General features: G+C 37.3%; 1 protein-coding gene across 1 annotated transcript; it reads left to right on the top strand.

Annotated features, from left to right (window-relative positions):
- Window positions 1-21,641: 21,641 nt before the first annotated feature.
- Window positions 21,642-96,713, top strand: PUDP (pseudouridine 5'-phosphatase; the record flags this gene model as incomplete). Its single annotated transcript, XM_080354488.1, has 4 exons — window positions 21,642-21,729; window positions 49,053-49,271; window positions 61,226-61,455; window positions 96,537-96,713. 4 exons carry the CDS (start codon window positions 21,642-21,644, stop codon window positions 96,711-96,713), a joined length of 714 nt encoding a protein of 237 aa, XP_080210614.1.
- Window positions 96,714-138,983: the final 42,270 nt, after the last annotated feature.

Here is a 138,983-nt window from a genome sequence, read left to right as displayed (position 1 = left end):
TGCCTCTGCCTGATATCACATTCCTAAAGCGAACTCAACAAGGAAACAGGAAAAAAAAATTAATCCAAACAACTCTGATTTCTCTGGTGTACTCTCTCTACAGCAAACTTTCACGCATCTTGAAGCGATATGCTTGAAAAGCTAGAAAAATTGGATGGATGAAATTGAGTGGAACGGACAACAGCAAAGAAATACGGAGGAGTAAAAAGAGAAGGACGTGAAAAGAATGAAGGTCTGAGAATGCTAAGGTTCATCTGTGTCACACCAGGGTTTTTAATGGTGAAAAGACAGGCATATGTAGACCCAACATGAAAACAATTACACCAAATCAGAGGAAGCTTCCACTTAACCTAGTATGTGGTCTCCAAGAGCAGCCAATTCAAATAACATAAGAAACCTGGCAAGTATATTCTTTTACTAGTGCAACCTTCTAGCTTTTGGAAGTTGGCATTTAGGGTATTTTGGACAGCAGAACACTGTACTGAATAGCTACTCGTGGATATTTTTACCTTCATGAATTAGTTTTAATCCATTTTGAACCAATTAGCTTTTTTTATTTGTTTGTTTATTTCTTTGTTTCGGTTTGGTTTTTTTTTGCATTGAACCAATTCTATTTTGTTTTCCTTCCACAACATCCTTTAGACATTTCTGCAGTAGGGTTCAGCTTTGAAGGCTTATGTTTTAGATTCAGGTGGCATTATTTTTCCTCAGTTGCATGTAGGACACATAAGTGCAATTTTTAATCTCTGCTTCACTTTCTCTGTGATATAATAGGACGAGAAGTACTTTCTTTCTTCCCAAGGTGGATGCTAAATTGAATAGATTTAAGAGGTGCTTAACTTCCTACAACATGAGTCATATAAGAACTTGGATTTCATATGTGCTAATTAAAACTACAATACTTTAATCATTGTATATGAACCTATATACATGCATACATATATAGATGTGTCAATATACACACCTGCACATGTACGTGGGTGCACATACATACATATTCTACTTCTTCTACATATCTTCAAATTACATTTTTGGGATTCTAATACACATATTCTATCTGAATTAGAACAAATTTAGTATAAGTGTATAAGAATATATGGATGAAACAAATATTAGATATAATCCACTATTTGTTGATATTTCATATGGATTTAGGAAACACTTATTTTAAGTTTTCTGCATTAAGAAATGTTGGCAGATCATGTAAAAGCTGAAGAGCTGTCTTTTCTGCCCCCTCCCTTCTCATTCCCCCATCCAGGATAACTGGCTCAAGATATTGTTAGTTATTTCATCCTCATCCTGATTACTACAGACAAATGGTTCTCTTACAAGACCGATATGAAACATTTTTAAACCTCTCTTCCCAACTGAATCATCCCAGCAATTTTATTCAGTTTGATTAAGCAATTTATCTCTAAACTACTCTTTTAATATAACAGAACCCTTTGAGAAAATTCTTAATATACTTTATCCTTGAAGGTATAGTATTTTCTGATGAAATAAGCAACATTTAAAGATATTCACCTCATTTAAAAATGCTGTGCTATCCTTAGGCAGTATTCAAAAAAAAAAAAAAAATTACTTTTCTTAAATGAATGTCAAAACTCCAAAAATTTCCCAAAGATTCCATAAATATCACACTGTAAACACACTAGAAAACCTTGCCCTCCATAAGATTTTGCAAAGAGAAAATCCCTCAGCTTCATGAGAAACAAAAAAGTTGCTACAATTTTTAAAATCGTAATTTTCTATACTATTAATAATATCCTGGTATCAGATTAAGATTTGTTCTAATCTCTCAGTTCCTCTATTACAAGTCAGTCAGATCTGTTGCATCTTTTAGCCATACGGCTGCAAAAAAATAAAAGAAATAAAACCATACACTTTTGGTCTGCTCCTAATGCTAATTCATTTAGACAAACAAAAATTACTTTGCATTTGCAACAAGCTAAGATCATGCAAAAAGTCAGTTATGGTATCCTAAATGATCTGTGTAGTCAGTCTCAGTACGGTTGCTTGTAATATATATATGTTTTTTTTTATAGTGTAAACTCACTATTTCTTAATGCTGATTTTTCAATGTTTTCTTATTTCTTCTCCTTCCTGGTAAGATACCTTCTCAGAATCGTCTCCACTCCTCAGAGTCAGACATAATCCTCCCAGTTCCTCAGGTACAGAAACATTTGATGTGCTTCACATTTGTTTCTCTTTGTGTTTTTTTTTCCTTCCCAGAAAAGCCCAAGAGACCCAGGAATCTTCCATCCTAACTATTGGTTAGGCACTTCAGATTCAATGCTAGCTTAGGATGACTATTATTTGTTTCCCAGGTTGGAACTGATTTGCATTCAGCTCTCTCATGGCGTGGGTTGGGTCTGTCTTCATCTGTAAACTGGTATCTGTGTCTGTAAGAAAGCTGAAACACGTTTCTGAAAAGTGCCATTAGATTTCAATGTGCATCTTCAGGTAATTACGTACATAACTGAAAATCTGTATTTAATTTATTAAAAGTTGTCTCGTAAGACAAAAAATTCACCTAACATGAATTGAGAAAACCAGAACAAATAATCATGTTTCTTTTTCAGGTATGATTAGTTACCAGATCTGAATCAAACAGAGATGAAGCCACACAGCCTCCATCAAACGCAAGTTCATTTTAGGTATATTTTTCAAATGGTCTCTCAAGAATTTGCTAGCTTTAACTCAACTAAAAAAAAGAACTTAATGGCAGTATTAATAAATAATAAAAAATATTTCTGGTATTGTAACCTGAATGGAAGACAAAATTACCTTTTGTGATATAATGTCATTATTTTCTTTGTAATAGAAACCTGTATAATTACATACACATTTTAGAGCATATATTGTTTTCCATTATTACTGTTTTACAAGATTCCTTGTTAGGTCATTAGAAATTTAATTTTGAATATGGGCTCTGGTAGCAATATAGTAAAAGAGAATCACAAGATAACACAGGTAGTCATACTATTCGGCAGTTATGCACTATCCTGAGAGAGAAAAAGCTTTTCATTAAAAAAAAAAAAAAAGCTAATCAGGAGAGGAGTAACTGCTAGTGATTGTGTCATGTCACTTCCCGTAAACCAGAGATAAAAGTTCTAAACAATTAAAAGAACTCTTTCAGTAATTGCACGTTACTAAAATGCATAAGCACATATGAAAGACGGAATTCTGCTCTGTCTTTACAGTTCACCACTTCACAAGGATTTTAGGTCTGTATACAAGGATTTTATGTCTGCATACATTCTGTATTTAGCATAAATATATAAAAAATTACAAATACATGTTGATGGAACAGAAAGATGAGATAGATGAGAAAGCTTCATTTCTGAAATCCATATCAACTTCAGTAAATATTACACAATGCTGACTTAAAATGTGTAAAGCTGTTGACATGCTATTATCAGTTATCTGGTTTAATGTGTGTGCCAATTAGAATAAGAACTTCATGAGGCTATATTAACCAAATTAATATGACACTTGCTTACATAATTTGAGGGTTTAGCTAAAATCATCCACGATATCTAGCTCAATTAACAGTTTTGAAAGTTGTTGAGTCAGGGCTTTTTGATATACCAAAGCTAGATGGCATGTGAAATGACTGTTTTCAATAGTCTTTGTCAAATGGGCGTGAGGAAGAAGAACTACTCTGACTAAAACTTTGTGCTTCTGTTTTTATGATAAACAAGCAGATAAAGACTGTACAGCTCTGCAGGACTGTGAGTTTTACACATGGAATCAACAGAAGAGTTTTGTTATCTCCATTTGAATTGCACCAACATATAAACAACAGCTTAATCTTAGTAGTTACATCCTTCACCTTTACCCAACTATAGCCAAACAGGTCTCTTCTGAGTTTCCATCTGTGTTCAAAGCAATATTTCACAACATGTTTAAAAATGAAAAAAAGTCAAGTTAAACATCATATTGGACTAAGACACTAAACTTTATTGATACACTGCCTTCACAGGGATAGTGTACAGATCTGGAGGTTGGTATGTAAGTCCCTCTGTAAATCTTCAGAGGGACAGCAAGACAAATGGTCAACCACTAAACATCAGATTTTAATTTTGTTCAATTTGAAAGCAGTTTCTAAGCCTTTTCCACTGAAACAGTAGTCTTCAAATACATCTCAGAGGAAAACATGAAACCTAACACAAAATAAAAAAAACCACCTCAAAATCCAAAAAAGCCGTCTCTCTCTTGTTACTGACTGGCATCCTCTGGAGTCTGTCAAGATCAAAGTTTTGGATTTTATAACATAATATTCCTTTATCTACAACCACTCTTTTTAGTCAAAGTGGCTTATCAGAGAAATAGCACTGAAATGGTTAGTTGATTTTTCTTTGCCTATGCAAAGCTAGCAAGTAGCACATCAATAAAATGATCCAGTACGTTATACTATTTCCAAAAGGATGTTTCTTTTAAAGAAAAGTTGCATTTACATTAATTAGTTTTCAAAGTGTGGGGCTATAATTTTTTTAACAGCTCTGTTGTTATTTATACTTGCATTATGATAAAACTCAAGGACTCTCAATGCAGCTGATTGTAACAGATAAAAAAATTGAGAAAAGGCTGCATTCAGCCAATATTAATTTTAACTATGTAGAAGTTAAATGCCTAGCTGTCCCATATCAGCTAGGCACTCACGGTACAAACTAATCCATCTGAATTTATTAATCCTAAAGTTATGCATTTAGTCTGAGCTAATTATCTAGGCTTCCTCTCTAATTAATAGGAAGAGACAGGCACTTTCAGAAGATGATTCATATCTTCCTAAGATTGCTATAATGAGACGTTGGAAGTGATGCTCATGATCTCTTTCCATGGACTAGAAAGAGGGCCTAAACACCTAGTTGAGACAAGATGTATACAAAAGGAATAAATTTAGATGAAATAAATCCCACCTCGATGGTGTGTTGCCTGTGTGTGCTTAGCATAAAATTTAAAAAAAAAACGTTGTGTAATAAGCAACCACAACATTTTTCAATCAGTAAAATGTGCTCTACCAACCTTACTGATGTAAGTTTCTTACTCTGTGAGTAACTCCACTTAAAACTGGGAACTAGGGACCTCTTCATGAGTTTCAGTTGTAAAATGTCTAAAAATGTATAAAATGTATAAAAAATGTATGTAAGTATCTGTCCTTTTCAGATTGTATAGCAATCTGATGAATATTCCATCTTAAACATTTTATTCTTTCATTACTCTCAAAGAAATTATATTTTATATAACTGTTTACATCCAACAGCAAGGATTATTTACAGGGATATTGGTAATTCTCTGATTGAAGTCAGCTATAGCCAGCTCTGTATTTAAGTTAGAATCACAAGTATGATCAGACAAATAAACTTTATCTCTGACAGGGTTGTGACAGAATAGAAATTACTCTCCCCACTGTTACTCAAGCCAGATGATATTTCAAGGAAGCTGTTGTCAGAGGTGACCAACCAGCAGACTACAAGCCCAGCCAGACTGTAGTTCACAGCCTACGCCCTGCTGCCTTCTCGCCTAAGGGCTACACTCACAGCAACCAAACCAGCCTGTGACTGGTCAGTCACTGCTAGATCCCAGTACCTTCTGTCATAAAGTCCTTGTCACAGAAGAAAAAACACTTTAGGTCCCAAAAAATGACAAGAAGAAGGCTGTTAATGTGTATGGGTACTATATAGCAATTCACATGGATAGTGTGCATTTTGGTCTTTTCACTGGAATGCATCTACTCGCCTGCTCAAGTATCACATGTGTTCCCCTGACCCCCATCACACCATGGGGGATGCATTCTTTCTCATCACGGGACAGTGATGCACGTATAGGTGCTGTCACATAAGGGGTAGGAGAGGAGAGAGTAACAGTGTAGTTATTGTACAACATAGGTATACTCAGATCACTTGAAGAAAGTGGTACAGCAAGCAGCCCTCTCTCTTGGCCCTCTGTGCCAAACATAGTCAGTTCCAGCCAGGTCTGCAATGGGCTCACTGCAGGACACAGCTGAGCCCATCACCCAAGATGGTGGCACTTTGGGGAAACATTTAAGAAAGAGAAAAGCATACTTGGCGGGAGAAAACCAGAGAGAAGGGTGGTGGGGGCAGAGAGGGAGGAGGAGGGAACAACAAAGTCAGAGCAGCAGGAGGTGCTCCACACTGGAGCAGATATGTGCCCAAAGGGACTGTAGCCCAAGGAGGGACCACATCAGAGGACAGGGAAAAAGTGAGCGACAGGGAGTGGGGAGAGTGAAACAGCCAAGCACTGGCTTTGTCCTCCTGTGTCACCCATCACCTCACTGAAGAGACCAAGTGTGATCTGCAGCAGTAGCACGGCAGGAGATGTCAGGAGTGTGGAGACTAAGATGGTATTAAGAGAGGAATCTAAAGTCAAGCTGGGGAAAACTGAAGGAAAGGTGATTTTCTTCATCTTTAAATGTTCGTAGTTTTTTGTTACTTCCCAATATCCAATCAAATATTTATGCTACCTGGCAATATGCTAAGCTAAATTCTCCATGTCATTTTGCCCATGACAGTTACTGGTGAGGGACTTCCTTGTCTTTATTTCAAGCCACGAGTCTTCTCACTCCTGTCCCTCCTATTTCCTCCCCCATCTCACTGTGGAGGAAGTGAGGGAGCAGCTGTGTGGGTGCTGGGCTGTCAGCCAGGGCCAATACACCACACCTGAAATGAAAAGGGATGAACGGATCCAATGGGAAATTACTTTCATTGATTACCATTAGCTAAAGGTTTCTTTGTTGTGATCCCATCCATCCAGATTCTAAATGTGAGCCTTCTACCAGAGACAGAAACAGAAAAGCTTTTTAAGTAAAAAATAATTCAATCTCAGATCAGCTGACTGATGGTGTTGCTGGTGTAAGCAGGAGGCTCACAAGACATAAAAGAATAGCTTCTCCTTCCTCTTCATTTGCACAAGTAATAGACATTTAAAATAAGTAAGTGTAGCTGCTTATTGAAGATCAAATTCCTTCTCTACAGTTTCTAAAACAAAGGTAAATGTGTATTGTTACTTCTTTCATACAACTAATACTCAGGGAATGATATGTCCTCACTCTGCAGATAGTTATGAACATGTCTCATGACGAATTGTTTGGAATTTTTTGGACAAAATTAATTCTAGTGGGAAAAAAAAAAAAATGAAGCAAGGGAAGTTTTTCAAAATGTCCCAATTGGAAAATGAAATTGTTCTCCTTTACTTTTATACCTAGAAAAATAGCCTGTTTAGGATTTACAAGGTGAAACCAAACTGTTTTTTTTGTTCTTTTGGGCAGGAAGATACTTCTACTATGTTATTTTGAACATGGTTAAAAGATTATCCCTCAAGTTTCCTATGTTTTTAAGATCTAATGCAAAATTAGAACAAAGAAAATAGAATGATCCATTTATAATTTTTATTTTGTCCCAATTAACATGGTGAAAAAAAAGCTTAAGAAATACATATATACATATATAAATGATGGTAAGCCATTTTCTAACCAGCTCTAATGCAGAGATACTCCACTAGCATTATTCACTGTAAACTCTACGAGTACAAAACAGCTTTAAAATAAAATTATTGGAAAACAAAAGGCATGGATGAAATCAGGAGGTCTTACAAACAGGAAAATATTTACCCTGGAAACAACACTTGTACAATTACAAAGGGCTGTGAGGGGCATAGTGGCTATATAGCTGCCTGATTGCAAATTACATGGATCAGAATATTCTAAAAAAATGTACAAGCTAAAGGGCAGAGACATTTACAAAATAAGGCCCCTTTATATCCCAGTTTCAAAGACTTAATAATTTAATACAAAGTAAAAGCTGACTTTCTCGCCATCAAGAAAAAAAAATCACGAATGTACTTATCTTGGCAAAAACATTGAGAGAATTTAAACTTCATAGGATTAGGCAACAATAAGAACAAAAGTCTTAAAATTAAGGATATATGAAACAGCAAATAATTGTAAGACTAAAAATATCTGCCTACAAAACAAGAAGTGGCTAAGTATGTCCCTAGAGTCTGACAGAAAAAAAAAAAAAAAAAGTATCTCAAATAGTGTAGAAATGTATATATTGTATAACAGCAATACAGGAAAACCCGCAGTTTAAGCCACAAGGTATCCAAGTTCCTTCTGCCTTGCGTCAGTAGAAAACTCCGTCTCCTTCCTCCTCATCTCCTCCCTTCCCCCCTCACCTCCTTTTCTTTTTCTCTAGTTCATTCTCTGTCTCTTTCATAGGGACTTTTGGAAACTTGTATATTCTTGTTGTTAAATCAGAACACCATCCCTTTGCACATGGAAGCTAAGAGGCAAAATCTCAACATGAAAAAAACAAATGAAAATTATCATTAGTCCAAGATTACAGTAATTCATTTCATTTTCACCTTATTTTGTAGGACATTTCAAGAGCATAAATAAAAAGTATTCCAAAACCACCTTTTTTCAATTTTCTTGTGACACATCAGTATTAACTTCCCTTTAGCATTTGAGCAGTTTCTCAATAATAGCTCCAAGGGTCTCATTATCTTTTGGCCTGGACTCATGCACGCTGCAAGTACCTTTGAAATGAATAAGACGATTTTCCAATCATTTCAGACTGCTACTTTACTGCTCTTATTAGACAAGTGCTATAATACACAACACATCAGCTGTCTGTTAGAATAACTTATATGAACTGGGGACATGACGCTTCTCACGTAGCTAAGAGTAACTTTTGTAAATGAGTAGTCCATGTCAACAGCTTTTAATTTTCTTCATCAGAGTTGACGGTTCTGTCAGCAGTGCAGAATATGAATATCGCCAAAAAAAAAAAAAAAAACAAAACCCAAAACAACCAAAAAAAAAACCCAAACAAACCCACACACCAAAAAACAAAACCCTCACAAAACAGAAAAACCAAACCAAACCAAAAAGATTATAAAGTAGCCTTCTAGCTTATTGACTTTGACTTCTAATTAAATACATTTTGTAACACTAGGGATTCCTGCAGAAACCATATTCACATCTAACACAACAAAACCACCAATCTGGCTGGTTTAAGACAACATCAGAGGAAAACAGGTCTGTCTGAGCTCTGTGTGCTAAGATTTCTGTATGAGTATGGCTGACCAGTATGCTTTTAGCATGCTAGAAAAAAAGATTAGACCATTTTTACACCATAGCCTTCTTTACTCTGAGGGTGACAGATGGGCTGTAGAGTGTCTTTCTCTGGAGACACTCAAAACCTGCCTGGACACATTCCTGTGTGATCTGCTCTGGGTAAAACTGCTTCAGCAAGTTGGTTGGACTAGATGATCTCCAGAGGTTCCTTTCAACCTCAACCATCCTGTGATTCTGTGTAATTTAAAACTTTCATAAACTTTTGATCACTGTCATTATGAACTTGAAACAGTCCAAACTTCTATCTTCACAGCCCAGACTCATAGCCACAATTCTTGTTAAAAACTTAACAGTCCATCTCAAATGCCTTCCTCTTATCCCCCTTCACACCCTAAGCTAATTTTATTTCATTCCTCCTCACCCCCAAACTTCCACTCATACAATCAAGAAGCCACTGCACAAACTTGTAATGCTAATCTTTCTAAACCATGCTTTAGCCTGTTCCAAATCCCTTCCTACTCAAGAAATATTGATGTACCACCAATCTAAAGTCAGAGGGAATACCTCTTGGATTCAGCTCCTTGACGCCTCCAAGTCTGCTTGCCCAGGTACTGTTATTATCTCTACCACTCCACCATTACTCCTCCTGCTGCTGCTGTGTCGCTCGGCTTCTCTCCCAACACCGGTCCTGCCACTAGCAAGGAGTACATAGTGCTACTTATTGGTGACTGTGGCTCTCCTAGTATTAAAGCAGCCTCAGCTGCTGGTCTGACAGGGATTTAACACCTAGATACAGGCCTGCACTTACTGGAAACCACCTAGAGAGAACCCTAAGGGCAGAAGCAAAAAATATGTTTGTGAGAAGACAGGATGTATGGAATCCATATTATTAATGAGTCATTACAATCTGCATAGCAAATAAAATACGTGGTCAGATGCCCTTCAACACTTGCTTTGGTTAAACAGGCTTCTCCTCTTTCATCTTGCTACTTCTTGTCTCACTGCAGTTGTCCAAATGTAGTCTTTTTGTATAAGCCCAGCAGACACAATCTATTCAGCAGAGATGATATTTTCCTTACCTTTATTATTCCTTGCCATCCTCACTATCTCAGTAATTCAGATACTGCCCCCTTAGTAGCTGTGTTTACCCACTATGTGTATGAGATTATAAAGGAAGAGATTAGATTTATTTAACATCACTTCAAAAGTTACGGTTAAGTCTTGCAGGCTTCTACCTTTGAATCACACAGATTTTGTCAGATTGCATACGGTGCACACAAACCAGAGTCACCTCAAAACTACAAGCTTATTTCAGAACCTAACCCCCTCCAAAACTATTTAACAATTAATTTCCATTTGATTCTGGAAACGGAGTCCATAATCAAAATTACATACACTTTTAACATAACTTCTTAAACAACCAGACCTTAAGTGGTAAGAGAAAAAAACACTGTTGTACAGCTGGAAAATGTTCTAGTTCACAAACACTCTGCTTGCTTTTTTGTTCAAAATGCTTTCATAATTCAAGTAAAGCTTATACACTTTTTAACTCGTTGCAGGCAGGAAATGTTCTGCTTCACTGGAATACTTAACTACTAGGTGCATTCTGTTGCAACATTATTTGCCACTACAGTTGATAGTATCTTACAGACAAGAGTAGACAGTATTAGAATTCTTTTCTTTTATTTCTTATAAAATCCACTGTTTTAAGTTATTGAGGAAAAGACAACACTGTATATATTACTACTTCTCAGAATTGCTAATTTCCTGTCATGAAGAATTTGCTTTGAGCTGTGAAAGAATATGAACTTCAACTACACATGACCTCAATGTTTACAATGAAATTATATATAAATGAGAGACTTTTGGGAAGAAGGGGCATTTTACCTTGCAGCACGGAATTGTTTCAGTTTCTGCCTCTAGTTTTCAAACAAGATGGCTGCGGAGTTATTATCGGTAAATAGGTACAAAGTCCGGTCACATGAACTGAAACAGAAAGGTGGAGGGGAAGAAAGGGCAACAATGAAAAAGGCAACTTCTTGTTATACAACACTGATAGTATTTCTTGATAAGAGACTAGGAAAAAATCTCAATGTGTTTCATAATTCATCTATACATGTCTAACCAAGACACTTGTTTTAGTTTGTTGCTGAAGGTCTCCTGTTAGGCTTTTCAAAGGCTGGTGATTTTGCATCATATTTTTGGAAAACAAGTGCCTTAATCTCAGGTACATTTCTGCCTTCTGTACACGTGGTAAGGGTTCCTGCATAATATCTACACAGCAACTTCTAAAAAACTACATTAAAACACCTTTTTAAGCATAATTTCAGATCAGTGTTTTTCAAATTTTTCTGTTGTATGCACAGAACTATTTAGAGGTTCTCTCTATATAAATACTGTCCACCACAGCCTATCTTGGTTTGCTCACTATACATTCTCTTAGAAACTGTATGTGCTCCCAGAAAATGACTCCTCCCAGGAAGTCCGAATACCCCAGTAGGAAAAATCATTCATTAGACTTGAAAAAGTGCTACCTAGTTTATGTGTGATCCTCCTCACTCCACCCCAGTTCATGTATTTTTCATGAGGAAACTTGATTAGGAAGAGAAAGATCTGTGTCCAAAGACGTGTCACAACCAATGCCAGTAAAACTTAACAGAATCCAAGCCTTGCCTTCTCAATACAAAACTTTACTTTTCTTCCAGGCACAATATTGAAGCTAACAATGACTGTGAGAAATCAAACTGAACCAATGTTTTTGAACAGCTGTCTAAATGCAAAGTTTAAATTACATTTTTCTGTTGTTCAAGAAATCGGTACAGATTGTTCAGAGCTTTTCTCCTGAGTTTTTCCTCCCTCTACTTTAAAATAACATTTTACTGTAACAGCTTTGAAACCATTTTAAACTGCCAACCTTTTCTCTGTCTTAAATACAAATAAGAAATGCTAGCTCTACCTTAGACCTTTGAAAAACTCTATACCTATTTTCTTGCAGTTGTTGGAAGCATTAAGAAGTAAAAATAAAAACAGTTTACAGAAATATTGTCAATCTCCCTAAAATAAGTAACCAGCTAGTTTTAATCTATTTGATTAATAATATTTTTAGATTAATGATATTTTAAAAGGTACTGAGAAAAAATCATTCATATAAGAAGCAGTACAAGATATAACAGATGAGCTGCAACATCCATTGCCAAAACACAAAAATATTTGTACTTCACCAAGTTTCTTATGTACATACACTGCAACTCTTTAGAGATGTATAACAATAACTATCTACTTAAAATAAATTAGGAAAAAATATTATTAAGAAAAATTAATTCAAAAACTTTTAATCACATAAATTAGAAGAAAGTAGTGATATATATGACAAGGATATATATGCCAAAAATGTAGATGGATTGAATGAAAAGATTTGTCTGTGCTAATTAACATGACAATTCAAGACATTTCACGTGGAAAACTAAAATGCAGTGTAAAAAGGTCACAGTATCACAGTATGTTTGGGATTGGAAGGGACCTCAAAAGATCATCTAGTCCAATCTCCCTGCTGGAGCAGGAACACCTAGGTGAGGTCGCACAGGAACATGTCCAGGCAGGTTTTGAATGTCTCCAGAGAAGGAGACTCCACAACCCCCCTGGGCAGCCTGTTCCAGCTTGATCCCATTACCCCTTGTCCTATCATTGTTTGCCACCGAGAAGAGCCTGGCTCCATCCTCGTGGCACTCAGCCTTTATATATTTATAAACATTAATAAGGTCACCCCTCAGTCTCCTCCAAACTAAAGAGACCCAGCTCCCTCAGCCTTTCTTCATAAGGAAGGTGCTCCACTCCCTTAATCATCTTTGTTGCCCTATGCTGGACCCTCTCCAGCAGTTCTCTGTCCTTCTGGATCTGAGGGGCCCAGAACTGGACACAATATTCCAGATGTGGTCTCACCAGGGCAGAGTAGAGGGGAAGGAGGACCTCCCTCCATCTACTAACCACCCCCCTTGTAATATACCCCAGGATGCCATTGGCCTTCCTGCCCACAAGGGCACAGTGCTGGCTCATGGTCATCCTGTTGTCCACCAGGACCCTCAGGTCCCTTTCCCCTACACTGCCCTCTAATATGTAATTTCCCAACCTATACTGGAACCTGGGGTTGTTCCGGCCCAGATGCAGGACTCTACACTTTCCCTTGTTAAATTTCATTAGGTTATTCCCCGCCCAACTCTCCAGCCTGTCCAGGTCCCGCTGGATGGCAGCATAGCCTTCTGGTGTGTCAGCCACTCCTCCCAGCTTAGTGTCATCAGCAAACTTGCTGATAGTACACTCTATTTCCTCGTCTAAACAGTTAATGAATGTATTGAATAATATTGGCCCCAGTACTGACCCCTGAGGCACTCCACTAGATACTGGCCTCCAACTAGACTCCGCACCATTGACTACCACTCTCTGGCTTCTCTTCTTAAGCCAGTTTGCAACCCACCTCACTACTCTATTGTCTAGACCATACCTCCTCAACTTAGCTGTGAGGATGCTGTGGGAGACTGTGTCAAAGGCTTTACTGAAGTCAAGGTAGACCACATCCACCGCTCTGCCATCATCCATCCACCTTGTTACATTCTCATAAAAGGCTATGAGGTTGGTCAAGCATGACTTACCCTTGGTAAAGCCATGCTGACTGCCCCTAATAACCCTCTTATCCTTGATATGCCTTGAGATGGTACCAAGGACAAGCTGTTCCTTTACTTTCCCAGAGAAAGAGGTGAGGCTGACCGGTCTATAATTACCCAGGTCCTCCTTCTTGCCCTTTTTGAAGACTGGAGTGACATTTGCTTTCCTCCAATCCTCGGGCACCTCTCCCTTTTCCCAAGACTTGGCAAGACTTCCCAACACTTTTACCAGTAGAGTAAAAAGGTCTATTCATTCTAACTAAAACAATATACAAAAAAATCATGATGAGTTAACAAGTGAAAAAACAAGCCCCCTCTCCTATCAAAATCTGGTCACAGAATGAAGACTGAACTGAGGGGTTTAATTTGAGTTTTGTCTCCATGTTTGATTAGAATCACTAAAGAGTGCTAAAGTGACAATTACTCAATGACTTCAAAGCATAAGTAGGTGAGAAAACTGCAATGCTAACAGGGAGGCTGCATTTAGGCCATGCTGAATAGGGTATTACATAATCCAGTAACGTATTCTGCAATGATAGGGAACAGATATATATTGTTCAATGAATTATATTATCTGCTTTGACCAATAGGTGTTTTTGTGGTTTTCTTTTTTTTTTTTTTTTCTTTGCACATAGATACGAACACTTAAGTCCAACTCTGTACTTTCTTTCATAATTTGTTAGAAACATTATTTTTTAAGATACTTCAGTCTTCTGGTTACCAAGTGGAAGGTGGAAGGTAGTGTCTACTCATTTATATAAGAATATTAATATGTGTAAGTGAGTTCAACTGATTGAATTGATAAAGGAAATGCAATTTTAAATAATGTTTGAGAAGAAAAGGAGATAGAAGGATGCATAACTAGATTTGTTGGAATCTGGTGGAAGGGAAGAGTCGCAGTGAGGCAGACCTTTTGCCTCAGCTGCCAAAGCTTTAAAAGTTTAGGATCAAACTTAATCACACCACTAATTGTTCACGTATCTCATAAGGCTTGCAAGATCATCATTCTTCATACTTAAAAAACACAGAAAAATCTTTCAAACTGGTGAAGAGATATTAAGCTCTTCATGATTTAGATATGTTGCCCCAATCTCTTTCAGTGAAGTATACTACTGACTATTCTTAACTAATAAGGATACAGCTAGAAGGGATCCATAAAGAAAATTTTAAAATGGATAAGTGGGATCAAGTTTTCAGCTTTTGATTTGGTACAAAATGGGGAACAACTTGACTAAGCAGCAATAGTAAAAAATATTCATAAGAATGACAAACCATTCATTAGTGAAAAAAAAACAAAACAGAACAACCCCAAAACACCTATGGCAAAAACGGTAGTTCTGTTCTTATGTTAATTCAAAAGTATGCTGTACCTGGGACTAAGGCAGCAGTCTATTAGTAAAATATAGCCTATTTTTTCACTAATAAAACCACAGTTACAAAGCTAAACATTACCTGAGTGTCAGAATTCTCTAGGGATACAGAAAAACTAGAATCCTGAAGAACAATTAAAATGCTAAAAGCTTCAGAAGCATAACTTATGAGGAAAGGCTAAAGGAACGTAATTTGTTAAATCCACACTCCAAAAACAAGAGTAGAGGAAGAACACTGGATATCCTGTTAGAGCAAAAGATTCAGTGACAGATTTAGAAAAAATCAGGCATAATGTCTGGACAGACATTTTAAGCAAACACAATTCTGTCTCAAAGAATTCACCTAGATCTTTAACATCTCTTATGGTCTTACCTATATTCAAGGACATGAAATACAGGATTCTTTCAATCCTGCAGTGTCACTGTGAGCAATCATTGACCTTATAAAACCCAAGGCGAAATGTTTGAGATGTTAGTAGGTGGAGGTACTAAGCTCCTTCTAGGTATCTCTAATATCTAACTGTATCAGTATTTACAAGTGATGCTTCTTGTTTTACAAATGTTTTATGAAAACAAATGTCTGTTAGAGATCTTCTGCTAAGAAAATTTTAGTTCAAAGCATAAAATATGGCTACATCATTTTCTCATATATTTTTTTACAACACACTGAACCTAATTTCTCAAGGTATGTAAACATATACTTGAAGTTGATGAACAATATAATACAGGGACTATCTCGCACCCCAAAATTCGTTGGTACCCTACATGCTAGTGCTCACAAAGCATATTTGACACTGGCTGTCCACAAAATGTTTTGGAGCATACTATTAGTGCATGTTTGCATGTCTGCACATGTGGGCAGGAAGAGAGGGCAAGAGCTTCAAGATGAAGGTGTTCCCAAATGGAAGTACGACTTGGTTGAGGGGTATGCTAACTCCTTCAGCCACGGAAAAGACCCAAGTCCACTTGTCAAGAAAAGCTCATTTATCTAATAAAACTCAGCTGCAATAGGGACTCAAGAAGCAGCTGGTTAACTCTGCTTGGCACTGCCCCCTCCTCTCCCTTCCCACCATTTCTGCCTCCTGATCAGAGTTGCTAATTCGTATCTTGCAGCACAGTGTTACTGCTTCTCTGGCTAGACAGATCCAGACAGACTGCCAGAATCACTGCAAAAAAAGAAAGGCTATGGCACTGTATGGTAGCTGCCCTCCTGTGCTACCTAAGCTCATAGCATGTTTGCCCTGATCATGTAGACATTCTGGGCTGTGTGTCAGGGCACTCATTTATCTCTGCTTGTTGCCTGCTGAGTAAAGAACACACGTATAAAACCTGAATCTGGAGCATCACAGATCAGTGGCTTGGAGACCTTGTGACCCAGAGAATCACAATTCCTTCTCTCTCTCCTTTCCATCTGAAGATGTAATTACTGCAGCCTTTGAAGAGGTTGAGCTTCAGAACACAAGACTGAAAGGCCCTGCTGGAAGGCTGACTGCGTTCAGTTCCACCCTTATTGCTGGCAACCAAGTAATGTATGTCTTGCTCAGGAAGGCTGACAGAACGTGTATTCCACATGGCACTACAAAAATTTTCCTATAATTTGTAACAATCAAACTATAAAAAAATGAAAAAAAAATACCGTTTCCTCAAAAATAAGACCTACCCTGACAATAAGCCCTAGCATGATTTTTCAGGATTTTTGAGGATGCTCAAAATACCTGCCCTACTTCAAAAATAAGCCCTAGTTACAGTCATAAAAATGTCAATTTGAACAGTGTCCAGGCAGCTATACATGTAAAAAAAAAGGCATCTTTTGGAACAAAAATTAATACCAGATCTTGTCTTATTTTTGGGGAAACAGGGTAGCTATTAATTTCACATGGAGACAAGAAAAAAACCCCAAAAATAAAAAACCAAGAGCATAATCAGTATTTTAGGCTCCTGCAATAACGGAAAGTTAGATATAATAAACAAAAGTTGCAAAAGATCATATAGAGGAAGCCCATCTCCTACAGGAAAAGCAAAATAAGATACACAACCTCAGATCTTATCTGGGGATATATTCCCTTCTGCCCTAATCTTTCTGATAGTTTAGGGCAAATCAACATACCCATTCAGCACTTCAGGATTTCAATTACAATGACATTGCTAATCACCAGAATACTTTGCCTGTGCGCAGACAATATTTTACTGGAAAATCAAAAATTATGTTAAAAAGATAATTCACAAGCCATAGAGAAAATTATTCTCATTGACTTTAACAGAAACAAAAAAGGTCTTAGGTCTTCATTTCCCAGCTTGAGAAACCATTGGTTCTGTTGTACAATCCCATCAATAAACACAGCAACTGACATCTAAAAATGTCTTAAATCCCTTGTTCCCTTTTGTGTGCTTGGCTGGCTTTCCTAGAATTTCACCCCTCATTGCTGCTTAAGAACCTTTCTACAGTGCCTCGTATAAATCTTTAGATGACCAACATACGTCTTCTTCACTTCACTTCACTCTCCTGAAGCGTAACACGTCTTTCTTGTAACTAACTTGCTTGTAATTGCTGGCAAATATCAAAACCCAGAAAATGGATGGCTCTCCTCCTCCAGCTTGCTTGGCTGTAAGAAGACCAACATCATTCATAAAAGATGATATACTCCCTTCTGACTTATGTAATCAATAAAACATGACTTAGATCAGCAGGTGTATAGTATTATTTCTTTGCCTTAAGGCATATGCTCATTTTCCCTTTTGCAACTGTAAAAACACGAACAGAAACAATAAAATTCACTTATTTCATATTCTTAGGGTGAAAAGCTCTTGTTACGTGACATCCAGCACTGGGAGGAGTTTCATATTCCGAGGGCTTACAGGCTCAACTATAGCAACTGTTGTGAATCTCAGCTGATACCTGAATTAAATTATATTTAACTCTAAGTCATTCCAAGTAATTCGTTACTAATAGTGGGTTTAACAGCTGTTCTTGTAAATCATTCTGAAAGCTTTTCAATTACTGGGTTTATTCTTTAGATTATAATATTCAAACTAAAATGGATTATAATCTTGTTTATCCTCTTTGCAAAGGCGCCTGCAGAACAAGAAAAATCCAGTCAGTCATTTCTGTGTGAAACACATAGTACATGATGCTACTATCAATGCTATAAAAATATGTAAGTGAATCCATGTTTGGAGCACAGTATGAAGTAGTGAAATAGAAAACTGCAATTTTTCAGTCAAGTGTATTACCTAAGAAAACAAACATGTTCTGAAGCTTTTACTCTCCAGGAAAAGAACTTAGTCACACAAGTTTCAGTAATGTGGAAAACATTTTAGCTTCAAGGTAAAGAAAACTCAAACCAACACAGAAAGGTCAAAAAAAAAAAAAAAAAGGTTATGTGTATATAAAACTTTGTGTTGCATACTTGAAACGCTTTGGAAATGCACCTGAGTACTTTCACCTTTTCTGACATGCAAGAAACAAAGTGATTTTAACATATTATCACAAAGCCAGATAAAGTAGACTTGTTTGGTTAAGAAGGGCTACCTATTGGCAGCTAACTTAGAGTCATTCAAAAACCTAGACAGCCAGCATGTATGTTTACTATGTTACACCATAAAATTTAAAACTCGGCCAAGAGTTATTCATCTGACTTGGTACGTGCCCTGATAGCAAGTAAAATTCATTTAAAAATGTGTATGTAGTTAACTGTTCTTCAGACTTTACAGGACTCAAGTCTATTTGCATGATTATGTCTCAGTAAGCCAAGTTCACCCTTCTCAACAAGCAGCCTTCAGGTTTGTAGGCATAGAATTAACTGTTTTCATGGTTACTGTACCTCCACCATTGTATGCTTCCCAGAACTCAAAATTATTAAAATGAAGTCCTTACCACTTGAAACAGGCTTAAAATAAATAATAATGTAGGGAAAAAAAAAACAACAACAAACGAACAAAAAACCACAAAAACCAACAAAAACAACTGCACAATTCTCAATCTCAACTTCTTTACACTCCTCCTTAAAAAAACAAGACACAAATACTACTGCTGAGATGTTTGAGACAAATACTTAATACAGCTCAAATAAAACTTAGATCAGCATTTTCACTTACTTGTGCATCTAGAAAACTATAGTCCACCATGAATTAAAAGTTCTGCTTGGAGTTTGAACCCTTTTCACTGTTAGTAAGAACACTTAGTCAAACTAAATAACTCTAAACAGTTTGTCTATATTGGGAAGATTTTCCTGTATTTGAATGTAGCTTTGAAGAATCAAGTAAGCTAACATTACGCTGATTAGCACTGATGAGCCAGAGTAAAGCAAAGCAAATTGAGGTCATCAGCATGTCAAGTCACCTGACTGTCTTGAAATGTGTACAGTAAGATTTGTAACACAAACCGCTTAACCCTGAACATCTTGTGTATTACACTTCCATCTTTTTTTTCTTCAAAATGGCCATCTTTATTATTTATTTCCCCTTTAAACACCTAAAAATTTTGCATAAGCCTTATGTTTTCTGAGATCAACTGGTGGTTTACAGGCTACAGGAATATCTCCCCTTTTGGGGAGGGGAGGTGGAGTTGTGATCAAAATACTTACGCTTTTCTCTAATTACAAAAATCAATCTGGATACACGAGTGACATAGCTCTTTCTTGTTAATAAAAACAGGTGTTACTAGGCCAGCAAAAACAATTAAAGATGGATTTTTTTTTAGAATAGTTGATAATTAGAAAATGGATTAATCCACCTCAGGTACAACTGCCATACAAACTCATCACTCACCCTCTTGAAATTTTTGCCACAACAGAGTACACTCTTACAGCAGAAAACACATTCATTCTTTGAATAGCAGAATACTACCATTATAAGCATTGAAATCACTATAATACTTTTTTTATTCCTTTTAACAGATTAATATTTTTTTCGACATACTGTATTTAGGATTTGACCTTTCCATTGATTATAGCTATGCTCCCATAGAAGAGAACTATTAAGCAAACTAATGCATTTGCTGTTTGAAACAAAGTTGGATCATTTACATATCACACAGTGTTTATTGCAGAAACAAACCAGCTGTAGGCATTCTTAACACTCTTACGGTTACGAAGAAAAATTTGATCTGGAAGCACAGGACTCATCGTCTTAAATCTACACAATAACTAACAGATGCATCATGTGATGACTACACAACATAGAAAAAATACATTTAAAGCACTATGCACCTTTTTCCTAGCCTACATAGGCAGGGCCTAAGCAGAATTATCAAACCACTACAAAATGAGACAAGTAAAAAACAAAAAACCAAAAAACACCAGAAAACCAACTCAAAAAGTTGTCTGAAATACAAGTTTTATTATTAAAAAGGTAAAAGTAACGGCCAAGGATGTTTTATTTGTTGTCTTTTTTTTTTCCAAAATAGGAGGTGTGAGGACTTTGAGTCTATGGTATTTCTGACAAATATAAGGTAAGAGTTCTTTCAAGGGATAGGTTTTGGGTGTATGCAAGATGCCTAAGGGCTCTAAATTAAAATTTAAATATGATTGTATGACACCTACAGTTAGGGCTTTAATAGCCACCACTAACTTGCTAAAATGGTGGCATACTGCCAAATTCAAAGGAAGGCACTGTCAGAAAAAAATGAATCGCTGAGAGGTCTACCTACAGACAAAGGTGACAGGACTGCCTTTATGCGAAGCCACAACTAACCACTGCCTGCACATAGAAGGGCAAAGTAGGACAAATCTTCAAGCCAGCATGTCACCTTGAGAGCCTGACATGGCTTTTTTCTTGTTTGCTTCTGCAACTGGTATTTCAAAGACTTTGATGCCCAACGGCGAGTTACCTGCATGAAAAAAAAAAACACAAAAGGAAGGCTGATGAGGAAAGTTACCTCTTTCCCTCACACCTGCCCAGCAAATATCAGATTATGCATCCGTGCAGGATGATTCTGCTTTATGTTGAGAACATTGGCTTGTTTCTTGAACTTCAGAACTTCTTGAATGTTTCAGAAATCTCACAGAACAACCCACAATTAACTATTCTCGTGCCCAGCAGCCGTTAAGAGCCAGGTTTACACACCTTTACTCTTTCCTCACAGTTTAATATAGATTTACACTTTTTTCTTTACAGCCCCTAGTATGATTCCGCGATAATATTATCCTGCTAAATCTCTACACAGGCACGCCCAAGTTTTTCGAGGAAATGAGGTCTAAACAAGTCAAAAGGCGCCTCTCCCATGAACAGCATCAAGTGGGGCCTAAAAAGTCCTCCACGACAAGAGGCCCACGAAGAGAAACTGACTTCGTCTTACAAAAAGAACAACGAAACAAACAACCTTTCGCCTCGCTGACCGCCGGCCGCCCAACGGCGCTTCCGGCACCAACACCCGCTCCCCACCGCCACCACCGGCCCGGCCCGGCCCGGCCCGGCCTTCCCCCGCGGCTGCACTGCTCCCCAGTGGCTCCGGCCGCGGCGGCGGAGCGCGCTTGCGCCAGCGCCAGGCGGGCTCCCGGCTGCCCTGGTCTCGCCATGGCCGCCTCCGCCTCCTCCTCCTCCTCCGCGGCCGCGCTGCGGCCGGTCACTCACCTGATCTTTGACATGGACGGGCTCCTGCTGGGTGTGTAGCCTTCACCTCTCTCCCTTGCCGCGGCCCGGCCCCCGCCTCGGGCTGGCCAGTCCCGCTGCACCGTGAGGCTCGGCCGGTCCGTGCGGACTGCGAAGGGGCCGTAGCGGGCGGCGAGCAGCCCCCTCCCCGCCTCGACGCGCCGCCCCTCAGCTGAGGCGCCTCCCGGGGTCAGAGAAGCGGGCCAGGCCAGGCCGGGCCGGGCCACCCCCTACGGCCGCTTTTTCCCCCTCCACTGAATCTGGGCGGGCTGCCGTGGCGCCCCGGGCGGCGTTGTTTAAACCAGGTTTGAAGGGATTAAAGCAACAAGAAACTATTTGTTTCCTTCCCCTCCTCCTCCACGCCAGCCCCTGCCTTTTGTGGGCAAATTTCGTCTGAATTAAGAGATCCGGGGCCGAGACTGAAAGGAGCGCTTACCCTTAAGCGTGGGTGACTGTGGGGAGAGAGGTGAGGGCTGGATTAGGTTACAAAACAAGGAGAGCGAGTGTGGAGAATGGGTTTCTAGGTTTGTAGGACTAAAGGAGCCCGAGGATGAGCAGGAGGCGGCTGAGAACAGCAGGTCCTGCACCCCAGGGCCCTTGTGCTTTGCCGGGCCCAGCAGAGCGTGTGTAAACGTTTGGAGCTGCAGCCTCCAGCTGGAAGGTCTGGAAACCGCTCTGATAGTCCTCTCCCCGTTTTTCTTTTAGTAGACTTAACTTTACAGGGTCATTCTGAAATCCGTCGGTCACAGAGTGGTTGGGGTTGGAAGGGTCCTTTGGAGATCATCCAGTCCAACCCACCTGCTAAAGCAGGTTCACCCAGAGCAGATCACACAGGAATGTGCCCACGTGGGTCTTCTATGTCTCCGGAATGTCCCTCATGCTACAGTTAGATTGGATCTTTAGGTTTGAATGGTCAGTATGTTTAAAACAGTATTTAAGTTGGATTATAATTATGTAGAGGATGAGTGTCAGGAGGATGGAGCCAGGCTCTTCTCAGTGACAACCAATGGTAAAACAAGGGGCAGTGGGTGCAAACTGGAACACAGGAGGTTCCACTTAAATTTGAGAAGAAACTTCTTCACAGTGAGGGTAACAGAGCACTGGAACAGGCTGCCCAGGGGAGCTGTGGAGTCTCCTACTCTGGATACATTCAAAACCCACCTGGGCACATTCCTGTGTAACCTCATCTAGGTGTTCCTGCTTCAGCGGGGGAGATTGGATTGGATGATCTTTTGAGGTCCTTTCCAATCCCTAACATCCTGTGATTCTGAACTATTTGCTGAATCAGGGCCTTCTGCTGCAAGTCTCCTGTAGCATAATGGAGTATTGTTGTGTGTGACTTGGTTTTTGAAATAATCTGTGTGGATTATCGCACAGGAAGCAGCTTTGGATGTGGGTGAATTCTTAAAAAGTGAGAACTTGAGGCATGTGCCTTCTTTCTGCAAAACCTGAATCATTGCAGTTTCTGGAAAAATTGGTCTGAAGTGTAATGAGTTACTCTGTTTCTAAGAAATGTGTACTTTTCCCTTCATGCGTATAACAAGTGAAGGCAATTCATTTATCATGGTTTTAAACAAAAATGGCTTTACTGAAATGATCACAAAAATAGTGTCAAGCATTTTGGAGCCTTTGGTTTTTGTTTGTTTCATCTACACTCTCAATTTGCTAGGTAAAAGAATTATTAAGTAGTTTCATTTTCAGTTTCACCACTGGAGACTCAAGTAGCCTGGAGTTATGTGGTGGGTTTTTTTAATGATGGGGTTTGTTTTTGGTTGGTTGTTTTTTTTGTTTTGATTTTGGTTTTGTTTGGTTTTTTTGTTGTTGTTTTTGGTTTTTTTTTGGTTGGGTGTTTTTTTTTTTTTCTTTTTTGTAATTCAGAATAAATTATTTTCATTAAATTATTACTTACAAGTTTCAGGAAAGCTTTTTTAGTTACTGCTGCTTTTTAGCAGGATTTGAAAATCTGCTTCGCACAGACTACTCACCTGAGCAGGACAGTCTAGGTAAGCAATATGAATATTTAGGCATTGATATGGCTGCCTAAGAATTATGTATCAGTTTGAAGTGAATTTATTATTCACAGGTATTACAGGATAGGTGCCTTTGCTGTGGACAATATTCTAGGAGCTAAAGACATTTTTCTCAGATGTCCTGTCTATATTTAGAAATTGCCTTTCTGCAGAATTCCAAATAGGCAAAAAGAATACAAATGGAGGTTCTGTGTCATGTTTAGTTCTCCATACTCCTGGGGTTCATACAGTGAGGAAGCAATAAAAATACTCTAGATTATGAACTGTATCTCATACTGGGAAAGTAATTATAAAGGATCCATAATTCTTGGGCCTAAATTTGCCAAGATTGAGACACTCGAGATGTAAACCTACTTCTTGCTGTTATTAAATTTATCTGTTATAAAGTATAGCTCCAGAGAAATACTTTTATCACTTTCTGGATTCAAATAAAATAACAGACATAAATTATGGCATTTTGTAGGCTTACATATAAAATACACTACATGAAGAGTTTATGCTTGCCGGTGTAGTTTATTTTTCTCCTTATATATGAGGCATCATTTGCACTGATAAATATTTGTTGTGTTGTGTTTCCATTCCCCTAGTTACTATTATGCTACAACATGGATGTGATTTCTTCCATTTTAAAAAGTTGCGTAGAAAGAATGTTTTGTATTTCAGTAATCTTTCAGCTATGGTGAAAGCCATAATTATAAAATTAGACTGAAAATACTCTTAAGTGTCTTCCTGCACAGATTAATAAAAGGGACACTACCCTGATGATTTTCATAATGCACTCTTCTCTTCAGAAGACTTGTAGTATGTTTCAGCCTCTAAATATTTTGAGTTCTGTCACAATTCTAGCATAGTTTTTAGTGAACCTTTTAGTTTCATGATGAATTCTGGCCCTTAGGAGGCAAAAAGATAGTCAGGAGACTACTTGGACTTCCCCAAGATTCCTATGTGTTTCAAGAAATTTTGAATAATTTTGGGGATGGAAATGGCATAAGGGACACACAGGCTAGAGACTTTCTGCCCAACTTGTTTGCTGTAAATCTTCTGAATGAGACACATGGTTACCTTGATGTAAAACTACATGAGAAACAAGATGCCCTTTAATTTTCTTATGAACCTTTTAATGTGTCACATAGTGTTAATCAAAGATGATAAAATGAATTACATATATATTGCTAGAAGCTAGAGAAATCTGCATAAATTTACCTCATTTGAAAGAGCACAAACAAATTTTTGGATATCTAAAACTACAAGTACCTCCATAACTGGTTGTATATTTCAGAATATGAAGCTTTAGGTTCTGCAGTAAATTTCACAATAAATGTAAATGTGTGTAAATGTATGTGACTGTTTTTGAAAGTTTTCACCTCAGCTTTGCTGATTTTATAGACCAAATATTAATTTATCTATAAACAATGAAAAATTGAACATTAAATTGATCTAATGTGCCATGAACTTTCTTTAGCTGACATGCTTGCTTACGATTAAGGCAGGCAGGATATCTTCTGATAGGAAGATTTCCAGAATATTCGTGACTACTTCATAACTGTGAGTATAATAATCCTTAAATGAGGTCTGAGGCACTTACAAGGTTTGTGACTTTGGAAACAATCCAGGTGTCACCCCACAGAACCTGCATCCATATATTCAGTGGCAGACACTAGGCTATGTGAAAGTGTTGCTGAGTCCAATCTCCTGTAACTTTACTTCCTCCCATCTCTTTAACATAATTGAGCCTGATTAAGTTGTCCTTGAGTCTCACCTTGATATATCAGCTTACTTTCAATAGGGAAGTTCTTGCCCCTGAAATTCCAGTGGAAGTATCTTATCCCTTTCATTCTGAGGCCTTCTGTATCATTGTTTGAAATGTTACCTAACACCCTTTCTTTCAGCACTCATGATCAATGCAGTTCACCCCACTTCTGGATTTTTCTCCTTTTGGATTACTGTCTCTTTCTCTTTGAGCTGTTGGGTGAAATCTTAGGGCTTTTTATCTGTTGTTCCAGTTGCCAGGAAATTAGCACACTGGAAAATATTGCTCTAATTTAGTAAGTAAAATATGTGAATAGCACCCCTAGAAAGCTTGTTATGTTATGTAGTAGGTAAAATTAATTAAAGGACCTTTTTTTTTTTTTCTCTTTTTTTTTTTTTGTATGAAACTCCAGCTGTAATGGAAAAAACCACCTTTGTCCAAGTGTACTACAGTTACATCCTGCTTTATTATACATATGCACCAAGATTTAGTTAACATAGTTTATAAGTGGTGCTCACTTCACTGTGTAGTATAAACCAGAGGAAAAGGAATAACTCCATTTTAATTTTGGTGTACTGCTGTACTTTTCTTTTTAAACCAACCCTTCTTAGTGTTAAATTTCTGCTTGTTTTCCTACAGCAAATCCCAACAATAAATGCTCAGAACTTGTCCAGCAGACTACTGTTCTTACCGCTAGTATGTAGTATAACTAAAACTATTAAACCTACTCATGTGTGTGCTTATCCAATGCATACAGCAAAGGGTTAGCTTGCTAAAATAAATAAAAAATACAAAAACAGAACAGAAACTAGAGATCTTTGAAGCTCTTTCATAAATAAATACTTTTGTTATAGTTTTACTGTTTAATATCTCATCTTGACATTTTAGTGTATTGTAAAAAACATACAAAACCAATGCTGAAGATGGGGAAGGAAAAATCCATTAAATTTGTACAAAATATAGAACTAGAGTTATGCCCTCTAGGATCTATCTTCTCAGCTTACTGCATAGGTTGTATTTTGAGCTATGGCAAGGGGTTTTGTTATGTAATTGTAGTTAATAGCTACCTCACCACCAGAGTACAGACAGGATTTAATGTTGGCTTTGTTGATCTGTGGCTAAATTTGCATAGGGCTGAAAATATTTTAAATTAGAAATTATATTCTTTACAAGTCGCATGTATAATGTTAACGTTTCCTAATTGACAAATGCACTTAGAAAGCTACTGCAAAGATATTTCTTAGCATTGTGCTTACAGCTGAACTAAAGCTAAATAAGCAAGCAGAGAACATGCTAGTTTAGTAAGTTGTCATGTTTTTATTTTTGTTCAGTTTTTTGTTAGGAGTAATGACTGTTTTATGTAAATTATTATCATTGCTGGTGTCCCTTAGTGTTGTGAAACAGCATCTTGACATAAGAAATGTCAGTATATTCCAGTAAATCTAAAAGAGAGATGGTTTCTAAAGCAGCTTAGCTTTGCAAGATAGCTTTGCCATAACTCAAAGGCACATTGGATGGAGAAGGCACAGGTACACCCTGTGTTTCAAGCAACTGGGATCAGAAGTTGCTGCTTTTGCAGCCCCTGTCTCCCTTGTGTGGAGAAAACCATGGGATTCTCCTGTGCCAACTCCTGCATGGCTGGTCATACAGGTATTCTCTGGTCTACAATATAGACAAAATTAACTTGCAGTTAAATTCATTGCAGCATTGTGAGATTCCTTAGAGTTTTGGCATGTTGTCTTTCTTCCCAGTGTTACCTACTAATTGTCACAAGGCCAGAAGTCAAAAATTTACTCTGACTTCCATTGTGTTGCACAAGTTACGTGGGAGATTGCCGTTACAAGAAATCTCGTAAGAGTTCCATGCTGGAGTTTGCTTATGTACATGCTGTTTTTTATTTTACAGTGTGAATGGGAGGTTGAAACAGCTTCCTATTTCTTCTGCATCAGAGCAAATAGCACCAATTCAACTAAACATCACTCTTCTCTAGATTGTCCTCTATTATGGCTTAAGTGGAGGAATTAATCTTCTTAGGCTATAAACTGGCAATCTTGTAAGCCTATTTTCTGCTTCTAGCTAGTGGAAACTTATTTTCTTGCCATTCTCCATTTCCATCTGATTTGAGGGAACAAAGAAGGAAACACAAAATACTGTCTTGCCCTTGTGTTCTGTACTTGCATCTTGTTGCAAAAACAAAGAGATTAAGGATATTATTAGGTTAAAATGGCTCATAGATGCTTCTTGAGCAAATTTAGTAGATAAGTAAAACAGCTCCTCTTCAAGAATTAACTAACCATAAATAGAGTAAATAAGATTTGTCATATGCTTGAAAGATAATGTTTTAATTTAACAGCAAGGAAAATTTTGGCAGGGACATAACAAACATTCTAACCTAGAGTCTAACTTCTGTTATTCCCATGATTGATTTGCAGATTGTCCATCCGCATGGTTTCCTGTTGTTTGTGGTTAGAATAATCCAGAACTGGAGCTTAGTTAGGCATCTGTAGAACAGAACTTTTTTCATTTCTGTAATGAGTATCACATTTCAAAATGCCACAGGCAACATTAGCGATGATCTTTTTTTCTACCCCGGGGAATTAACAAAGGAATGCTCCCAAGCTGAAAGCTCTATGATTTGATTTTATTATTGCATATAAATCACATACAAATGCAGTACATTTTTGGTGCTTATTTATTACTTGTACAAGGCCCAAAGCACTTGGTTTTAAAAGAACAAAACCCAAGACATGCTAAATAAATGAATCTCAAGAGATTTCAGTTTTCTGCTGTTAATAATGTGGCTTTCATTTTCCAACTGTTAGACACATTCAATTGTATAGAGGGCCTTTAGCAAGTGGAGAGGTATGTTTTGAAGGTGCTAGGAATCTAAAGGTTCTGTTTAGTGATTTTAAAGATACACACAGCAGTTTGACCATTTATAAAAATTAGTCTCTTTCTGTACCTAAATGCAGATTTTTCCAGTCTGTTTGTAGATGATAAGGTTTTATATTTGTTGGCTATGCACACTGTTTTGTGTATAAAATTCCAATTATTTTGCTTTGAATGTAAATAATAATGTGTCACAAATAGAACAGAATTTCACACAAAGAAAAGGTGCATAGAATTTTTCCGTATAATAACACTATTTCCAGCTGCTGTATTTCAATTTTCCTTTTACTTAAGAAGAAAAATAACATTAACGACCCTGGATTTATTTTTCTGCATGCTGGCAGTAGTTACACTGTGTGCTGTCTTGGGCCCAACCCTGCAGCTCTTGTTCTGAGTAGCTGTAGTTCATTCATGTAGCCTTGTTGTGAGCTGGCTAATTGAACTCTTGAGAGTGGAATTTTTAAGTCCACCTTAATTTCTCTGTGTAGGGCAGTTTACCAGCAAAATTCTGCTTTTTTAGTTCTGCTGGTGTGTTTTCTCCAATAATCAATCTTATTCTTTAGTACTTGCATTTATACTTCTAATGGTGGGGAGAGGGTGTCGGTAATTGTTATTATCTGTAACTAATTTTTTCCCCCCCCTTTTTTTTATTGACAACAAACATCAGTGTTGACAATAATTTTTGCAATATCGTCACTGCTTTTTTTTTTAAAAAAGGGAACTTTGTTAACTAACAACACAAAAGCAATTAAGCTAGATATCTTCTGCCTTCAAATTTGATATCTATTGCTTTCAATATGGACAACTGATTTTCTTTTGCATGATGCAGAGACTGCTGGTGATTGTTGCTGCTTCTGTTATGTGTTGCTGTACCTCTCTGTACCTCTCATAACTTTCACAAGACTACTGAGAAGTATTTAACAAAGATAATTTTTAGATCTTACAATGGTTCTGACAGAGACTCCTGACCTTGATTTATCTATTGCTCCCCCTTAATAATAATAATAGTAATAATAATATCACTGTTCCGACTCAGAGTTCATTGAGGTACTGACAACCTTTATCAAGATTTTTCTTGATACTTAGGTTGGAAAAAAACATTCTGTTTTATTTATCTCACTTTTGACTTCCTTTCCTTCTGTAACTACTAAGGAATGTTGGTCTGTTTCTTATGGCTCTTCTCTTAATGGTTGACAACTTTTCTCTTTTTTTTATCCTCAATATTTTTCTTCTAGAAGGGTTGCACACTTATTGACAGTATCAACATTTGCTGTCTCTATGTATGCTTTCTGTTCTTGTGCAGTTTTTGAGAGGTTTTAATTCCTCTTACAATGGTACATTTTCCATAGTAGTTTGGCAATAAATCTGATGCTGTAATTTGGAAAAACTTGGGTCTAAGTGGACACTGCTCTTTCCCAAATATGGTTTTGCTGTTGTTATATGTCATAGTTGTTTTCTTTTCAAAATGTATTCTTACTTTTTTTCTTCCTTGCCTTTTGAGGTATATGAAGTATTTTTGTAAAAGTCATCAAATAAGCCCTACTTTTAGTACACTGTGTGTCTCTGATGAAACTGTTTTATTTCTAGTTCTTGAAAGCTTTCCTTTGGGCACCAGTTACGTATCAGCACTCCATATATTATTTTTTTCCTCTGCTGTTAGTTTTTGTCTCTGCTGTGCCTATGTGTAGTTCTCTTTTGCGCAAGTTTCATGGTCAGTTTGTCTCAGGATAACACAACTGAGAGTAAAGCTCAGTTTATTATTTGCCAGTCCAGTCTTTCAATCTAGCATATGTAGGAATTTACTCATGACCTTTGTCGTTATATAATATGTTCAGCATTATACAGTGTCTCATTTTTCCAGCTCATTAATAGATGTTTTCTGACCTGCTGTAACAGTTCCAGCAGCCCCTGTGTAACCTTCGCTCTCTGAAGGACAGACACGAGCAAGTCCTTTGCAGTAGCCCTGTGCTTGTAGTGGGATTTGCTGCCAAGAGCTCAGCCCTCGTGTTCGCTCCTGTGCATGGATTGTCTGCTCTGCATAGATATTAGTTCACTCAGGTTCTCTTTCACAGTGTCGCCACATGCTGCAAATTGCCTGCTTATGTTAGGGCACCTTTTTGAACATTATGTCTTTAAAAAAAAAAATCTAGACAATTAAATTAAACAGTATTCTCTGAAAATAAAACAAACAGTTTCAGAACAAATATGGGGCCTTGGTACTTATTTTAAAAATGTTCTTTACGCTCCAATGATTGTTTGCTGCTACCCTTATCTACAGTCATGCTGAATAAAGCTATAGCTAAATGGAAAGTTAAATATATTCATGAGGTGTTAATGTCTACATCTTATTATTTGCAGTCTCTCAGAGAAAGCAAAAGTAACTACAAATAGCGCTATGCCAGAAACTAGTTTCTTTACCATCAGTGTTGCTGCAGCATGCAATTAACTGATTCATTCTAAAGTGGTCACAGTTGTTGACGACAAGAGGCTTTGTATTTGAATATGACACATCTTTTGTTCCATGTGAAAACAAGTTTGAAAGTTAAATATTTTCTGACACTTTGGAGTGCTTTAATCAGTCTGTTTGGATGTAATGTAAACTGCCACAGAGTTCATATTGAAAGTAATACACTCTTGTTTGATTACTGGCCACTCATGAGAGGAAATGTCTGTTAGATTGCGTTGTTTTATGAGTTTGATGCTGGTGCTGTTCATTTGGAAACATTTCTAAGGAAGAAGAAAAGATTTGCCCTAATACTGGAAAAGGAATAAAGATGTGTGTGTTTAAGGAAAATATTGGGGTTGTAGTGTGTCAGAAGGGCTAAAGTGAGAGAAATTAATGGGTTTTAGGTGGAGTAGGAGTACACTGAGACTTAATTTCATTTGAATAAATTGTTCTGTGGTAAAGATTTTTTTCTTTCTTGTAATTTGTATACAGAAAGCTCCTTTGACCTGTCTCATGGCAAAAGAGTAGACTCATAAGCTTGTAAAGTGACATAACTTTGGCTAACGTCATCATTCTGCTACATGACCATTACTGTAAAACATTATACCACGTGAAATGGTGGATCTTTTTATGCTAGGACTGAATCCTCTGTGTAGCATTATTTTCTTATTGGACTAGCAAAACATTCTTTGCCTTGTGGCTCAGGGGAGATGGAGCCACAAAGAGCATATCGCAATGCCATAAATTTCTAGTCTTTAAAAATTAAAAATGGTGTTTCATGGGGAACATATCCCAGTAAAATGAAAACATTTGGACCACCAAGGTATTGTAGTATATCTGCTTGCTGCTCTGCTGCCTAATAACTTAGATTATTATTATTGTTGTTGTAGATCATATTTTTATGGTATTTTTCCTTCTCCCATTTTTAATTTGAACATTTTCATTTTCCGTGAATGAAGACATTTAAGAGTAAAGAGCAAGAAGTAGCATTGCCATTCTGGTTTTGTGTGTTCTAGAACTTCAAACTTTTTATGTGGCAGTTGATCGCAAATTGTAGAGTATTGTAAAATTTTGTTTCTTAAAATATTTGACTTCTTGTTGGCTTTGCATCATTCACTTTTTATCATGGCTTTGCCTTTTTCAAAAAGTGAGTGAACTATTCCCCTTCCCTCTTCTGGAACTTGTTACAGAGAGCAGGTAATTAATGTGTGCACTTTGAGATGCTGTAGAATAACAAGAAAAAAATGAAATTCTGAGGGTTAGTTTAAAAAAGAAAAAGGTTTTGCATCTTTATGCCCCTTGTTGTGTTGATGGCAGCTCTATTTTTTTTTTTTTCCTTTCATTAGAAAGCCTAGAGTTCTTTCTAACAGATTAAAAAAAAAAAAGGTTGGGTTTATCTGCCAATTGTATTCAAAGTTTTAAAGAACTTTTGGCATGTTTTTTAGCTGCCTATTAGCTGAGTCTTCATACTTTTAGAAGCAGCTGCATCTCCTAAAGACCTCGCACTTTACCACTGCAAAATTTGTGGATGGCTGTGATCTGTCACACGCAGCCTCCCCTCTCCAGGCTGGTCCCTGAACTTCCCTGAGAGGAGAGATTTCTGCAGTCTGTTGTAGCACTGTTACTGCTCTCCAGGCCATTCCTTTCCTATGGAAAACACGATGCTGGAGAGAGGAGGCAGTCTGCACATATGTTGGGACAAGATTTGAAATAATGTATAGCCTGAGTGTTTCTAGGTCCCAGGGTTTACAAATAGCCTGCGAGTTCCAAAACATATACATTGGACCTACAGAATTAACTGTAATTATTAATGGCAGTGTTAATAACATGTAAGATCTTATCCCAATATATTTGCATATATGCAAATATACTTTATATAGCATTCTTCATGTAACATCTCAGTCTCAGAAAATTTCTGAATTTTGATGGCATCTTGCGAAGGTTCATAGCATTAGGAATTATCTTTTTATGATATATTTATTTTTTGTTAATGATTTTCTTAGACTATTTTCTAAATGATGCAGTTATTCCTTGGATATATTAGTATTGCTTTCATCTCAAATACACTTCACAACTAGAAGCAAGTCTGTGAAGGCTTTCTCTATATGATTTTTTTTTCCTCTTGGGTTTCTTTTGCAGACTTCAGAATTTTTCAAATAAGATTCTTTCAGGTTGAAAATTTCCAGTGCTCTACGAGATTCTAAAATTCTTGGATAAAGCTTTAGAAATCATAGAGTGTCCTGATTTGGAAGGGACTCACAAGGGTCAATGAGTCTAGCTCCTGTCCCTGCATATGACAGCTGATAACAGCAGATGTCTTTTCATGTGTGTGTATGTATGCAAAGGAGAGGATTTCTTCCATTTAAAATAACTAATAAGACAATGAGTGGCATTTCAGTAACTCAGAAATTGTCAAAGAAAAATGTCTTCAAAAATGTCAACATTTTCTTGAAGAAGTATCTTTACGTAATGGAGAGTTAACAATAAAATGGGGTTATATGGTTTATGAATTAACTAGGCTTTGTTTTTCCCTCAGAGATCTTAGCTTTAAGAGTTGGCATTTCACGATCTGTAGCTGGTACCTGTCTGCATTATACTGGTTAAAGCTGCTCTCTACATAAATCTTTCTATATTCTTCCCCAACACCTCCAGGCGATAATACAAGATGATTGAATTTTGGTTTAGCGTGGTTTTTCTCACCTTGTTGCCCTGGTTAAGTGAGAAATGGCAGTATGTTCTGAGAAGTTTCTAGTAAGACAGGAAAAAGAAGAGCCGTATTCTAAGATTTATCTCAAACCCATGGAAGTTATTCACCTCTTCATCCATTCAATTTTCTAATACTGTAGTTCAACATAAAATAGAGTCATGTTTCCTTTTCTTCCTTCTGTTATAATTGGAGATTTCAGGGGACAAAACCAAATATTCTTGTTTAACCCAAATGTTTCCCTCTTTGTGTACAGAGGAAAGGAAGGCAGAATACTTTTTTTTTTCCTCTGTGTACTCTTCACTAGCTATTTTGTTTACCTTTGTTTTCATAGTATTTTGCATACTGAAATTGTGATCTTCAGTTCTCTGCTTTATATTCTAATTGTATGTACAAGAAATAATGTTTAATTGATGTTCTAATGTTATTCCTAAGTATATCTCAAAAGAGTTACAAAAACAAAAAGTACTTCCAGTAACCATTAATTCTTTCTGGTTGAATCCTACATTTACCTTTCTTCTCTTCTCCTTTTTCTTTGAAGTAGTCTTCTTGTACTGTGAATTAAAAACAGGGTTTCTTTTGAAAACAAAACAAAACTCTGTTAATTTAGGCCCAACTAAGATTAAATCTGGTTTTCATATAAATTGTTCTCACTAAAGTCCTGAAATGCTCATTTTATTTGAGTATTCTTGACTTGGCTGCTGATTTGATAATGCTTATCAGTAACTTTCCCCCAAACCTTGTTCTTTCATGCCATTCTTTTTTTAGAGATGAGCACAGCATGGAAATACGTAAGTCAGAAAGATTATACTTGTACTCATGAGTAGTTACAAGGTGTCCAATACAGAGGTGTTGTAACATATCAGAGGTATAATAAGATGCACCTTACTTTTATCCAAGGAAAGAGCAGTATCTGTAAAGGAGTTGACACAGATGTTACAAAATCCTACAGTTCTGTTTAAATAATAGTATCCACTCCTTCTCTGCAAGTTATTAAAGTTTTTTGTTGATCATATAGGCTTGAAAGCATAAATCAAATATTCAACAAAGTAGTTTACAAAGATCAATGATTACAGATATTGTACAACTGTATTGAATGGTAGTCTAAATTTGAAAAATGCATGACCTGCTTGAATTGTCTGTAATGAAGCCTTTAAGACAATTATAGACTACCAAGGAAATTATTTTTTCACAGAGTGATAATGATGAAGATGTAATTTAATGGCTTCGCTTCTGGCAATGTAGATGCTTCCCATTTCCCCTTCAAGACCTACTTAAACTCCTCTGACGGTTCATGGGAGGGAGTTAAATTCATAAGAAACATGCTAGATTTTTCTATAATTAGTAATAATAATAAGTTAGAGGGTACTGTCAGAAGAAATGCCTTTCCTGAAGAAAACAGCTTTAATTCTTCTATAATTCCATTTTATTTATTTCTTACCAGCAAAGTTTTAAAGCTCTAGAAAACACAAATTCATAACAGAAGTGATGACAGGCCGGCAGCCCTGTAGCAGTACCACCATGAACTGTGTCAACCTAACACAATAAAAAAAACCCTCCCACCTCTTCAGTTATGACAAACTCAGTGACTAAAACTGCCCTTTAGAGGGTAGACTGCAGCTGTGTTCAACAGCATTAAGCTCTGTTTTCTTTGGTTGCAACATTTCATACAATTGGATTCTTATATTAATAGTTAGATATGCTCTTCACACAACAGAAAGAAACAAAAGGCTTTGCAGTTTATTGATGGAATGCCACTTCTGCGTTTCTGTGCAAAGTTTTCAATCTCTTTGAAAACTACAATCGGGAGGCTATTAGAAAAATGAGGCCTATAGTGTGTTTGCCTCTTCTCAGAAGAGAAAGGCCTTTGGTTACCATCTGCTTTATTATTATTGCAACTTGTATATCTACTAATTCTTTTTTTCTTTACTTTTAGGAAACCCTGTTTAACTAGATATGCAGTTTTAACTATATGACTAGGACATTTAAGTCCTTCCCAACAGTTTCAAAACATAATGGGTCAAAAGGTATAGCTTTAGGACTTAATCCTTTTGTCTGAAAGTTCCAGTGGCTCAGTTCAATGTATTCAGCAAATGAAGCAGACACTTTTTATTTTGCTGATTGTAAGTTTGCTTTTAGATCAAGCAGAAAGAAATTACAAGAGTAGGATCCGGGAAGCTATTTATTAAGCAGTGTTACAAATGGCATTTTTCAGAGTTATTTCATATTCAATTAGTAATTTCTACTTCATTCTAGATTTTGTGTGTCAGATCTGTTTGTATACTGCTGAATATGGCTGTTCATAATTGTTTTCTTAGTTACTGTATATAGATGCGTAAGCAATGCTTATACTAATAATTTCTAACTATAATTTCTGCCACACTGCATCAGGTGTTAATCAGAGTGACTTCATTTTTTTCCTAATTTCTTTAAACATCTCACCCCATTCTAACTCTGAAGCTGCCTGCGATGCACCTTTAAAAACAATTTTCACAGTTACAAGGAGAATGACATAGCAAATTGTTACTATGAAGCAAAGATTTTTTTTTTTTTTCTTTTTTGGTATATGTAATTTCAGGTTAGTTACTGTGGAATTGGAAATGTGTATCTTATCTAAGGTGTTTATATTTAGAAATTCAGCTTGGTTGTCTCTTGCTTGTACCGTTGTGACTTAATAGATCTCAGTAGTTTTGTTCCTGGTTCTGGGTAGTGAGAGAAAGGCACTTTTTTTTTTTTTTTTAAATCTTTAATTTTTGGATGGCGAGAAGGAAGTTTGGGCTGTTTTTGGAAATAAAGTAAAAAAAAAAGAAAATCTCCTTTTATGTGCTTATTGAGCATATACTTTGCCCTTGCAGTAGAACTAAGCACACCCTAGCAAAGTAACTCCTGTGTCATACTTATTACATTTCAGCTACAGCAGGGCAAAGCTGCTTGTGTCTCAAGATGTAAATTTTGACCTCAACTTGCAGAACTGAGGTAGAAAGGAAGAAAGAATGAGTGAAAGGGGAATGACTTCTGGTTTGGTTCACAATATCTATTTTTATTTTTAGCACATTAATCATACAAGAGAATGAAATGGACTAAAGTTCCTTGCAGTCTTAGAGTCTCTGAACACATATTTTTTATTTCATTTCATAGGATGCACAGCACTGTTTCTTGTAACTCTAAGCTGTCATACTCAAAACAGAGTCATAACATAACATTTCCATTATACTCAGAACCACTCTCTAGCAAAATAAGATTCAGCCTCTTCCCTTTGAGATAGCTGAAAATATAACCTTAATAGCTGCTGTCGGAGAGTCATCTTCCAGCTTTCTATTTCTGCTGTAGTCCTCATGTGAATTGGGTTCACTGGTGTGTTAGTGAGATTCTCTGTCTGAACCTTTTTGTAATCACTGTATTCTTCCAGGATTGTAGTGTGGATAAGTTGTATGTCTTTTTACGAAACATCCCTGTTACCGTTTTGTTATTTTTCCCATTTTAAGCAATAGATAGTAGCGTTTAAGTTAAATAGATTTTGATGTTTGAAGACCTTATGCTAGTTGTAATATGTTAAAATAATAATAGGTTGGTTTGATCCAAGTGCAGGATTTAAGACATGAATCTGTTCTCAATCACCTCCTCTCTACCAGGAAATGCCACTCTTAAAAAGGCTTTAAAAGCTAAAATATTTTAGTTGAAAGTTAGGACTGGGTCCAGTACATCCACCTTTAGGTACCTGATGTATGCCAAATTTTTGAGCATGCTCTATAGCACTTATACTAAAACAAAATCATTTTTGTGTGCAGTTAAGAGATTGATAGAGGTCTCTGGAGTGGTTTCAAACTGAGGTGGTTTGAAACCCTTTCACTGACATTCTCTCTCAAATGCTTACTTTTGAAATATCTTCTCCACGTCTTACATGAACTGTTGTTGATACCTTGTATTTGCATTTGTTTTTCAAGCTTCCTAATCAGTGTGTATCTGATCTATCTTATTAAGTAGAGATTTTTTTATGGTTGGAAGTAGAGTTCTTGGGCAGATCACACAACCTTGTACAGCAATTTTCACAACAGAAGCCTAGCTCAAAATATGCTGATAAGGTCTTTCAGTTAATAAAACCTAATATATTCTCTATTTCTAGTGTGATATTTTATATTGGTATTACTAGGTAGATTACATCCTCTGTGCAGAGAAGCCAAAGTTTTTCAGCAAAATTTAACATATATACTGGGAAAAAAACTATACAACTCTTCAGCAGCAGAACTGAGAATTCCTCTGTAAATACTCATGAAGAAAATAAAAGGAATCCTATTAAACATCTGTCATTGTATACTGAACTCTCTAAGTGGCAGTTTATTGAGAAATATTAATATGAAAATCTAGTACTAATACAGTCTGACTGCAGTTGAGTAGCAGACTGGCTTAATGTCCTGGAAATAGGAAAAGCTCCTTTTGCCATACAAAGTGTCCTCAGTGCACAGGGCTCGGAAACAGGAAAGCTGTGGGTTGGATGATGCTTGGGGCAACCTGATCTAGTTGAAGATGTCCCTGCCCATGTCATGGAAGTTGCACTATATGATCTTTAAAGGTCTCTTCCAACCTAAGTGAACGTATCATTTAGGTATCTCTCAGTGGATTCAATGGAGATTAATTAAAAAGGTTCTATGACTATGTGTAAGTTTTTATTTCACCATGCAAATTTTAAGCAAGATGATTATAATCTAAACCAAATTACAGTCTTCCAGTAGGTCTGTGCTTCTACCCATAATGTTAGGAAACAAAAAGAGCTTGTTTAGCATCACTAGCTTTGAGTGGTCACACTCTGGGCTCTGGGTTGTATTTGATTGAAGAGTCAGTTAGGACCTGCCTCCAGCTTACTGACAGGTCTTGGAGGTAGGACTTGCTGTTACCATGTGGGATTTTTCAGTGCTCTGTGAGAACAGCCCTCTACTGTGGTCCTCAGCCCCATGTGGGAAGTGAGAGCTGTGGTCATGCGACTTCAAAGAAGCCTGTGGTTTGCCTAGCCTCAAGTCCACACTTATCATGTGGTGCTCAAAGTCCCTAAAATTGTTTTCTATACCGTGATTTTGAGGTTTTATGGACAGTTTTCAAACAAAGAGTGACTACAGCTCATAAAACGTAATTTTCAATTTACTGTATCCTGCTTGGCCGCATGGATCTCTAAGGTCTGATTCTTTTTTGTATTTTAGATTCTAGTTAGGATTAGGAGTTCTTGGTATACAACTGCTAAAGAGATACTCTGATCAGGTCTTGCAGTATTTCTGGCACTGAATAGAATGATTTCCCTTTGACTGGAAGCCATCAGCCATGATGAAATGTCCTCTGTCTTGGAACATTAAGCACATTGTTGATGTTTGTTTTTCTCCCCTTAGTGTTATCACCACAGAGAAATTACTCCATCAGCAGATTTACTTCAAAAATTTTAGGCACTTTTGAGCGGGTGGAAGAGATTGGCTTTATTAATCTGTAGTTCTTTGTACTTCCTTTGTGGTAGCATGTTTGACACATTGCTGCAATTAAGTTTAGAACATTGTCCAAGGCCATACTGGAAAAATAATGTTTTTCATTTCTATTAAAGTCACTCTGTCATTTGAAATTTTTTCTACTGTTTATGAAACTGACTTTTTGGACAGCATGACAGAAAGTGACTTAGAAACATGTAATGCTGAAAGTCAAACAACTTGAATTTGCAACTTGCCTAGGTTTTTTATATATGTAGCCTCCTGGGCAAGCAAAAGATTTCTGAGAAGAAGGAAATAGGTGTTAGAACTGTGGCATGCTGAAGAGAATTTTCGCTTTGGTTTAATTTTGTTGGATTTTTCTGAGTGAGGAATAAAGTTTTCTGACTCTCCCCACCCTCCATTGACTATTGTTTTTTCCATTTTTACTGGTTTGTGTTGTGGGCTGAACAGAACAGCTCTGGGATGTCTTTTCAGGGAAAGTTATGTTTCTTATAGCTTTTCCTGGAGAAAGTATATCTTAATTAAGAAGATATACTTGGTTATTCTTCTGCTGATTTTAATAACATGATGATCTTTCTGGTTTCATCTACCTTGTGTGGTGATTTCTTACAAGTTGCTTGGGACATCTCATTTCAAAACATCTTTTTAGACCCTGTTTTGTATCCTTGAGATCAGTGAACTGCTGCTACATGTTGTCGGCAATATATTGAGGAGTGAACACCTTGGTGAAAAGCCAGCTTCCTTGTGATCATGCCATAAGCTGTTCTTCCTGGAGCTGTCAGGTGCTCTCTGGATGAGAACAGTCCTTGTATGATACTATTGCCTTGTTGTAGTAGCTCATATGCTAAAGGCAATGTAACTGTTCCCTGACTTGGGCCTCATCATACACATTTTAAGAAGGTGCATCTTTGTTTGCCATGGGTTTCAGCCCAGCAAGCGGGATTGTGTAGGTACCATATCAGATGCTGTTTGCATAGTTCTGTTTTTAGCAGCTAAGGGCCTCATGAACACCTAAGAAAGCATATCGGGCAATTTCTGTGAATCAATAGCTTTTCTGTTTTTTAAACTAGTGAGATGCTGTCAGCTGATATTTAATAAGTGCAAATTTAGAATGTTTTGAATTAAGTCATATATATTGCCTGTTATTTCAAAGTTTGGTTCCCTCATGCTCTGGAGTTAAAATACAGATTTCTCTTTAATGTTTCCTGGACTGTTTTGTATTGATGATGGAATATTTGCTCACAGCTTCACATCAGAACAATGTTTGCATGCCTTACTCCTGAACTGTTTCTTTTACTTCCCTGTGGCATTAAAAAGAAGGATAAGGTGCATATGTGAATACAAGCTAGCATTAAGATATGTCTGCTGTATTAACGTAAACTAAAAGCCTTTTGAATTTGTCCAGAAGCTTCTTCACTTCCCCGCAGAAGTAAAATGTTTCTTTGCATATAACATGAGAAACTTGCTTCCTCTGTAGTTGCCATTGAAGAGTTCTCCCAGTAATATAAGCCCAGAGGGGCAAATATGTGATATGCATTTGGCAATAGTTCTATGCAGCTAGTATTTTTTGAGCACCAAATTCACCTTCTTTTTAAGCCTGTTAGCAATAACTTGAATTCACTGTAGGATGTCTTATATCAGACAAGGGCAAACAGACTGACAGTACTCACAGTGAGTTATCCAGTGACAGTGTGTTTCTCTGGACTTAGTGAAGTAATCACCATGTAGCATATTTGTATATCTTGAAGTGTACTTATATTAATATTCTAGTGCAACAGAAAAGAAATAAATAGATTTGCAAAAATTAAAGCTCTAGAACAGACTTCTACCTGCTCCCTACTAAAATGAATAATAGATCATTTCTCTGAATTTTTCTAAGTGCTAATCAAAAATAGAATGATTTGCAAATCATCACTCAACTTGGAAGCAGTAATTTTAATTTTTGGTGATTATAATAATTATTTTTTCTTTATCTTTGGAAGTTATGGTTTATCAGTCATATGAAATGGTTCACCAAATAACTTGTTCCTTATAACTGGCTTATGATTTTGTAATAACCTTTATTTGATGCTTGCTATGTATTCTAATAGAGAGTTTACATTTCTTTAACTTCCATGTAGCCGTAAGAACAACCTAAATGCTGGTTATGAGAGTAGATCAGTCAAAAGGTACAAGATATGAATACTGCAGCAGCATTTCCTTTGACTGGTTTGATGGGCCAGGCTACATTCAGGTTCAGCCTGCCTGGTTGAGTACTTCAGCACCACATGCCCTGAAATTTAGGTGTAGCTCAGATATTTTGGTTGAGTGTGCATAAAAGCAGTGCTTATTGCTTCCTGTGACAATGACTGAAGTGGTTGTCTGTGTAAGGTGATAGATTTAGATTTTGCTTTTCCTCTTAAACAAGTTCATTTGGAAGGAAAAGGTGGAATACTACAACAAAGAATAGAATATTCTTGTTCCTCATGTCTTCCCAAGGCCATCTTTGCCAAAGGGTTTGAACGGGCATCCCTTTAATGAGCCCTTAAGTCAACAGGCTCCATGTTGATTTGTGTTGGCACTCATCTGAGTTTTATTCTTTAAAAGGCAGCTTTTGCCTTTAAAATGCAATACTGTATATACACACACACTATATACATATATATACAATATACGTGTTTATATGTTTTATATTTATATACAAATTATATACCTGGTGTGTATATATATATATGTATATGTGTATATATATGTATATGTATATATATATATGTATATAACATAATACCATAAAACAAATGTTATGGGATGTTGGAGAGGGAGGCTCAGGCCCTAACAGTAAATTGAAAGGTTGAGTCTCTTTTTCTGGATTAGTGCTGTAACAGGCTGTTGTGCAGAAAGTAATTTCTGTTGCCTGTCTTCCTCATCCCCACTTTTGCCAAGCTGTTGTAAGTGATTTTGGGGTCAGCTATTACACTACTGCTTTTTTTCTCCTCTTAGCCATCATGAGTAACCATACTCATGCATTTTTAAACTAACTGTCACAGTAGGGAAGTGTGAATGAAAGGTTTTTAGGAGGGAGCTGCAAGACTGACCTTTTGCCACAAGTTACAAAATAGTTTTTTACTAATTATTGTTTATTTTTAAAAAAATCAAATTATCCTTTCCTTTTTTTTATTTCTTTTTCTTCCTGATTGTTTTGCTAACTCAAGAGCCTTCAGCCTTAATTCTTCAGTGGGTCTGGGTGGTTTAAACTAATTTTTGCAATTTCAGACCCGTTCCAGTGACAGCTGTATAGTTGCTAGTCTTTTGCATTGCTTATACTGGTTTTGTCTGTCTTGTTTGACTTCTGATATCTCAAAGGGAAAATCTCAGATTCCCACTGAAAGACATGGTAAGGATAGAAGAAGGATGGGGAATGAGTTATGCACCATGCTTTATTCAGTGGCATGTTGAAGTAGGTGGGTGTGAAAACCATTGACTAAGTTCTGCATGTGATACTCAAGACTTGACAAAGTCTTTCTGATAGGAAATCTGTCACTGTTTTGGCTTTGCCATTACTATATTTAAATCCTGTGTTCTTTAACACTGTTTCAGTTGATACAGTAGGAGAATAAACACACAAAGGCCTGTGTTACATTTAAATGCAGAAATGAGAGAAAATGTAAATGTCATTGTTGTTATTACTATAACTCTGGGAGTGGAAGAAACATCTCACGCTCTCTGGAATGTTGATTGTCCCAACCATTTCAACAATTGCATAGATTTGTTTAAAAGTTAACACTTTATACTATGCTAAATGCCATCAATTGAGTTGCAAAAAGCAAAGCAAAAGTTTTCTCTTCTGTAATTGTGTTCTGTTTTATAATTATAATTATCTTGTGCCCCAAATGAGCATTTCAGTAATTTTTATGGCTTCTTACACTGTTGCATACCTTAAGGAGCTTAAAGAAATATTGTGAAAGACTGATAGAAAAGCAAAATCATAAGTCATTTCTGTGTTCATTCAGTATTGATGGTGCCAAAATCTAATGAGATTTTCTCAGTCTTAGGCCAAAATCTTGATAAAAATGACTAATTGTGGTTGAATTTGGCTAAATTGAATATTGAAGATTAATATCTTCTACATATGGACAGAAATCTGCCTCAGAGGTATGAACATAAGAAACCTATTGGTTGAATTAAAATTCTTGCCTTTAAGCATTTCTCTATCCCCCATCAAAATAAAAATATTTCAGAATTTAGATGTCCAGGATCTGATTTTTGACTCACTGGAATATACTGAATTTACAGAATTAAAATTCTGTTTAGAGTTCTAGCAGAAGGATAAATCATAGGTGTATTTCATCTGGGAAGCTTGATGCAAAGATGAGGTGAGTTATTCAAACAAAGAATAACTCAGAACCAAGGCTTAAGATGAGATATCGCCAAGATGAGCTTTCGTGCTTACTAACCTCATCGCCTTGATAAACTAGAGATTATTTTAGAATTACCATAACATCACTTGAATAAATTCAGAAAGTGTATAACCTTCTGAGAAAATCAAGCTCCGTATTTATTCATGAAGTTATAATCTGAAGATGTCTTCATGTGAAAGTAAGTGGTTGATAAAGCTGAAGTTTAGATACCACATCGATGCTTTACTGTACCACTAACCTATGTAGATCTGCATTTCCAGTTCTGACTCAGTAGTGATTTGAGCAGATCATACATACCGCTTAGGCACTGTGATCTAATGCCAGGTGACCTGTAGGTTTTTCTGAATATGCATCAGCATATTTTTGTGCCAGATTCCAAACTGAGTAATCCAGTGCCTCTGTCATTCTTGTCACTTTGTTTTTATTGTGACTGGCTTTTTTACACACTGTAAACAGCAGCAGTGGAGTTGACTGTGCTTTTTATATAGAAGGCAGCTTGCTGCAGAAAATGACTAGAAGATGATATGTGGCCAGGGAATGAATATCACTCATTCCCAGTGAAATGTGGCGAGTCGATGGACAGTACGTTGTGCTGATAATGTCCATGTAAAAGATGTATCAAGGGACGAGCTAGTAAGATGAGGAGTGTTTTGAAAAGCAGAAGGGAATGAAGCTGAGGTTACACATGTCCTGCAAACTGCAAGAGCTAAGAAGTCTTGGTTTTCCTTCCCTCTGTTAGAACATATGCCCTGCTGTGTTACCAGCTTATATTCCTGATGGGAGCTAGCAGCTGGGGCTGGAATCACTTGCTTAAATGTGTGTGTTTATTACCACTTGGGATGCTATATGTCTGCTCATGCAGTAAGGTGTGAGTCTCACCCAGATTACTTTTTTCAATGTCAGTTTTATATGGATGTCTTGGACACGCTAGGGCATCTAAAATACCAGTAGGTGCCTATAATGCAGCACTAAAATTGAACTTCTAATTCCTCTTGCTTGTTTTATTTCATTGATAGGTTATATTCGCGTGTGTGCATTAGATTTAGTTTCTTATTGTATTGCAGATTTATGGTAGTTTGAAATTATGGTTCTTTGCTATGCTTAAACTGATCAATCAGAATGCTGTGGTTACAATGGCAAAAACACTACCCTACCTCATATTTCTTAAGCACTTTTTTTGATATTCCTCGATTTCAACGGGAATAAGAAATCTTGAAGTTGTATCACTATTTAGGATTTATTTACTGATATCTAATTATAAGGGAAACATACAGGTTTTCCTTTGTCTTCAATCAAAAGGAACATCTGTCTTTATCTCATATATGTATGCAGGAAGTACAGCTTTTTCAGCAGTGGTCTCCTGAAATTCCAATTTTGCAATGTGTGTGTCTGAGCTCGTGTAATTTTGTTCCCCAGATTTTATTTTTTATTCATGTGCTGTTGTGAAACATGTCTATCTACATCTATCCTTTTATCATCTAATCATGACAATTAAAATCATGTTGTTTCTCAAGAGTTACAAATATGTAGAATCTCAAAAGAGGTCATGAATCTTGAGATGAGGGTAATTTTCTTTGCATCAAAGTTCATGACCAGAGTCCAAATGCTATGACTTCAAGCAGAGTAAAAGTGATCTCTTTAAAAGAAAAGTTGAATGTTTTGTAAGCCAATTCTTTTAAAGCAAGATTAATGAGGAGAGAGAAGGAAAGGCTTTCTGTCATCTTGCTTGTTTAAGCATTTCTGTTGCTTTAAACAATTGAGTAATATGTGAGATTAACTCACATTTAAATGTAGGCAGTGATCAGTTGTGGTGTGTTGACCAATTTGGGGGTTTGTTTTGTGGGTTCTGTAGGGTTTTTTGTGTTGCCCCCTCCCCCCCTTTTTTTTTTCCTCCTTGGCACTGAGAAAACTAAGCTCTAACACAATGCAAATAGGATAACAACTGTTTTAACAGATTTGACTCAAACTTCTTCATGAGTACTCTGCAGTTGGCAAACTGCAACATTGCATAGCAGCTTATTTTTAGATCTGCAATCTGGACACTATTAAGCATTTCTTGAAGAAGAAAAAGCAAATTTTGTTCCCAGATCTGGTATGTGATATTTAAAATGCGGGAGGCTATTAAACTGAGTATGGACTACCCCTGTGAAACGTCTGTAAAATGTCCATATCTGTCCACAAAGTGGTCATTGAGTTCATTTAGTCCATGACTTTGGGCTCTATCTGTTATGGTGGTCATTCAGGAAAGGAAAGGTGATGTGTTGTATGGAGCTACTGGGCATCAAAGGCAGCTCAGGTTGGGGCACTGCTGCACTTGCAGAGCTTTTTGTAAGGCTTGTCCTCCATTGGTTTGGGTGCTTCCTGCTATACTGATTCCTATAACATGCAACTCAAATAATGGGTTACAAAAATTTAGAGTTATTTCCATTACAGTCTCTACCCTCGGTCCCTTTGGACCACGCCATAGGGTTTAACATTGCAGTGAACTCCTCTCCTTGCTCATAGCCTGGCTAGCAACAAGGGAGTCCTGCTATAGTAATTCCCGTAACATGCAACTCAAATCATGGGTTTTTCTCCTGATTTCTCTACCTCCCCTTCCACCCTGGAACAATGTCGGGGGTGGGAATTGGTGGTTGTGGTCCATTCATCACACGTTGTTTCTGCTGCACCTTCCTCCTCACGGGGAGAACTCCTCCCACTGCTCCCCTGCTCTAGTGTGGGGTCCCTCCTGCAGGAGACTGTTCTCCATGAACTTCTCTAACATGAATCCTTCCCACGGACTGCTCCAGCATGGGTTCCTTCCATGGGGTCACAGCCTCCTTTGGGCATCCACCTGTTCCAGGTAGGTATCTACTCCACTGTGGACCTCCATGAGCTGCAAGGGGACGGCCAGCCTCAGCATGGTCTTCACCACAGGTTGCAGGGGAACCTCTGCTCCAGTGTCTGGAGCACCTCCTCCCACTCCTTCTACTTTGACCTTGGTGTCTGCAGAGTTGTTTGGACTCGAGTTCACACTGGAGTACCAGCCTGTCCTGTACAGCAGCACAGAAGCAGCAGTGATGCCCTGGCCATGTGCCAACCCAGATGCATCACCATTGCTGTTATCAAAATGTCCCGGGCACAGCAAGCAGAGAAAGCAAAAAACAGCCACTAACAAACACCAGACTCTTGATTTACAGCAAGGTGAGCAAGCTCTATGGCAAGCACAGGAGCCTGCCAATTAATAGCTAAACAGCAATAACAGCTATAAATTGGATCTAGCACATTCCAATCAAAACTGTCATTATCTTGAACCCTTTGAGCTCCATGTTTTGTGCCAAAAATGACAATAGTGGTTCAACAGCAGCCAGCAACTAAACAGCCACTCACTCATTCCCCCCACATTCTGCCGTGGGATGGGGGAGAGAATAGTAAAAGTCTGAAAACTCATGGATTGAGATAAAGGCACTTTAATAGGTAAAGCAAAAGCCACACACACACAAGCAAAGTAAAATAAGGGATTCATTCACTACTTCCTATAGGCAGGCGAGTGTTCAGCCACTTCTGGGAAAGCCAGGCTCCATCAAGCTAACAGTTACTTGGGAAGCTAAACATCATCTCTCTGAATATCCTCCTCTTCCTTCTTCTTCCTCCAGCTTTATATACTAAGCATTCACATGGTATGGAATATCCCTTTGGTCACTTGGGGTCAGTTGTCCCAGCTGTGTCACCTCCCAACTTCTTGTGCATCTGGCATGGGGCGAGAAGCTGAAAAGACCTTGACTGCTACATCACAACAATGAGAGCACCCTGGTGTTACCACCATGCTCCTTCTACTAAATCCAAAACACAGCACTATACCAGTTACTAGGAAGAAAATTAACTCTATCCCAGCTGAAACCAGGACAACACTATATTCTTAATTCACCTTCTCTGCTCACAGAGGGTACCACCTGGCAGTATCAAACAAACTGGGGGCTAGCCAGCGTAGCATTGTTGAAAGCCCAGTTGCTTATGCTTCTGCTGATTCAAAATGGTATTGTGATACCTTTCCTGTGTGTTGTATGGGTCTCCCACATTACTCTTAGCTTTTTTCCGTAAGTGGCATTAAGAAACATTTGCAAAGAGTAGTATGGGTGCTATTTTTTTTTAATTTCATTTTTCATCTAAGAGGTTTTTGTGAACCATTTGCTGCCCTGTTAAGCAGTTCAGATAAGTACATTGGTTCTTTAGCTGATCTTTTGGCTCAGCATCCCTTCTAGTTATTGAAGGGAAACATATACAAGAGTGCTCTGACAGGCGGCAGAGAGTATCTTCTGAACTGCTGTGGGTTCACATGGTAGTAGGTGCAATGATGGGAGATGGCCACAGTGTTTCTCATTTGATTCCAGATTGAAATCATGTGAAGATCTCAGGACAAGCAGATTACTGTGGTTAAGTGGCGAGATTTGTCAGACTGCAGGGAAGATCTTCGCTTATATTGTAGTTACGGGCTCTGCTTTCTTCAGTTTGCCTTCTTCATAGTATATACGATAAAGCCGAAGGTTTTTAAACTCCGTTGTGTAATTCTTATATATTCAGAATGTGAGGCAATGTGCGCATGAATACATTCACTGGGTTATTATGCCTATAAAAATATTTTTACATGGCAAAGGACATACTGATATGTGAATACCCTAATTTTTCTAAATAAATCTTGTAAGAGCAACTATTTTCTTTCCTTGCTTTTGACTTTTGTTGCTAAAGTGGTAATAGTAAGCATACCTTTAGAGGTACAGAAAGCAAAGATATGCATGGAAGGAAGTTAAAGCGTGGTTAACAGCAGTAGCTGGTGTTTCAAAGGAGACTACTTAAATAGATAAACAGACTGGTAGAAAATCCACTGTTCAGGATCTTTGCTGAAAGGAAGCCAAGAGTTAAAAGGACTTTTCTTCCCTGTTTTGGTGTTAGATTAAATGTTATTGACCTTCTTTTTCAAAGATTTGTCTGGGGGGAAAGACAGAACTGTTTGTTTATATTAAAAAAAAAAATAGTTTGAAACCTAAAAACACCTTTGACATAGAAGCTGATAGTTTTACTGGCAAAATTCAGCCTGAAGCTTACTGTTGCCAGAAACCCTCTGGAAATACAAGTGGGTGTGTTCTACTTGAGTAATCACATGTAAATGCAGAGGTGCCGGCAGCACTGTAATAATGACTGTAGTGTCTTTGAAGGCACTCTGAAGCTTCTGTTCAAAGACACTCTTAAATAATTAAATCTTTTTCTTATTTTTTCAATTTACGTGGAATATGTAATGACATCCCCCAAGTACCAGATTTCCTTCCTTCCTTTTCTTTCTCATGCAAAGAATAAACACAGTATTTTAATTCAGACACTGCTTGCTAACCTCTATTGAGCAAAGAATGGTGATGAGAGCAGGTCCAGATAGTTCTTTGTTGTGACCCTCAGTAACATTTTCTTAACACAAAAGTGACAGCTTGAAAAACCTGGGTACCCCTGAGGTGTTTTTAGAAGTCTGTATTCCCCTCTGCAAATAAAGGAAGGCAATTTTGTCCACTTTGATGTGCCCTCTGGCTCCTGGCAGTTCACTCTGAGACCATTTATGTGGTCCTCCTTTTAAGACTGGCTGCTCAACCTGCTCTACATTTATTTATTTATTTATTTATTTATTTTCAGATACCGAACGTCTCTATACTGTAGTGTTTGAAGAGATCTGTGGGCGTTTTGGAAAGGCCTACACCTGGGATGTGAAATCCTTGGTCATGGGTAAAAAAGCCCTAGAAGGGGCAGAGATTATTCGAGATACTCTAGATCTTCCAATGACCAAAGAAGAGTTACTACATGAAAGTAAAATAATGCAAGAGAAAATATTCCCTACTGCTGAATTGATGCCAGGTATGTTTCTCTTCAGTATTTGTAAACTGTTTGCAGAATTACTTAAATGCTAGCCAAGATTGAAATTTTTAATCTGCCTTCCACAAAGTAGTTTCATGTACAGATTCAGTTCCATCACTCTAGTTGTAGCAAGTTTTACTCAAGTCTACCTCCTATTTACCTGTTAAAGAGATATTTTTACCTGTTAAAGGGTAATGAAAACTTTTCTCCTTGTTTACTTGGAAAAGACCTTTTTGTCTATATGTTTTAAAAGAAGAAAAATTAAAACGTATATGTGCATGAATTTTGTTTTGTAAAGAAGACATTCTTCGTAATTGCTGTTGGCATATGCATAAAGTCAGCAAGTTAGTTTTCTCTGGCTATGAGCACAGTCCAAATTTGTAAAGCACAAATACACTTTTAAATGTACAGACAAATGTATGAGCCCATGGGTTTCATCTCGCCTAACCTCAATGTTGAAACTTAAGCCTGGCATTTGAGCCAGCCGTGTGTCAATGGAGAGGGAGAGTTTCTCATGTTGTCTTAAGACAGGTAAGTTTAATCACGTTCTGAAGATACATGTTTTTTTACCAGTGATTGTGAAGGAAGCCCAAATGAGTAGCTTAAACCAGGTACCTCAAGATAAGTAAGAAGGTGAATCTTAATTGTAGTATGAACTCATAATTTTGTATTCTGTTACATATACATCTGGAATGCTTAAAGAAAAATCCTCAGCCATGCAAGCTAAGCAATACCTAAAGCTAAGATTACTGTTAATTTTTTGTGCAATGTTAAACCTCCTGGAGCAAATATCAATAATTTACGAATGAAAAAAAAAGTAAAGGAAAGGGGGAGAATAAAACAGTATTAAAAGTGAAATAACTACATGTCACTATACCAAGTCTCACTGTTATAATTTTTCTCTTTGAATTTATGCTTGTTTGTCCTGAAAATCTCTACAGCACATTAATGATGTTTGCATTTTTAGATCCTTTTTTATACCTAGTTTCATAATGTATTAAGAGGATGAGTGTTAAAAATATGTGGTATGTTAGGAATAAATAACAAGCAGCAAAAATAAAACATGCCATTTTTTTTTTTTTTAGGTACATTAGAAAATAGAGTATTTTGTACAGCAAATTTATTTAGTTATCTCTCTGATGTCTTTTATATGAAGGATTTTTCAAATTGCATCTTTCTTGCTTGTAGATCCACCTAAAACTGTAAGACCAGTTGAAGTCTCCAGGAAAACAAGAAAGATGGAGGGACGTGGTTTTTATTTTTCATGTCAAACCTCTGGAACTAACTTTGCAGCTATCTCTTTTGCAAGACAAACAAAACCCCTTAGTCTCAGTTTAGAAAAGGCCAGGTGGACAGTTTGGGTGAAATGTTAGGAGGCACAGAGAAGAGTTGCTGTAATGTAACAGTGCATTTAACAGGTACTGTTAAATGGATATTCTGTGCCTGCTGAGGACTGTGATATTGTGGCTGAGCTGGCTGGAACAGAATTGCAGAGGGATGATGGAACAGATTAGCTGAAGGAAACAAAGTTTTGAGCTGTTCCTGCCTTCAAAATTGAATTCTGGGCTTACTAAAGCTGGACTATTATAGATGAAACAAGCAAAATTCTTAATGGGACAAGCAAGTAAACATTTTTATCATCACCAGAATTGTTCAACGGATTATCTTTTCAGTTCAGCTAAATACATACAATAACTTTCTTCAGGCTATTTTCCAAAGCAGAATTGATGTGAACTTAAGTACTTTATGCTCACTGGCCATTGTGGGGAGCAAATGCAGCCTTGAAGTAACTGAAGTAATGGGATCTGTACTTTACTTGGAAGCAGCACATTAGATACAATCTGAATTGCTATGAATTTTGAGAAAATGAGCTTCATGTCAGCTAATAATCTAGAGGGAAGGGGGTTCAGCTGTTTCTTTAGGGACTGACCTGTTCTTCAATCTGGTAATCAGATTTTTTTTTAATCTGATACTTTTCTTCTCTCCTTTTATATCTTCTGAGAATATGTATTAGTGTAAACTTGTGGATTTATTCTACAGTCTCTTAATGTTCTTTAATGAAAAATGGACTTCATGCAGGTATTGTGTAAAATGTAAGACCGTGGTGGCATTTTGAATTTACAATATTCTCTAAATATGCTGATCTTTCAGATGATTGCAGGTAAATACAGGAAAGTGAAAATTAATTGTCATATTTATTAATGGTGTAAAATGACTCTGAGGTGCTGAGTCTGTGGCCATCTTTTGGCAGTTAATAGTCAGGTGAGGTTCCATTTTTCAATCAATTTTTACAGTTTTTCCAAAAACAAGGCTCAAATTTGGTTTTGTAGAGAGCAGCGCTGAATGGTGGCCAATGATGTTTGAAAAAGTGACTGAAGCAAAGCAACACTTGTTTCTGGGCACAGAATGAGCCATGTACCTGTGTGTGCCAGCAATAACTTTGTTAATTCCCAGATCAAGTAACTGACAGGTATTTCAGTGATGGTTAAAGATGGTGTGGAAGTTGTACGAATATAAAATTGGCAAAGCAGTTCTTTGCCTGACAGACCATGCCACTTAGTGCACAACAATTCTAAGATATTAGCAGTTGCAGACGGTATTATGGCTATTTCGGTATGGCTGAACTGACTTATAAACTTCCATGCATCAGGCTCCGGTCAAAATACAGATTTTATCTGCGAAGAGGATATATTAATTTCTAATGTGGAGTTTTCCAATACCTATTTGAGAGTTTTTCACAGGTTTAGTTTTAGTTCTGAAAGAATCTTATGGAAGGCTAGTTTTGATTCAGTGAAGAAAAGAATTAATCCAAGACAATGCTAACAAAATGACAGGGCTGCCACTTGTGCTGCTTTTCTAAGTATTTCTGTCAGAGTACACAAATTGTTATCTGCAAGAGTAACATAGTCGTCTCCCTATTTCTGCAAATGCTGTACTAGGTTGCAGGGAAGTGGATTGACAGAGCAATAGGGAATGACAAATGGAGCAGAAGAAAACCACGCATATGTACATTTACCTGTATGTGTATAGGTGTGCTTTTGCTAAAGATAAACCCAGAATATGCAGAGAGCTAGAAAAACCTAACTCCAAGTTACACAGCTGCCAACAGTTACTATAATCATGTCAAGGTTATGAAATTAATGCCATTCTTTCATAGCAGTCTCTGTTTTTTGGCTCATCCTCTTCACAAAGCACAGGTCCTTAAAGATTGTGTGGCTGTGTATACCTTTCTGACGTTTTCCGTTTCTGAATCATTTCCATGATAACTGTGATTTCTTTGCTGCAGCTTCTGTTCAGGCAGTGTAGAATGTGTTGTGCAAACTGTTTTCCAGTTCAAGTGCAGTTGACTCTCTCTTGCAGACATGAGGAGGTAATTTCATAGTTCAGGTTAGCACTAAATGACGCTGGTCAGAAATCTCAAAAAGAGAAGAGAAAGAATTCAAGTTCTAATGGCAGCTCACTTTAAAGACTTATGTATTTTTTTCTTGAACAGTTCGTTCAACCAGCAGTCTAGTTTGCTTAGCTATTGTTTCTTTGATTCATTTTGTGCCCTAAACAGTTAAACAGATGACCTACAATGTTATCTTTTCCTTGCTGTTATTGTTTTAATGATAAGAAACTCTAGTGAGTCCGTGCTGGGCTCAGTGAGCCTTTAACCCCTAGAGATCAGCCAGTTAGCTGCAAACTCAGAATGGTGCTGTCTGTTTGGCTGGTTTCGAACATTTGTCCTTTGCATTAAGTCCTGAAGGATTGCAACCCAAAATTGCTTTTACCAGGAAGTCAGCGACATGGTTGACAGAGGTTCCGAATTGTGTAAACTTTAGTATTGTAGTGTTTCCATGGCCATGCTTGTGTTGGTGTGTCTAGACTAAAATAACATTATCAATTTGGTGAACAGGCAGTCTCTGCCATCAGATGAATCTCTGGTACTTTTTAGAGAGCAATAAGATGAGAATATAGAATTCTTTATTAATAGCCAATTACCCAAATTGAGAAGTAGGTTATTTGTTGCCACCTCTACTTTTGTAGCTAAGTGAAAAGATAACATACCATTGCAGATAGCATTTTTAATATCTCAGAACAAAAAAGAAAGAGGTGGATATGACAGTTACATTTCCATAGTCTCATCAGATTGATGGCATTACACCAAGTGGTGGAAAGTCCCACCTCTGTCACACTGTCACCTTCACAGCAGCAATGCTCACTTCTTTTGAGGACAGAGAGCAAGTGTAGGTAATAAAACTGTGCTGATGGGCTTGCAACTGTTGTAGCACCGCAGACTACATAAGAATATGTTTTAATCAGTTTGTGACTTAAATTAACAGACAGCTTCTTATTCTATGTGAGATGATTTTTTTTTCCTTGTTGGATGCTTTTATTGTTCAGAGGCTGCTGAAGTTTTTACTGTAGAATTGCTTCTATGAATTTAAAGAATTATCATTGAATTGGCTAGAAATGTAATCAACTTGACAAAGCTCTGAGTGGTAATGCTAGCGTTTCTTTGATTAAAGAGAGTGATGGAATCTTGAAGAGCTTTAAGTTTGGTTTGATATCACATTCACTGTAGGAACTGTAAATGATTTTGAAAAAGAGGAACAGTCTTTTCCTACAGAGGCTGTATTTATGCTTAAGATTTCCATTTGTGCACAACTGGACATATATTGTACAAGACATGCATAATGCATGTACACAGTTAATTTAAACAATGCATAGAGCACTTTGGTTTCCTTTAGTCTTTTTCTCAGCAGTAAATTTTATCTTGCAAATACATGCTGAATGCTCTCATACAGCTTGCTTTGTGTAATGTTACAACAAAATGAAGTGGACTTGAATAGGGGTCTCTAAAAAGCATTGATTTCTTTTGTGCCCCAGCGGTCAGGTGTCCTGTGTTCTCATGCTGTTAGTGTGAGTGAAAGCTAACTGTATCTACACTGTAGTGAATGAGGAACAACACTGTGAGAGAAGTAAATGAAGGTCATCTTCGACAGAGTGCTGAAAGTCTGCAAAAAGAGTGTGAAGGTGTATTTGTACTCGTAATTTGTGTGTGAGCTATGTGAAGAAAGGTCTGGGTGACCACTGTAGGTCTTCCAACAAAAATTTCAGTGTACAGGGCAAAAGTCTGTTGATCAAGACAATATTCTCTAACAAAGGCTGTAGCCATGTTGTTTCTTCTGCAGCACATTCTGCATCCTGGCTACAGGACTTAGCAAGTGTAGTTATAGTAGCATGGGCTGTGTAGGGTAGATGAGTTCCAAAAGTGCAGCAGGGAAAGAGAAACAAAATATAAGAGATACACCAGCGAAGGAAAAGGGAAACCAGGTAAAAGAGGTATTATATTAACAAACTGGTCAAACATGCTCAAAAGGAAACAGAAAAATTAGTATTTTTTGGGAGAGAGTAAATAGCTCAGATTAAAAAAAAAAAAAAAGTCCAAGAAAACGCAGGCATATATAGATAAAATATACATAGGAAAAGAATTGGTTGCCCGTGAGATAGTTGGGCTTTGTTTGTTGTTGTTATTGTTTGGGTTTTTTTGTTGGTTTCTTATTTTTTTGGTTGTTGTTTTTGGTTGTTTGTTTTCTCTCAATTACAAAAGGCCTCATGGAATATTTCAGTACCCCACCCCATTTTTCAAAGCAGCACATTTTTTTTTTCAAAGAAGTTTAGGGAGAGAATCATTCCATAGGCTTAGGATTACAGTTGACAATAAACCAAATGTGACTAATTGTATGCATTATGAAATTTTCAAATGAGAGTAGCCTGTTTAGCTTATTGAAGTAAGGAGTATGATTATCTTTTCAACAATTTAAATTAACTGGAGACCAAAGTATGTATTGCAGTTACAAAATGCAGACAAAAAATAAGAATAGCACACTGATTTGACTGGATAGATAATCAAATAGGTAGTAACTAACTGTAGAGGGGGATAAGACAATTTAATAAGTGTCCTAGGTCACTCACTTTTTCTGAAGTATTTCTGTAGTCTCCAGAAGTATGTCAAAAGGTATAGAATAGTTGTAGATAGCAGTGATGTTGTTACTATAATCATAATGATTTGAGGCCTACGTGAAAATTTCAAATGAGAAGTAATATCTCTCAATTAGCTGAACCGTAGAGAAGCTTTTGGGCGTAGAAAGTAATCTTCATATTGTTTTTAAAATACCCATTCTTTAATTAGAGTTTTCTTAAGAGTTCACTTCTGTTTGCTTTCTAAAAAAGCAACTGTGCAGAGGAAGAAACAAAATAATGATTTTAAGTCTATCCAAAGCTTTTACTATTTCCATACATGTAGTCTTTAGTTTCCTGTAATAATGTAGCCTGAACTTCCACTTGAATCAGAAAATGAACACACAGAATCTATGGAAATCCCAAATGTATTGATAACCTGATTTCACTGGCTACTTGATGATTGTATTGAATTAATATAAGGAATATGCTGTATTTTTGGTGTGGTTTTTTTTATTTTGTTGTGTTGGATTTTTTTTTATTATTTACTGTCTTGAACTAAAGTAATCCTACATTATACTATTTCTCTGATTATTAGATGTCCAACACTGTAATTTTTTGAATAAACATTTCATTTGGAAGAATATAAAGTATTAATGTATATGATGGCTCTCTGTTCCAGTTTGCTCAAAATGTTCTTAAATTCGTTAACACTGTAGCTAAATTAGTTGAAAACTATAAAAGAATATTATCTATGATGGTTGGTGCAGAACTGAAACCCCTGTGAGCTGTTTGGGTTTTATTTGAGGGTGAGAAAAACGGGGATGTGTCTGCTAAATGTCCTTCCTAGAAGAACATGTTAGCTTTCAAATAACAGGTTATAACAAAAGATATAACACACATACTGTCTTCTCTATTGCCCATGGTTTTCCTGTTTCTCTTCCTGGGATTGCATAATGGTCAAAATACTATTAAATAGAAATAAGATGTAATTAGTACGTAGGTGGTGCCCAAGGATGAACTAAAGAGATACAAGAGAAGTATGGTACGCTGTGATGTTCATGAAAGGATTTGCCACTGAAAATGCTACCATTGCTTTATTTGAGGCCTCCTCAATGAGATAGGAACTCCGGTAATGTAATTTTGAAGCTTAATTTTCATAAAAGCTACTTTGTAAATTTTAAGATACGAACTTCTTACAGTTCTGTTTACCGTGTATGCTTTTGCTTAAGGCAAGGCCTTGAGGAGTTATATTTGTCTTTCAGAGCTTTCTCTTGCATAGCTTATGTTCATCTTTTTAGGGTTGAAACAGACATTAGAAAAGAGAGTGGGCCTGTGGAGAGTCTGTGCAGGCCTGCGCATCTCTGTGACCTTGTACACAGGCCAGCTCTAGTCCTGGAGCCAAAAGACTGTAGGATTTTGTCTGTGTTTATAAGACCATCAAACAGTGGATTTTCAGGTTAAGTTACTGGCAAAACTTAGTGCATGGTTGTCTGCCTGGATGGTGTAGTTATGCCTTCAGATAAATAGACTGCAAGCAGAAATGTGAACACCAGAAATTGTTGAACAGGTGAACAGAGGAAACTGAAATTACGGTTTAGTGCTGAAGCAGCATGAACAATCCTCCTCCATATCTCGTATGTTTGCCCAGTTTATGATGGAGATCACTTTCTTCACTATCTTGAAAAGCATTCTTATAGTCTACTGTAACATGTTCATAAAAACTTCTCTTTAGGAAAAGAGAAAAATAATAAATGCTTTGTAAGACAAAACTTTGGTTGAAGACTTATATTAGAAAAAAATACAAGAGCTTTATATTATTTCCTTATTTGTCTGGAGGCATTTCACAAGAAATACGTCTGAATCTGGAGTTCCAGAACTGATATAAGTTAGGAACAGTGTTCTGTTCAGTGGTAGACAAACATAAGAAAAGTGATGGTAAAAAAATCTGAAAGTATATTAAATAAAATGTAGCAAAAATGTATGTGTTGTTCACCATACTGGAGTATTCTGTATGACATGGAGTTCATTTTTGTATAAAGCTAAGAGGAAAATAAAAATACCCTTTGTTCTCTGTCGATTTGAATTAGCTCTCAGGTGTTATGTCTTGTTAATTTTCACTTCATAATGAATAATGCCACTTAATTATAAAATGTCATAACTGAAAAAAAGATCATGTAGAAAACAGTGTTGTAATAGCATATAAATAATTAGGTTGGGACTATGGTCAGATCATTTTAGTGTAGTATTATTTGGTTTCCTGAACTCTTGCTATACACATTTGTACTAGTCAATGAAAAGAAAAATGTGACAGCCCAAGGGTTTTGTTATTCACTATAAGCCTTTATTTTAGTTTGTCAGTTGATCCAATATGTTAGTCACCATGGTTTCAGCTGAATCTAAAGAAAACAAGCACCACATCAGGAGTCTAATGGAGGAATAATACTTCCTTTTTTAAAAAAACCACATAGATTATATACTTTTTTCTAAAACTTTCAGAATACAAGTGCTGATCTCATCCTTTAAAATAGGTCTGTGGTCTCAGAACTCCTTTCTGTTCGTTTAGTTCATGTTTTTTTTTTCTTTTCCCAAAGTTGTTAACTTTATTGTCATTTATAATTCCAATCCCTACCATTCTGTGATTAATCGAGTTTTAAAGATGCTGACATTTAAAGTTGATCCTTCTTTTCAGCGTCTGTAACTAAATTCAGTTTACGATTCCTTTCACCTATTTTTCTTTCCAATAGTCACTAGTGTTTAACCATTACATTCAGAATATAGTAAGCTTCTGTGTCTGTTCAAAAACTTAGTATTTAAAGAGATAGAGGAAAGAGACAATATTCTCCTTTTTGATTATTTGAAATGAAAGACCACATTTGGAAAGAAAGCATAGCAATGTGGGATATTTATACCTCATTTTGTTATGATTACTTGAAGAATTTATGTTTTACTGCCTAAAGCTGTTATTGCATGTGTACCACATTAGGAGTGTTATCGCTTTCAGTAGGAGGGGTGGAGGATGGTGCCAGGAGGCCTAGCAGATAGGTCCCTCTGTGATGGATGGGCCTTGATCCCTGACACAGTAGCTGCAAGTAAGTTAGAAGTTAGTGTTTTCACAGGAATTTTCACTGTACTTCTTCATAGCCATGGAGTTTTTAACTGATTGTTTTTGATGTAACTGAAGTCTTCATTTGATTTGAAATATCTGTGTAGCTATAGGGCATATAATGACAAAGTGTATGGCAGGGGAAGTCTCTTACAGATCTTTAAAGCAGTTCCACACTTCCCCTTCTGTTGATGTTTTCTGTAAAAAACAAAACAAACAAAAAAAAACCCTACTAAAAAAGATATTTTCTTCCTAATGAAGAATTACATGCCGAATTAGTACAATAATTGTGTCAGTAATTTGCTGTGGTGGCCGAGTGTATAGAGCTTTTCTGGAGGTAATTGATTCAAACAAAAATGGATTTTGTTGATCTGTACCATCTACAAGGAAATAACAAACCTGTAATGAAAATATTTTTCAACTGCTACCGTCTTGAGCTTGTTAAGATACGCTAGCTATTTATTCTTCCGTATGCTATGCTTTTTCCATGTAGCTGATTTTCCCTTTTTTTTTTTTCTAATCTATCTTGCTATGTTTATACATATGCAACTAATAATTTTTTAAATGGCTTATTTTTATTAAAGTGCCTTTCCTGGATAATATAAATCTTTACTCTCTGGACCTATTAGGGACAGCGGCATTTTAGCTTCCTTGTAGCGAGGAAAGCCTAAAAGAGAAAGTAAACACACACACACACATTTACACACCAAAATCATGACATGTGCTAAGGGAATATAAGAGAGAACCCTGAAGAAATAACCTTTCTGCAACATTGCTTTTCTGTGGCTGGCTACCTCCGATAGAAATGTAGAATAAACATACCCTGTGACAGATGAGCTGAAGCTGTGATGCACTGGGTCTAAAGAAAATTAGCTACTTGAAAAGAGCACAACTTTAGAGAAAAAATAAATATATCGTAGCAAGGATGTAGGCGATATAAAAAATATTCTTTCTTGTGTAATCTTTAGACTTCTTTATATTACTACACACATGATATACTAGCCTTGCTAAATGTTGCAGATAATTTAGAATAAATTCCTTTGACTGAATAAATTTCATTTTAAAAGAGACATATAGGCTACTGCTTTACATTAAGAGAGCTTAGTAGTTCAATTAATGTAATGTGAACTTCACATGTTTCAGAATGAAGACATGATCTGTTTCTGGAATAAATAACTAACTTGTATTTAGCATCATATTTTAATGAGAGGACAGAGTAGCATCATTTGGGAAAAAATGAACTTGCTTATTATCAGTATAACCATTTAAGGGGACATAGGAAGGCTTTTAAATGAGTGATGCATTGACATTAGAGGAGGAATAATACTTGTTATTTCTGTCCAGCTGGAAGTCTAACATCACAGAAGGGCATGTATTTATAATTTAAAGACCGTCTCAAATACAAGCAGGGAGCTGGAAATGTCAGTTATTAATTGGTCGATTAGGTTCTGGAGAACAGAGAAGAAATCCGTGGAGAGCCACATCTGCAGGTCATATTTCCAGGTAGGTGAGTTAGTTAATGCACCTATTTATTAATCTACACACTTTTTATCAGTAGTAGCTATAACTTCTCAAGTTGGACATGTAACTGTCCTTGTGAAAAATGTATCACAAGTAAGATTGTTGTTTATAGAATTGTCAAAATGGCTTATTTGAGCAGAAAAGTTGGAGCACATGGGAAATGCAAATCAGAGATGCTAGGGTGGCAAAGAATTACATGGACATGGAGAAGCAGAAATGTTTTGAGGAAGCAGGAAACAGACATGACAGTGAATCAGGAGGAAGGGAATGAGATTACTTTAGTACAGCCAGACATGAAAAGTAGGATAAGAATTCATGCAGTTGGAAGATGAAAACAAAGAATCTTTCTCAAGTTGGTTGAAAGAGCTAAAAGTCAACTGGAGGCTTTATCTACCTGAAACTAATATCCTTTGTCCAGCACGGTTTGGATTCATGCCAAGAAGCAGAGCTAAAATGATTTTACAGATATAGAGGGATTTTCTGTTGTGAATTGGTAAAGACTAGACCTCCACTTCTCCATTAGACACTGCTGATTGTTTTGTCTGGGAGAAGTATCCAGCATTTAGAATGCTGCAGTGAAGAAGCATTAAAAAGTCTGCGTAGGCAACTCAAAACTTGCACAGAATAATGAAGTATGTTTCACTCTTACACTGACTGTTGTGTTCTTGCTGTTCCCTGCATTAACCTTCCCTAGAAGGCTGGATCGGATTGAAGTTTCTGCCCATTAGGCTTGAGGTGTTCATTACTCTGGGTTCACAGCATCAATAGATAAAGCTCTGGCATTAACAACTGTGACTGACAGCTCCCCTCCTCTGCCCGGTCTTGCTTTAGTAATTGCAAAAAGGAGAAACTGAGCTCTCTTAGGGGCTGGTTTAAGCCAGCTGGATACCTGCTTCAGAACTTAAAACTATGCCATTCAGTGAGCAGTATATTTCTTTGACTTTGATTATTTTTTTTCCCCAGGTGTATAAATCTGTGTATAAAAGAAAATGTTCCCCTGTGTGCTTTTCTCTCGCTTACAGAGAATTCAAAATAATAAACATACATAATACTGGGGACATTGTTTAATGAGCTTCTGGTGGATGTACTGATGCAGTGACGTTGAACCCTTTTTTGGCGTATTTTGAGAAAAGCATCATTTGGTGGCAGAACAAGTATATAACTTGAGGAATATTCCATGATTTTTGTGTGGAGAAGGAACATTTCAGATATACTGAGAATTTTCTTCTACACTGACTAATTGAAATAGGTTGCTATATTCAGTAAGAAAACAATGCTGAAATACTGCTAAATATATTGTAAGTAGGCATAAATATTAATGCATATACCTACATATATGCATATATATATATAAAACAAAATATATATATTTGTCTTACAGGTGTTGATAAGCTGATCCGTCATTTACACAAACACAACATACCCATAGCTGTTGCCACCAGCTCAGCTGAAGTGACATTTCAGATGAAAACAGCCAGACACAAAGACTTCTTTGGTCTTTTCCATCATATTGTGTTGGGAGATGACCCCGAGGTGAAGCATGGCAAACCACAGCCGGATGCATTTCTGGTTTGTGCAAAGAGATTTCACCCTCCTGCACCTCCAGAGAAGGTAAGAAGGGGAGGGAACAAATAAATTGAAAAGTTAGGAATATTCCATTTGGGCTATAATTGGAATTTTTTTTTAATGTGATAAATACTTACATTTAATATGAACATTATAAAAATCAGCCGCCACTGTTTTCAAGTATGTTTATTCTGTTGAAGCAAGAGATGCTTGGAAAGCATCGTTTCCCCCCACTATGTTTAATGTTTGTGATGCAGATTGCTCTGATTTACTACATGGTAGTGTGCAATGATAAGAAAGTGTAATGATTTTCTGCTCTATGCATAAATCTGCAAGCTTAACTTCACTACGCAAAGTTTGGAAACAGTTATTTAAACATAGCTCAGTTTATTTTTCATACATTCATGGCTGATTTACCTCTTAAGTGTCTAAACATTAAATATACTTCTTTGTAAAGAGGGCATATATTTTTTTCCTAAGCCATCTCCTGTTGCATTTTAAATCTCTGAGATCATAATTCTTGTTTCCTGATTTGAAACCAATCAATTTGTGCAATCTTTCTCAAACAGTAGAGGTGTTATGTTTCTGTCTCATTTATATAAGTTTCCAAAGTTGATTCTGAAATAGAAAACTGTAAGGAGATATGTGAAAGATAAATTGAGAGTTAGTTAAAATAACGTCTTTGCTTTTATTTTAAATTAAATTTCCTTTGTCCTTAAAGTATTTTTCTCGCTTCTTATTTATCCTGAGTGCAACATAAATTCTGAAGTTTTTGAGTTTCGTTACTGCAAAAAAAAATGTATTACATACTAATTTTTAACGAACAATTTTAGGTTGATTAGACTGTGATTGCTCGTTTCTTAGTAGGATTATAAAAGAAAAAATGTTTACACAAATACATACAAAATGATTAGCTAAGGTTCTTCAGCATTTCATACTTCAGGTTCTCTTCTAGAGTCTAAATGGTATTTGTGTTGTCTGGGAGTACAAAGTGAAATTGCATGAAATATGCCACATTGCCATCAAATTACGTTTGATGCACTGTGGCATACCACGAACAGTGTTAATCAAACTGGTTTTGTTTTTTGATTGGTTTTGTTTGTTTGGTTTTGTGTGTGTGTGTTGCAAGTTCTCTTGACAATCTGTGTACGTGCATCGACTTCATTTGGAAACCTACAAGCTTAGAATAGGTAACGCCAAATGTACATGCTCGTGTTCGTGTAGGTGACAGTTGTATGGACATGTTAGGTACTTGTGTGAGTACTTGTATGGTGCATTCCAAATATTGAAGGATCTGAGCAGTAAGACTGTAAATGTCACTTTAGAGTCAAGTGGTTATGAATTTTGAGCGTGTTAATTGAGAGCAAATGCTGGGAAGCAGCCCAAGATTTTGGAGGGTGTAAGAGGTGAGTTTAAACCAAGGTCAAACCTCAGTTGATGTTTTTTTTCATACATAATTATTCTTCCTTGCTTAACTATGTGTCTAGTGAAAAAAAAATCAAGGTATGTTCCTGTAATGTTGTCTGATGTGGTTTTTGTGAAACAAGATGAGAGGTGTGTAATGAATATTTTTCAATTGGATGCAGATGTGGCTGTAAGCTGTTCTGCAATTCTGAAAGCAAAAGATCGTAAAGTATTGAGAATTTATATAAAGTTGAGTCATAACTGGTATGGTATCTGAAAGAGAGGTAAGGAAATTTAATGTCACCTGTATTAAAGACAAGTTAAACTATTATATCATGCGAGGAGCCTAATAGTAATATCCAGAGGGAGAACTTTCCTAAGCTTATAGTTTCTATTGGTCTATTTCAGAAAAGTCACAAGGTGGTAACAATTAAATTGGACAAAAACATTAAAAAAAACCCAAACAAAACAAAAGAACAACTAAACAACGAACAATAAAACAGTGACACTGCATTGTGGATATTTTTATTTGTTCAGCAGTAAGTAGCCTTAGCTGTGTTAACAACAACAAAAAAATTTGAAGATAGTAGTATCTGTATTATACTTAATAATTTTAAACTTGAAAAGTATATTAGACAAAATTTCAGAGTGTTCGTTGTAGCTTTGTATAGTTATTTTCTTTAACTTTTCTTTAAAGAATGCAAGTATTTGAACTCATGCTTTATATGAAGTTTAACAGCATTCAGAGTTTCCTTAGTGCAGATGATTTAGCTGAACTTTTTTATTGTTGCATCTACAAAACTCACAAATGTCAAAAGTGGTGGAATTTTGCCAAAACACAGAACTCCCCAAAAGAAAATCAAAACGGTACATACAAAACTAACTGAAACATTCATGACCAGTTGCAGTGTACTGATGGTAAATGCAGTGTTTTGTCCCAAGCAATGAACTGATAGACCTACAGGTTTGGATTTCTTGCTAATAATCAGTAACATGCAAGTTTGCAGCAGGAGGTGTAGCAAGTAATTGGATGCAAGAGAAACCAATTATTAGAACAGCGTATTTGATGTTTAGGCTCATACATCTATGCTGTATGTGATTTGAATATTTTCCATTGGATTAGATTTACTCTGATCCCTGGATGAAAGCTGAGTAAGGTTCTTAGGAGCATTATGTCCTCTTCAGCACTGGAGATTGCTTGGGATGCACATGGAGAAGACTTCTACTTTAGTGTCCTGCTGAAGCAGCCTGGTACACACCAAACCCCCTTAGCAGTAATTGCGCACTGTCTGATTTGCTTCTGAACTTCACTGCTGCTCCAAGAGAAAAAATACAATGTAGCCAGTGAAGGCCAAATCTAGAATTTATCTGTAGTGGTATACCAGCCTGTGTCTGTTGCTGCACAGCCATAGTTCTCCAAGTGGGCAGTTCTAAAATGGTAAAAAATGGATAGGATGTCTGCTTTAGTGTCATTCAATGATGTCTTAATTGTCCATCTGGGAATTTCTTAAATGTTGACCTTTTTGTTGGCAGTCTTTGGTTAACTAGGAACTTAGTAACCATAATGATAAAACCATAGCACAGGAATTTTGAACAAGATACACCCACAAATTCAGCCTTGACCTTACTGTCTTGTGATACATGAGGTTGTATATGAATTTCCAACACTTAGCTGTCATATGAGTAATTAATTAAATCAGTGAGGTGATCAAAATGTGATCTGCAGATTAAATACTAGAAATTCTGTCTTTTACTAAGACTCAGTGTTTTGGTTTTTTCTTTTTTGGTTTGGTTGTGTTGTTGTTGTTGTTGTTTTTTTAAAGCGCTGAATTCTGCTCTCAAATACACAGATGCAACTCATATGAAAACCAGCTGGAGCTGTACATATATAGAAACAATGTGTGCTTGAATTTTGTAGAAATTTCAGGGCACAGTGTTCGAAACACTGTGTCCTTTTCCATACATTTTATTTAGATAATTGAAAAACAAAAATCAAAGTATTGTTTTTGTTTGGGGTTTTTCTATTATTTTTCTACCTTTATATGATTGTAATTTGGAAAATAAGTTGCTTCATGTTTTTCTAGAATTGGTTACATGCTATTTTACTATGTTTCAAATTTTTACAACAGGATCCCTTTTAAGGGAACCTTTAAAATGTGCTACAGAGGCAAAATTGGAGTTTCATTGATGATATTACTGTGAAATTTGGTAAATTCAGCTATATGTGCTAGGGGATGCCAAAGACAAAAAGAAGGGCTTCTATAAGCACATAGGAATCAAAAGGAAGACTGGGGAATGTATGGGCCCATTGCTGAATGAGATGAACGACTTGATTACACGGGACATGAAAAAAGCTGAAGTACTGAATGTAGCAAGTCAGGAATGCCAAGTCCTTGAGACCAGAGGGAAGGGTTGGAGCAAGGAAAACATGCTCTTCAAGGAAGAGAATCGACTCAGGCTCATGGCAATATATGTAAGCAAACTGGATGTGAATAAGTTCGTGGGCCCTGATGGGATGCACCCATGAATGCTGAGAGACCTGGCAGATGTCATTTTCAAGGCCACTCTCCATAAACTTTGTTCCATCATAACGACTGGGACAAGTACCAGAAGACTGGAAAAAAGGAAATGTCACTGCTGTCTTCAAGAAGGAGGACCCAGGGAACTACACAATGCTCAGCCTCACCTTGATCCATGCAAAGGTGATGAAGCAAGTAATCGTGAAAACAATTTTCAGGCACAGTAAGAACAAGCAAATCAAGAGCAGTTAGCACAGCTTCACCAAGTGGAAGTCATACATGACCAACTTGATACATTTCTGTGATGAAATGACTGTCCTGGCCAACAAGGGGAGAGCAGTGGCTGTTGTCTACCTGGACTACAGTAAGGCCTTTGACAGTCTCTTCCGTAAGATCCTCATAGTGAAGCTGTTGATCTATAGGCCAGATGAGCAGTGAGGTTGTTTGAAATCTGTGTGAACAGCTGAGCCCAGAGGGTAATGATCACCAGCATAGTCTAGCTGAGTACCAGTGACTAGTGGTGTACCTCAGAGGTCAGTGCTGGGTCCAGTCCTGTTTACCGTCTTTATTAATGACCTGGTTGATGGAGCAGTTTGCTGATGAAGAGAGTGCTCAGGAGGATCTTCTTATTGTGTATAAATAGCTGAAAGGCAGAGTATAAAGAAGGCAGAGACAGGACAGGTTCTTTTCAAAGGCGCCAAGTGGCAGAACCAGAGGCAATAGGCACAAAGAAACATAAGAGGTTCTGTCTGAGCAAAAAGGAAACATTTTTTTACTGTGAGGATGACCAAGCACTGGCAGAGGTTGCCCAGAGAGGTGGTGTAGTCTCCCATTTTGGAGATTTTCAAAAGCCATCTGGATATGATCCTGGGCAACAGATTGGAGGTGGCCCTGCTTGAGCAGGTGGGGTTGGACCAAATAAACTCCAGGGGTCCCTTCCAGCCTCAGTCATCCTGTGATTTGGTGATATGCTTCACAGATTTGATCTGAGAAAAAAAACCAAACAAACAAACAAAAGGAAACAAAAGTGCTTTCGCTAAACAGTATCTTTCTGTTCGAGTTTGACTCAAAGGGCTCAAATTATTTAAAAACATAATTTGGGAATTTATAAATATTAGAATATTAATTTTTGCTTTAAAAGAGTTCATAAAACCTTTGCTGATTTTGTGTTTCTGTGTGTATTTTTGTATAAGATACATATCTCGGCTGTAATTTTTCAATGTCATCATGAAGCAATTTGTTTCATAGTAGCAGAAATGTTGTGCTAATAAATTTATTTCAAGTATGGGTCTAGCTCAGGGGGTTTCAGACATTCCTGTGCAAACATTTATATGCACATCCAATATACTCATGTCATAAAAAATACATGAATTAATTATTTACCTACTTGTGGATGTGGCAGGTTAAGGCCTTTCTTTCTAGTATTTTGGTTGTTTTGCCTATAGGTTTTCTGTAAGATAAAGGACCTTACTAGTAGTGGAATTTAAAAACAAATACCATTTATGTCCATTGTTTAAGAAGAGGAAAATGTTATAGTAATACAAATGGTTGTAACTCTCTTATGAAGAACCAGTCTGTTCCATTTAAAAAGTTCCAAGTGATGTAAATCATCACCTTAATTTAAAACACTATTTCTTTGCCATTTCTTCCATTTCTAATTAATTAATTGATCTCATAGTGACAAATAATATCTGTACCAAATCTAGTGAGAACTCATTAAAATTTTTCAGACTGATTAAATGGCATTAGGATTTATGAGTCTCAGTGGACTTTTTATGTCATAGAAAAGAGAAGTTCAAAGATAAATTTTCTGAGACTTTTTTTGCTACAAAAGATGTAGTGAAAGAGTAACGGAGATTCAGAACATTATGACCATTTTGTAATTTTAGTCTATATTGTACAAGGAAAAAGAGGGGGGAGAAGACTGATTTAGCGCTTAACGTGACCATCATTATTGTGGGCTTTGGTAAAAAGGATGCCAGAATCTATTTTTTCTTTCTTATCCTTTCTGGATTTTTTCCCTTTTCTACTTTTTTTCCCCCCCTCTTCAATTGCACCACTTTTGCTATATGCATGTAGTGTATGTATTTCACTGACTATGGTCTTCAAATAAGCAGGTATTTTATTAGGATGTTTCTGTTATTCCTTATGTATACCTGGAGACTGAATTTATTAGGAGCATTTTAAATAAGGTACAGAAATGACAAGGGCATGAACTGCAGTTCTGGGTGGTGTATTGAGCTGTAAATTGGAGCCCCTGCTGTTGAAATAATGTATTTTAGTCATCACAGATCTGGCCCTTTTCCATTTTATAAAGAAATTGACTTGCACTCTTTCCTGAATGCTTACAATTCACAAATCATACATTTTATTTTAGAAATATCAAAAGCATTACATGTAAAAATACACGGACATTCAGCTTAGTTCAAACTGACATCAATGGCTGTCACTTCAACCTTGGCTCTAGTCTGTCCTTTGGACAGGCCTACATTCCCAATTTTTCCTCAACTGAAACACTCTCCTAAACAGGTGTCTATGGTATAGAGTGTTACGATTTACACACGCTCTGATGCTCTTTGAACTCAGGTTTTACCAGTTATTTTAGCACATTGCTAGATATTTACTTTTTCCAGCAGTGTATGGGCTGTGATCGTAATGGTCATGGTACACCTGCCTTTCAAAGCCTTTGACGACGAGGGGTTTGTAGCAGGTGCTGCTGCTCATGTATGCCACGGTCCCTGCAGCAGCAGACATGGCACGTGCCAGTGACCCCTCACTGCAGGACGAGGAATCAGGTGTTGCTCCATGTCTCTTTCCAGCTGCCGGTGCGTGTTGAGGTAGAAGGCAGGATTCGGGCTTTCTTTTCAGGAGACGCTTGACTTTCTTGTCTGTACTGATGTAGATACAGTTCATTAAGTAATTCAAATTAGGCAGTAGGTGGGTTAGAGCCAATAAGGAACTTCTGTGTCATCTGCTTTGTTGGTGCCAGCTCCTGTGCAGCCAGGCGGATAGCACACTGATGGAAGGTCTGGGATGTTTGCATGTTCCTGGTGTGTGTGTTGTTTTTGTTAGGCTTTTTTTCAGATAATTTCCTCACTGATGCACAGAGTGCCTCTTTGGGAGTTGCTTACCTTTGTAAGGTTGTGCTCTCTCAGTGTTCCCATTAGCCTCACATCCCATCCTGCATGGTGGCCAGCTTCCAAACAGGGTAGAGAAGATTCTCCCTTGGCAGCAGCATGTTGTGTGGTAGGGATGGTGCTCCCTGGGAGGTGGGGGTGCTGCTGGACAACCTATTCAGTGCCACGAGAGCTTGAAACTGCTGCTCTTGCATACACACAGCGTGCTTAAGTTTGCAGTAAAAGCAGAGTTCACTCCTTTGACAAATATATATTATGTATGGCAGATTGTATTGTAACTGTACATGGGGTGATTTGGAGGTAAATGAAGTATGTCGCACCATTTCTGTGTGCCCAGATTAGTTTAATTATTCCGTGCAGACATACCCTTAAGTGTTGAAAGTGGATAGCAAGTGAAACCTGAAAGGGTCTATCTGTTGGCTTGAGAACAGGACATTTCTACTTGTCTGCCTTCTAACCTAAATGGGGTGCCAAGCTCAGCAGGAACCTGCCTTTCTGACTTAATAGTTCTTTGAGAAACAAGGTTTTTGCTTTCATGTGTGTGTCCAAAATTGCCCAATCTCAACAGTTTGTTTCTCTTTCTAAGGAACTAGACATCTCTTGCAGTTAATCTTCTGCAAAGCGTAATTGTAACAGTAGTCCCAGTGCATTCCTAAAATTTCAAGAAAAATTGGCTCCATGGAGAACGTAACAGCAATCTAGGACTTGTGTTTTCCTTTTAAAGCAGATCAGAAGAGAGGGTTGAGTTGTACTTCTCTTGTCCGCTGTGTGGAATATTTCCTCAAAATATTGGGAAAAAACAGCTTTTTGAGCACTCTTCGACCTGGGAAGTTCAGTCTTCCAGTTTTTAGGTTTCTTTGGGGATTGTCCTACTTACCACATGGTATGCCAGCTGTTTGCTCAGGAAGGTTCTTGACTGAAGCTTTTTCCTGAATTCATAAAGCCTTTACTTTTCCTGCTCTGCAGTGTGACTGAACACTTATTTCTAGATGTCAAGTTCTATTTGAGTATGTAGTGTGTTGCTAGCCTAGCTCCTGAGTTCCTGCTATTGTGGAGCAGCACACAATAATAAACAGCATAACTTTTTCTTACTTTTCTTTTTCTCCCCCTTACCCCTCTGGAGTGGCTATTGATTTCAAACAGATACTGGAGTAATTTAAAGGAATAAATTATTAACAAATTATACCTTTAAACTGCCTGTTAGGCAATTTAAAGTAAGTAGGTATTTTATATGTTAAGATCTTCATATTGAAATACTTTTAAAAACTTACAGCTTGGGATGCAATGATCACAGCACTCTTGTGGAATGTACTTTTTATGTGATGTGCTGCTGGACAGTCACCACATCTAACAGTACAGGACTTCTGAAGATCTGCTATACACATTCACTTTTTCCCTAGATCCATAATAGGCCACTTTATTATATTTACAAGACAATTAAAGGAAGGAGACAGTTATAAAATTGTTTGTTTTGTTTCATTTTCAATTATCATGCTCTCAGTTCACATGGTTGATTTTTCTTCCTGCATCTCTCCTGAGGGATGTGCGCCTGCATGTGCACCCTCCCACCCCCCTGCCCCATTCTGACAGTCTTTATTATATATTTGTGGAAGAAAAATGAGATGTTACATGGCTTGAAAGTAATTTGGTTCTTAAGTGTTCCAGACGTTGCCCTTGTTACTGTGGTGCATGTTTATTTATGGATGTATTTGTCTTGTGGAGATGAAAAAAGTCATCGAAATTCCATGCAAAAAATAACCTGGTCAAGGTTTGCTTTCACTTAATGTATCTGATTGGAAAAGGAAAGAAGGATTATAATTGGTTCTTAGTCTTTGGGGTACCCTACTTGGGGGATGGGGAGACAGGAATAATTTTTTCTTCCTTGCATTTGTCTTGATAATGTATCAAGTCGCTGCTAAGGGACTTGATGAAATGTGATGCAGAATAACAAATTATGTTCTGCAGCCTTCTATTCTTCTACGTGAGGTGAGTGTATAAGCACAAAGAGACTGGTACACCTCCAAATTCTAAAAGCATTATATTCAGATTAGCAGGTCACTGGAGATGCGTTGCTAATTGTTTTAGGGAACTCATTATGGGTATTATCACATATTAATTATGCATAGTAAGTAGTAAAAAGAAGGGGGGCAAAATCCTTCTTTTATGATAAATTGCTCACTGAGTTATCTTTTCTTTCTTTCAAGACCTTGAGCGGTTTTTGGAGATGCCAAACAGAGCAGTCATTGAATAATTAGATTTTAATTAACAGGAATTTTCACAAAAAATGTTTTTAATGTCTTTTGGGTTATAGCAAGCATGAATAAATCTTTCAAAAAGATCTAGTGTGCTGATCCTCTGTATCTCACGTTACCTTTGTAATCACCCCCGAGCTTGTTGTAACAATGCTTTTCAACAGTTTCAGGACAAAGAATGAAGACTGAAACAAAGAATTGCATTGTTAGCAGTATTTTCTTGGTTGCTTCTTTGTGAATTATTGTCATGGAGAGACCTCTGGAAACCTTTGGAAGACTAAGGTCAACTATATTTTTTTTTTTTAATGCACTAAGGCTGTGGGAGGGAGAGTTAATTTGGTTGCTTCGGGTTTTTTTGTTTAAGTTACTTGCTCTTTGTGGAGATGCAGTTGTAGGTACTTCTCAGAGAGATGGTATTCATGGCAGGGTTCTGCTTGTTCTGTGGTGTGATAAAGAATTTTAAGAGTCTGCTTTTTGGCACAGTTGCAGAAAACTTACATACAGGACTGTCAATCAACACTGATGAATTACTTGTAGTCTAAACAGGGCAAAGCATTTTGCTCAGGCTGATTGCTGTATCACAAAATAAGTGCGCTTACAAAATTATTACAAGGTTTACTTCATAAAGCAATGTTTGAGAATTTTTTTACTATTATTTTGATAGACTAGTGGTATAGAGATAAAAGACCTTGTAGCACACATAAGAGCTGAAGAAGTGCCAGCTTTATCTGCTAAAAAAAGGGTCCTTAACTTTTCCATTCCAGCATCTCTTTATCTTAGAACGATAGCGTGATTCAAAGACAAGAAGGAAATGGTTCAAGGTAAGCTTTGATAGAACTGAAGTGATTCGGATTTAAAATAGAAAACGATTCCAAGCAGTGATAGAAATACTGTCCCATTCCATCAAAAAAAGCTTTTCTCTCTAAATAGTACTGAGTATAGGAATTGTTGTTCGTGATCAGATTCAGCGTCCATCTTATTCGGTACCATCTCTGATGGCAGCTAATACCAGAGGCTTAATAATCACCTGTTAGCTAGAGTGGGATAATTTATCCACTTAAATTCTGTTGCTCTGATATCAAGTAATTGAAGACTCTTTTTTAACCAAAAAAAACACAAACAACTTTAGTAATCCTTTCATAGTATTAGTTTTTTTCCTTGATGAAGATGACTATGTAGGACAATGAATTCTGTAAATCTTTTGCATAAGTTCTGAATTTCTCACCTTTTCACTTATTTGAATATCAGCCTTTTTTATGTTATGTATGAGAAAGATAAGAAATAATTGATCTGTCACTCAGTATTTTAGGTACTGTTCATCACGTCTCTTTTTATTTCTTGCTCCATAAGTAAAATACTTTACAATCTGTTCAGATTTTCACCATCTGAAAGGGTTGTGTTTGGGCTTTTTTTTTGGCTAGGTGAGAGATAGTGGGGGCTGTTTTTTAATTTTTTGTATCCCCATGAGTATTCTGATTGCATTTCTTCAGACCCTTCTTATCGAAAACATTTTAACATAGAATAATGTCTGTGGCATACAGTACATAGAGTGTTCCAGATGAGACAGCACTATATATGTCTATGAATATATACAGTATCACCCAAGCTCTGAGTTTTCGCTGAGCTGTCTACAGTGATGTCAAGTGCTTAAACTGAATGTTACAAGATGTGCATGCCATTTATTTTTTTCCAGCTAATGTGTATTGCTTACATTTCTTGACTATTTTATTTCATTTGATACGTGGCTGCCCAGTAGACTACCTTGTCACTCCAGGATTCTTACAGATATTTCTTATCCCAGCTAACCTACATAACTTCGTGTCATCAGCAGTCTTTACCAAGTATAGAGGTAAAGCTTTACTAGCCGATGACTCCCTGAGCGACACCAGAATTCTTTTTAAGATGCATTCTTTTTAAAATGCATCTACGACTACAACTTTCTAAAATAGTAGCATGGTAATGAGAAATGATTTTTAATGTTAGTAACTCCTTCACTTCGCAGTTTAGTTGCTTCAAAGCCTAGGGTCTTACTGACCAGCAAAGACTAGCTGGTGAGATTTCATCCATTACTGAAAAATATCTTCCCTTGCAGAACATGTTTTCCTGCATTAGGAAACTGTCCTCTTTCTCCTGAACAGATACTTGGTCACAGTGATCCATTCAGTTGATGTCTCCAGGACACATTATTGCATCCTGCAGCTTCATACTAAAGAGTGGAAATATTAGAGGTTACAGCCTATTGTCCTAAGCTTCAAAGCTATTACAGACTCAAAATATTACTGATTCAAAAAAAGTGCCGTGGGCAAAAAGCATAATAGTATGTAACTTATCTTACTGCTTTCCACTTTCAATAATGCTGTTATCCCAGGGTAATGCCAACGGAACCTTTTATTCCACGAAGAATGATCATGTATCTTAGGTAGAATGTATTTGCAGTTTTAAGATTAGCTATGATACATCATTTGAAGACTGCTTTCAGTTGTGCGTTTTTAAGTTTTCAGGCAGAAAATTTTCATTGAGAGGATTGGTTTTTTTCTTAACCTTCAGCAAAAATGTTTGCAATTATTTTAATGTTTTCCTCAGAAGATAACAATATTTTCTAATTATAGTAATAACTAGTACAATGATCATATGATAACCTCCATGGAGGCTTATATCGTGTAGAGCAGGTGTTTGAAGTTTAGGAAGCTAGGAGTCCTGCAGTTTAGTTTTCTAGGAGTCAGGAATAATGCTATGAATCTACCATACTGTGACCATTACTGGGTCTGGGAAAGCTCCTGCATTTTCTGATGTTTGCATGGTGTGGCTACCTACTATGTACACCATATTTATATTTAAGTACACATTAAAACCTGAGCGGAAAAAAAGCATCAGATCCATGTACACTGCATGACAGGCTTGGGGCCTTCACTGGACAACTGTCAGAGCACTATGATATGTATAAACATCTAAGTCTATAAGAAGTAGAGATGTAGCTTGTAGAAACTAGTAACTCCTCACACACACACATGCTGACTGGCATTTATTTAAAGAATGCTGTGCTTTTTAAGTGAACAAGGTTCCAAGTTCCTGTTTCAGATGACAAGCAAGTATTGTTTCTCAATTTTCCTCAGAGTTAAGGAGTTAACAGAGGTCATTTCTGATAGAATTAAATGAATCAGCCAGCTCTGCATTAGCTGTCGGCTGTATTCTCTGCTGCCTTGGTCCAGCATGGAGCAAAAGTGCTTTAAGCAAGAAAAATTTCAGTTAATAGCTCAGCAATAAGAAGAGGAGGAAGAAGAGAATGTACCAATGATTCCTGAAAGAGTGTATTTTTAAAGAAACTGTTGAAGAAGGATGAAGAGTGTAGGCATGGAGATTGTACAAGGCACAGAGGTCAGCATGATATAAGACCTACAGCTGAAAGTGGGAGAAAGAGATAAAGAATGCAATTAAGTGAAAGGATAGAAGATGTCTAGGGAGTAGAAGGAAATAAAAACAAGACATACAGTAATTGTGGGTAATGTAATAAGATAATATAGGGCCTTGAAGGTGAAAATGAAAACTTGAATTTGTGACTGCATTAAGTAATCCATGTAGCTTCATTATAAATTATGAAGAGGTAATAGTGTGCAGTAGCCCATTTGTCCTTAACGCTTTCCCAAACACTTTTTTTTAGGGAGTGTAGATGGAGAGTCAGGAAACAGTAGATAAGGTAATGACGTATATACTGAAATAGTAAAAGCATTTATTTTTTGAGGCTAAGCATTCTGTCTCAAGAGGATTAGTAGATGATGTGACAGGGCTAACATTACAGCAGAAACTCTTCAAACATTTAGGATGCTACATGTCTAAATTTAAAATCTCATGAAGATAGTGGAAAAAAGTCAGCTGCAAATGCGTGCTTTGGCATGTAGCTCAAAGCAAAGAGGTTTTCTTTAGAAACCCTGATGTTGCGATTTCATCTTCTATTCTGTCTTGCATTAACTAGTAACTCTAAGGCATTTGGACAATTTATTACTGTCCCTTTCTCCTGACACTTAATTTTTTTTCTTGTCTTAGCAATCAGTTGAAGAGCAAATATGCTTGAAAGATGACAGTTGACTTTGAAGAGGCTGGTGGAAGACTGTTTTACTGATATCTTACTGTTTACATCTCTTTACATCTGTGGTGTTAGTACATGGCAGCCTTAAGTTCCTTTGAGATGATTAGTATTCAGTGGAATAACTTTCTTCCTGTTTCCCTGATGGTTTTTGGAACTGCTTTTGTTTTAATAATACACTGTTAATGAAGGATGAATGAAACATTCCTTAAGTCAATTATTCAGAAAAGGCCTTCAGTGTAGTTTCTCTCAGAAATTTTGAAATGTATCCATTCTTTGCAGGAACAATTCAGTCTCACCAGCTTTCACACCATTTTAAAAAATCTGTGAATTGAGTCCTTAGCTTCTCTGTCTGAGTTGAGTATGTGATCTGGCTTTGTGTAAAGTGATTACTAGTAAGAGCTTCAGGCTCAATGTCAGTCCAAGGATGAAGAAATCCACCACAGAATGGTGTATTTTAATAAAAGGATTTCAGTTACTCGGCAGTGTGAAGACATAATAATGCTTGTGACATGCTGTGCTGTATTGCTTTAGGATCAGACTGAACATTGGAATAATAGCAGCATTGAGAAGAAAGAAGAAATAGGATGTCTGATTTGAGCATCTCTTTTTCTTCCATTGAATTCTATATTTAGTGTAGTGTATGCCAGGCCCTAGTTATAGAGACCTGTGAAAGAAACTACTTGGATTCCTGGTCTTGCCTGTTAGGAATCAAGCAGCATGTGATGCATAAACTTGCACAGAATTTGATAGATCCCAAGGAAGATCCACCACAGGATACAACTGTGAGGTTGTGCGATAAAAGCTCATCTGCAGTCCCATGAAAAATGGTCAGAGAGGTGATGGCAGGTGAGGGATCCCAAATCACACCCTGCCCAGCTGCTCCCAGGCCCACCATGGGAGTCATCAGCGCATCAGAGGCCCATCTCCACAAGGCTGGGGAGCACAGGGTCCTGAAGGCAGAGGGGAGCCCAGATTAAGGACTCTGAGGGAAGGACAGCCTGTCTGAGCCCTGCCAGGGCTGTGCCGGGAGAGCTGTCAAGGTGAATCGTCCAGCCATGGGACCCATCAAGGTGAATCACTGCTGGATCCCTTTTTGGATTGAGGGGAGATGCTGCCTGGGGCATGGAACATGGTATGAGATGCAGGGGAATAGCATTTTGGGATGTATTACAGGGAAATAGGGGGACAAGGGGATAAAAAAGACTAGATGAGTGTAAAGATGTGACACGCTTCTCAGGCCATGCCTTGCTGCTGACTGGCACAGTCTGTCCTATCTTACAAAATTCCACTCCTAACTCTTTTCCTGGCCGAAGGGCACCTGTTCTGTGTGTCTGTCTGTGTGGCCAGCAACTGGAATCTGACCCTGGGCAGAGGTCCATGTGTCCACAGTGCCAGCGGCTGGAGTGAGCACGGGTCTGGGTGCTGGTGACTCGACAAAACCAGGTCCCACTCTCTGGGGTGAGACAGCCGGTCACAGAGGCCCGGCCCGTCTCAGCTCCAGTGGCTGGACTGAGTGCAGGTGAGTGAGCGAGTGCTATTGAAGAGCTGGCAGAATGAGCCTGTGGGTTCATGCGAATGCTCAGTGTAGCTGTGTTGAGCGGTGTGGTTGGCCATATGTATTAATATATTTATGTACATGCTTGTGTGCATGTGCCTGCAGGGGATACATGCTCAGCCTTGCTACTGTTGGGACCAGGGGGCACAGACCTACAACAGCCTCCCCTTTGCCAGGCTACCCAATTAGGCCCTATTCCCGAACAGCAGTAACCTGTTCCCTAGGGTCACATTTCTCTCCGTAAAGGGCGACTGGATAACCATTTCAGGTGAGGATATTCCAGGTTATGTATCTTGGTTCTTCTGTTTCAGTCTCCTCATAAAACCCTTCCTTTCTAAACATCTGCCAGAGCTGTTTGAGCTCTTCCACCCTAGTTTCCTTGTTTCTACCATGGAATGTACGTTAGATCTGCCATATTTTTTCTTCTCCCGTATTTTTGTTGCAGTTCTGCTGGGACAAGTCTTGCCCCATTTGAGAACATCCCCTTATTCTACCTACTTTCTGCACCACCTGACTCAGGAAATGGGAGGTCCTCATAGTCTAGACATCAAGTAAGAGATCAAAAACTGTCTAAAGTTAGTATTGATTATATTATCATAGAATCAGCTTAGTTTATGGTAGGAAAAATCTTTCAGTTGTTCAGATGTCTTGATTTTGCTTTTGTATTGCAGAGATACCATGAAGTGGAGTGTACAAAAAAGAAAATATTTCCCTTTGGCCTGACAGGCAGGGCCTCTTTGGGGTAATATTTGCTACGACATGCAGTAGATACAAAAGTTCAATATCAGTGTACTGATAGTATTCTAGAAATTGCTTTCAATGCTTTGAAGTATTGAAAACGGAACCAGAGGAATGCTTAGTGATACTTGATACATTGTTTTAACTCTTCTGTAGAGTCATTCTGGTTGGAATGAACCTTGCAAAGTGACTAATCCAACCTTATGAGAGCAGGTTAATAGTAATTTCAGACCAGGTTGCTCTGGACTTGTCCAATCAGTTTGTAAAGCCTCCAAGAGTGAAGACCACACAGCTTCTCTGGGAAACATTATCAAGTGTTTAATTCCTGCTGTGTTTTTTTAATTTATTTTTTTTTATTTAATTCCCTTCCCTTTTTATATCTAGTCAGACAGAATCTCTCCTGTTTCAATTTAGGACCATCACCTCATGTTCATCCTATGCACCTTGGTAAAGACACTGCCTCTGTCTTTCAAGTAATGTCCCCAGAGATACTGGGCAACTGGGCAACTGCTGTTTGCATTCTTCTCTAGGCTGAACAAGCCAAGCTCTCCTTCAGCATTTCCTCACAGGGCAAGTTGCTCCAACCCCAGCTGTCTCAGTGGCCCTCTGCAGGACTTCCTGAAGCTTATAATAATCTTTCTGGTTTCTTCTTTTTTAATTTTAATGACTAATGAACTTTTCAAACATAATCCTTGTGTATTTGACAATTATGATACTAAATAGTAACAGAATTTCATAGTCAAGTGCGGCAATGGGGAATAACGCATACAGACGCAGACAGAGACACACAGGCACACAGTTCTTGTTAGCAGCGAGAACAGAGCCAGGCAGAGCTGAGCTCTCTTTTATTAACAGTTTTCAATTTATATGTTTACAGATACAGGTCTGGACCAAGACGTTAGACAGTTTTTTCAAAAAATGTTATTCTCAACACACCACACTCATGTTGTGACTGTTTTCAGTCACGTTCCCATGCATATCTTGTGGGCGGCGTTCTGACCAACTCATTCACACATCATACATATGGGGGTGGTTTTCCGACATGAGATATCATTCTCACTGGCCTGGGCTATCACTTGTTACACTCATAAAAAACATACTTCTGTATAATCTGTCCAAGGCTGTTAAGCTGGAACTGCACATCCTGCAGTTCCCACAGTCAAGCTTCTGCTCAACAGATACTATTAAATTACGAGCCAAATAGCCTTCCACAATTATGTAGATTTCCTTGGAGATGTCATTTTGCTCTGTGTTTAAACATTTGAAAAACATACAGAAACCTGACACTTTTTTTAGCTTTCACTCATGGCTAGGGACTTGCATAGCACAAAATACACAAAGTAAACATGGAGCTGGTTTGTTTCCCCCTCTACTCTCATCCATGTTACCCAAATGTGGGGGGTGTTCAGCATCATCTGGGCAGACACCGACCTCCTTTCAGTATCATGACCACCTCTAATTTAAACTACTTCTCGTTTCTGTGCCCCTATTTGATTTTGTTTGATTTAAGTTACTGACAGCGAAGTTTTTTTTTTCAATAGAGGTAGTCACTGTAAAAGTCTGTTTTAATTTCTGACTTTGTGCTTTTTAAATCTTTCTGTAAATAAGTTCATGAATGCCTCTTTCTGTTTCACTTAGAATTTCTTTCTCTACCCTGCCTTCTTTCTTGTTTCAAGTTGAAGGAAAGGGACATTGTTTGAGAATCTGGATTTTCTGTTTACAGAGAAATAAGTGTTCTGAAATGAACTGCAATTGTATATGTTGTAAAATTGCTTTTGTTTGACAGCTTAATAAATCTCAATCGAAGATCTGAATGACTAGAGGTATTAGAAGCTTGTCTTGCATGACAAAAACAAACCAACCAACCACCTTTTTGCATTTCTTTATAAATACAGCAAAGGGCTCAGTATTATTCCAGTTGACTGTGACTCTTAATGTTATTTACAAGTGCCTTTACTTATGGGTCTTCCATACAGTTTGTATTTTTTAATTAATGTGGAGACCATAAGGAAAAATCACCTTAATTGGCAACATTTTTTAAATGCTGTGATTCTTCAACAAGTACACATGTTCGTGGTGCAGACAATGCAGTGCCAAACCTTCTGTTTACTTCCTAAACTTTTCACAGTATCACAGTATGTTTGTGATTGGAAGGGACTTCAAAAGATCATCTAGTCCAGTGCCCCTGCTTGAGCAGGAATGCCTAGGTGAGGTGGCACAGGAACATGTCCAGGCAGGTTTTGAATGTCTCCAGAGAAGGAGACTCCACAACCCCCCTGGGCAGCCTGTTCCAGTGCTCTGTCACCCTTACTGAGAAGTTTTTTCTCAAATTTAAGTGGAACCTCTTGTGTTCCAGCTTGGTCCCATTACCCCTTGTCCTATCATTGTTTGCCACCGAGAAGAGCCTGGCCCCATCTCATGGCACTCACCCTTTATATATTTATAAACATTAATAAGGTCACCCCTCAGTCTCCTCTTCTCCAAACTAAAGAGCCACAGCTCCCTAAGCCTTTCCTCATAAGGAAGATGCTCCACTCCCTTAATCATCTTTGTTGCCCTGTGCTGGACCCTCTCCAGCAGTTCCCTGTCCTTCTGGAACTGAGGGGCCCAGAACTGGACACAATATTCCAGATGTGGTCTCACCAGGGCAGAGTAGAGGGGAAGGAGAACCTCTCTCGATCTACTAACCACCCCACTTCTAATACACCCCAGGATGCCATTGGCCTTCCTGGCCACAAGGGCACAGTGCTGGCTCATGGTCATCCTGCTGTCCACCAGGACCCCCAGGTCCCTTTCCCCTGCACTGCTCTCTAATATGTAATTTCCCAACCTATACTGGAATCTGGGGTTGTTCCTGCCCAGATGCAGGACTCTACACTTTCCCTTGTTACATTTCATCAGGTTATTCCCCGCCCAACTCTCCAGTTTGTCCAGGTCTCGCTGGATGGCAGCACAGCCTTCTGGTGTGTCAGCCACTCCTCCCAGCTTAGTGTCATCAGCAAACGTGCTGATAGTACACTCAATTCCCTCATCCAAATCGTTAATGAATGTATTGAATAATATTGGCCTCAGTACTGACCCCTGAGGCACTCCACTAGATACTGGCCTCCAACTAGACTCCGCACCATTGACTACTACTCTCTGGCTTCTCTCCTTAAGCCAGTTTGCAACCCACCTCACTACTCTATTGTCTAGACCATACCTCCTCAACTTAGCTGTGAGGATGCTGTGGGAGACTGTGTCAAAGGCTTTACTGAAGTCAAGGTAGACCACATCCACCGCTCTGCCATCATCCATCCACCTTGTTACATTCTCATAAAAGCCTATGAGGTATTTGCCAGTGTCAATAAGCTTATAAATTTTGGAGATCTTGAATCAATGTTTTCAAACCTACACCTATGTTTATCTTGTGAATTCATCTGATTTTTCACTTTCACGCACAGACATGTGAGACAATTCCACCATATATTCCAACTGCAACCACAGTCAGCTAGGAGTGGGAAACAGGATTATAAAAGTGTTTAAGGCTTGGCTATTGACGTCACAACTAATTTTAAGAGTGGAGAATTATTTGTTAGTTGTTCAAAACCAGATTTTTAGTAGAATGTAGAAGGACACTGAGATGAATAAAAAAAAAATCTGTCTTAATTTTTCCTGTGTGCCTTCTTCAGACTCAGCAACAGTTTCTGGGATGGAGCACTTAGAGAAAACAATAGGAAACTGGGTACAAATATTAGTAAACTGGACTGTGTCTGGTACATATATTCAGTTGTGTTGAAGATAGATACTTAGTATATATCACCAATGTTACATGGAAGTGTGAAATACCAGTTACTGCTTATTTTGATTAATCTGTTAGAAAGTTCAGCAAGGACCTCACACACTGCATTCTTTAATTAGATATCATTCGGACAGGCATATGTCATTGCATATGTTTGAATTAGATTGAACATTTTATGTAAATAAAATATTAGATTATGTAGAATTTAAGACTGCTAACCTTTGTTTATCAGTGCCTTCCCATAACATGTTTGATGCTGTGCTGGTGGTACTTTCATATTGAATTGAAGAAAAGTTTTAGTTCCTACCAAATCCGTATCATTTTGGGAGTTTGATTCGGTCCTAACAAAATATGGAAGTTACCTTTTTCTCCTTGGGTCTTCCTGAGTTGCTATTCCTGATGTTTTATGCATTTGATGTTAGCTTTATAAACACATGCAGTTTTATTTCTGTATATATAGCAGTATATATCTATCTAGGGATATATGTAGATACATATTTTAAACTACATATGTGCATTTGTATATAATAAATGTGTTGAGTCCAGGAGCCTGGTAGGAACAAGGTTGCTGCAGCTCCGTGACCCCAAATCCAGCCAGTAGCAAGGCTGAGAACTTATTTCCAGCAGTCACACCAGCACACACATCATATATGATACGTACATACAAGTGTACATGTTTCAACCTCCTCAGAATGGCACACCAGAAGCACTGAGTGCTCACACAAGTACAGAAACTACCAATGGCTTCATCCTGTTCCTCTCTCTGGCTGGTCAGGATGGAGGTCTATTAGTGCAAAATATCTGCATAGCACAAATGCAATGAGAATCCTTCCAGCAGCTGAATTTAGGCACTCAGCTGACAGTGGATCCTGGTCTCCCCAGTTGTTGGAACCTGGAGGCATGAACCCCCAAGGCCACAGCCTACTAGAGCCCTCGGTGCAGATCCTTCTCCCCTTCCTCTCACCCACACCCACACAGTGGATGGCCTAGACACAGCCCAGCCCATGGTCCAGGATCCTTGTGTTCCCCCCATCACTTCCCACAGAGTCTCTTCTACACACAGATGAGTGTCTCAGACAGTTCCAGGTGCCACGGTCTCTACAGCAGCTGCCCAGGGCTCCCTGCACCTGCCCTGTCCCTCCAAGACTCAGCATTGCCTGTGCTCTCGCCTGGTTCACAGGCCACCTCACCTACTTGCCAGCTAGTCCAATGTGCCCTTTGCTAGTGCTTGCATGTGCATTTGCTCACCCATCCTTGCTGCAGGTGCTTCAGCTGTGGGCACATGGGACACGTGGTTCCATGTCAGGATTGGCACTGAGACCTCCATGTACTTCTGCAAGTACAATAGTAAGTCCTTGCCCAGGAAACCATCAGAAATTAAGTTTAATTAGAGGAGACAGGTCAGGCAGTGCTGACTGAGGTGGGCACAGCCGGGCACGTGGACTGATGTCCCCTGCTCACACCCCACCAGCTCCTTCTGTCCCCCATTCCCATGGGATGCCTTGACCTGTGGATCCTTTCTTGCTGGCACATCTGGGTGGATCTCGCCCTTCCCCAGGTCTCCTCTGGCACCAGGAGTGGCTGATCCAGGGGGGCCCCTCACAGGGCTGTGGGGTCCCCCCTGCCCCTGCCCCTCCTGCCCCATCAGGAAGCACAGGGATGAGCTGCTGGTGGCTGCTGTGGTGGGCCTGAGAGCATCTGGGTAGGGTGTGATTCAGGCTCTACCACCTGCCCTTGTTGCTCCTGTTGTGCTTCTTCCTGTGGGCAAAGATGAGTGCTTCTGTCACATAAACTAATATGCATGCATATATAAATATATGTATTTCTAGATATGAAAATGTGCAGATCCTTCTCAGTAGAAACTTACTTGGCAATTTTCACTGCTAATGCTCCATAGATGCTCATTGGACTTACTCGTAATGTGATGTTTCATAACCATAGAAGATTTGGAAGGAAAGATTCTTATTAATTAAAAACTGTCAGCCTAAGATGTGCTACTTTTCTCCAAGGAGGATAGTTAGGAAGGCATCTAAGCAGGGAGAAAAAATTTTAGTTGATAGGGAAGTAGGAGAATATGTGGGAGTGAAGAACCTCGTCTGGCAGCCTGCAGCATTGCCACTGCTAAGCACAAGAACATCTGATTGAGAAAAGCATTTAGAGTGTCATGAGCAATGTCTGCTCTCCAAATAGATGCAAGATGCTTGTAATCTGAAGAAGATCAAAATGACAGTTGTCACTTGATTATGTAAGATTTTCTTCCTTTTTCTTGTGGTTATGAAGTTAAAACTTGACCTGGTTGAGATTACGTCTACATTAGGTCTAGATAGAGTAACTGTTTCTCTCTGGTTTTAACTCATTATCTCTTGATATTCAATAGAACTGCTTGTTAAATTACTACTTGTCAATGAGGAGACTGTTCTCCATGGCTTTGAAAATATTGAAGTGTTTTATTTCCAACTGCAGGGTCAGTGGAGAAAATACAAGTTTTAGTGTGTTTTCTCACATTGTTTTCCTTTCTAAGACTAGAATTTACAAACCTTTGAAGAATGGGAAACAGATGGATTTAGCTACACCTTCAAGATCTGCAAACTCATAACATATATCCCCAAGACAATCTCAATGTATCGGTCAAAAATTTTCATCTTCACTCTTTCGACATATTTGCCATCTCATTTAGAAATTTTCTCTGTTCAATAATGAATCTTACCTGTATCTCATTAGAAGTAGTTCAAATCAATTAACAAAGTTTTAAAGTATAATAGAGAGAAAACACTACAACTTCTAATCAGAAAAGAATGGGGGAAAAATTACTTGGTATTTCCTGTATACTGAATCATAATGTTTGAGATTCTCTTTTACTTCTTCAGCTGACAACCTGTCCTCCTTTTTTTTGTAGTCATAGCATATTTTACCTGGTAGCCTGAATATATCTTTCAGTGGATTGTGTGGCAGTGATACTTTGTCACCTTGACACACCTGCTGCAGTCTGGTTTCCCCAGGGAATGCTTATATACTGTCTGGGACCCGAAGCTTCCAAGTTATCAGCAAAATGCTGCTCATAGCACTCAGCTGCCTGTCAATTTATCCAGATTCTTCACAATACCTGTGGCACCATCTATTTCTGAACTGATTGTGTTGCTGTATTAGAACCAGTTTCTTCCAGGTCATCTGTTGTGATGGCTAGAGCAATGTAAAATCACTGTTTGATGTATGCCATAGTAGTCTTACTAATATATAAATGCACATAATTTTATTTTAAAAAAGAAGAAAAGAGGTATGACCTATGCTTATGCAGAGGCAACTTAGTTTTTTTCCAAAACATGTATGTGTTATAAACACATTAACTCTCATTGGGTGCTTTTTTGTGAGTTGACTGCAAACATTTGTAGAGAAGGCAATTTGCCTTTCACTTAACTGTGAGGAAGTGTGCTTGCAGCAGTATTGGGGTGACTGAGACACTTTCTAATGGAGTATTTTATATTCCTATCACAGATTCTCTAATGGTCACTTAGCAATATGTCTGTATGTTTTGCACATTTGTCATTCAAATCTTTAAATTTAGAAGTTCTATTACAGTACCATCTGTCTCTGCACCAGTGAGGCTGGCTGCACACTTTTGAACAGGAAAGAAAAGCAAATTGATATCACATTCACAGAAATAAAAAAGATCATTTTGATGGTTGATGGACACCAAGTTGACCATGCAGTGTGCCATTGCAGCAAAGGCAGTTGATGATGAGGAGTATTGCCAGCAGGTTGATGGAGGTGATCCTGCCCTTCTACTCAGCACTGGTGAGGCCAGTTCTGGGCTCCCAAGTACAAGAGACATATGGAGCTACTGGGTGGAATCCAGCAAAGGGCCACAGAGATGATTAAGGGACTGGAGCATCTCTTGTATGAGGAAAGGCTGAGCGAGCTGGAGTCATTTACCTGGGAGAAGAGAAGGCTCAGGAGGATCTCACCATATATAAATATCTGAATGGAGAGTGCCAAGAGGACAGACCCAGGCTCTTTTCAGTGGTGTCCATTGACAGGATCAGAGGCAATGGGCACAAACTGAAACATGGGAGTTTCCCTCTGAGCATCAGGAAACACTTTCCTACCATGAGAGTGGCCCAGCACTGGTGCAGGATGCCCAGAGGGATGATGGAGTCACCCTCCTTGGAGATGTTCAAACACCGTCTAGACCTATTGCTGGGCAATTGTCTGTAAGTGTGGACCAGGTGACCCCCAGAGATCCCTTCCAACCTCAGTCATCCTGGGATCCTGTGATTTTGAGTCCATATGAGATTTGTGTAGCATTTGCTTATTTTCTGTCTGTGTATATGTATTATGTGTGGACATCTGTAATCCATAACACTGTAGCACAATAACATGGCAACAAGCTTTTGAGTAAATTCCAATGGTCACAGGGAAATGGACACGTTTAGTTTAAATGGGAAATCAACCTTCATCCCTTTTCCAAAGACTCACTCAAACTGTTGGAGATCAGCAAATGCAGAATACTTCCAATCAGTGGTAAGGGGTGATTCTTACTTTATATATAAAATCATTATTGTGTTGGATGAGCAAGTAGTTTTCACTTAAGCATATGGCCTGTTGCAGTGTTTTGAGGACTTTGCTCGTGAGAGGTCAATTTACAGGCAGTTAGGTGGTAGTTTTCCTTTTAAATCAGTCTGCCGTCTGTCAGCTTTATACCCTGTTGACATCTGAACAGTATTTCTGATTTAAATATACAGATGAGAGGTTTTATAAATACAAATTATATTAAGAAAAAGCTGATGAGAGCCCAGATAATGATAAACTTGTTTTCTTTGACGAACTGAGTACACAAGAGAAGTTACTCGTGGCAGAAGTTGTGTGACAAGCATAGTCAGTAGTTGCTGTTAACATGCCTGTTGATGTTAAGCCAGTGTCACGACTTTGTTAGTTACTGATCTGATATATATTAAACTGTGTAAGCCTTAGGCTGCTGAGAAGGAGACTATCTGTATAAAGACCATATACCCACCATATATTTATACACATGCATACATACACACAGTTTAAATAAGCGTGTTTTTCTATTTTGTTCATGGTTTACTTCGAAACATTCGCTTACATCTTAAGCCCCTTATTCCTTTCACTGAAAATGACCTGTTATTCTGCCTGTAAACATACTTGAGTCAAAGAAAGAACTAATAGCCTTTGGTTGAGATGACTAGTAGCATTCTGGAGCTGGTCTAATAGAAAAATAGGCACAGCTTGATCACTCTGGGTCATCTATGCATTTAAAAAAAAAAAGTGTTTCCATGCAGTATTTTAAGTCAGTAGATGATATTATTAGGGGAATTTTGACAGAAGTGTTTTGAAATATATTGCAACAGTAGATTAAGACTTAAATTCCTTCCTACATGTTAATTCACTTTTAAGTGTATTGTTTTTCATCTTTATTGCAATATTTGAACTTGGAGTTTGCAGCAAGAAGAAACTTTTTACAGGCGTAGTCTGGTTTACTGATTGATTCACACAAAACTGCTTGATATTCACTAGCTTTCCATCTTGCAGTTTTCACGGCTTGAAATACCTTGGTAATTATTTCTTCCCTAAAATAAACAAAGCAAATGGATACAAAGAAGCTAGAGATTAATGTGAAAGAGATTGCTTCTCTTCTCAACTCAAAAATAAAAAAAAAAAAGTTTACATTTTCTTTAAAAATTTCCTCTTATTCTTAATATATATATATATTTATTTTTTTTTTACCAATAGTAATTGTATTGATCTAGTAGATCTTGCTGTGCACTTAAAGTTAATTCCTCATTCAGAGTTAAGAGGATTCTCTCCTTTGAACTAATCATGTCTCATAATAAATAGTTCAAAAGGGGTATATCATACATAGTGTATGTACAAATATGGTGGTTATTATTAATTTTGTTACTTTTGATGGTAGATTTCATGTTCTTTAGAAATACTGCATTCAGCACACAGAATTACTTTCTCAGGTAGAGAAAATGTTGCAAGTAATTTTGAGTTCTGAGCTCTGTTTGCCTGCACAGTTGAAGCAGCTTTGCCAGCTAAGAGTCTGAGAAATCATCTTTTGAAACCACGACGGCAGTTACTTAAATAGATCTGATTATTGATGTAATGAGGCATTTCAGTTCAGTTGTGATATGTTTAGATTGCTACAGCAAAATAAATTTTGGAATTGCGACATTCATAACTATAATCCCATGCCCACAGCTGGGCTTGTGTTGGAAGAGCAGGTTCTGCAAAACTTTGCGCACCTATTTTGTGGTTTTACACATACAGTCTACTTTAGGCAAATGCAAGGCATACCAGGGATAAGACTGTAGTTGGAAGGGGTGAACCTTCTGTGTTTCAAACACTGCCCAAAAAGGAGGATATATATTCCTCTTCGGTCTTCCTGGTCTCTTACAGCTGTTACATGATTGTTCTCTGGATTGTGAGCCTGACAGAACAGTTTTCTGTTGGGGTACGAAATTGATTCACAGAGGGGCACAGAAACACAACACCCATCACTGGGAGACACATGGAAGCAGACATCCCTTAGCAGGAGGTTAAAGAAAGAGGAGGAGGAAACAACCTTTCATTGGCAGCAAACCAGTCGTTTGGATCAGCTATTTTTGAAAGTACCTCCCAGGAGAAGGTTAGGAGAAAATTGTTGAATTTGGTCATATTTGCTTGTATCTTAAACATGTACGTGGAATTTAATCTAATGACATATGACGGAAATACATTAAATTGAAGTGTGTATTATCCTTGCATAGATGTAACGGAATATTTTTACAACTCTCACTCTTAATACTATTGCTGTTTTATAATTTCACATTTTAGTGGAAATAGTACTTTGAAAGAAAACACTGAAATAGTTCTGTTTTAGCAAACGTCCCCTGAAATGACCCAGAGTCAAATCTTTGTACTATTATGTTTCAGAATCTGATCCTTTACAGGTTTGTGTCCCTTTATGATGTTAATTTATTTCCTTTTTCAAAATAGTGTGTTTATTTCAGATTTTAATGGTTCTTCCTAGTGCTTTTTTATCTCAAGCTTACTCCTGTTCTTTGGCTCTTCCATTTCTTAAACCCTCTTATGAGGTGTGACTCTCTCCAAGATGTTACACTTTTTAAAGATTTTAGGAGTTGTTCTAGGGTTTGGATTATCCTGAAGCTGGTGCTATTAAGTTATTCTTCCAAGCAATGTAACAAAATCATCTTTTTTTTTTTTTTTTTTTTTTAAAGTTACAAAAGCAAATTTCCAAGAAATGGTCTTTAAGATTCAGTTCAGGTGTTTACCCAAGTTAAAAAAATTAACAGTTAATATTTTTTACAATTTACTTTTGTACTTCGTTGTCCACCTTCCTCTTAGAAAATCTATATTGAGAACAGAGAATTGCCATTTTTTAGTACAAGTACTTGCCTCCTGTAGTTGAAATATGTAGAAAATTATAATTAAAATTTTATTACTGCTTTGTTTGAATTACTTAAAGGTGCTAGTTTGTGACTTCGTGCTTGGAGTTTTATGCTGTTGATCTTAAAAATTCTCTAGAAGATAACTTTCAACTGTTTGAAGTTTGAAAAAAAAAAACAACAACTCTTTTCTTTCTTATTATGAGAGTTAAAGTATAACATGGCTGCATTTCACCAAGTCACTCCAGACCTGTGACACTGTGTCATGTACGGTTCAATGAGAAGCTTGTACTGAATAGGAAAAAAGACCTTTGCCATGACTCTTTTTCACTCCCAATGAAAACATATTTAAACGTGAATGCCTCTTCTCACCTTCCTTTCTTTACTGAAGAAATTAGTAAACTACTTTATGTCTGAAGCATACGTGGGTTATTATTAGCACTTCTGTCAAAGACTATACACTAGTTAAGATGATGTTTAGATCAGATTAAGGTACATTTCAGTATACAGGCTGGTCTTTCTGTGTGGGAAAATAACACTCGTCAAGAAGACTTTATAGAACAAAAAGAAACTATTGCCAAAAAATTATGCCACTTGAAAAAACTGAGTGGCTCCATGAGAATCAGCTGCCTTCTGCAGCACCTGCTGGGTTGGATATAGGCAGGCGATAGTGTCCAGTCACACAAAACAAGCAGGTTACCTGCTGTCCTCAGCCTGCTGTGCTGCGCTTGTGGCTTTGTAGACATTCTCTGTGTCCAAAAAGTTAATTGCATTTATTCACAAAATACTTTTTGATATTTAATTGCAGTTCTAATTTGAGACATAGAATTTGGATTCATCAAAATAGGTCCTCCTTTGGATGTACCTGGTTTGTATCTCTGTGTTTGCTCCTGAGATCGGGCCAGCCTCTTCTCCAGGGAGCCAAGTGATCATGCAGTTGGCAACAGGCATGAGCTGGAACACAAGAAACTCCTGCTAGATGCTCAGAAGCCCATTTTCACCATAGGGGTGGGGAAATATGGGAAATGGTTGCCCAACAGGTATGTGGAATCTCCATCCTTGAAGATACTCAGAGCTCACTTAGTAAAGGCTCTGAGCAGACTGCTCTGGTTGGACAGGCATTGAGTGAGAGTGTCTCTAAATGGCTTCCAGGAATCCTTCCAGTGTTAATTATCCTATGATTCTGAGCTCTACATGCAAGGTGCGATTACTTGGATGTGTTGTGTATTACACGTCACAAAAGTCAGTGGTTTTATTAAAGGTACTTCTGTGTGGAAAGGAAGGCAGCGCAGATTAACTGTTTCATTGCACAGAATTCCTTTTTAGGTCACTTTTAGAGATAAGTGGCATAAAAAGCCAGCATGTTATGCAATGTGAGTAGCCTCAGTAGAGAGCATCTTGAGTATTTGCCTTGTGTCCTCCGTGAAAGAACAATACTCTTCTATGGCTAATCCAAGCTGCGGTTGATTGAGTTAGATTTCTGCTGCCGAGATAATTGGACACTGTTTCGGAAATGCCTGGGAATTTCTTGAGGCCTGTAACACAAGTTGTCATACAAAGTTCCCAGTGTGCTGTCCTCTAAACACACAGTCCTCTGTGAAAAGAGTGCTCCAACCATCCGGAACCATCAGAGTAACCCCGCATGTAAATGTGACCTTCTCCCTGCCTCACAGAGCCGCTGTGTCTGGGTCCGACTGTCACTCACAGAAGCACTTTCTTTCACTTGTTGGAGTCTTGGAAACAAGCAACAAATTTGAAATTTCTCCTCCTTCTTCCCCATCTAGACAGTTTTACTCCTCCTGGCCTACCTTAAGATGACATAATATGAACTGGTTTGTGAGAGACTAGCTGCTGGTGGGGGCATTTCTGCAAAAGCTGAAAATGCAGAGTGATCTAATTATATGCAGATGTAACACACTTCCTTTTTTTTCCCCTTTCTTTTATTTTTTAATTATGATAATGATTTTTATTTTAATCTGATAAGTCTTCTGGAAATTATTTGATAGATGTACTGATCTGCAGCATACTCCTAGTAGCAAGTTAATAAAAATCTGAATTAAAAAGCATATGTGTGTATAATTTCTAACAGTTCTTAATATGAACCATTGAATCATGAAAAATGGTGGCTGGTAGTCAGTATATTGGATACTCTGATGCTTAATTAATTTGATTATAAGTTTCCAGCTTTTTTTGTTCATTTGCTATAGCATTTAAAAACATCTTGGTTTACTCCTTATTTTCCATAATGGAACTAAGTAGTGAGGCTGTAAGCTGCATGACTTTCTAAAACAGCATATTTATTATGGTTCTATTATCCCTGTCTAGTCAAATTGGCATATGTCCTTAAAATAAAATGAAGTCTAATTCATTATTATTACTGAGACTTCTCCCAACTATTTCTGGAAAGAGTGCAAGTCCAAAGATTAGGAGAGAAACATTAAGTGAGTTATTTGTTTATTGTTTTTTGTGAATTCTTCAGAGAGTTAACACAGTGGGAGGCCAAAATTGCAGATGCTGGAGCTGCTTAAAATGCATGTATGCAATAATGTTTAAGTGACGCTAGTGGTAAATGGGTCACCCAGAAATATATTTTCCCCTTGTTCCTTAGATACTTTGTATATCAAAGCATAGGAAAAAAAAAACAGAAGTTACCTATAAAATAAGCTTGCATCTTTGTTATGTTAGTGAAGTTGTTGGGCTTTCCTCTTTTTGAGAATTTCCACCACTTCCTGTAAATGAAAACAGCATCTTTTCAGCATCTCAGCATTTTTTAAGGGTTATAGATGGGTCTGTTTTATTCTGAATTACATTATGGTTCTTGAAAATTGCTGGGTCACTCACAGTAGTAACACAGTTGGTCAGTAGTGGAATTATTTAGAAAATCTGAAAAAAATGGGTCAGCAAGGAAAAAGATAAAAGTTGTTGAACAAAACAAAAAACATTAATGTAGTAGTAGTAGTAATAGTAATAGAATCTTTTAGACTGATAGTTTATTTCTTAGGTACAACATAGTTTTGAGTTATGACCACAGAGTATGAGCTAGTTTTTCACCATGAGGAAAGTAAAACTACTTTTGGAAGTGACCAGTCAACAAGTTACCTGTAGAAATGCAAGGCCCGACCGGCTTCTATTTTGCAGAAATGAATGATGCAGTTCTGAAATCAATGTCAACTGACACTACTCTGTAGATTTATTCCTCTGGCCTGTTTTGAGGCTCACTTTGATACCCATTGGAATCAATGGGGATTTTTTTAGTGATATGATTTGAATTAGGCTTTAAGACTGTGTTATGCATGTATACATAAATCAATGTATAAAATCACCAAATGTTTCAGGAGTGCAAATTTTACAAATAACACGTGATGCTTTTGGCTAGTTGATTTGATCATGAAGGAGAAAAAGCAAATATAAATGAAGAAATTTCAGAAGTATAATATGCAATCCATAAGATGCCCCGAACATTATATGTCACATTCTAATGCCAAATGTTTCAGTGTCATCTGAGGACAGAAGGTACAGTAATCTTCTACTATCTCCTCTCACCAAGTGCAGAAAGAGACTGGTCCTGTTCAGAAGTTGGAGAATGAACATAGGGATAACCTCTCAGAGGTCTTACCAACTCTTTTTGAAACTGTGATTTGAAACCTCAGAATTCCCGTTTTCCCTTTTTTGTTTTCCTTCAGGAGGAGGGAAGAATAAAATTAATTATTAATCTTTTCTAATTTTTGTTGTGGTTTAACCTGAGCTAGCAATACAACCACAAGAGCTGCTCACTCACCCCCCTCCCCACCTCCCAAGTAGGAGACAGAATCCAAAGGGAAGGGAGAAACTTGGATTGAGATAAACAAAGCTTAATAAAATAACAAAATACTAATACACTACTAGTAAATTTATTTAGTTAGTTATTAAGTTATTTAGTCATTTAAAAAATAGAAATAGAATATAAAATAAAAGATACTCAATGCAATACCTCATGAACTCTGTCTGCACCAAGCAGCCAGTCCCAGGAAACAGCACCCAGTCCTGAACAGCTGATCCTGGAGAAGCAAAAAAGGCAGAAAGGCCCAGAGACCTCTTGAAAATGGCAAAACGCCGAACTAGTGAAAGTCCCGAAAAGAACGCCCCCAACTCCAACAAAAAGACCAAAGAAGAATGCAAGAGAGAGACCAGAAGATCCCGACTCTCCTTCAATATGAAGCATGACGCTAATGGAATGGAATACTGTCATTGACCAGTCTGGATGTCAGTCAAGCTCTGCCCCATCCATGCCCCACTTCTTGATGCCTCACACTTGTGGGCAGAGCGCTCAGAACGGCCTTGGCTCTCAGACCAGAGCAATTAAAAACATTAACTCTGTGCTGGGGTGTTATCTGCTTGTTCTTAAACTAAGTCCAAATAATGGCCACGCTAGCTATGAAAAAGAAAATTAACTCATTTTCAGTCAAACCAGCACAATTTTTTAAGCACTTTTGTCCCCAGAATGCCTTCCGATTTTTTGTTTGTTTGGGCTTTTTGTTGTTGTTGTTTGTTTTGGTTTGTGTTTTAAAGTCAGAACATATACATGCAATGGTTTTGTATAGGATGGAGAGTCATTCTTTCAGTACTTCCTCAGAAGGCAGGGTAGTTTTAACTTACTTAGGACTGAAGATTTTTTAAGTGTATATTTTGCCCAGTGAAGGACTTAACCATGTCGGCTTCAGTTTGAACAGACCACAAGGTAAATGTTACAGTGGTAACAGGAAGAAGAAGACTGAAGTTTAATGTTTTCTTATTAAGTCCATGGTAGCTGTTTCTCATGAAGCATATGGGGAATACAATGTAAAAATAATAATATATTAAAAGAAAATGCTTAGGGAAGAAAATGAAGGAGTTAACAAATACTCAGTTCCTTTTCTTCTCACACTTTTTATCAAAGGGAATATAGTACTTGATACTCTTACAAGTAAGACTGTCATTCAAAGGCAAAATACTAAAGCATGTGGTTTAGTGCCTGTGTCTGCAAATGTTTTCACTGAGATTAAGGGTCTAACCAGACCAGACCAGAACCAGAAAATGGAAGATTTTTCTAATACGATATGAAATAATTTGAAGTTATATTTACCCATTTTATAGATTATGAAAATTTTCATCCTTTCTTTATAAAACAGTAGATGGTAGTGTTTAATTTACAGACAACTTCTATGTGTATAAATTATACCATCTTTAGTCTCATCCTTCATTCTGTTTTAGAGCTGATATGTCATGTCATATGTGGTCAAGGATATTTGCTTGATAGGCACTCCTAGTGCATATACATTATGTTCAGAGGTTTTTCAAAATCTTGAGTTTGGAACTGATTTTAATATATTATCTTCCCAGACTTCTTGGATATCACTAATAGCAGTAACACTTATGGATACCTCTGCTAGTTACATAAATATTCCATCCAGACATTCACAATGTATAGGTTGGAGAGGGTTTGCTGTACCTACCAATGGCCTAACTAGCAGTCCTTTCTTATATTTTTAGATTTCATTTAGGAAGATGAGATAATGAAGTGCTGCGGTGATTTTATTGTTTCTTCCTTTGGTTAAGTGAATAATTTTTCTAGAGTCAGAAAGTGACATATAAATTAATATGCTTTACTACTTTACTTTTTTAAGCATCTAGTTCATTCCAAAGTGAGAACTGTCCTATATTAGTGTGACCTTTTGAGTGATCTCATAGCAGGAGTATTGATCAGTGACATGAGTTTTAGAAATAATGCAGAGAAGCAGCCAGAATCTCAGCTGAAGTCTGTATAAATCTCATCTATCTCTCTGAGTTGGAGTGATGCTGATGTTGCAATACTTAGGCAAAATGGGAAGAACTTGGCTGCTTTCGTATCTCTAAATTTAGTATGTGGGCGGGCCAGGACAGTGAACAGTTTATAACATCTCTATGCAGCAAAGTTAATAAATCCATTTTGTATGTGATCCTCTCGAAACCTTTCGTCATCCATTCAAAATGTTGCTGTGCTGTTGACAGTAAGTGTCAGTAGCAAGAAGACCTGGTACACTTATTTCCTGTAACATTAGAGCCACTGTAATTATGGGTTATTTGCCTGGCTTCTTTGGTAATTAAGAGTTTTAATTGCTTCTAGTTCCAGAGAATTAGTTAAGCTTTTCATTATACTTATTGCCTTCCATAATCATCAGCTCCTCTCGTACAGTAAGCTTACTGACATCATGGAAGTCAATTAGGTCTTCCAAGGCAGAGCAGTGAAGTACGTTTATTTGTATGGGCTGGATTAGAAAAGGTTTCTGGAAGGCCTTAATAATTCTGTTCTGTGCAACATTTAAACTTATTCTTCAAAAGGCAAAGCCTGTCAGGGTTCCATTTAACTTTTCAGAGTCCTCAGAGTGCTTAGGGTCACAAGCTGAGGTATTGTTAAGAACAAAAGCTATAGGCAGATCTATGCTCCTATTCTAATAGCAATTGTTCCAAGATTTGCAGAATCAGCTGGTTACATATTTGTAGTTAGTGATAATAATCAGCATTTGAAAATATCACATTGTTCAAAACAGAATTCAGTGACTGTATAAAGGAAATGAGCACAAAAGAGATAATAGGTGTGATTCCGTTGGCTCACTAAAAATCATTAATTAAGTTTTACTTTATTACCTGCAAGGTAGAAAGCACCTCTTACTTTATCTTGGCAGACTCTGAGTGGTTCCTGACATGTTGACTAGCAAGAATCAATATTTTAAAAAGAAAAGAAAGCAGAAAGAAAGAGTATGTTCCGTCTTCCACTATCTCTGATACAGATGGATATGTGTAGTGCAGATATTTAATGCAGCTTGCGAATTTTTTTTTTTATTGAACATAATAAACTTTTTGTAGGTTGCAACTTGGTTCTCTTAGAGCACAGCTAGAACACGCAAACATTGTGCATCACTAATCTTTCCTGGTGAAATAGTTAGTTTTTTGTCAGAGAAACTAAAAGATGCAGTACTCTGTTGTGTGTTCTCCCGGTGTGCCATATCTAGATTCAGTCAAAAGCTACAGCAAATTATTACCCTTACTCATTCAGTATTAGTTGCCACAGTCTATTGTGTTGTGAAGAAAAGGGTAAGAAAATCCATCCTGTGTGTGTAGGAAGAGATTTAGTAGATTGGTAATGACTGTAGAGAAGGGCTTAATTCACAAAAGAGAAATTTGTGATAAGGCAGAGTTGCAGTCTCTGAAGGCTGTGGGGAAAATTGCACTAACCATCCCAGCATTTGTGTTGAATTACTGAAATTACCTGTGGCAGTAATTTTGGTAGTAGTAGTAGTAGCAGTGCTAATACTATTGATAGTAACTGCAGTCTGAATTGCGGAAGTGTTAGAAACCACTTGTCAGTGTAGGTGGCGGGATGCCAAAAGTTGCTTTGTTTGTCCATGACCAAAAATTCAAATTAAAGACTGGGTAATGTCAGGAAGGAATGCTTATTTTGGAATATTCTGGAATAAATTCCAGAGGCATTGTCTTTTGGTATATATAAGTTCACACCAGATAATTTATTATATATTTATTTATGGTAAATATTTATTATTTAATATCCTGATGTTCAATTCCAAACTATGATCTTGCATGATTGTGAATATTTTAAGGCATGGAACTTTTACCTGACTAAACTATCTCTTCTCTAAAAGTAACCTTCCAGTGTAGTTGCTGATTTTCCTTTTCACTGTTGCTTTGCAAGAATTAAGCAAATGGAGCATGAATTCAACAGCGCTCTTCTAACAAGTGACTTCTGTCTTGCTCTTCACTCATCTGAAGTCCTAATATTGACCTAGGTAGTGTAGTCTTCCCCCTCTTGTGTATGTAGGAAATTCCGCACCTGTAAGTGAAAGCATTGCTTTTGCCATTTTACAGGTTGTAAAGTTGGTCTTGAAGAGTTAAATTGCCTGCTTATAGAAGTATTTAAGCACTTGCTTAACTTTAAGCTTGTGCTTAAACCCATCTCCATAAAATAAATAACTTAGGAACATCTGGATAACCAATTACTTGAATGTAAGTATGCATTTTGATGTTATTTTGAATTGAAATTAATTTAAGGTTAATTACCATGCAGATGTTCGAATTGATAGTTTTGCCCTTGTTCTTATTAGGTTTGTTTAAGCCAAGAACTGAATTTAGCTTTCTGACTAAGTTTTATGTGGCATCATTCTCTCTTTTGAAACAAAAGACTAAAAGTTAATAGTAACATTCTTCTTTATTTTTTTACCTCACCTTCTTGTTTCTCAGTGTCTCGTGTTCGAAGATTCACCGCTTGGAGTCAAAGGAGCCCTGGCAGCAGGAATGCAAGTGGTTATGGTTCCAGATGAAAAATTAAATCCAGATCTTAAAAAGGAGGCAACACTACTGCTGAAGTCCATGGAGGATTTTAAGCCAGAACTGTTTGGTTTACCAGCATATGATTAATGCCAAATGTCTGGGAACATGCACTTGACTGGAGATCGGGAAAGTGAAATTAAATTTTGTTATAGAGCACAAAATTCCTGTTAACACCAAGTCTTCCACACAGTACCATTGACAGTTGACTGGAATGTTTGTGATTTGTCATTGTGATAAATGCTGAATCAAAGCAGAGTTTTGTCTTGTGAAATGAATCCAGCCTTGTTCTCTGCACATCGTAATGTTTTCTGGGAATATTATTAAACTATTTAGACAGTTTATTGTAACTTCTTTGGAAGCTTCTTGTTAGGTTTCCACTTGATTGACTTACTGTTTAGATCTTAACCAGAAGTCTGTTCTGGATTTACTTTTATCTCATTGCATTGATTTTGATACAGTTATTGCTATCAACATGTTTATCTTTTTCCTCATCCTGTACTTGCCCATCTATTCCCCTTTCTATGCTGTTGTCATTTTTTTACCCAGTTATTTACAGGCTTTTTGTTGTACTGTCTGTGTTTTCTTATTTTGTTTTCTTCTTGAGGGCTGAATGAGGTGACTTCCAGAGATCCTTTACAACCTCCACTATTCTGTAATTCTGTCATCTTTTTTTGGCATGGTGATCGCCTGCTAGGACCTATACAAGGTTATATGATCCTACAGTTTAACCAAAATGCTTTGCATCTTCCTTCTTCTGTTTCCTTATATTCTCCTCATTTACCATATGACCATGTAGCCTGCCTTTTCATTCTTGTCAGATGAATCCACGCTGTCTCCCTGCTTCAATTCTGAAAAAGTTATGGCCTTAACTCCTTCGTATCCAAATAGCTTTCTCTAGGCCATCCTTACTTTTCCATTCTTATCTCTTTTTTTTGCCAAGTTCCCTATAGAGGGTTTTGCTGTGTGTTGTTAAAAAGACAGAAATTGTAGGTTTGGTTTATTTAAATACTTAAAATTTATTTTCTTGGCTACCATAATTTCCACAAAATACATTATGTTGTCAGCTGTCTCGTTTCTGTTTGTTTCTGTCATCTCATCAGGACAAGAGTCAAGGTCTCTTTAGAAAATGCTAGACATGTAAAGAGGTTCTGGTGGAATCCACAAGTATATGTATGACATGGTAGAAGCAATGTCTTTTTCTAAAGAGGCCTGTATCATGCAGGTTGTATGACTGTTTGGTATTTTAAAATGAATGATTGTATTCTGCATTTTAAAAACTAAATTTTTAATTGAGTATCCATGAGGTACTCCAAAATCTTGGTAAAATATCAAACTCCATAAAGACAAGAAGTATGAAACGTGTCAAACAAGAAAATTTCCATGTATTATGAGAAGACTTCTCTGACTTCATTTTTTTATTGTCACCTGTTTATCTGTGATCTTCTTCACAACAATGTTTTCTAGGCATTTCCAGTGGTTAACTGGTTTAGGGTTAAGTTTTTTTAGCAGGAACAAAAATGAATTAATCATAGGTGCTCCTGGATTTAAAAAAAGCTTTCACGTCTTTTATGTAGACTGCTATTATTTTCTGTAACTGTAGTCCATTCATACCCCAGAAAGCTTATTCTGTATGGTCAATCAAATATGACCTAGATGGTTCCAGAAGGTTTTTAGTACAAATAGTAAAATGGTTTGCAGTTCAGTGCTTTTCATCAAGGGATCTGGAAGACTTTTTTTGAAAAAAAGGCTAAATAGTGTTTCAGTGTACGTATTTTGTGTTTATTTCTTTAGACCCATGTATTTTTCAGTCATTAATGTTTGTACAGTGACAAGACCCCATCCTATCCAATATTAATTCCATTCCTGGTCTATCCAGACAAGAGAGCAGAAATATTGCTGTATAATTCCTCCTTTGACTTATGTTACATAACACAAAGTGTTGCTGTAGAGCAATAATTCTGAGCTTTCAAGTGTAAAACAGGTGCCTGTTGGGATCCCCTTCATTGATAATTACTGAATTCCAACAGGGAAGTTACTAGGCAGAACAAACTTTAATAAGCTGTAATTAGTAACTTTTTCAAAGTTTTACATATATTTAATTCAACTGGGGAGTTTTACAAAACATGAAAATGAAACACATGAGTTTACTTTGAAGGAACTGTCATCAAAGTCTTCAGTTTTCTTTTTAAAGATGTAGAGACATAAATGCATACATCACTGACAAAATCAGAATTACTTCATCATGACCACCATGATGAAATCAGCGTACCCTGCAATTCTAATTTAATAGCCCTATACTTTGCAGAGAATTAATAGTCAGAAAACTTTAATTTCTTAACAATAAATCTTTTCCCTTACAATTATTCTTTCATGCATTTAATATCCCACCCAGGAGTTGTCAGATTACTGCCCCAAACTGAATTCTGTGAACCTGAACCATATGGTATAACCTTCCCCCTTTAGTAAAATTCATCTCCATGTACTTCACTGGCTGCTGAGCTGAACTTCCTGGTCCTGGGGTGAACATTTTTACTGTTATTATAGTAAGTCACGGTGTTTTATGGTTAGCTTTTCACTTCACTGAATGAGAAATCAAGAGAGTACACAAAATTAAATTATTCATCTATAGTAATAGATATAGGAGCTACCAGGAAAGATTCATAAAACTTTAAACTAGATTGGAAGGGCGAAGGGGGCAGTACCAGGCCAGTCTGTGACGAGCAGCAGGGTGGCACACCAAAGATCAAGGAGCTGCATGATAGTGAGATTCTTCAGACTGTGCCACGAGGTGAAGGGCACAACCAACCACACTTGAAGTGTTTCTACACTAATGCTCACAGCATGAGGAGCAAGCAAGATGAATTAGAAGCCTTGTCCCAGTCCCAGGGATATGATATAATTGGCATTAGGGAAACCTGTTGAGATGAATCCTGTGACTGATGCTCCATGATGGACAGCTACAGGCTCTTCAGAAGGATAGGAGAGGCTGGGGGGTCGCACTGTATATAGCAAAGCGGCTGGAGTGCATGGGGCTGACAGTTGGCAATGGCAAAGTTGAGAGCCTCTGGATGAGGATTGAGGGTCAGACAAAGTGGATGTTGTCATGGGTGTCTACTATAGGTCACCCAGCAAGGATGACAACACTGATGAGTTATTCTTTAAGGAACTAAGCAGAGCATCCAAGTCGTCTGCCCTTGTCTTCATGAGAGACTTCAACTTGCCAGATGTCAATTGGGAATATCACACAGCTGGCACCAAAAGGTTCAGAAGATTGCTTAACCATCTGGACAATAGCTTCTTGGTACAGGTACTAAGAGAAGTGACAAGGAAAGGTGCCTTTCTAGATTTCCTGCTCACTAACAGAGAGGGTCTTTTGGGTGAGGTATCAATTGGTGGCTGCCTTGGCCACAGCGACCATGAAGCAGTCAGGTTTAAAATCTATACTAACAGGAAGAAAACTGACAGCAAGACCTCAACTGTGGATATGAGGACAGCAGACTTCAGATCACTCATAGAACTTGCCACGAGATGGGGCCAGGCTCTTCTCGGTGGCAAACAATGATAGGACAAGGGGCAATGGGATCAAGCTGGAACACAAGAGGTTCCACTTAAATTTGAGAAAAAACTTCTTCTCAGTAAGGGTGACAGAGCACTGGAACAGGCTGCCCAGGGGGGTTGTGAAGTCTCCTTCTCTGGAGACATTCAAGACCCACCTGGACATGTTCCTGTGCAACCTCACCTAGGCGTTCCTGCTCCAGCAGGGGGATTGGACTAGATGATCTTTTGAGGTCCCTTCCAATCCAGAACATACTGTGATACTGTGATACTTTGAAGCCTGGCAGTGTTCAAGAAGAGACTGGACAACGCCCTCAGACACATGGTGTGAACTGTGGGGCTGTCAAATGCAGGGACAGGAGTTGGACTCGATGATCCTTGTGGGTCCCTTCCAACTCAGGACATTCTATGATTCCATAATCTTAAAAATCCTGTCATTCTCCATCATATGCAAGACGAATGTTCATGTCAGCAGTAGGTGATTATAGCCTGCCTGATTAACCCTATATCAACGTATGTTTGTATATATTCCTTTACCTACTTTTTGGTTGGATTTGTGTTGCTGCTGCTCAATCATCTCAACAACATCTGTTCAGAAAATTTAAAAAAAAGGATTTAAAACTTGGATCCCTTCCCCTCCTTCTGTCTGCTGCCTTCCAGATGGAGTCCTGTTCTGACTGAACTAAAAAAATCCGTATCAGATCCTGGATACAGATCATGAGGACATGTGAGCAATCGGGAAGTTTGAATGCTCCATCTGTGTTTGTATGAAGACGACTGTTAAAAACTAATCCAAAAACTCTATCTTCTAACTTAGCAAGCAGTCTCCAATTCCAACAAACACTTAAGTACATGCTTAATACATTTTTTGTAAGTATAGAATGTACGTACCAGCTTAATTTTAAGCATACGTTTAGTTTTACTTGGTTTTATATAGAACACGTGCTTCAGGCATATTCTGAGAAGAACTGCAGCCTCTACAAGATAAATGCAAAACCTCATGACCAAGTTTTTACCATTGGAAAATAGCATAAGTGCAGCAAGATGGAGCTAAATCCAACCATTAAAATACATTAAAAAAAAAAAAAAAAAAGCAAGTTAGTTATGTATGAAGTGTTGTATTGCAACTTAAACTCCTTTCTACCTCACAAGCAAATTAGGCTTTACATTTTACTGGAAATCCAATGAGATTATCTTGGTAAAATTTCCAGGTTGCAATGGTAAACATAAACTGGAATTTTCATTGAGTATATTAATGTGAAATTCACTGCATTGGAACAGGATTAATTTTAAAATACAGTCTGACTTCTGTGAAGCTTTTCATTTGCCTTCTACAAATAAAGTGCAGGAAAAGCTGAGATGTTCATTCCTCATTTGGAGTAGATGTCTTCCTAAAGAATGCTACAGTTAAACCATAGAAACTTCTGCCCAGAATCAAGCTCATGTTGCATATATTCAAAAAAAATTTCTTCAGTAGAAGCCAAACTAGATAAATTAGAAAAAAAAAATGCATATAACTTCATAGGGAGGAATGAAATGATTTTCCACTGCATTAAAATAGAACTTTTTTCTTCAAATTAATTTGTTTGCATTTATTTGTTTCTAATTTACCACTTTGTAACTGCACTTCCTCTGTTTTGATGTTGAGAGTAGAACTCAGGTTTTTTTGCAAATTAGTGGAAATTAGTGGTAAGACTGGAATGGAGGAAAAGGAACACTCTTAGAACACTTCTCTGTCCCAAGAGAAACATAACTGTCATCAGCACTTTAGTTTAGCCTTTCCTTTGACCGACACTTCAAAACCTGTGGGTCTAATTGGCTCATTAATAGTAACAGTGTCTCATCCAAATCACGGTATGACTGCAGGTAAAACTGCTAACTTACGCTTAAATGTGATAAAACCAAAGACTTAGGAACTTCAAGTTAGAGGTTCATTGCCCAGATCATCCTCCTACTTTCTGTGAAAAGGAAGTGTTTAGTAGGGGATCACGTAGATCTACCACTGATGGTCAGAAAAAGACAGCCGCCATAGGCTCCCTATACAAAGATGCAGCTTGTTTGAGGAAGAATGTAAATTTGATAGTTCCACAAAATAGTTTTGTTCCTAATGACTTTTTCCAAAGGAAGGGTAGAAACATGCAGGGGCAAGAGGAAGACACACACAGAACAGCCATTCTGAACCTCCTTTGAGTCTCCCAGAGGAGGTGCCTGAGACCAAGAAAAGGAGTGGAGTTCTTCCAGCTGTTAACAGAGGTATTGCTTTGGCATAACAAATTGACATACACCATTTTTCTCTCTATTCTCACAGTTTTCTCTACTGCATATGAACTTTAGAGGTAAACAAAAATATGTGGAATGCAGTTAGGCTTCAGTTGCAGAAAATTCTGTGTATACCTTGCCAGAAATGCAAACAAGCATCTCTGCGACATACCAGTACAATTGCTGTTCTTAGTGGTTCAGTGGTTGCCCGAGCGACAGCTTCTCATGCTCTGTAGTTAGTCAGCTGAGACACGGTCAAGCACTGGACCATGGTAGTTAAGCTGAATAAAGAGAAGGTAAGTGCTACACTGGGAGGAAAAAAAAAAATAGTAATAATACAAAAAGAATATTTGCCCTTTTCAGAAAATGCTGAAAGTCATTCGACAGTGTTGTACTTTATGAAATGTCTTTTTCCTGTTGCAGAATGTAATTTCAGCAAACAGTAGTTATACCACATAGGAGTATTTCACACATTTAACCAGCTGCAGGATATCCACAGAGACATGGATGTCATAAGCCAGTTTTAAGTAAGGAGAGAATGGTTTTCATTACAGTACCAAGAAAGGGCATGGAATGGGGTACACAAGCTGAGGAAAACCAGGAGTTAATCTTTATTGAAATACCATCTTGATTTAAAAATTGTGAAGACTGTGCAAACTGTATCGAATCATTTTATTACCGTGTCTTTATTGCTTGGGTATGGTCCAAAAGTGCTATATTTTACCTGAAACATTGGAGAGCTGATTAAGTCAAAATGGATTTGCTGGTGGCCTATGACTGCAGCCTTGTAAACTTATTGATTATGGCCCTCAACATTGTTCTTATTGATGGCAGCATCTGAAACATTGTAAAACCCAGGGCGTTCACTTTATTTAGACCAAATACATTAGGGAAGTGACTTCATGTTTTTCAGTGCAATATGAGGCAGGAAAACATGGTGGATTTTTTCCCATCTTAGAGCAAATCTTACGGTAAGGAAATTTATTAATCGTATATTTTCATCCTGTCATATTTCCTTAGCCCATGTTATGCAATTATGGTTAGTAATGGTTTTATCAAAGTTTTACACAGCAAATATGTAGCTGAAGTTTGTGACTGCTAATTAATTTATTTGTCTGGAGCGTACTAAACACATTGCATGGCTATCTTATCAAATTATTGTTAATTTTTTGTGGGTATGGTAAAGGAAGATGGTTTGTGAAATTGTGTATGGGTCATAGGTCCTTTCAGCTCTGATTTTCTAGTAAAGATTCAAATGTATTAAGAACAGCTTGTAAACCTCTTCTTATGTGAAGGACTTTCTGACATCTGGATGACAGGAGCTGTCATCTGTGCACTTCTTGAAACCATTGCTGTATCTGATATGAAATTAACACTACTTATAAACTCAACAGAGAGTGCTTTATCTTTACTGAAGTTCACACCTGTGTGAAATTTTGCTGAAGGAAAGTGAACAGTGAAATCTAGCTCTAAGAAGAGAAGAAAGGGAGGGAGGGAAGGAGGGAAGAAGAGAAGGAGAGAGGAAAGAAGGAAAGAAGAAAGGAAGGAGCAAAACGGCACCCTGCCCACTTAGTTGACTCAAGCCTTCTCAGTCAAGTGAATCATCAGTGTGATCATGGAAAGATTTTTATGATTATGAGATAAGTTTGTCTCTTCTACTCCCAAGCTGAGACTCTGTAGGCTTTAAAAATACAGGATATTTCTCAACAACATTTACTTAGAATATCAACCTTCCCCAGGAAATGGAAGTAAACCATAATCACCATAAATTCTGATTTAAAGAGAGAGACTGCTTAGAGGAGTAAACACTCAGTATGAGCACTCCTCAGAGAGGTTTACTTTCCCTTTTCCAGTGATACTGAACCAGGTATAGACTACTTAGTCTGACGTTTAGCAAATAACAGCACCTAATATGAAACAGCCTTCTTTTCACAGCAAGCTAATTGCATTAATATTGACCTCACTGGTGGTGCAAGATTTACAGCTACCTCTACCTCTACACTTCTGCGGCAGCATGAGTACCCAGTCTAGCTATTCTGTAGATGATCTGGATGTGTATTATATCAGCTTGTCATTTCTACAATGACCACACCAAAGACTGCACATTTAGAGTATTCTGTGAGTGATTACATACTGAGTATCCGAGATATCTTCTCACAAAGGTGACCGGGACCATCCGTTGGGAACTATCACAGTTATTTGTTCTAGTCTGCCTATGATTATTATACAACTCCATGCATTTTTAGTTCAATAATTTACAAAATTTTCTGCTTGCACCCTTCCTTCCATTAAGCCATCAGAAGTTAATACCACAATATTGGCCTTGCTAGTTGTTATTAAGATGTCTTTATCACAAGATTATTAGTTTCTTAGTTTGGTTTGGTTTTTTGTTTGTTTGTCATGTTTTTGGTTTTGTTTTTGTGGGTTTCTTTTGTTTGGCTATTTTGGGGGTTGTTTTTAGTGTTTCTTTTGTCATTTTGTTTGTTTGTTTGTTTGTTTGTTTGTTTGTTTTTCCCCTGGGTTTTTGCTTTGTTGCTTTGTTTGGTTTTGTTTTTTTTTTTTTTAAAAAAAAGAAGAGCTAAAAATCTGCAGAACAAAGTAGTCATTTCAGAGAAGTGCCAGTAAAATGTGTTTTCTTAGACTTGTTGTTTCTAAAGTCCAGTTAGGGGCAATTGAACATTAAGAGACTTAGACAAACCTCTGACTCTGGGAGGGTTGGGTTTTACTGGAAGACTTCCAAGACTGCTTTGCACTGAATTTGGTCTATAACTAAATATCCAGTTCACTTTGTGCCATGATGTTAGGCAAACTTCGGATACACTTAATTGATGTAAATTAACATATATTGTAGAATTGTTCATATACTTCTATAGAAAATTTAAAAATGATACTGCAGACTGTGGTGATTTGTGCCAAATCATGGTATCTTCCTATCTGTTTCAGTGGAAGTGTTAAGACTGACAGGGTGCAACACAGATTTCTTGTTTGATGACTAGAGTGAAAGAAAAATATCTCTCATGAGACATACAGGTAACTGCAGCTCATAAAATCCTCCTTTAAATAGGCTATACATCACACAAGTATATACAGGCAATTTCCTTTTAGCCCATCTCCCTCTCTCCCCTGTTACCTTCTTCTTCCACTCCTCCTGCCACATATAAACATTTAGGTTTAGCATGTGCTGGAAGTTAAATGCAAAGATTAAAATATGTTTAAAATTCCTAACAGCAGATCAAAACTTTTGACATGGTTGAACACAATGGCTTGTATGAATTCACCTTTGAAGGTACGAAGTCATCAACATATATGAAAGTCTCATGCTAGTGATTAAATGCCATCTTCCCTTCTGGCTTCTACAGCTGAGGTGTCATTCTTGGTACAGAATTCTTCAGTTCTTTTTGGTTTACATCAAAAGTGTTAAGATGAATGTTTTCTTCAAAAGTATGGATGTTCATCTGGATAAATATTCTATCTGCCTTGATAATTAAAAAAACCTTCATCTATCACTGCCAAATTATTCTCATTTTTTAATATTTGAGGTTCGTACCTCTATAAAAAAAATTAGAAATTTAATGAACTTATCTGTTTTATTCAGTAACTCATCTTTTGTAAGTAAAATGTCTAAATAAATGCCTGATAAAGTTTTAGACAATCTGTTCAGAACTAAAGATTCCAGGAATTCCAAATCACCACAGTTGTTTGCACTTATGCATTAAGCAGAGACTTATTCTCTGTTATCAGACTCTGACCTAAAAGTTACCCAGGGAAAATACAAGCCATTTCAAATGTGAAAAGGGAAAAAGTGCACTTTACTAAATAATTGAAATCTGAGATTCATTTGTCCAAGGTAAAGTTTATCACCTCATCAAGGGATCTTTTGGGGAAACGCCACTCTGGTCTTTGTTTTACAGTGAATCTCATGCTCAGATTTCTCAGTTTGCAGCCCAGCTGTTGGCACAGTTATCCCTAGAGATCTGAGCACAAGTCACTTTTGATGTTGAAGATAAAAACTGATATACACTGGGACTCCTGAAAAAGCCAACCTCTTGTGTGGGCCACACTTGCCATGTGCAGTCAGGGTGAATAACTAGACTATCATATGCTGGAAGAGCTTCTACATGGTAAAATAGCTGCCATTAGTCATGTTCTCAAAAAAGAAAGACAGGAAAAAGGTATCAACAACTACGAGTATGCTGTGCAGACAATCAGTGATTGAGTGATCATTGCAGAGTGGCCAGATGGCAATTCGGACCTCGCTGAATCCCCTTTGGTATCAGTAGCCACCATCCACACACAGAGCTTTTGTGCCAGAAATGCAGAACTCTCTGTGCATCCAAAACGCTTGAAGTACAAATTGTCACTATGACAGTTACAGTCCTTTTAGAAGTCCAAAGCACAGCCACGAATTCTTTCATTACATCTCACTAAGGATAGCACGCTGCATTTCCCCTCTTCTACTTGCAGGGTTTTTTGAAGGTGTGTGTAAACCAGTTGAATTATTCAGCTCCTTTAGTTGTCTGATTGCACAGCTGATTATAGATGTAAACAATCAGCAGACATGAGCTTTGCAGATGCAATTAATCACAAAACACACACACAAAAATGTAATTCTGCATCATAAAAGCTGAAAAATTGTAAGGCAGAATGCAAACAGGGATTTGAAATGTTGGGGAAATATTCGTGATGCATCTGGATTTTTTTTTTAAACAGAAAATTTGCTTTAATATTATTATATAGTATTTTAAATAAATAGTTCGTTTTTTTTTTTTTTATAAGACCATTGCTGTCAGAGATATTGTAACCATAACTGCACAAATTGATCACTATTGGAAGAAAAATGTCAAATTTACCCAAATGCTGTATTCTACCCATAATCTGTTCAAATAATTTCATTTTTAATTCTAGCTGTAAATTTTACAAACTTCTGACTAAGACTGAAAACTAATATAAAGTACAGCGTCTGACAGCAAACAAAAAATTGTTCCTAAATCTAGAATACATGTAAATCCCTAGCTGTCCATTCTCTTCACAAAGAGACAGCTCTTTTATCCCCTTTATTCTTTATCGCTCTTTCTCTTTTATCCCTTCAACTATGGATGTTAATCACCTGGGATTACTACGTGTACTTTCTCTGATCAACGCAATAAGAAGTTAGCATCTCAGAATAACAGAAAATATTAAAGACTCAGAAAAAAAAATCTCTTCGCCTACATAAGGCCAGGGTAACTACAAGCAATGCAGATGGGCTCTCTTTCCACACTGTGGATAGGAACAACACATTCTTCTGGTCCAGGGTGGATGGAGAAGTGTAAAGGCACCCATCAAGTGGATTTTGTTTAGATTGTTGATTCAGCTTCTTTTTCAATATTGTTCCAGTGCAACTGTGACCAGTCACAACATTAAAGTAAAGAAATAGTGAAGTGAACTGAATGTAATTGCAACCCTTCAACTGCTTAGTGAAATTAATGTTTCTGTGCCTTTCCCTGCTATGTATTGGCTGTGGGCTAATGTGACTGTGGAGCTCCAGGAAGCCTCCTGGGAATGCTCCCATCCATGTCCATCATGGCAAAGACGTTTCAACACTCTAAGTCATGTACCCAAAGCTTCCAGGCTAGTAAGCTGGCAAAGAAAATATGTGGCTAATTTTTTGTTTGGGGCATGGCTTCTTTGCATTTGAATATGGAATAAAATAAAATATAATTAATCCACAGTCATTTTTGTTGCACAAAGTAAAATGTTTCCTTCATTATTTTTGTTTTCTTTTGGGAAACATCCAGATAATGTAGTCCCAACATAGCTGATAAAAAAATTTACATTACAAAAGTTACTCTGAAGGATGTTAAGCTCTTTCTCCCTTTCACTTGGATGTGCCATCAGCATGTCTATGTAATTTACATCAAAGAATTATAACAGAAGTGTCAGAGGAGTTCTCTACACTGTCAAGGTTGATTTTCAGAAGTGCTGAAACATAGAGGGCATTCAGGAAACATCTGGAAGAAAAATGAATGTTGTGCCAATAATTAAAAAATAATAAAAAAATCACCTATTTATTTATAAGCTTGTCATTATAAAAATCGGTCTGAGGGGAAAAAAAAAAAAAAAAAAAAACCCCACTGAATATGAGAATTAGTTTAAAAAGAATTAATAGAGTAATTTAATTAATGCGAATCGGCACAGGATTCTGGAAAACAAATCTTGTCAAAGTAACTTGAGGGCTTTTTTGACATATACAAATTTGACATGTAAAGGTACTGTTGCTGTAATATTCCTGAATTTCTATTCTGACCTAAAATGGCACAGTATCTTGATAAATAATTTGAAAGAATAAAAAAATCTGCATGCTATACATAATGTCTATTAAAAGTTATCTAAATAATAGCTCAGTGTAATTAAAAGCAGGACCCACTGTTCAGTAGCTACAGAAGTTGATTCACAGGGATCAGGTTTTGTCTCTAAGCTACTGAATGAGTTTATGAATGTCTTGGGTAAAAATGCTTACTGATACAGTCTTCAAATGATGCACAAATTGCACAAGAAGGGAACAAGCAGGTGGGCACAGAAGAATACTGGTCAGAAAAAATCCTCACAGGTTACTAACTGTGCCTCTCAGCAAAGTGTTTATGAATGCAGTCCATTCCCACAGGATGAAGACCTTTGTCCTGGTAAGGCATGGCTCCAAAACCACTCAGGATCATACTGGATGGGTCTGAAGGAATTGAGTCTCCAGTGCAGAAGCAGACATATGGATTAGGAGTTGCCAAATTTTGCACTGGAGAGGCAGCTGCAGCTCTGTGTCCAACCAGCAGTGAGGCTGAGCAGGTATTCCCAGCAGGCATATGCTGACAGAGCACACATATACACTACATACATTGCTCAGTATAATGTAGTTCAGTACATTGCCAGCTGCACAGGTAACACAGACAGACACACAGAGCACTCGCCCAAACAGGCAGCACCAAGGGACTCACCCTTCCCAGTCTCTGTCCAAGCAGGGTGGAGGTTGGCTCCTGAGAATATATATGTACACATGTGTGATATGGATCACTCTAGCAGCTGGGTTCAGCCAGCCAGTCCACCTAGAAGGGTTTTTACCACACAGCCAAACAGTATCTGCACTCTGGGACCCAGCAACTCATAAATTTTCAAGCCAAAACTGAAGACATACCATCCACCCCTTCGTGTGACCCCATTTCCAGCAGAGGCATCCTTGGCTCTCCCAGGCTGGAAGGCACTTGCCATGCTGGCTATTCCCATCCAAAAGGGCACCTGTGCTTGAGGGACTCCCTTGTGCCCCTCTGCCTTGCACCAGAGGCAGAACTGTGGGCAGAAAGGCTGCAGCCAGCCTGGAGCACATACCCAGAGAAAGGTCAAGCAGGAGCAGAGTAGCCTCTGTGTTTGGTACTGGTGCTGCTGCTATGAAAAAGGAAACTTTGAGAAGCTCTTCAGTTTAGCAGGGCTTTTGTAAGCTAGAAGTCTTAAATTTGAAGCTAGATAAATTAAGATTATTAAGTAGGCATGTTTGGAACAAGATATTGTTACTAGGAGAACTTGGCAATTGATGAATTGAATTCAGTATTTCTTGAAATGTTGAAATCAGACCTAGAAAGTTTGTGGTGTGCTTTTGTTTTGTTTTGTTTGAGTTTTGTGGGTTTGTTTGTTTGTTTGTTTTTAATTTATGCTTAATTCCTGCAAGACCTAATTCAGCCATATATTTCATTGTCTTTCAAGGAGTAGGTCATATCTGAATATCATAATAATTTTATATTGCCTTATAATCTATGAAAATGGACTCTAAGAGTTGCTTAGTCATTGCTGAAAAATGTTCTTAATCTTTCATCCCATTAAAACCTTGTGTTGAAACATCCTTTTACATCATGTCCAGGTCTTCTAAGTGAAGCTTTATTACTAACGAAAAACAACCAGACATAATTTCATGCATTTTTAGTACCAGATATGTGAATTAATCTCAAAAGCAATTCAGCAGTTTTATCTGGACAACCATCATTCTTTATGGGCACTAGAGATACATGGCTGATATATTGTGAAATTTTCACTATAAAATACAATCTCCTTTTTCCAAATTAGATTGAGCGTTAAATCTCCTAAAGTAGAAGGGTATAATATGTAAAATATAATACCTCAGGATATGTCTTGACAATGAATTTTCATGGGTTTGGGTTTTGTGGGGATTTTTGTCCAAATAGGAGATTCTCAAATTCCCCTGCTCACAAGAATACTGAGAACAGTGATGGTGGCAATATATGCAGCGACTTTGCCTCCCTCAAGAGAAGACAAACCATGTTTTTTTTAAGTTTGGAGAAAGAAACAATAAGTTTAATGAAAGGGTTGCCCCCAGAGTGACCTTATGCAAGCACTGGCATAAAAGCTCTGTGAAAATATTAATCACTTTGCATTTGCTTTTAATAGGTCACTAACATAAACAAAAAAGCATGACCAGGAGAGGGAAGGCAAGGATTCAAGGGATCATTTTCTCATTTTGCTTAAAAAAATATTCCTGAACCTTTGATTTAGTTCTCTTAAAGTACATATAATTTAAAAAATGCATTAGAGGATGGTCATACCAGAGTTGATGAGAAAGGGAAAATATTTTGTCTAGCTCACCTATAATTATATTTAAAAGTTAGAGGGATGAGGGCTACTGTTTCTAAACATTATCAAATTCACCATGTCATATTCAAATCAATAGGGTTAATATACCACTACTTTAAGTAGTTCATAATTCAACATTAGAAATACTATACATGTATTCAGGGAAAAAAAAAAAAAAGAGTTTACGACCTATGGAAGAAGAGGCATGCAACTCATTAGGACTACAAGGATGTTGTGAGGTTATGCAGGGAGAAAATGTAAAGGGCCAAAGCCCATCTAGAACTTAATCTAGCTACTGCCATAAAAGACAACAAAAAGTGTTTCTGTAAATTCCTTAGGAACAAAAGGAGGGCTAAGGAGAACCTCTGTCCTTTAGTGGATGTGAGGGGAAACACAGTGATGGAGGCTGAGTAAAAGACTGAGGTACTTAATACCTTCTTTGCCTCAGTTTTTAATAGTCAGACCAGTTGTGCTTCAGGTACACAGCCCCCTGAGCCAGAAGACAGGGACAGGGAGCAGAATGAAGCCTAAATAATCCAAGGGGAAATGGTTAGCGACCTGCTACACCACTTAGACACAGATGAGTCTATGGGGCCAGATGGGATCCACTCAGTGGTTCTTTCCATCTTTCCATCTTTTATCAGCAGTCCCGGCTAACAGGGGAGATTCCAGTTGACTGGAAGTTGGCAAATGTGATGCCCATTTACAAGAAGGGCTGGAAGGAGGATCTGGGCAATTGCAGGCCTGTCAGTCTGACCTCGATGCTGGGGAAGGTTATGGAGCACATCATCCTGTGTGCCATCATGTGACACAGCACAACCAGGTGAACAGGCCCAGTTACTATCGGTTTATGAAAGGCATGAAAACCTTTAAAAATAATTTGACTGGGAAAGTAAATTAAATCCGTTTTAAAATATGACCAAGCTTTGAGAAGTAAAAAGAAAATACATAAATCTAAAATAAATTATAAGAGTATATTTGATTTGGAAAAGATCTGGGAAAATATATTCTTCCATGCAAAAAAAAGGATGACTTTTTGTTGGTAGTTCATGCTGACAAAATGTCTTGTTACAGAAGCACGTCAGGTTTTATGATTTTATACACAAACTACTTAACTTTAATGATAGTCTTTTCATTTTTGTGTTTCTTTTCTCCTTTACTACATGTCTGGAGCTAAAGTCAGGCATTGGACAAATGTGCAGCACCATAGATTTGCCCATAATATTTTGTATCCTTAACTTTGTACATTTTATGGTTTTGTGGAGAGTAAGTTAGGAATCACCTAATCATTACTTAAGAAGAATCATTGCTTAAGAACACAAGAATCCTCAATACGTAATTAATTCTTTTCCACCTGAAAATTAATGCTAAAGATTCACTCAAGAATCTCATGCCTAATCAAGCTTTTGCACCTGTATGTTTCCAGGCACTACTTAGGCTTATTTTTTTTGTTTGGGGGGGATGGGTAATTGTGGATAAAGTACACCTTTCTCTGAAGTTAGAATATGCCATTCCTAAGGGGGCTATTTTCAAGGTACACTTCTGGAAGCCTTTGTCTTCCATAAAATCGAGTGTTCTTCCTTTCACTCCTTAAAGAAAGCAACTCACCTCCATCTTCCTCTTGATTTTGCAGAACTAATGACTCAATAAGGCAGCAGAAGTGCAAATTATAATACATCTACTGACATAGTCCTTGTAACTGAGCTGCTCTATGTTGGCCTAAAGTAGCTGTATGTGAGATCTACAACTTTTTCATTAAGTGATTAACAGTAACACTGTAAATAAACTGACAAAAAGTCTCATATGTATTTGATTTTTAATCAGTGGAAAGAACTCAGGGAAATGAGCCACCACACTTCGGAAGTTCACAGCAATGTCCTCTTTGTGTATCTTAGCATTGGGGCTCATTTTGCTCTGCAAAATGCATACAAGAAGCACATTCCATTGCTGGGAATGAGACAATACACTCTGAAGTGTTGATACAATCTGACTATGCCATACAGGATGTACAAACTTTGAATTTAAACAATGCACGCTGAAGGCATCGGGGCACATTTATAAATTAGGCTTATAAAGTATTCATCAGATCACTTTTGTGCATTGAGCTGATACATATGCATTGCACATTGGCTTTCCCTTCTACATCTCCCTCTCTCAATCCTTCCACATGCAATTCATGAAAGCTTAGTCTCTCAAGTTCAGTTAGAATCAGCGGACAAATCTAGAGATGATAAGAAGGGTGCAAGCTATGTTTACATGTATACCTATGACTTCAGTAAATACCTCTGATTTCAGTATATGCCTATGACCCTGAAAGTTCAAAAATATAATTGTTTACAAACTTCATACATCTGCTATGGGGCTGTTGTGATTTGCACTAGCTGAGGATAATGTCCTTGTGAATATACCTCACAAAAGCCAGTGAAAACAAACTGGAAAGACTAAAAGACTGCAAAATTCACAAATTTAAAACAATTATAGTTTTGAACCAGTAAGTTAAAAAAGTAAAATATGAACAGAAATATATGTATTTTTTCTGACAACTTTTTTTGTTTCCCCCTTCATCTCCTCCTATTTTCACATCCTCTCTGGAAAATGATTGGCAGGTTTCACAATGAAAGATAGATAAACCTGAAGATGGTTCCTTCCAGTCTGTTTCAGAGACCTTTAAAGAGTCAAGGTAATTGCTTGCACTCAAGAGATTCTAATCCAATTTAAAAAGAAAAATTGAGTGAAGAGTGGGAATTGAAAGTAGAACAAAAAGGTTATCTTACATATTGTGGCCAACACTGAAATAAAATAAATAAATAAATAAATTTGTGATTTATGCTTACTGTGATTATGCTGATTTAATTATCCAAAGAAACCTTTCTAATTCTAGTCAATAGCTACATTTTTAACATGAGTTTTTATTCATAAATATATCTCCAAAAATAAAAGTAAAAATGCTGATTAAGATAGCTGCACACACTTATAAAACAAGATATATTTCCAGTATATTTTCTTTAGGAATTGCCACTTTCCTGCCCATTACATATATACATTACATGCATGCACATGTGTCCAGGAAGCAAAAGTGCCACTGTCTCATGTATGAGAGGTATCACTGTTTTGGTAACTTGTAGCAATGATGCATACATTTCAGTTCAAGGGAAATACAGAGATGTAACTGAACGGAATATTATTTACATGCAAATCAAATGCACAATAGTACTAAAAACTTCAGTGTTATGGTAAAAAACATGAAAGATCATTTTCTCGGTGAAGACATATACCACACTGTCTATAAAGCCATGTATGGTCATGCACTGAATATTAACCTGTCAATCTGAGAAGCAGGGAAGAATTATGTAAGAATAAATAAGTACATATTTTACTAAACAGTAAGGAACGCAACAGCTTTCACATTAGCCCATAAATCATAAAAGAAGTGTGAACCTAGTAAAGATTATCTCCATTGGGATTGAAAAGAAAACAAACCAAAACCAAACCCACCTGTAAAGGAGTGAAAAGTAGCTCTTGTTGACTGTACATCTGTGATAAGAGCTCTATTAGACGAAATAAATTACATGCTACCAAGAGAATGTCTTCCCACTCTGAAGACATAAGGGACTTTTCAGTTCTGCTTGTGTGCCTGTATGGATGAGAGAAAGAGGGTGGCCATGACTCATCCTGACAAACAAAACTTATTCCCAGAATAAATGTACAGAGTCTAAAAATATCAAGGCAAACAAACAAAACGTGTAAAAGAGAAAAAGGAGAAAACATCTTACATAAATAAAGAAGGTGAAAGAACAGATACCCATTTGAGGTATCAGTTAAATATAAAACAGTGCATTGGTATGCAAGCAGGGAAAAGCAATCAATCAGAGCTTAATGTCTTATGCCATTAATATCATGTATGCATAAGTTGTCTCACAATATTGCTTCTAAAAATATCACATTTTCATCTTCTACAATTTACAAAAAGAAGTGCGCTTCACAACCATTAGCCACATCTCATTTTTGTGATAGATTCTCAGCTGATATAAACCACTGTGACTTCATCTGTGCCAATGGAGCTTTTTTATATTAATTTAAGCTCTTCATCTTTTCCTTAGATGTTCTGCACAATGTGGAGTTTTCTGCAATTAGCAAAGTTACTGAGCATAAAATGGTTTTAGTATGCATTAAAAGTGAAAAAATATTCAAGATAAATAAGCTTTCACAATCACAGTATCTATACATGTCTATTTTACAGTTGTGTGACTACCTATAGAGACGGTCCACCCTTATTTCTTTCTCTCATATAACTCCCTTCAGGCAATGTATTACAATATCTATTTTTCATCCAACAACATTCTTCAGTTCTTAGACTGGCTAGAGGATCATTAGTGGGAGAAAAATTCATCTGTCACAGACATAATCTAGTATTTGTGTCTCATAAAACCTTGATTAGTTTAGAAGACCCAGAATCCTCTGGGGACTGTAACAAATTCAAAAGCTATTCCTAAATGATAGAGTAGATGCTTGAGTTTCTTACCTGCCCTACTTCTAGGCAATAAGAAAAAATACAGGCAGACAACAGTTTGTTACATGGAACATATATTTGCCAACTCAACATCAAAGCTAGCATGCACCCAAACTGTGCACCTATAGTTTACAGAATATAATGCACTAGATGTCATTTGGTGCAAACTGGCATAGTACTGCAAAATAAGCACCTAGAGAACCTAGTTTGTTTTTCTTTCAGGATTCTGTGTGAGGACTGAAGTCTTGAAATCACTGTGAAATTGTGGATTTTTTAGATTAAGATTACAAGAGATCTCCATCTGTCTCTTGTTCTTCAGCAGTGCTTTGAACATTCAAAAATGGCTCTGACAGTAAGAAAGAATGGAAAGTGTAGATAAGCAGAGACAGTACATTCACAGATCATGGGTCTATTAATTTATTATTAATTTTATTATGTTTTATTAATTTTTTTTTCTTCATTGAGAGTGATGGTGATTTCTACTTAATGGAGGCAACAAGCACTTAGCATCTCATTGGAGAATGGCCAAGGTATACTTTAGTTTGATTTATTGTTTTAGAAATGATGCCTTGGGATACAACTCTGATTTGGCTCTCAGATTAGGAAAGTAGTACTAAGTGAAAAAGTTTATTAAGCTCCTGGTGGCCACTTAACATAGCGGTCCTCAGTTTCAAAGAGCAGTCCTTGATGTGCCACAAGAAGCTGCACCATCTCACAGTGGTACCACTCCTCTTAGATTTCCAGCAGCAAAATTGTACTACAAGGTGTCTAAAAATATGTTACTGTCCTAATATTAATTTTCTATGTGAGCAGTTGCTGTAGTTGCCGTAGGAATTTTATATAATCGTATATTGATGGTGGGGTGGCTTATGTGATTATTGAGTAGGAAGAAGTCAACATTATGAAGTATTCAGAGGATCTTTGGCAGACTTAAAGGAATTTTTTGAGCTTGATATGGAACTACTTGGAACAGAATGGCAGTGGCTAGTAATGATATAAAAATTTAGTTATTGCACAGGTATACATAATGCATAATCTTCTTTTCTCCTGAAAAAGGAATAAGCACCTTCATATACTTGCATCTACTCATCACAGGCAACCTTGGGAGTGCTGTTATATTCACATCATGGGGACTACACTGTGCCTTTTTGGCATGTAATTCATGCAGTCAGGCTGGGTTGTTTGTGAAATGTGAATGTGGTAATGAGCCTGATCTGACAGATTTTAGAGTGCACTAAAGGATTTGGGATATGAATGAAACATCGCCTTTTTAACAAAATGCTGTGAACACGGAGTTAAGCAATAAATGCTTGCTGGGTAGCATAGAGGAGAGTCCTGAGATTCACTTCTTGAGATAGAATTCCAAAAATACAGATCCAGCCTCAGGTCCTGCTGTGAACCTGCTTTTTATTTGTTCTGAGTACTGAAAATCCATGACTGCTGAATTGTGTGATGCTGGAAAAATGCATTTGCAGATGGACAAGGATGTGTCCCTGCTTCTGCAACAGGAAGTGTGGAAATCTGAGCCAAAAGAAGAAGTGATTGATCCCAGATCAACAAGGATGAGAAAATTTGAAGGAAAATTAGATTTGTGGCTCATTTTTCCAGTGACTGTAACTGTTCTTTTATCAAAAAAATTGGCCACATCCTGTTCTGTGGCCCTGGCACAGCACAGTTTATGTCTGCGTGACTAAACTCTCATCTTTTCACAGGGTCTGCTGTTCACACATTGGGAGGTGTCTCTGACTTGTGCTATCTCTCGATCAGGGTGTGGGACAGGGTTATCTGGTATAAGCCACAGCCATGCCCACAAGCAAGCTAACTGCTGGATAGAAGGGATGTTCACATGCCTGCACTTCAGACTGTGCCTTAGCCCAGACTTGATTTACCGGTATGGGTGTAAATAGCAAAGTACTGTGGTGACTGTGTACCTATGATTAGATCTTCATGTCTCAGCTCTTCATATCAGGGCAGATGCTGACATGCTGAGCTGACCACAGCTCAGTATTGCCAACATCAGCTCCACCTGTTGGATCCTTCCAGTGGACCCTGCCTTTGGGGGGCAGGGAATGGGCTGTATGACATCCAAATATCTTTATTTACATGTTTTCTACAAATCTAAAGAAGCTACTGCTCCTGCCTAGGATGGCTTGAGTGGATACTGAGCAATGCTTCTGCACAGTTGCATGTGGTGTAACAGGACACAGAAACACAACAGTGACATGAAAAGTTTTGCTGCCAGGACCTTGACCTCCTTGTTCTTTTGAGTATCTCCCCTCCCCAGCAGAGCCACTTTTCCATTATCATTGCTTCTTAGTTACCTCAGCACACTGGATCCACCAGACTACCAGGTTACAAGGCACTAATAAGACATAAGCTGAATTAAATCTTGTTTTTTTAGGTTCGACAGTGCATTCAATGGCTGTGTGGTGGGAAGTCCCCTTCCTCCCTCACATTTCCCGCAGAAGTATAGATAGAAAGTTATTGAGAGATGATCAGTATGCTGCCACTTTCTCAGCTTGGCTTTTCTGACAACCAGTTTTGACTGCAAACAGGCTGCAATGCCAGACTTTATACTGCCTGTGTCACGAGCTTAATAAATAGAGCAAAGAAACCCTGGTACAATGTGCAGCACAGAACCGGAGCAAAGTTATTAGTAGCTAATGTCTCCAGTAATGGAAAGTACACTAATGATTCTGGGGCTGTGGGGTTTTCCACTGGCTTTATTCCAGATGCTGGAATTCCAAGGATGGTGCATGGAAGATCTTAATGGCTTTGTGATAAAAATTGGGTGGATTTTTATGATATTAGCTTCCAATGGTTATCCTGTCTGTCCATTTCTTATGAATGATGCTTCTTTTGGATGGCATCTGTTTGTCCATGCCTTGCATATTTTTTTAACTGTAGGATTTTTGCGGAATAATCTGTATAGAATAAGTGCTATAGCCCAAGAAAGTAAATGTGCAAACAATGAAAGTAAAATCACCTTCAGAAGATAAAGATGTCCAGTGTTTATTACTTAGAGCATTAAGACTGATGGCAACATGAAGTCCCAAATGTGTCTCTTGTGTCTTCCTAGAACAGTATCCATATTCTCAGAGGGTATATATATTTTTAAATAAACCTCTCTGAAGATGCCAGAGAATAAAATATATCTATTTTATTAGTTCATTGTTTTGAAATAATGTTCTTAAAGTACCAAAAGAGGAAAAAAACCCCACCAAACCAACAAGACCTCCACAACAATTACATTGTACAAGGAAGAAATCTTCAATGTTTTACCTAATTTATGTCTGACACATTTTAATGTCCACTTTCAGGTAAGGAAATAATTTGCAGCTTTGTCATACTAGCAGCATTGATAAGACATACATGAGTATAGAATATACGAGGTAAAAGAAGATTATGTCCTGTAAATATTTCCATTTATTAGTTTCTTTTGCTATCTGCCAAGCTCTAACATTCACTGTTGACAAAGTGACTGAAACGTTGTAAATAAATAATTTCACTTGCATGCAAAATATGACTCTATTACAGTAGTAGGAGAACTCAGTGGAGTATACCAATACATTTTGCAAACAAAACCCTAAGAATTACAAACCTGAGATTTTAGAAGGTTATAATTAGGGTTGTGGGTTTTTTTTTTTTTTTTTCTCTCAGAATAAAATATATTCAGAAATTATTCACGATGTCAATTACTTGTCTGGAAAAAAAATGCTTGTAAAATGGAATTTTTGTTATTGATATTTTTCTTATATATTCAAATATAATTCAATATTTGCCACCTGAAAGACTAAAAGTACACCTACCAGAATTTATTTTTTTTTTAATTAATGAAGGCAAAATGTGTATTGTTTGTGTAAAGAATTAAAATTAAAAGCCAAAAACTAAATTCTAAATTTACTTATTGTTCTGTTATGGTATCTGATATTTTTCTACAATGGAGATCAATTACTCATTCTCTTGGGAAAGACAGATAATTAGCAGGGGAACAAAAATCCTAGCTATCTTCATACACTGGAGACTCATTACAGAACACAAGAGACCTTCATCCTAAATTCAGTTATTTGAAAAGCACAAAGATATTGGTCAGCACCATTTATCAGTGGTATCTGCTTTTTATCAGTGATTTGTGTAATATCATGAATGCGTATTGGAGCTTTACAGAGAACTAACTCTGCCTGTTACCTCTTTGGTTGTCCAAAATATATTTGTTATATGATTAAGACAGCCCTTAAGAAATTAAAAAGTACTTATGGAAGAAACATATGAGATGGATTGACAGCAATTAACCCTTCTACTGACAAAGACATGAAAGAGGTTGAATTGGAATTATTCTGGTAAAATAATAATAATAATAATAAAAAAAAATAAAAGACAGTTCCTTTGTTAGGGAAGAAACCTTTGCACAAATCGGTAAGAAGAAGTGTGTATATTTAATGCATACAGTGTATTTATCCATTGGACCAATTCGCAATGTTAAGGCATGCCCTTGCATCTATGTGTGAACAAACATCATATGATTACTCCATTTTGTTAAGTCTTCGTCTATGTTTTTAAAGCACATGGGTGAATAAGATTTTCCACATGGCTGCATTCTTCTCTTAATCAGCTCTGACTTTTGCTGGGATATCCTGACTTCTCTCTTGTACCTAAAAACTTTGGAAGCCAGATGTGAGTTACATTTTTAAGTAGTATCTCATACCATAAAGATTTCAAACCTCGAAGAAGGTGGTGGGAGAAAACTCCTACTAGACTAGGCACTCATTCAACTGAAAAATTTAACTGCATCTTACACATATGGCTTTGAAGGATTTAAGACTGATATACAGGAAGGGGTACTTTTATATAATGAAAATACTTATTTTACAACAAAATATTTGGTAGTATTTAGACCATTATCTTTCAACTTACAATTTCTTAATTTTGTTGGCTTATTTAAAAGTATTGAAATATGAATTTTCTGATAGAATTTGAGACAACTATATAACTTTATATACCTATAGGGAAAAAATGTTCTTTATTTCCCTTCATCCTGCCAGATGATAGTTCAGTTTTCCTCATTTGTTAGTTACAAATGGAACAAGAAAATAACAGATAAAACAAGATGTTTTCTATTGAAATGAACAGATGTTATTTCTAGACATATGATGATGTTTTGCATTTCTCGTTGAAAATTAGTGGGAAAAAATGATTAAAATAAAAATGTTGCCACAGACTTTTTAAATAAAACAAGCTAAAATTCCAGTTAGAGACTGCCTAGGGGAAGAGAGAAATTCCAAGAAGTGTTTGAGAGACCACAGTCTTCACCTTGTGCAGCATCTAAAAAAGACACAGTGCTCAGCTTCTGTGATTTATAAGCTCACTTTGAGGAGCAAACAGGATTATAATGGAAGATGACTTCCTAATAATATTTATTTGAGGTTCAGTCATCACACAGTTAGTCTTTTCTGTGAATACAGACAATAAGTTGAATGAGAATGAATTGAGATCCATCATGAAAAAATACTTTCCCTTTCACTATAACAATGGAAAAAAACCCCAAATATTGCAGCCATCTATTTTCTTCAGATTTGCATATTTTATTTGGTTTTTATATCTTGTTACCTTCAAGTAGTTTGGAACAGTTTTTTGCTTCCAGCTGCTTTTGCATTTCTGGAATATTTCCAATAAAAGTTTTCTCTCCTGCTCTCATACTAATTAATACATGGTAGAGTGCTATATTGTGCAGTGTATATGCACATTAGCGCTACTGACATTTTGCTGCTTCTCTCAGTAATTAGCATGAGAGGATGAAAGGAGGCATTTTTTTGCTAATGAGTGCTCATACAACACTTTGAACATGTGAGACCCTATAAAAGGATGAAGCGCAATGTATCCTGTTCTTTCCCTCAAGCTTTAAGTCCATGTTTGGCTGCTGCTTCTTTTCTCCCATGGCTAAAACCTTTCATTTACATGTTGAATTTCCATTATGTGGAATGATAAAATGAAAAGATTTAGAATATGGAAATATTACAATTTGTCTCCAAAGAATACCCTATTTGAAAAAAAGCAACAACAGGACTTACATGCTATTACACATTACCAGTTTATACTAAAGTAGTTTGTGAGGAGAGAAACAGTGGTGATCTAATCCTGGTATTAGGCAGAATAAATAAAACACACAAGTTTTGTAAGTATAATAGAGTCACAAGTATTTTAAGTAGAAAAAAAAAAAAGTCAATATTTTTGTTTGTTTAAAATAGGTTTAATTTACTGCCTGGTGTAATTTGATGTTGCCCTTCTGATATCAAGCTATGCTGGTGAACTCAGCTTGTATAGATGAAGTGCTGTGTTCTTTCGCAGATGCTCATGTGGATTTTTATGACTTGTTTAAATGTGATGGGAAGAAGTGTAAGCTTTTCTGCAGAAAATATTTTCTTGCAAAATTCAAAAGCAATTAGGATTTATTGCTGCTCAGCTGAAGACTATCCGTGTTCCAGAGAGTGCTGAGCAGTTTTCTGTTGTAAAAACATCCTGCAGTTTTCTCAGTTCACAAGTCCAAATGTAACTCTACTTTTTATTATTTTCCCCCCTGTATTTCCTTCTATTCTGCAGTTTACAGTAGCTGTCTCAGAGGATCTTGTTTCTCTATTAAGTTTGTCCTGTTTTTTCCTGCTGAACTGAAAATTTAGGCTCTGTGTATAGTTTCTTTTCCAAAACAATAACAGAATGGTGGATGTTAAAACATAGGCACAGTTCCTTAAAATGTAATAGTTGTAGCACAATAGATGGAAAGTTTGATCTGTGATAGGACAGAAAACCAAGTGGTTTTCTGTGTGAGAAAATGTCACAGAGACTGTATTTCAAGAAAATATACTTAAGTAAATCATTTCAGCTTCTTCTGTTTTCATGCATTTTTATTGCAAAATATGAAATTTCAGCATTTCAGCAGAATGCATCCATGAAAAAAAATCAAAACAGATTTAAAACTTTTACTCTGTGCTCCAATACTGTGATTTAAAATAAATTATTTATTCAGAAATGGATTTTAGTACAGGACTATCTACTTCCTCATAGTTACACATGCCAATGTGATAGGATAAAGCATTTAAAGTACTCATAAATTATCATAGAAACAGTAATACCTGTCAGCCTACATTGTCCAGGTTCAGAGTTCTCTTGAATTCAGAATACTTGTGCGTGTCTGTTTTCAGTACTTTTTCACTAACTTCTCTGAATACGGGTGTTCTCAGTGGTGTTCTACATGATGTAAGCATTCTGCCAAATTAATTGACAGCCTGACTTTCCATATATAGAGTCTTTTGTTCCTGACATTATTTTTTACCCTATAGCACAATTTCCCAGTCTCACAGAATTCTTCTTTGCAGCACCTCTAAACACTCTTGGAATATCCAGATCAGTTCGAATGCTTTAACTGCAGAATATTTCCATCATTTTTAATGCAAGAAAATGAAAATTGAATACAATATTCCACATGAGGTTTTAGTAGTATTTTGTAAGAGAAAAAAGGAGAATTGACACTGACTTCAGTTTATGAAATCTATAGCGGAATCATTTCAATTATCTTCTCTGGCTGGGATAGTTTGGTGAAAATGTCATAGATCGTATATCCATGGAAAACATTAAATTCTTCTGTGCATTTGTGGTATTCTGCTGATCCACTCAAGTATGAGAAAATGTATATTTTATTTTCATTTTTTTACCTTGCAATTATTGTAATGCTGACTTCCATAAGCCTCATGTGTTAAAAAATCACCTGAGTATTGTCTCCTGCTTTTATTAGGTTGACTAGACTTCCTTTCCTGAATACTCATTCCTGTCTGAAGGAACTGAGCTAGAAATATGAGATGATTCTACCCTCACCACAGTGACATTCTCCTGAGAGCGATTTCCTACTCTTTTTTTTTTTTTTTTTTTAATAGTATTTTCCCAGAATTTATTATTATTTCTTTCAGCTTTTGCCTTCTGATTGTCATTCCACCCATCCCACCCATCTTCTCATTCTGGAGCCTAGTTTTATGCAATTAATACAATTAGCATGAATTGTAGTATAAGTCTTCTGGAATAAGTCAGACATATATATCAGAAGAGCAGACTGAAAACATTTTCAGTGTCCTTGTATTATAAATATATTGGAATCTGGCTAAAACAACATAGTGAACTCGACAGGAAATATTTTATAAGTATTAGTAGTCTTTTTTTTTTTTTTTTTTATTCATAGAAACTTAAAAAGAAGCAGTACCAACATTTTCTTGGACAAAATAATAACTCTTCTGGCTAGCAAGATCAGTTGAGTTCTCTTATAATATCTCCAATCTTATACAGACAAGTTTTATTGTTCAATTCAGCCCAAACAATGCATTAATAGACTATTTCCAAAATTTGCAAGTTAATACGACATGCTTTTTTTCTGTGACCATGAAGTTCTGCTCTTCTGCTTTATCTCAGGGGACTTTTCTAAGTTGTTGTCCTCTACTGGACTCTTATGCTTTTAGGAACTTCTAGATTTTTTTTTTTTTTTTGAAGCCGGATTGGATTGGTTCTTTCATCATGGAAAACTAATAGTCCCTTCATTATCTGTATTTTCTTCTTGTGCCTTGGATAGCCCCGGTGTGACCCTTGATTTAGATATGATTGCATGCAGTTCTAAAGCTTTGTTTCCTTCTTGGGTATTTCCTTCAGGTTTTGTTGATACCCTTCTGTCTACATGATTTTATGGCTACATAACTCCTCCTTGGGTAATGTTTCAAAGGCTGACATCTGTTGTTCTGTACTTTCCATAGGGTTTTACAATAGTTTTCTAAAAGTTTTTCAGTCAATCCTACATTATCTTTACATTAAGATTCACTTTAATGCTTCTAATATACCAGTGACTAGTAAGTTTTTCTCCATTTCTTCAATTTATCTTAACAATATGTGTGCCTTATTTTAATACTTTTATTTAGAATCTTTCTGTTTATTAGGAATTAGCAGAAGCTGATCTAACAGAAACCTGCTTTTTAACCTATTGACTTCCTTAGTACTGCTGCATCAAGAACAGCTAAGCAAGTTAGAGGGTATTCTCCATAGGCCTAATAGCTTCCAGATTGATTGATAAACTGGATGTGATGTTTTGAATCTTAAAAATCACCATGGGCTTGTGGGAAAAGCAATGTTAAGCAGAAAAGTAATTTTTATCTATTAAGTACATTTCTTCCTAAACATGAAAAGCATAGAAATGTATAAAGCAAACAAACAAACAAACCACCAGCCTCACCTCAAAAGATCATTTATCTCCTAGTTTTGAGACAATTTAACTATAGCCAAGGTGTATCTGACAGAAGCTTGTAAGACTTATTGTAAAGTTTGAAATTATGCTGTTTCTGCAGCCTATTAAATGGCCTGTTCTGACTTTTAACTATCCTTATAGTTAGAAGCATGTTTTTCTGATCTATCAAAAATTTTCTTTGCTGTAAATCAAACTGAGTACTTAAAATGCTGCACTCAGGGGGCATAAAGAACAACTGATCATGTCATTAATACCTTTTATACCAGAAAATTCAGTTGCAGTCTTTTCTAATCAGAGACGAATTCCTTTAACCTGTCTACACATGCAATTTTTTTTTTTTTTTTTTTTGTGATTTTGATGATGTCATTTTGATTCTAAATTTTTCGTAAGTGCCATTGTGAAATCAATGTATAATACTCGGCAGAGGCCTTACCATTGCCACCAGTGCTCATTAGCTACCTCTTAGTACAATCTTGCTCTCCTTTGCTTGTCTACCTAGCAAGTACTGTCTATTTGGTATCATTAGTATCAGGACTTTACAGTAGACGATCATAACAAACTGCAGAGATCATTTTGAATCAGAGGCTGCCTTCCAAAGGGCCTGAGTCCTCTTCCTGACCCATGTAACTTTAACATTTTCTCATCATTTTATTCCACTGTCCTGGTTATTAATGAAAACGCTGCGCACTATCCCACCTACAAAATAAAGTATATCCATAGTACTGCCGTAGCTAGATTCTGCTCTGCTGCTTGGGTGCTGATATTTATCACTTTTGGTAGATTCCATACTTGTTCTTAGCTAAGTTCATTTATTTTTTTCCCCTTGCTTATGAGAACACTACAATTATAAAAACAAACAAACAAAACCACATCAATACAAACAAAAAACCAAACAAAAAACAGAAAAAGCTGTAACTTGAAGCTTTGCTGCTTCTTTCCTTTCTCTAATCATAGAAGGGCATTGAATTGCTATACATTGCTCAGAAAATGACCTTTTAATAGGATACTAGTGAGGATCCTCCTCAAGGTACATTCTGCAGGCATCTGAGGTGTCATCTGGTTTGCATGAATTCTCAAAGACAAGCCATAACATTCAGTGCTTTATATTTTTCTTAGACCGTATTTCATCATGCAGTATCCCCACCACTACATTAGACAAGAGCTGGTATCAAATTCAGTCATTACTCTTTTGCATTATTCTGCAGTACTTAAAAGGGAGAAAAAACCCCTTCTGAGAGTAACAAACACATTGGAAATTGTTAGCATTATTACAATACTAGATCAGAATAAACTTGTACAATGAGTATAGCGAAAAGAACTTATTGTTTAGGGGTAAGTGAATCTCAGAGTACTTACTAAAACAAGGCACAATTGGGTGGAGAGATGTCCTTCCCATGTTCCATTCTGATATTCATGAGGACTATCTTCTGTATGACAGGCCTCTGCAACTAGCTCAGTAACTTTCCAGCATTCAATTTGATATGTAGGGAGAAACCAGGGCCCTCTTAAGTTTCTTAGGACCCTCCCAGATGTTAACCAATGAAAGAAAAACAAGCTTACATGTACTGAGGAATTCTATAATGATTTCTCCTAGACTTCTGGCAGATTCACGCAAAATTTATGAATGGACATTGCCTGTAGGAACATGATAGCTACATAAAACCACTTCTGAAGTAATTTCTGCGACAGGTATCTTTCCTATACTATGAATACCTGTCCAGGTTCCCATCCCATTAAGGAGCTAGAGTAAGTCCAGATCACATAGGTACCCTAAGGCACTCTCCTGATTAGAGTTTTGGGCTTGTTTTTAAGAAGTTCTGCCTGAATGAAATGCTAATTTTTTTGGCAGATAGCTTCAACCTAGGCAATGTCTTTTATCACAGTTTCTGACAGACCAAACAACCCTATGAAAGTAAAACAGAAGCTGGCTTTCAAGTGATAGTACATAAAATGTATTTTCAAATCAAATCATGGCTAGAGGTAACATTTAAAGATGTTCCTTTTGTCAGGTCAGCTCAGGTCAGTTTTCAGATACATTCTAAGAGGTATCTTGTTCTCTATAAATGTTTTTTTATGGCTGCATTCAAATTAGTAACCTGAGTCAAACCCTTTTACAACAATAAATATAGATATGGTTGCTGACTGTTCAGGTAATAAGTGATTTACATGTCTGGGGGATACACTAATTCAGATGTTACTTAGCAAACCTAAAGAAAGGTAGAAAGTAAAATAATATAGGCCATAAAAATACATAAACCAGCTGTCTAGAGATCTGTTCACTGCCACTGAAAAGGGGATACAAAATATGATCAGATTAGAGAAGGCACCTTTTTGCAGACACTGTGTGGGAGCATAAGTAACCATATGAAAATGCAGAGTAATGCTAAGTCAGCATACCCATGGTTAGCAACCAAACATGAAGAAAGGCTAGAATATGATGGGCTCTGGTACATTATTCAGATTGTATTCAAATCTGTTTATTTGTCACAACTTATGAAGGCTGCTGACTGGTCTGGTACCTGGCTGAGCTCAGCACATAGTTGACGAGGAGTTAATTGAAACTAAATCCAAGTAAGAAAGAGGTTATGCCTGCAGGCAGAAGAAAACCCCTAGGGAGCTTTCCATCATATTCGCTTCTTCATTTGAAGTCATGTCGCACAAATCATCAAAACAGCCTTTGGTTCCTAGACTCCCCTCTGAACCTGGACTTATAAATAGCAACCTATACACAAACACCAGGACTAAGAGAGTTCTTCTCTCTTTTTGTTTGGTGATGAAATGACCTTAATCTTGTATACCTTCCTTATCTCATGAATTAATTATCATGATGAAACTTACTGAAGCCTGAACACAGTAAGTACCTACACCCACTGTTCTCCTCTTGGCATCAACTCCTTAGAGAAAGAACACTGAGTCACATTTAATGTTTCATCTAGTGTTTCCCCGTCTCTGACTGAGCAGGGCCAAGGTTACTCTGACCTTCAGAGTTTAACTACCTAACTCCATGAGAAAAGAAGTGAGTCATCATGTTTTTGGAGATTAGAATGAAATTGTGTAATTCATTGCTTGGAGAAACTGAGAAAGTGATGTAAGATTCACCACTGTCTAGTCCAAATGCAAAGCCCAATACCTCAAGGTTTCTTGCAATTAAATAAGTTGAAGCTGTATCAATATTTAAGAAAAATTGGCCTAAAACTATCAGATTTTATATATGTTAATTTTATACAGGAAAATAATGGGTTTTTTCCCTCTGGAAAAAATAATGATGACTACCGGTGATATAAGTTAGGTTCATGGAAAAATTTTCAGCAAGACTCAAGAAGAATGAAAGAGATAAAAATGGCCAGTTCAGGTTCACTCCAAACTTTTTTTTCTTGATCATCAGCTCATTTAAAAACAAATGGTTTAGGATTTTTCCTGGCCCCTAGGCATTTCTAGGAAAAGCAAAAGTTTAGGTCCACGTGGTTAGTTTTAATGCTCTAGACCCCATCCTATGCCAGGAATATGAAGCTGATCTCCCTTTCCACTTCCAAGTGGTTATCCTATTAGAATGGAATATTGGAGACCAAATGCAAAGCCTAAATTCTGTCTCATGTCTGAATCTGCCTTCTTCCTTAGCAACCACAACTGAACCATATGAGATACTGAGTTTTTTGCATAGCTTGTGTTGAAATGGATTTACTTCATATAGATGGTTTGTAGGCTAATATTAAAAGAAATCATTGAGACAGTCAGAGAAATCGGTCAAAGGACCTCTACTGAATTAAGTAAGTGAAGAACATGAGATTAGGCTGCTTAATTAGGTTTCCTATGGATACTTCTGATTATCAAAGTAATTTCACTTCTACATGAATTAGAAGCAGTGTTTTGGAACTAACAGAATGAGTATTTCAATACTTCATTTTTTATCCTTTTATCTTCTAGTGAACCAAAACTATTGCCTGAATTCATCATAACAAGCAGTGTTGTGTTTTGTTTTGGTTTGATTTTTTAACAAATTTCCCAGTATAAGTTTTGTCAACAAACAATTTGCTGATGACTATACTCAAGGGGCTTCTGAGTATCAGTTCTAATGGTTCTTTGGAGAGGTCTTCAGTACTTCTGAGGTGAAGACTTCCAAAATACCATCCCAACCACTGTTTTCTACTGTAGAAGAGGTAAGTTAGCACCCCTGGTGTTCTGATGTGAAGATCAGAAAAAGACAGCAAGATTTTTCTTCACTCATTTTCCAGACATCTTTCTCCTCTTAAAAAATGAAGATCATAATAAGTAAATAGCCAGTTTTACTTAAAAAGCATGGTCCGGACCGTTATGTATCTTGATTTCTAGACTCCAGGAACCTAAAATACCTATAGGTAGATTTCAACTTTATTTACTGCCCATCTGCTCCCAAGAAGAGTTATGAAGGAAGGAATATCTCACAAGACCATCCAAATACTTTGTCACGTATCACGTGAGGCCATAAAGGAATAAGGGGAGTGCTTGTGGTCATATTTTCATCAGCATCTTTTCAGAAACCCAGGGACGTTAATGGACAAGGAAAGCAATGTCAATTTCCAAAGTGGAAAGGAAGATTAACTTAAAAAGGGGCAAAAAGAAATGCTTTTAACTTTATCCTCACTGGAATCTGTAGAAGTCTTGGAATACTTGTGCGTAAAACTGTGCTTTTGTCCCCAGAAACAGAAGACAGCTGTGGGAAGCATGCTCCGGACATGAAGGCCCCAGTGCTCACTTCAACCATAAATAGTCTATTAGTATTCTTGTCAGCGATGTGACAGTCATTCCCTCTTGTTAGCTTTTTGGGGGAGGACAATGCCCTGGTACGGGAAAGGCACAGAATGCCATCAGCTTCAGGAAGCAGAATTTTGTTAAAGCACTTTCTATATAGTAGTTAGTGTTGTAAAGGTTAACCAACTCCACTTTAACCTCTCTCTCTAGCTATTGCAAGAGTCAGTGTTCAGGTCAGGTCACCTGCTTCTATCTTAGTCTTGCTGAATCCATGACCCACAAACCTAAAACCTCCTCCAGGGTAAAATATGCATGAGCTTGTTCATATCCTTAGGACACATGCTTATTTTAAGTCTCTCCACTGTCTATTAACATTAGCAAAGGTTTTTATAGCTTTCCCCATTATAAAAAAAAAAAAAAAAAAAAAAAAAAGGGAAGAAAAATTTGACTACAGTTGAGTGTAATGAAGTCTTTATTATCCTGATACAGCAAAGTGTCCTTTTTTCTATTTTGCATTAAAGTGTATAATCATGTGCAAGTGAAAGCATAGAGATAATTAGTGCAGCTATATTAATGTTTTAATTTATTGAGAAGGTAAAATCTCAATGGATGCTCCGGAAATACCCACAACACTCCCCAAGTCTGAAAAGTTTGGGCAGTTTTTGTATCAGAATAATTTACATTGATGTCATAATGTGAAGAATCCCAAGCATTCCATGATTTTTTTTAAACTCACAATCTATTTTATTAATTATCCTGCTTTAATTTCTTCAATATCCTACAAGTGTGTATGATGCTAGGAAGCATGCCAAATAACTTTCAAGTCAATTTTAGATGTTCTCCCTTGGAAATTATGATTTTCTGACGTTACCAGCCTATTTAGTGAATCTACTCTTCCATTCACCAAATAATTCTTTTGAGTCATCATATCAAGTATATAACTGCAGTGAACAATCATTAAAGAATTTTGTGCGTCTTTAGAGACTTATATGTCCTCAGGTCCTGTCATTTTAAGGTGAGACTGCTGCTGTTTCAAAGTCACTGATTTGTACTTGCTGTCTGACTGAATTTGTATGGAGACACATACACAAAATAAAACTTTTTCTGAAAACAAAATGAAAACAGGGAATCAAAGCTTATGTCCAAAAACCTTAAAATCCAAGTAGCTCACTAAGTTCATCTCCTTTCAACACAAAGAAAGGCTCATACTAAGTCAACTGAAATATAAGATTATTTATGCCATTTTCTACCAGCTCCAGGTAAGCAGTACTGATCTACTTTTGAACTTAGTCCTTATCTTGTTCATATTTGTTCACATTAAAGATCACAACTTTGTCGCTTCTCCACTCCCTCTTATGATATTCTCCGTCTCTTTAAACAATATATTTTCATCTAGTTTTGAAGCCAAGTATTTTTCAATTTGTTGCCAATGTTGCAAATAACTATTAAAGAGGAATTCTTTGATCACATTATACACTGAAAATGGGATACAAAACGGTGAAACAATGATGATTAGTCCAATGAGAGAGATACAATTATCAGGTATTTAGTAAAATGAGAGCTTTCTACTCTGTAATTTAACCAGTTCCCAGTTGAAAAAAAAAGAAAATATCCTAAAGAAGTTTTAAAAATATCCAGGATTCATGAAGGACATCTGGTAAGTTAAGGCTATTTTTAAAATTGCTTAGAGAACAGTATTTTTTTTCTGATCCAAATATCTTCTGGAAACTTATACATCTCACGACCTTATTAGTGTACAGCATTTTCTAAAATGTTTCCTCCATGATATGATTAAGACATTGATTGACCAGCAGTTCCCAAGTTTCATCAAGTAGTGATGTATTAAAATATAAGGTTTAAATAAAAAGAAAAAATTTAGTAACTTGCAAGTTTCTGTCACGTCTGGATTTTTTATCATCTATGTTGGAGCCAATAGCCGGAAGAGAGTAGAAAAGATGTATGATTATAATTTCTTTTACAAAGGACAAACCTTTATTTTAAATAAACAAAGCCCCTAAAACTGCAGATCTGTCAGAAAATAAGGTTCATTGCTTTCTCTATTGCCTATAAAAAGCCAGGAGAGTTTCAAACAAATAGCAATAAATGTGAAAAAGGGCCACCCTGTTCTCTTTACTTGAGTTCCAGAATAGCCTGCAGTATGTTTTAGCATCAGAATATACGAGTTTTATATTTGAGTAGAGAGGGAGTACCTTTGAACCACAAGATTTGTAGGCCTACCTTAATTGCAAAAAAAAAGTAGAATGACAGAGACTTTTAAAACATTTCAAATAAGTAGCTATTCCATTTGTCAGGCAGAGTGCAATTTATGACCAATGGAGATCACAAAGTATATTTCTGAATCAAATTTTGAAGCATACTGTAACAAAGGTCTGAGGCATCAGAAACTTCAGTGGACATGGTAATTTCTTGTGCTCCCAGATGAAGCTCAGAAATCCATTAAAACACATATCTGAAGAAAACAAGAAATCTAGAGGAAATAGTATTGTAGGTCCAGATCTGTGAAGGCATTTTGGCTTTGAAACACCCAATTCCTAGGTGCTGTGTTGCCACAAGGTACATGCCTTAGCCAAGACATTTTAGAAGAACATTACCTTAGGCAAGCCAGGGTTGAACTGAAGGAAAAGAACAAGTCTGTGACTTGTCTATTTCACAATTACAGTGGAAAATTAGATATATAATTTTTTCTGGCGTAATGCAATGAGATGTTCAGTGGTGCTTTAGGAATATTCTGTCTTCAGATGTATTCGATATCTCCTTATAGATTCAGGTCACTGGGAAGAGTGATCTGGAGGATTGTCTAAGCTTTAGGTTGAGCTCAGCTCTGAGCAGCTTATGACTTGAAGGTAGTACTGACTTTTCATATGTCTGGCAGCAAAAACATGACTTTAACAGAAGTAGGTGGCACTGATTACAGGGACTGTAGTGGAAATTTGGTATTTAGATAGGCATATACCTGAGTATGTCTGAGATTTTAGCCCACAGGGAATATTTCACCTAAATTGGTGCTTTTTGACACTTCTGCTGACTTGAGTGAGTGAGATTGCTGCAGAGTTTGTGAAATTGTTGTCTTATTCAGTGAATATGTTGATTTAATTAATTTACTCAAGGAACAATAAAATATTTTATAGAGGAACTGCCTGCTTCTCTAACAGCCAGTTCCACTGCCTTTATTGTAAAGGATACAACTTTTACAAAATATATACTTAGCAAACCAAAACAGTCAGCCCAATTCAGTATGCCAAAAGAATCCTTCTAATGGCACACATAAGGGAAGGGAAGGGAAGGGAAGGGAAGGGAAGGGAAGGGAAGGGAAGGGAAGGGAAGGGAAGGGAAGGGAAGGGAAGGGAAGGGAAGGGAAGGGAAGGGAAGGGAAGGGAGACTAAGGAGTTTTCTGTCTCATTTTTTTCTTCAAGTGAGGGTTTACTGACATACTCTACACAGGTAATTGTTCCCTGATTCAAGAATCCCATTTGGAGGTCCAACATCTGCTTCCAGCTCTTGGCTCACTTATGTTTCTTTTGCCCTCCCTGAGGAATCCTGGTCAACTTAATTCCAACAGGAATCTTAGATTACTAAATGTCACAATATCATGCTAATGTACTTTAGTGAAATACACAACTCTCAATTAAGATCACAGAATATGCATGTAAGAATGCAGTGAGTGTCAGCAGCTCCCCGAGGGAAAGAGAGTTGGGGGCCGAGGGTGACCCCATTGCAGGCTGTGTCCTATCCAAGGGGGACAGACGCACAAGACCTGCACAGGGTGGGCAGCACTGGGTGCTGTTAACAGGGTCATTGGCAACCCCAGGCATGTCAAGTAGTGAACAGAGGCAGGTCAGAGACACAAGCAAGGGGCAAAAGGAAGTCTGAGGGTCCATCCAGGAGACGAGCAGCCTGCAGAGAAGAGCCAAGATCCTTCTGAGAGGCAGGGGCAGAGAGAGTGCTGGAGACCTGGACTCCAACCAGCTGGCTGGAGCGGGGACTGATGACCCCAGCATGGGCTGAAATGGGGCTCTTGGGCCCACGAGTGGTGGGGTGGGACACAGAAGGGGCCGGGCAGAGGCAATAAGATCTGCTGGTACCCTCAGGAACTTGATAATATACGTATAGGTACAAGGTCAATAAATGTAGAGGAATGCATGCTTTATGACCACAGGAGGAGGCAGACACCTCTATATAAGGCTCCGATAAATACATATGCTCACTACGAGTCATCTAGGCTGACTACTAGGAAATACCACAGACAGAGTCTAACTGATTAACCCAGTGTCGAGGGTTTTGATTGCGGCATGACAATAAAACCCTGGCAGATGTATTGTTAACCTCCTCTCCCCCCCACTTCCCCCTTTTGCCCCTCTCTCTCCCCCCTTCCCACTCAGAACAGGCGGTTGGGAGGGAAAGAAGGACAGAGAGAAGAGAGTTGGAAAAAATTAAAGATGTTTTACTAATGCTACTAATAAGAATAGAGAAAATAATATAAAATATACAAAACCAATCTTAAAAGTCTCAGCAACTGCAGAGCCAGCGCCCAAAGTCTTGGATTGGACTCTGCAGCCAACCGGAGCTGGATTCAGTCTCTCCCTAGGCCTCAGTTCGCAGGGACTATTAGCAAGGTCCTCTCCTAATGTCGGCCATAAGCTGAAGGGAAAAGGCAAAAAGGGGCGAGATCCTCATGATCTCCCACTTTTATATGAAGTATTCACGTGAATGGAATGTGATACGCAGTTGGTCATTTTCTTGGTCACTGGTTTCTCGTTGTCCCTCTCACAAGATGTCCATCCATGCTTATTAATAAGTTTGCATGCATTGCTATGTTTAGCAAAACATGTGTCTGGTTCTCCAGGAAAATGCAGCTAATATGAAGGCTTTAGCTGACAGGCAAATTCACTAAAAGAGAAACTTGGTTTTTAACAAAGCCAGGACATCCAGTGACTTGATATCTAACTTTTAGAAAGAAGTCTTTCTGGCTGCATAGAAGTATTCCCACTTTGTACAATTGATAGTCTTGCCAGACATTTCTCCTAATTAAAAATTTGTTTTCCCATATTCTATTAATTTTAATCTTCATTTCAGCTGTGTGAAACAAGCTTTTATACATGAGTTGACTCTATATGTCTCTTTGAGGTATATTATGATGTGGTAAAGTCTTTCTTGTTAAACTTCTCTGAAGTGAGGAGGATGTTAATGAGGATCTGGAGCCCTGGTGCTTGTGTTAATCATCTGTCCACAGAGTCATTGTTATTTTCTGACAAAGCAAGTGTTTTAGCATGCATAAAGCTGACCAAAGTAAAAATAAATACGTTGCTGCCTGTGCTGCCTTGCCTACACAGAAGGACAATGTGAGAAACTGAAGTACAAATTCATACTCGAGATCAAAGATTAAAGAAATTAATTTCATCTGGCCTTCCATATTTCATCTACAAACCCTAATTAGTTATTGAAAAGTAGTTTCTTGACATTATTTATACATTCAGAAGCTCGGCACATACCTACCAAATAAGAGTATGTAGGTAAGTGAAAAAATAAGAATGGTTGTTTTGCAAATCAGTCTCAAACTTAGCTGTAAACTAAGCATAAAATCTATTCAGTTATTCACCACACGAACCTAAATTTGTGATTACAGATGGCAAATAAGTTGGATTTCATGATTGTCAGTGGCACCTAATAAGACAAATACACATGCAAGTCAATTTTGCAAATCTTGCCCTTTGTGTCTTTCTAGTTCTTCAGCATTGCCAATGAAACTGTAGCTACTGTCACCAGTTCAATTTATAATCAATCTAGTGGTGTAGATTTGCTTGAATGAACAAGAAGGTTAGTTTTAATCTAAAGTGAGACTAAAAATAGCAGCGTGAGGTTGCTGCTAAATTACCTCTACAACTCCAATCAAATAAATGCAGTTAAAAAAACCCTGTACTTTTTTAAAAAAGAAGGCATTTGGAACCAGTTAGAGTGCACAGATGTTTAAGTCATACAATACTGATCAGCTAGAACTTAGGCACTGAGGTTTGAAAGTGTAAAAACCTTTTGCTCTGAGTGATTACTGAACAGTGCATCTGGCTCCTGAAAGAAAAAAAGTAAGTTTTATATACTGTAAATTATATAATAGATTGCTATTAGTTAGCTGCATTATTACTGAAGAGGCTGTAGTTATAAACTACAGTTCCTCTGTTCACTCTTTTAGACACACTGAAAATACAGAATAAAGGCTATAGTCTCCTCCCAAATAGCTGACTCTGAATACATTGTAGCCACAACTTTGTCACCTTGTCTGGAATTAGGAACTGAGTTTATTTGACGCATGGTTGAAGGGAAAACTGATAGGACTTTTCTTTAGGTTTTCAAGGTTAACTACTGCAGCTCTTTGCCTCTAAAATCAGTCTGAAATGCACCATCAGGCACTAGAGGATACAGGTGAATTATTTTACATCTGTAATTTTTAAGTGCTTCTACATCAGTCTCTGTTTTTCTGCTGTTTATGTATAGCTTTTCCTCCTTCCTGTTCTTGAGAACAAAGTTACTTTTGGGGTCATTTTCTATTGAAATTAATCTTATTAATTGCACAAATAGCAAAACACTGTGTACCTGAGTTAAGTCTTACAAAGATGGGGACTTTTGGAGCTATTAGTGTCACAGGAATAAACAGACCAGCAAGTACTCTTTATTTTGTGTTAATTCCCAAACTATTAATTATTCCTGTACCTAGAAAAAAGGAGTTACATGGTATTAGAATTATGGTATCTGCTGATAAATCCAGAGTGGAAAATTGTTTCTAACATCTTCTAATGGCTCTTTCTTCTAAAAATGATTTTTTTTTTTTCTTAAATTTGTATACTTTTCTTTTTTACAGCCACATATTGCAACAGCTATGAGCTGTATGCTTCTTGTGCATTTTAGGTATGTCCTACATCTATTTCTGTTTGTTACTGTTCCAAAGATTTTTGACCTCTAATTAGAAAAACAAAACACCAAAAAACCTTGTCTTTTCTTAATGAATCTTACCACTTCAGCCAGTGAGCTAATTAGAAACATTTGCAGAATACAGAGTAGACTGCATAGGGGGTTTTATGCTGTGATTTTACAGTTCTTTTAATCACAGACAGGAAAAAATCTCCTTTTTCTTTTGGCAAATGGGAAAAAGCAAAAAGCAATCCAGTGAGCATTAAAATGCAAGGAAGAAAGTTAGTTATAATGTGATGAAAAAACCAGCTTACTTCTTTCTGGGAAGTTTTTATTGAAAAAGAAGTAAAAATACTAATTGAAAACTATTTTCTGTTTTTCAGGAAGGAGGTGTCAGATTTTATGTAACTGTATCGAGTGTAGGTTCCAGGTGTTAGTAGTAGAGGGGGACTGCAGGGCTGGCCTCTATGTGGAAAGGCCAGGGGCTGCCCCATGCTGGACAGTCCAGTCAGTTCTATCAGTGATACTAGTGGTACCTTTGGGAAAACATATTAAAGAAAGGGTAAAATGCTACATGGCAGTCTGTAAGAGAAATAAGTGAGGAAAAGATGTGTGAGAAACAATCCTGTAGACACCAAGGTCAGTGAAGAAGGAGAGGGAGGGGATGCTCCATATGCTAGAGTAAAGATTTTTCTGCAGCCCATGGAGAGGCTGAGGTGGAACAGGTTGTCCCCATGCAGCCCACAGAAAACCATGTTGAAGCAGGTATATCCACACTGAACCACATGGAGCATCTCACGCTACAGCAGATAGATATTCCCTGAAGGAAGCTGCAGTCAGTGGAGACCCCACACTGGGGCAGGCCCCTGGCAGGAGCTGGAGCCCTTGGTGAGGAGCTTATGAAAGTGCAGGTGGAGAGTGTGAGGAAGACGGAATGGCAGAGATGAACTGCTATGAACTGCCTGTAACCCCATTTCCCATCCCCCTTGACAGCTGAGGGTAGGGTGAGGTCAAAGAATTAGGAATAAATGAGTGAAGTTAAGCCTGGGAAGAAGGCGTGAAAAGGAAGTTTTCTTTATATCTCACCTTCCATATCTATTTTAATTGTCAAGAAATTACATCATTTTTTCCCAAGTCTATTTCATCTGTGACAGTAATTGGTACAGGATCTCCTTGTCTTTGTCTCAACCCATTAACATTTTCATCTTATTTACTTCCCCTGTCCTGTAAGAGGGGAAGTGAGAGGGTGGCTGGGTGGGTGTTTGGCAGCTGGTCAAGCTCAACCCACCACAGTGACAAAACTTAGTTTTTCAAAACTATGCTATGAAGTTCTTGAAACAAAAATACCTTCATTTACTTAAAAGCATAATTTTCTCTGAAGATGAGTTCTATTATTATTACGGGACACATAATTTTATTATTTTGTATTTCTAAAATTCTCATCTTTTTCAAATTTCTAATTTGAAGAGTGATATTTCCACCACAGTGATCAAATCACAGGCACAAAATTTTTCAGCATTAATTTCCTGATGTATATTTAAGCTTCTATTCTGTGAGTATCCAGTTGTATACTCTCTACATCCTCTGTGGTATGGAGATCTGCATGAAATGACTGCTACCGCTGTCTAATCAAAATAATTAATTTGGTTATTATGTGTTACCCCTTTGAGGACTCTCTAAGACTGCTAGTTACATCAAGAGCAATTTTTTGGAAGCCCCCGCAAATTACACCAGTAATATGCACTTTTATTGAAGTTACATATTTTGAAAAAATGTTGTCGTCCTACTCTGTATTTTTGGTGTATTACTTATACTGCTTTTTCTGTATAAAGTGTGAAAAAGGTAGCACATGGCATATTTCATAGATACAGAAATGCCTGTCCTGGCCAAAAAGTCACATTTGTCATCTTTGCCAAGGATAGCCCACAGTTTTGGGCCTTTAGGTCTACATGCTCTTCAGGCTCAACAAAACCTTGTGCCCAGATTTTCCACATCCTGTGTGGGAAATATCTAACTGCTGAGGCACCTCTCAAAGGTTTCAGTAAAACTGACTTACCTCTACACAACAATATGGAGGTAAATTACTTTATTTTTAAAACAGGGTGACTCTACTGAGTCTGCAGGTTCACTGGTCCAGGGAACTTCAGGTTCATTTGTGGTGCCTAAAGAAATTAAGATCCATGAGATGCAAACACTACTGGAAAATGGGAATAAACGGAGCCTAAGCACTCATACTCTAAGTTTGGAGGTATTACATGACACTTCAGATACTTATCTGTATCACTTGGAATCCAAGAGACAATCTCAGCTTTATTTCATTTTACAGTGTTCTCAGAAAATTCCCTTAAAATTGTAATACTACTTTTAATTTTGTCTCAAATGCTTTCAGAAATATCTTCCAATAATATTAGGTACTCACATGTTTGCCAATATAGCCTCTCTTCTTTTACAAGAAAATCTATACAAAAGATTTTTATCCAAATTGTGAAACATAAGCAAAATT

Source organism: Nesoenas mayeri (assembly GCF_963082525.1).
Source record: "Nesoenas mayeri genome assembly, chromosome: 1".
Taxonomy (NCBI): domain Eukaryota; kingdom Metazoa; phylum Chordata; class Aves; order Columbiformes; family Columbidae; genus Nesoenas; species Nesoenas mayeri.
The sequence above is the reverse complement of the archived record's forward strand: the minus strand, read 5'-3'. Positions and strand labels throughout refer to the sequence as shown.